This window comes from Denticeps clupeoides, chromosome 12 (genome assembly GCF_900700375.1).
Source record: "Denticeps clupeoides chromosome 12, fDenClu1.1, whole genome shotgun sequence".
In the NCBI taxonomy this organism is placed as follows: Eukaryota; Metazoa; Chordata; class Actinopteri; order Clupeiformes; family Denticipitidae; genus Denticeps; species Denticeps clupeoides.
Window position 1 is genome coordinate 5,654,175 of NC_041718.1, and position 144,179 is coordinate 5,798,353.

The 144,179-nt window shown below is 42.5% G+C and overlaps 7 protein-coding genes across 19 annotated transcripts; 4 read left to right on the forward strand and 3 right to left on the reverse strand.

Annotated features, from left to right (window-relative positions):
- Positions 1-15,364: 15,364 nt before the first annotated feature.
- On the reverse strand, positions 15,365-27,566 carry LOC114800268 (uncharacterized). Its single transcript, XM_028997420.1, has 11 exons — positions 27,413-27,566; positions 25,644-25,833; positions 25,461-25,552; positions 24,500-24,732; positions 24,168-24,404; positions 23,764-23,835; positions 23,422-23,638; positions 22,799-23,007; positions 22,534-22,606; positions 18,041-18,158; positions 15,365-15,884 (listed from the first exon to the last, which is right to left on the reverse strand). The coding sequence occupies exons 1-11, from the start codon at positions 27,426-27,428 to the stop codon at positions 15,689-15,691; spliced, it is 1,653 nt and encodes a 550-aa protein (XP_028853253.1). The 5' UTR covers positions 27,429-27,566; the 3' UTR covers positions 15,365-15,688.
- A 569-nt stretch (positions 27,567-28,135) lies between these two features.
- On the forward strand, positions 28,136-36,276 carry eevs (2-epi-5-epi-valiolone synthase). Its single transcript, XM_028997426.1, has 5 exons — positions 28,136-28,359; positions 33,194-33,827; positions 33,941-34,180; positions 34,783-35,035; positions 35,338-36,276. Exons 1-5 carry the CDS (start codon positions 28,199-28,201, stop codon positions 35,421-35,423), a joined length of 1,374 nt encoding a protein of 457 aa, XP_028853259.1. The 5' UTR covers positions 28,136-28,198; the 3' UTR covers positions 35,424-36,276.
- On the reverse strand, positions 35,875-58,769 carry mitfa (melanocyte inducing transcription factor a). 4 transcript variants are annotated; one of them, XM_028997422.1, is made up of 10 exons: positions 58,605-58,769; positions 53,246-53,459; positions 39,989-40,219; positions 39,666-39,761; positions 39,377-39,482; positions 38,976-39,068; positions 38,649-38,705; positions 38,490-38,565; positions 38,002-38,149; positions 35,875-37,676 (listed from the first exon to the last, which is right to left on the reverse strand). In XM_028997422.1, exons 1-10 carry the CDS (start codon positions 58,706-58,708, stop codon positions 37,263-37,265), a joined length of 1,539 nt encoding a protein of 512 aa, XP_028853255.1. In that variant the 5' UTR covers positions 58,709-58,769; the 3' UTR covers positions 35,875-37,262. The 4 variants fall into 4 exon arrangements, with proteins under 4 accessions (XP_028853255.1, XP_028853254.1, XP_028853256.1 ...); XM_028997421.1 differs by having other exon boundaries at positions 39,971-40,219; XM_028997423.1 differs by lacking the exons at positions 53,246-53,459; positions 58,605-58,769 and adding an exon at positions 40,452-41,181 and having other exon boundaries at positions 39,971-40,219.
- A 5,033-nt stretch (positions 58,770-63,802) lies between these two features.
- frmd4ba (FERM domain containing 4Ba) lies at positions 63,803-99,540 on the forward strand. Of its 7 annotated transcripts, none has more exons than XM_028998181.1 (24): positions 73,558-73,784; positions 76,943-77,008; positions 77,749-77,843; positions 78,728-78,820; positions 79,184-79,268; positions 80,879-80,935; positions 81,375-81,397; positions 84,280-84,363; positions 85,680-85,745; positions 86,205-86,262; positions 86,599-86,685; positions 91,393-91,469; positions 91,629-91,767; positions 92,133-92,274; positions 92,370-92,503; positions 92,591-92,707; positions 92,806-93,031; positions 93,711-93,767; positions 93,853-93,985; positions 94,501-94,644; positions 95,059-95,816; positions 96,140-96,278; positions 97,388-97,599; positions 98,451-99,540. In XM_028998181.1, the coding sequence occupies exons 1-23, from the start codon at positions 73,596-73,598 to the stop codon at positions 97,584-97,586; spliced, it is 3,168 nt and encodes a 1,055-aa protein (XP_028854014.1). In that variant the 5' UTR covers positions 73,558-73,595; the 3' UTR covers positions 97,587-97,599; positions 98,451-99,540. The 7 variants fall into 7 exon arrangements, with proteins under 7 accessions (XP_028854018.1, XP_028854014.1, XP_028854016.1 ...); XM_028998183.1 differs by lacking the exon at positions 97,388-97,599 and adding an exon at positions 97,876-97,991 and having other exon boundaries at positions 73,559-73,784; XM_028998185.1 differs by lacking the exons at positions 73,558-73,784; positions 98,451-99,540 and adding an exon at positions 63,803-63,912 and having other exon boundaries at positions 97,388-97,866.
- A 3,635-nt stretch (positions 99,541-103,175) lies between these two features.
- On the reverse strand, positions 103,176-105,631 carry arl6ip5a (ADP-ribosylation factor-like 6 interacting protein 5a). Its single transcript, XM_028998896.1, has 3 exons — positions 105,399-105,631; positions 103,950-104,167; positions 103,176-103,840 (listed from the first exon to the last, which is right to left on the reverse strand). Exons 1-3 carry the CDS (start codon positions 105,575-105,577, stop codon positions 103,665-103,667), a joined length of 573 nt encoding a protein of 190 aa, XP_028854729.1. The 5' UTR covers positions 105,578-105,631; the 3' UTR covers positions 103,176-103,664.
- On the forward strand, positions 104,936-109,921 carry trnt1 (tRNA nucleotidyl transferase, CCA-adding, 1). Of its 4 annotated transcripts, XM_028998894.1 has the most exons (8): positions 104,941-106,586; positions 106,783-106,894; positions 106,958-107,151; positions 107,240-107,378; positions 107,447-107,573; positions 107,870-108,063; positions 108,310-108,560; positions 108,973-109,921. In XM_028998894.1, exons 2-8 carry the CDS (start codon positions 106,792-106,794, stop codon positions 109,219-109,221), a joined length of 1,257 nt encoding a protein of 418 aa, XP_028854727.1. In that variant the 5' UTR covers positions 104,941-106,586; positions 106,783-106,791; the 3' UTR covers positions 109,222-109,921. The 4 variants fall into 4 exon arrangements, with proteins under 4 accessions (XP_028854726.1, XP_028854725.1, XP_028854724.1 ...); XM_028998893.1 differs by having other exon boundaries at positions 104,936-106,586; positions 106,730-107,151; XM_028998892.1 differs by having other exon boundaries at positions 104,936-106,586; positions 106,783-107,151.
- Positions 109,922-110,288: 367 nt separating this feature from the next.
- Positions 110,289-114,268, forward strand: avpr2b.1 (arginine vasopressin receptor 2b, tandem duplicate, 1). The gene is made up of 2 exons (XM_028998013.1): positions 110,289-111,140; positions 113,987-114,268. Exons 1-2 carry the CDS (start codon positions 110,324-110,326, stop codon positions 114,175-114,177), a joined length of 1,008 nt encoding a protein of 335 aa, XP_028853846.1. The 5' UTR covers positions 110,289-110,323; the 3' UTR covers positions 114,178-114,268.
- The last annotated feature ends 29,911 nt before the right edge of the window (positions 114,269-144,179 follow it).

The following is a 144,179-nucleotide window of genomic DNA, read 5'->3' on the forward strand; positions in this document are numbered from 1 at the left end:
AATAAAAGCAAGGGAACAGACTTGCTTAATTATTCATTTTAGATAGGTGGTGGAAAAATAAACAGGGTAGTGCTGCCCAGGCGATAATTCATTAATAGTTAGCATTCAAATCTGTCCACAGAAAGCAGATTCATTACTGGGTTATTTCTCCACTCGCCAGGATGGCACCGACTAAACTATCCAAACACAGCAGGTTGAGGCATTGTTGTCATATTGAGCGGGTGGACACAGTTGGGAAAGGGACGGGAAGATTAAACGAGAAGGATGCAGCTCAGAATGCATGACCAGGGAGCTGAGATGTGCTGCCTCAGTTTAAAAGACACTCTGCTGTAATGGAAAATAGCTTCCATTAAGGAAATCATGTCTTTTGAAGTTAGCATCATTAATATAAAGCTTCCCCTTACATTTACAACATTTATCAGAGCTACTTACAATCAGTAGTTACAGGGACTGTCCCCCTGGAGACACTCAGGGTTCCTCAGGGACACGGTGGGAGTAAGTGGGGTTTGAACCTGAGACGTTGTGGTCATCTGGTTGATAGCTGTGTGTGTTACCCGCTAGGCAACTACCACCCTTAAAATGATTATTTATATGTTCTGGGTGGTAAATTACTACACCCTGAACAGAGCCAGTGACCAGTGAAGCTCCGTGCCGGAGGGAGCAACACTTCAGCACCGTCCCCGAGGGTGAGCCGGGCCCGAGTCAAGCCCACACCGAACCCCGCATCTCCGCCTGCTCCGTCTATGCCCCCCGTGGTGGTAGCAGCCTGGCGTCCTCGTCCGACTCGCTCTCCCTCACCGGCTCTTCTGATAGCGGAGGTTGGTTGGCATGAGTTCTTCGCCTTTTTGTCTCTCTCTGATTGTCTTACAGTGGAGCCGGAGGGAAAAAAGTGAACGGTGAATCTGTCAGGCCCACCTGCGATGTGATGCACTAATGCAGCACGCATGGTAATTTTGCAATGATAGCAGTGTGTGTGCTCTCATATTAGCAGTTTAATGAAGACAATAGATGTTTTAATGTCATTAATATTAGAACCGATCTAGTGACCATATGATTATAAGGAATTTTCAGTGGGACATGATAGGCTTAATGTCGGTCCATGAGAATGCATTTATGCAGTTTTATAGGATTAATTATTAAATACTTGTACATTATTTAGAGTCAGACACCCGGAAAAAAAATCATATTTAAAAGCCGGACATCACAGTGGAAATACTTTTAAGTACTGAATGAATGAAGCAGCCCATTTGGTTAAAGTCAAACACTGGCATTCATGAATGATTAAGAACCCGTAGCAGTGAGTGTTTTGTTGCTTTGATGAATGAGCAGAAGAGTTTTTGGTGTGGGTATGTTGGAATATGACAACTTAATTTCTACATTGAATGTGATGATTATTTACATCACACACTTTTATTCAAATCGGTTGTAAGCTCCCAAGCCTTGCTTAAGAACTTCCAGAGGCCCTGTGTGATCATCGCTTCAGCTGCATTGCACCCCAGAGTGCTGGGGAATGGGAGGTCCGGAGCCCCCTCACGTTGTTACGGACCAAGCACACAGGGCATATGAAGAAGCTCCTGTTGAGAAAAACTCTTAAGGCTGATGGTAATTGATTATGTCTTCTGAACAGCTTCCTCGGTTGTCTTTCAGCGAAAGAGCGAAAGGTGATTCCCTAAATTATGCATGTGTAAAGAAACGCCAGGGGAGAGTGGGGGAGGCTTTTAAAATGTTATAAACAATAAGCAGCGAGGGGAAGGGGGGTCTTAAAGGGCTTTGAGTATCTGTCTGTTGAAGGGCCAAATCCCAGAGCACGTGTTGGTTTACATGTGCATTTCACACATGCTACTCTGCCATATATGGAGAAAATAGACTCAGCCCATGTCCTCAGAGGAATTAAAATGAATTATGAATTATGATATTACAACTTACATTAAGATATGATATTTGTTATTTTAAAGGTGTATGTGTGAAGCACGGAGATACCTGAAATGACATTGTAATTGTGTTGCAGAGATATTTACTGAATAATGTTAAATGAACCCAAGCCTTGTTTTATAGTTGGATTTGTGCATAGTAAAGGCTGCCAGATTAAATTATATGTTATGCAAATGTGATGGATCAAGCAGCCAGCACAGATAAGGTACTGACAGATTCTAAATACTGTGAGAAGTCTGTGTGGAAGTGGAGATAAGCACAAGTGGAGTTAAAATAGTACCAGTTTCATTGTTGACTCAGTATTGCAATGATGCCAGTTTGGATGTTTGTGCACTTGAGACAGTGGCACTATGTTTCTTCAGAAGGGCTTCTAATGAAAAGTACATTTTGTGAATGCTTTGGTAACAGAACCAGTGTAAATAGTACCTTTTGTAAGAAAACCACACTTATCTTCAGAAATCTGAACAGCTTATTGGCTGATCACCTTCCATTGCTCTGAGTAGCTGCAGTGGCTGCAGGGAACAAACCCATGAAAAGCTATTTTGGCAGTAAATCCCCCTTTTTATTGGACCATTAATGGCATTTAAATGGGCCGGTAAAAGATAGCAGATACCACACAGCACAGTAGCGTCTCATTTTCTGCAAGCACCCATCCCCAACCTCCTGTTCCATGGGAACATATGGGACTTTTTTTAACTGTACTGTGAGAAATTCACATCACACACAAGTTTTGCAATTAGTTTCAATATGACGCTTGAATTGAGGGGAGGAATTTCAGGCAACTCTGTTTAGGCAAACCAGAAAGTACCAGTACAAATTTCATAGGCCATGGTGATGCATTGATGTAATGAGGACCAAACTAAGGTTTAAAGTGAAGTGATTGTCACATGTGATACACAGTAGCACAGCACATGGTGCACACAGTGAAATTTCTCCTCTGCATTTAACCCATCACCCTGAGTGAACAGTGGGCAGCCATGACAGGCACCCGAGGCCACAGACTGCAATATCCTAAACAGTGATAATATTACAGAAAAGCTGCTTTACCACAACATGGTGCACAAGTGGAGGCAGAGAGGAGGACTGAATTTGTCTCAGTCAAAGATGTAAAAAAGAACATTGTTGTTCTTGCTGGCAGTAAAATGGTTTCATCCGTGAAAAAATATGGTAGAAACTATTACAGCAAATTACTTCAGCAATCTAAAACACTCTATATATATATACACACACACACACACACACACACACACACACACACACACCTATTTTATATTTACAAACACAAGGTGCCTAGAAACCTCACATGGAGAAAAAATTAGTTCATTTTGAGTCCGTGCGACCCATGTCCACATCTGGACCTCTCTGGAGGTCTCATCATTGGACATCTTTGGAGGTGGTCTGGAGAGCAGACGGTGCCATTGTAAAATTGGTACAGAAATACATGGATCTGGTGGTACACTACCATGGGGCAGTAATCAGAAGGTTGCCGGTTCAAATCCTGATCCGCCAAGGTGCCACTGAGCAAAGCACCGTCCCCAGGCACCTTCCACCTGCCATGAAAGGCACCTGGGGAGCAGTGAGTGAGGACGGTGCTTTGCTCAGCACAGGCCTCACCATGCCTAGTGAAAGTGAAATGATTGTCATTGTGATACACAGTGAAAATGAAATTAAATGTGCCCTTGTTAACCATTACCCTTAGTGAGCACTGAGCAGCCATGGAAGGCACCCAGTGAGCCAAGTGTGGGGACGGTACATTGCTCAGTGGCACCTTGGCGGTTCGGGATTCGAACCACAAACCTTCCAATCCACTCCGCTTGAAAAAAAAAAAAAAAAAAAAAAAAGGCCCACGCCACTGCAATAGTGTCCCGGAACCCTAACTAGGACAGCCTTACTAAGGCGAACTGAACACTGTCCATGCTGGACTAGGTGACTGTGTATTAAAATGAGTTAATAATTGACACTGTGTTTGAGATTTTAAAAGAAGAGTGAACAGGTGTGTTTTCAGTTTAGATTTCAACACTGAGACTGAGTCTGAGCCCCGAACACTGACCGGCTAGCTGTTCCATAACTGCGGAGCTCTATAAGAGAAAGATTTGCTCTCGGCTGTGAACGTCTGTACTTTGGGTACCAGCAGGTACTTAAAACTTACTTAAGTTTTTCACTTGCTATGGTCCCAGTAGGCAAGGTCAGCAGGAAATGTCCCCATGCTCCTGATGGCCAGTCTGCCACCGCTTCTGTATGTATACGCTGTGACGGGAAGGCGCTGGTCACTGCAGGAGCTCATTCTCCACAAGGAGAATCAACGTGAAATTCTTGTTCTCGTCAGTCGCACTGCTTCCTGCACACTTTAGTTCCAGTCCTAATCAAACATGGCTGATTGGGCTAATGAAGTTTTTCAGAGACATTGATTAAATGTCTTTAAGTATTAAATTGGTTTCGGAAGTGAAATCTTATCTACGGTATCACAGTGGATGTTCTGTGACTATAATAGTTTATAGTAATACTTAATTATTCATTATTCTGCCTATAAAATATAGATGCAATTATATTTTGTTGACTCTCTCTCCATTTTTAATGATTATTTTGTGTTTTGTATGTGTATAAAGCAGAAGGAGAAGACTGTGCTGGCATCGTCCTGGCCTGTCTCTTCTGCAGGTTCTATGACCTCTGCCTCATGCTGCCAAACTCGTGCGACAGGGCAGCCAAGAGCCTCTGCCCCTCCTACAAGCTCTATCTCTCCGCCCCCGAACCCATGCACAGCAACAGCAACGGCGACAGCAGCTGCAACTGTGACTTCGACTGCGGCCTGTTAGATGCCTGCCAGGACAGCAGCGAGTGTCTGGAGCTGGCCATGGAGATCTCTGAGATCTGCTTCTGAAGGTGTTTGGTGGGCAGGGGTAAATGTTTTCTACAGGCTAGAGTGCCTGTTGAGCTCTATACAATGATGTCCATGTATTTCAATTCAGGTAAAGGACACAGACATGCTTTGAAGAGCGAGCATCCCAAAGCTTCAAGGGAAGTGCACAAGAATGGCCTCTTCAGCCAACCTGAATGTGTTCAAGGAAAGACAGAGGGGGGGGGGATAAAAACATGCCCAGCTTTCCTTGTGCAGCTTGTCTGTTTCGGTTCAAGTGTGGTTGTTAACAAAGGAACATTCTGAAATGGCGTTTGTAGGACTCTTGTCCTTGTACAACCATTCAACCTTTGCTCTCCACTCACAAAAGACATTCTCTGGAGTCTTGCCTGGTGGAGGGATCACATTTCCAGTCTGAGGTGGGGCACTGTCACATAATGGTAAAAGCGACTGCCGCGTGTAGTATGCGTGTCACTGAGAGCAGGGGAGCTGCACTTTGTCATGTCAGCATCTGTATCACATGGTGCTCCTGCACTGGTTTAGCTTGGGTAGGATCAATGAAGGTAAATTATGTGATGTAAATGATGTAAAATATTCTCTATCCATGTATTCGCCATGGAATCCTCCCATTCTTGTCCCTCCATCGTCCCTCCAACGGCATAGTCCATAAAAACAAACATCTGCTAAAGCGGACCTGCTTCATCTCCAACGAAGAGTCTGGAAATGGCGAGCGTCATATATACGAGGCAGCCCTTACTTTTTATTGTTTCCTCAGTAGGTCAGTGTTTGTAAAGGGCCTCAGTGACTGAGCATGTGGATGCATGAGCCGAATTACAGTCTTTGGCCATATTGATGGGGAGGGGAGTGGGAGTGGGAGTGGGAGCGGGGGGGGGACTCAGTTTGTGACCAATTTGCTTATTACTTGCAGGGGTGCAATTACAAAGCTGAGCTAATACGGCACCATAAAAGCAATTTGAAGCCCTTTGTGGTTTTTTAACGTGAATTGTGCCTGCATAAACAGATGCCCGCTCAAACCGAAAACATCTGCACATCTTAAAACTTTTTGGACCTCTGTCAAATTACCTGCCAGCTATGGGAGCAGTGTGGGCTGTTGGGTTTGTAATTGTTCAGATGCCCCTTCTGTCAGACCATGGTTCGAAAAGACTAATAATAATAATAATTTTGTTAAATTCATGTTCAGTAGTCAACAGCAGGGGGGAAAAAAAAAACATAAAGCGTATGGCTAAACTCTAATTATGCATTTACAGAATAGTATGCAGGGCAGGATTTTTTAAAGCTGCCACTAAGCACAGTGCTACATGCTAAGTGTGCTTGTTTGCCGCTAGTTTAAGGCATCCTCGGGATTTACAGAAATAAATGAAGTTTAGTAATTATCTGTATCTTGAAGCAGAGAAACTAACCGTCCTTTTTGTTTTTGTGTGTAATTATTTCCCATTTTCTTCCCACAGCACAGTCTGGAATGGTTCTGGGTTTCATTCAGTCAAAACTGTGTTCTGGGTAACAGAAAAATATTATGGACAAAACCAAAAAGAGTTTCTCTGCTTCAAGATACAGTAGTTCTTTCTCGTCTAGTCATGTAAATCCGGAGGACGATTTTAATCTTACACTAGCAAACGTAGCGCCGCACTTAGCGCCCACAGTTCATTATGACAGCATCTCAATGGCCATCGCAAACATCTTCCCACGAGGGCGGAAAAAAAAAACCACGTTAATAGTTCAATCAGGCTGCCTGGCGCCAAGGAATTGATCAAGTAATCTTTGATTACTGCTCAGCGATATGAGCTTCGCGTTAACAAAGGGCCCATTTTGCGCCGCGTTGTCACGTTTACACGGTTTTTGGTGCTCTCTAATGGTACGCGGGCTTCTCTTTGTTGTTCGCCGCTCAATCACGTCGCTAACGAGAGACGAGCCGCTTCTCCTCAGCACACAGCACTAATACGGCCTCTCATCGGAGTTTTTCCTTCATCCAGCTAGCGGCTGCCTCCCTGGGGGTGTCGCGCCATGAAATATTAATGCCATGTGTTTAGAGGTCCCCCCCCCCTTCCTTTTTTTTTTTTTTTTTTAACCAGCGGTTTTTGTCAGCATTTTACGTACCGCTCCTCAAGACTGTGGCCCAAGAGGAGACGGGGCTCCCAGTGCTCGGTGTTGTTCCGCGTTGTCGGAATAATCGAGCAGCGTTTTCCTAATGGCCTTTCTGTGTTATTATCGGTTACATTTTCACAGTGATTTTTTTTTTTTTTTTTTTAAGTAAATGGAGCATTTGCCACATTGTCAGAATCGGGGAGCTTAAGTTGCTGTACCCTGAAGTGCAGCATCTAGCACATCAAAGGGGAAGGTTGTTTTCTGCTTGCGTGAGGTGGAGTTTGTGTAATGGCTCTCGTGCTATTGCCAATGGTTTATTAATTTAATATGTTTCATTGTGCCTTTGGTTTCTTCCATTATTAAAAGCCTGCTGTCATATTTAAGAATTTACAGACCTTATTTTTCTCATTTTCCTCCCCACTGCTGTTCTTTTCTGTCCGGGAAGAAAACTGTTCCCAGTTTCCAGTATATGTGTAACCCTGCTTGTGCAATGTACTTTTATAAATCACATTCAAATGATTTCATTAAGAGGGGCAATGGTTAGACAGGCAAATTTCATTTCACTGAGATTCTTCAAGTATTAGCATTTCATTAAAATGACATTAAGGACGTCCTTACTTTGGCATGTATGTTTCATTTCATTAAAACATAATTAAATCCATGACGCTGTGAGTAAAGCTCATTAGACGCCGTGCAGTTTTATGTTCTTTTGTGCTTTTATGTTTTGCTGAGCGAATGTCACGATGGAAAAAAAATGACCAAATAGCCGGGAGGCTTCATCAGGAGACACTGTTCCCCAGATATAGATCTTAAATCTGGGACATCTGTGGATGTGTGTCAGGAGTGAAGCCCCCCTCCCTCCATGCGTTAAGTAGGGTATGGGCGCGAAGCCCCCAGGCAACGTCCCAGTAGATGGTTTTCACCCCACCTGAGGGCCAACGGAGGAGACACCTTTCACTCACTGTCTGCTTCTTGTCTGCAATGACAGGTGTTCTTTTTTTTTTTATTAAACCACTCTCACCCCCCCATGTCCAATTAATAACCTCATTTTAACAATTAAGAGAGAAGGAGGAAAGCGAAGCCCCAGCAGACGGATGGGCCCCAGAGGGATAGGTGTCTCTGCTGCTGCCTGCCAGCACCAATCGGAAGGCTCAGGTCGCTGTTTGTTTCTGTAACCGGTGCCCGATGACCTAAACCAAGCCGCATGACCGCTTTTCAGACTCCCAAACCCCTCCCCTTCCCCAGGTGCCCACTAGTATGGTCAAGATGACCCTCACGCTCACTCCCTTCCCAATTAGGGTGGGGCAGGAGAGAGGGCGGGGCAAATCATGGTGTTGCTAGACAGGGGGAAGCACATATGGTAGCGGCATGATGGACTACATCAACCTAACTGGACCCCCGCCCCCCCCCAACTTCTTTCCCTTCACCCCTGCCCTCCCACCGCGCAGAGGAAATTAAAGAGCCGTGTCGTGGGGAGGAGGTGATTTAAAAAGAAGTGATGGGGAGGTGGGGTGCGTTTTTTGGGGGGGGGGGGGTTGTGATGGAGTTAATTACTGAATAATGAGGAACAGCGAATTGTTAAAGACATTTTAAAACATGCCCGGATGAAGATTCTCTCTCATGCTCACTCTTTCAAATTCCTTGTCCGCGGATCTTTGACTTACATCGCGGCTCCTCCTCGGCCTTCTGTGAAAGACGGCCCAGAGACACCTGGTGCTTTTAGTGTCTCTCCCCCCCCCACTTTTTTTCAGAATTTATTCAGGCAACAGATGAGAGCTGCATTAGCTGCACATCGATTTGTGTCCTCCCGGCCCATAACTTTTCATCTGCATTTTCACAGCTGTAAATCTCTCTTTTTTTCACACATTACACCCCCCTTCTTCCCATGTCTGAGACTCCACGCTCTCCACGCCTTGTGTCACATTCAAGTCAAAGTTGACCACTCTATCATTAACACTGTCCCATCTGCATAGACAGTATATCATTAATATCTATGAGTGTTCTTTTTTTATCAGGCTTTCTTTATTTTTGTGTCAAGTAGATTGTAGGAGAAGAATAAAAAGATTACAAATTTGTATTTGTATTAGTAATGGCATGTTAAAGAGTGATCTTTATGCAACAACAGACACTAATGTGTAAAAAACATAAACTTTAACAATACAAGAAAAAAAGAAAAAAATCTGACCGTTCATCTTATTTTCACTAGCACAATATCAGATGTCGGATGAATTTTCAGATTGTTACAGAAGAATACAATTTTGATTACTTTGATATTTGGGTTTCAGAGAAAGCATTTGTGGTCTTTGTAAAAGAAGCATAATGAAAGTGCATATAAATGCACTATAAATGTATTATAAAATGCATGTAGACCAAATAGAATTATGTTGCTTGTAATGCTTTGTCTGCCTTTGAAATGATCCTGTGTGGTGGGTGTGAGTGACACTCTCTGGAATCTTAATGAGGTCTTTAGACGCGCATAAATTAAATGGTTAGATGTCAGCAATCACGCAGCGCCCAGAGGTGCTACTTATTTATAGAAATTCAAATGTAGCTTTATTTATGACATATCTCTGCTCACAGGACTGACCACCTGAGCAGGTCGGCATATTGGTCCTGGACTGGTTTTAATTACTGGACCAGTGAATTGTCATGAGCATACATATATAATTGTTAAAGTCCTGACAGTTGTTTAGGTGGGGATCCTGTAACGATGACCTACGACCATTTGAGGACCAGAATGTTTGAAGTGTAATATTCATAGATAATGATTTATCAGCATTTCTCTTGTACCATCGGTTCCATAAAAATCCTGTAATAGATAATTTTATGCTTTAACTGTATTGATGTTGTGAGCCACAACAGCAGTGTGACATACAGAAAGTTTTCTCATCTGAGTATATCTATTACAATAAAGACTTTAAAACTTTTCATTCATTAATTATAATGAGGTCCCTGTGACAGAACTGTCCCATGAGGAAAGTGGCAAAGTCGTTACCAGTGACAAGTACACAGTATCTTGGATGCCAGGCCTCTCTTAATCATCATAAGCATCTGTAATTTCAGGTTAAACTGTAGTTTCGTACAATTTAATTTAGGATTGGGTAAAATTTTAAAATGTTGTTCAAGGCTGTACTCAGAAGACATGTCATGTCAGATATTTTCCGCACTTCTTTATTCATGTTTTTATCACCACTTAAAATACCAATCAATATCAATATCATTTGGTACGTGCATTTTATTAATGGAGGAACTACACAGAATGGGTCTCCTGGTGTGAAGGGGTTATTATGAAACTGAAACCATGATCATCGGCCAGCCATTTTTGGGCACGAGAGAGAAATCCCTGGAGAAATCCCATAGCAGTGGAATGAAAAGCCTTGTAAATGGATTTAAAATTAATAAGCAGACCCAGTGAAGACAGTTTTTTGGTTCCAAAACTTTTTACTACACTGTAAAGCTTGATTTCTTGTACGCAACCCACTGTGTAGATCTGAGGATGAGAGGATGGTCCATTCCAGATCATTGACCTTCCTACATTCTTGCTATTCTTAGCTGTTCCTTGTGTATTAAATCATTGTGTTGAAAGGTGAAATTCTTCTTTAACTTCAGTTGTCTAGATGAGAAACAGTTGTCAGTGGCTCATTGGTAGTTTTCTTCTTGCCCGACCACCAACTTTGGATGGATGAACTGGTCCAGGGAGGACGACTGCTCCTCGGATGAAATGATGGTCTTCACTGTGTTGGTCGGCCTGTGAAAATCTTAATTCTTAACCTTTAATCTTAATTAATGTTTTGATTTGAATGGATTACAATCACTCATAAAAGAAAATAGTTACATCTTTAAACACACACACACACACACACACACACACACACACACACACACACACACACACACACACACACACACATATATATATATATATATATATATATATATATATATATATATACACACTATATAAAAAACTACACAACATATTTTATATTATAATAAACATTGTATATATTATCCATAGTTTTCTGTTGCTGTTGTAGATTAGAAATGTGTTCTCAAATCAGCTGATTTTTGAATGCATGTATTTATTTCATTGTTCATTCAAAGACATGCATATGAAAATCAAATCAAAGGAGCATGTCATTGGAGTGTAATTACATCTAACGCTAATGCAATATGGATGAATAGCTCAGTGATGGATGATGACTTATTATGTATATTTTTTATTGAACCATTAGATATAGGAAGAATTAAGGAGTGGGAGCTGAGAGGAGCACCCTTGGGTGGATGAACTACGGTAATGAGCAGCACAGACCGTACTTCAGAGCCAGAGCAACAGCCAAGCTCAAATGGATATTTCTCTTAGATCTTTGGTTATTTCCATCTATTTATTACGTTTAAAAAATGGTGAGCCCATTCCACTGTGCCTGTTCCCTGGCCTAATTCTCTGTAACGTCTGCCCGATTGCCACCGGGGAATTTTATATGAAGGCAGAACTTACAATACCATCAATATGCCCAGGATGACAATCAGACATTTCATAGATATTAATGGAAGTACAAATTGAATCAAAGTTTCAACGGTTGCTGTCAGGGTTATGATCCATGCCTTTGGCTGAGTCCGATTTAATCCGGCCCTTATGGTTTGAACAGAGCCAAACAACATGTGCATCTTGATAGAAGGGAGCAGGTAATCCTGAAAGGGGGTGAGATAAAACTGCCCGGCAATTAGAGAATGAAATCAGAGACAACAGTCGTCCACCTTGAAGTGCGCCTCAATAACACGATTCAACGTGATTCATCTGAACCAGCCTGCAGAATTATCACTATTAAGGTGTGTATAAACAGCAAATTTGATTTTCCACTTTTGCCATGACATCACGGTTCAGATGTGGACCCCATAAAACCCCCAGAATAATGCTGGTTCAAGAACGTAAAAATGAATAATGACAAAAAACAATAGAGGGAGAAATGTTGAGATCCGTTTAAAAAGGTGAATTATTTAAAGTTTTCCGTCATCAAATAAAAGTGCGTTTGGTCACGATGCGATGAGGGGGGCTGCTGGGTCAGCAGAAAGTGGCACGAGCTCTGGTGTCTTCCCAACGTTTTTTTTTTATTAAAAATAATAATAATACAAATCAGAAATTCATGAGGTTTACCGCTAAGGCACATCATACTAGAGGATGAAGGTAATTGAAAGGCGAAGAGGGGGGAAAACACCAAAAGAAAAGCCTCTCCACTGGAATTTACATCAATAATGCACAGCTATGTGTCCGACTGCTGCATTTATTTACATATAATAACGCAAAGCAATACAGGTGGACGAACAAAAGGAAACCTCTTTATTATTTATTGCAGGCGTGTTCATTTTCCGTGCGTTACACGCGGCGCGGCGTTGTATGTTGTGTAAGTCAGCAGGTGAGCACGATAACACCGCAACCTGCGGCCCATCAATAAGACATGAGAATACAAACAGACCATAAACAAGGGCCTCGTCCGCTAGCATCCATCTCCCCGACTACCTGAGCCTTGTCCACCGGAGCAAAATAAATTCCACCGCGGTATTTTTTTCCCCTACTGGAAATTAAATTAAATGTACTTGAAGTAGGGCTTTAAGAAATAAATTAAACAGCCGCGGTGGCCATTTTCATCCCCCTGGGCCTGAGCGGCTAGGGTTTATCAATAATTGCTCATTTAAACATGCATATAATTAAAACCGCTATTATTCCCAAGTTTGAATCAAGGTCCCCGTAAATGTCAACAACTTGGCAGTTTGGGGGTGTTGCGCGGCGTCTGTCTGCGTCCCCTGTTTTCCCAATTTGCTCCAATTACGGCGGACTTGTTTAACTTTGAAGGACAAGCGGTGAAATGTTAACTACCTCTGTGTGTTTCAGATTCAGATCAGCCCTCTGTTCTCCTTGTGCTACCTGCTGGTGCATGCCTTTGAAAAGCGTCTCCTAAAAAAAATCTTTACAGCTACACACATACCAAGTTGCTTTAATCGCCGTTGCAGTCCATTCAAACCAATTGTGCTCATAATTGTTAACTGTTCAGTCACATTTTGAATATTGTAAACATTGTGGATTAAATAAAATTGGCCCCCAAACGCTGGAGGCGTGTCCACTGAAGAAGCTGAAACCACGCCCATTTCAGTTGAAAAATTGATGCTCTTTTATTGGATTGGTACGGCCATGTTTGAACTTGTTTCGGGCCTCGTCGAGTCCAACTTGTTCGCCTGGAACAGAATGTCCCTTATTTTTGCAAGTTAGCAAGATGCATTTCTGACTAGCACAACCAAGCAGAAAGCAGTCAATGATAGGTAATTGATTGCTGAAGAAGCTGGAGTTGCCCCGCCCAATATTAACAATATTAAATCTGGGAATCTGATCTGTCTCCCATGAACACAGAGGACGAAGGCATAGCTAGCTGAATGTAACAGCAGGTGTAGTAACTTGCGGTGGAACCACCATGTGATCTAGCTTATCTATTGATATAGTATTGGGGGCGGAGTCATGCCAAGAGGTGACTAAGGCAGCATAGAGTCATGAGTTCGTGCCCAAGCCCAAAAACAAAAACCTGGGCAGTGGTGGCCTAGCGGTTAAGGAAGCAGGGCCTTTATCAGAACGTTGCGGGTTCGAATCCCGATCTGCCAAGGTGCCACTGAGGCGCCACTAAGCAAATCACCCGGGCGCCCACTGTTCACAAATGGTGATGGTTAAACGCTCAGGACACATTTACAGTCTCTTCACACATTTTCAACAATAATTTTATAATATGCGCAAGGTGTTCAGAAACAAATCTTTGCATTTCCTTTAGACGGAATGAAATGTCACTGTTCTCCATGTGAGCGTGAGCTGAAAGTGACTGTAACATGTTATTTAAGTGCTGCAGTCTTTTCCATTGGCTTGGCTTCATGTCCAGAGTGCCTCTGCTGCAGAACGTTGTCTGTGTGGAGAGGAGTGGTCCACATTTTAATCAAAGTTGATCTGAAGTGTGCGGGCATAAGAGCCTTTTTTCCCCCCTGAAGAACTGTTTAGCACAACATCACTGCCCACGTTCTGGGCGGTAATTGCTGCACGAGGAGGTCGTAAATAATGTATTCAAGATCACTTACACCTCGTGGAACGAGCCATAGGTTTGGAGAGGGAGATCACATTTGCTGCTCAAAATACTGATTTTCCTCTTCTACCCACACTTTTGAGGGAAAACAAGACCTTCAAAGAGAGCTCACAAATTGTTTTAGAGCAATACAAACACATCAGAACACCAAAATGGAGATCACTCAATTTGAATGGAATTGAACTGTTGCAGAAATGCACTTCTGGGTTTAGACAGTAACCTCAATACTCATTAATTCACGAGTTAAATCATGAACAATCTCAAATTTGCAATAAGATAAATATATAATACACATGAATAACATGTATGCATATATTTTAGATGGATATTTTTTGCCTCTGGACTCATATTAAATTAGTGGGTCACTAATCGCTTATCCCGGAGAGATGGAAATAGTACAACTTGGGCCGAACTGTGTAATGTGCCAAATGGAGTGGATATCTCCTTCAACGCAGCCTGGACTCATACATGCCATCAGCAGCGACTGTAAATACATGCTTGAAGACTGCCCCTCTGTGGCCATATGGCGCAAACACATAAACAATATATATTGGAGTTTTCTGCTCCCCTCTGGTCCACCACACCTCGATATTTTGTGAGGATATGTCGATTTTAATTGATTAGTTTATTTGTTCATTGCCACTTTGTTTATCTGTGCGTGCTGAAAATACAAAGGAGAGAAGATTCGCAGGACCCCTTCACCCCGAGTTTAAATTGTCGTGATGGAGTTTCGAATGCATCATACTTGATTAAGCAGTGGATATTTTCTGATTGGTCTTGGCTGTAAATGGAATCCTCTTATTCGGTTTCATTATTGGCCTATCCTAATTATGTAAATATCCCTTCTAAGTGTCTGCTGCGGAGAGTGAGATGTGTGCCTGCAAATGAATTGTGGACGCTCACGTGGACAGCCACCGTCCCATTGCATTACTAATGGGTCTAATTGGCCACTCCTTGGGAATAATTGCAGTGACCAAGGTCAAGCTCTTAGCCGGGCTTTCTCTCAAGTATTGTTTTCCCCACATATAAACACAGGGGCCAAAGGAATTAAGACCCAGGAGCAGTGTAATGGAGCTGCTCGGGGGGAGGAAGTGTAATGAGAAGTGGGGAGGAGAGGGGTGGCGTCTTAGAGATGCTGGGGGGTGGGTTCCATCAAATGAATACTTTCGTCAATTGCTTCCATTTGGTCAACAGAGGAAATTTTCACACTTAAAAAGATCCTTCATAGAACCTTACAAGACGTCTAAAAGGCTCCATAAGGCAACAGCACAAGTTCCTGTGAATGGAACAGAACCAAAGCCAAATTTGCTAAACATGTGGAAGATGTGGTGAACAATGAACAATATGCACATATCAATGATTCATTTCATACATTTTCTGTTTATTTGGACAATATTTGTCAAATTGTACTGCTTGATTTTCAAACAGCAATACAGCTTTACTATTTGTTTATGTGTTATTGCTGCATAAAACTTTTAATATGCATAGTTTAATGTAGTGTGGCCCTTTAAAATGTATATTAGCACCTTAAATGTACATTATGTCATGTGATCGATTATACAAAAAATTATCTCTCAAAAAATAAATGCCAATGTTTCCCAGATCCAGGTTCTCCAGCATAGGTGCATTTGATTCTCCTTTCTTGATCCCGGAGCAAAAAAAAAAAAAATGCAGAAGTTTCCCTTTACCACAGACTTTGCCCACCCTCTATGACTAAGTTATGCCCTGTCATGTAGTCAGAGGCATCAGATGCCAAGTAGACCACTGCAGCTTGCAAGTCTGTCACATGAGCCAGTCGCCCAGCCGGGATATCTGACAGCCAGCGCTGCACCAAGGGCTGCAGACTCTCTGAGTGGATGAGAGGGGTGTCAACAATCCCCCTGAAAAGAGAGAGGGAGAGGAGTGAAGGGTGCTGGGACGGCACCAAAACAGAGAGAGAGAGAGAGAGAGAACTGTACGCATCAGACATCACAGGCAGGAGCAACAGCGGCGTCTCAGAGCCACCAACAGGGTGACAAAAAAATACACCCAGTCGGGGCCTATAGGTGCACAAGATCCTACATGGCTTCCCTTTCTGCAGCCAGGGACCGTGTACAAGACCCTTCCAATCCTTTCCGAGTAATCAGAACCAATCACTCCAGCAAAACCGTGCCTGCGCTCGCCCACTCGCAATTCGCTCCCGATTTGGTCTTAAGTGTATTTACATGAGGACGTCTAATGAGCAATTCCTTCAGACGTCTCCACACAATCAGCATGACAGCAACTAAAAGCCGAACATCCATCTCTCCTATTTAGCCGGGGCTAAATGTATTCCCGCCAGCTCGATACAAATTCCTACATTCTGATAAATTAGCGCTTCCGAGGGGCATGTGACACCTTGGTTAACATATTCCACCTCAATTATATTTCTCTTCAGCACCCTGTTATCTGGAACCTTTCCTGGCAATCAGAGGTGCTGTTTTTCCCCCTCAGCCAATTTTCTAGATAATGCAGCTTATCACCACAGCGGCTAAAAGTTGCCAGCGAGATCGGGCTGCAGTCAACCTCGCACTCGCTAATTGCCCCCCCCCCCGTTTTTATGCATATTTACCCGCGGTCACTTCAAAGAAATCAGTGGCCCATTGAGACGGCCGGTTTAGCGGGTGGGAGGAATTGCTTCTTTTACAAATTAAAATTTGCAAACAAGCTGGTGATAAATAAGAGTGGAGGGGGGGGGGGGGGTCCCGGACGTGCGTCTTTGTTCCGGAGGCCTCGGCCGCGCCGGCGGATTGGATTTGCTCCGGGGTGGCGGGGGGGGCTCAGCGATGCTCCACTTCACACGCGTCGCCTTTTCACAGAGGGGCTTTAGCGCACAAATGGATACAAACACGACGCGGCGCCATTGTTTTCCCCAACACCTCCGGTGAAGAGGCTAATTCCGTTCCCTAATTGAATATAACAATTAAAGAAAGTGGTTGGTTGATTTGTCCCAAAAGGCGCCATCTAATTAAGCTGAAAAGCATTGTTTTGGGCCCTTAAATTAGTGCTTCAATCTCCTCTGCGTGAACGGCCGACAATGCTCTTATTTCAGTAATTCATTCATCACTGCCGCTGTACTCCAACAAATAATAATAAAAAGAGGATTAAAATAAATTGCTTGTTTGCTGTGAAAAATAAATGAAAAGCCTGCACCGCCTGGAGGAATTACAGGCCCTGTCGTATTATTGTCTGTTCCAGGATGATGCTGCGCTCCAGAAGCACAGCAGATGTGTTAACGTGCCCAAATATTTAGCCAAATAAGACGCGTTTTCCCAAAAATCCCTTGGAAAAAAAGGGCTGTTATCTTACATTTGTGGCCTAGACAAGAGGTTCTTAACATTTTCACAATGCATTAAACAATTCAAAAAGCATTAAAATCTGCAGGGTATATCAATTCTGTTGATGTCTAATTACTTCTGTCACCCAGAGCCCAGTCTTTATTTAAAATGGGTGGAGCCAGATGACCTACCGTTCCCATGCACGCTGATATAAACATGCGCCCATCAATACGTCACATGTGCAAACATCATGAATTTCTGACTTTCTTTTAGGCTTTAATTGTGTAAATCCTGAGAACTCCTTTATGAAAGATAATTAGAGCTCATGAGTTGTTTTTCTTCTATACACTTTAGTCCAGAAACTGTGGTATTGTGGCTTCGGGAGTTTCTGGTCACTTTTTTTGAACTGCCACTAATTGACCAAAATCTACATCATAGCATCAGAGGAAGCCATAATACCACAGTTTAAGAACTAATACAAGTTCTAATACAAGTAAGAACTAAGGGTCCAGAAAACACACTATATGGTGCGACAATACTTTGTAATGATTATTTGCCTTTTAATAAAACAATTAAAAGAGAATAAAACAATAAAAAGATTTAACATTTAACTAAGGAGTGCTTTAACATTTACTTTACATTTTTTTATACGTTTACACAACATATACTTTACACAGTTTTAGCAAAAACTGTATAAAGACGTGAGGACATTGGTAATGATCTCTTTGAACACAACTTACGGGGATATGCAGTTGACTCTGACGCCTCGGTCGATCCACTCGGTGCCCAGGGTCTGGGTTAACTTCACGACCCCGGCCTTGGACGTGTTATAGGCCAGCTGCTTCTGTGGGTGTGGAACTGTAGGAAGGGGAAATTAAACTCAAAGCAAACGGTGTTTTGTCTATGAATGTGATTCATTCTGTGCTGCGAGTTATCTCTCCAGAAATCCTTCACCACCTTCGTCTCCAAACCGCATTAAGCTATGATGACGGACGTATGCTTCCCTTCAAAACAATTCCCTGCCCTCGTTAGGGCCTTGTGTTATTAATCCTGAAAAATGCACATTAAAATGGATCCGCTCTTTTGCGCATGAGGACTTTTCGAAGTGTAATTCGCCCAGCCCATTACTTCATTTCCATCATAACTCAAGTTTCTCGGGCCTGAACCGTGCACAACAAGAGAAGCGCTCTCATTAGCTTCCGGGACCCCGTAGATGAGGCGCGGTAAAATTAATTACTCTGGATGACGGCCTGTGCGCCGCGCTCGCTAACAAAGGCAACACACCATTTGTTTGCCTTGACCATCACAGATGCTGTGCGCTGCATGCGATGCAAGGCAGAGGGGTCTCATTTTCGGCCGGCTGATTAATCATCACAAGCGAGGCTCCAAGTTACATACAACTTTAGTAGTTAACCTCGTCACCCGGTGATCTCACTGCCAAATCGCCTGGGCCGCGGGCGGGATGATAAATATGACACAGCTGCGCGCGGACGCAGCGGCTGGTCCTGTGGCGAGAGGGAGAGGCTTTTTAAAGGGGAAGCACCGGGCTTTCTGAGGAGAGGAAAATTGCGTGACCCCGGGAGCGCGACCCCGCATTGTTGAGGAGGGGTCAGATCTCATCCAGAACCGGTTTAATATAAATACAGAAAGAAAGAAATCCTCCTTATGGCCCGAGACGGGAAAGGGGGCTAAGAAATCCTAACCAAGCTAATCCGACTGAAGACCTGATGATACAGGCCACGCCGCACAGTTCAAAACGGCCTTTATCCTTCAAATAAACCACCATTGATGTTCTCCTCTTAAAGGACTGTGAAATCCTGAGAGAGGCAGTGAAAAAATTGAGCCGGAGAGCCTCCTAAAGCCTCTTTAACATCCACATGGCTATTTATTCCTCGTTTTAAGTGCGGGAAAACAAGCTCTCGAGAGAACAAGGCTGCGGCTTGTAATGTCAGTAGATATGAAGTTTCAACGAATTTCATCAAGTCTCTGGATATGAGTGCTGTGGTTTAGTGGCGTTAAGAAATTAAGAAGTATAGAACAATGGAATTCATGGAGGATATCAGGGATTAAAAATCGTGCAGGGAATGATATTACACATCAGTGCATATTGTATTCAAAGTTAACTACATATTGTAATACAGAAAATATCCTGAAATCAAATGGTCTTCTCAGTAAACAGTGCACCATTTTGTTGAAGTTCAGTTTTGGGTGTCATATCATACTATGAACTATAGAGAATAAAACACAATATATTACAATGTATCCCACTATGACAATATATCATATGGATATATAAATATTTTTAAAGGCTGTATAAGTGGTTTAACATCACTGCTGTCTGGTGAATAGATAATGGATTACCAGCACAAGGATAAATATATAGATTTTTGTCCCACCTCTTCGAGTACAATAGATCTGAAAAACACCAGACCAGAAGCTGGTACAATATACAATATTTTGTAACAAGTGTTAAAAAGGGCGCACATCTTATATTCAGGCCAGTATGTTTTTCAGAATATTAAGTATGAAATAATATAACAGTTTTGGTACAGAATCAACAAAACCTGTTTTAATTTACATAAACCCCTCTGCTGCAGCATTTCTAACCATTGTTCTACTCCAGTGTGTATCCAGGTTGCACACCTTCACTCTCACGAGAAGTGTGGGGTGGTGGCAGCGGGGAGGCGGGCCTACTGTGGTACCCAGCAGATGGACAGAACACTGTCATTGTGCATTTTAATGGGTCTTTCATGGCTGAATTTTCTTACCCAACCTGGCCAGAACAAGCCCCATCTGATTATACATTATGACAATATAATAACAGATGTCCGGACCAATAAAGCATATTCCTCCAGGACTCTGCGTAATGTGAGTAATTGATCACTTCTCCCGCGCTCACGCTCTCCTCTCCTCTCTCTCTCTCTCGCTATTTACCAGCATGGCCCTGTTTTACAGATTACCCCTGCAGTCCGGGCTGCTGCCCATATGGTACATGAGTTTATTGGCTATTTGACTGTATGCCTGATGAAGTGCCACGGCTCTCCTGGAGGAACCTGTTGGAGGAATTACGCAGCAGCTATGAATAACTCTGGGTTTTTACAGTGTGGCGCAGAAGCACTAGGAAAAAAAGAAAGAGTGGAGCGGCGGGTTCCTCTGCTTAAAGCCCCAGCCGCCGGCGATACATCATCAGTGTCAAAGCACGGGGTCCCTTCATACACCCAGCTAGCGACTGCCACTTAAAAAACCTTTTGAAGGCGTGACAGTGTTTTCTGTGATTTATAATGTTTTATTATGATGCAGTAAAGTCTCCAGGGAGAGGTAAAAGCTGTGAAGAAGATAATGGGTGAAAAAAATTAATGAAGAAATGGGTCAATGCATTTCTGTAGCCTGTGTGTAGCAGAATGGAACGGGAAAAACACGTTAAAATGGATAATCGGATACCTGCACTGTGCTCTCACCAAAATGGTGCAATAAGGTAGCATCTGAGTTTGTTCACAGGTTCAGAGTTCGTACGTTGCGAGAGGAACAGGAGGGAATTTCTTCCACAAGGGTCATAACTCATACATCGAGAGTATAATAGAGCCAATATTAGTGCTAACTGGAGATATTTGTCCATGTTTATCTTTTAGATAAAAAGATTGAACAACCTGATATTATATGATATATGGAGTTTGTCAGTTTTTGGAATGCTGACTCTCTATTCAGAGATTGATAGACAAATACTTCATCTTTCCAATTGGATATTTAGGTATATCTGTGGTTTATAAGAATAAGAATGTGGTCATATAAGAATGAGGTAGGACCAAATCTTGGGCATTTGGGATGAAATTTGGGATTTAATGAATGCATTGTCTTCAATTCTTTTAAACAATGTACACTTTTTTTAACAATGTACACTGCTCAAAAAAATACAGGGAACACTTAAACAACACAACGCAACTCCAAGTCACTCACACTTCTGTGAACTCAAACTGTCCACTTAGGAAGCAACACTGACTGATAATCAATTTCACAGTCAAATGGAATAGATAACAGGTGGAATTATAGACTATTAGCAAATAAAGGTGTGGTTCTTCAGGTGGTGACTACAGACCACTTCTCGGTTCCTATGCTTTCTGGCTGATGTTTACAACCCACACAAGTGGCTCCATGAGGGTGGTATGAGGGCCCGACGTCCACAGGTGGGGGTTGTGCTTACAGCCCAACATCGTGCAGCACGTTTGGCATTTGCCAGAGAACTCCAAGTTTGGACAATTTGCCACTGGTGCCCTGTTCTGTTCACAGATAAAAGCAGGTTCACACATGTGACAGATGTAACAGAGTCTGGAGATGCCGTGGAGAACGTTGCTGCTGCCTGCAACATCCTCCAGCATGACCGGTTTGGCAGTGGGTCAGTAATGGTGTGGGGTGCTATTCTTTGGGGAGCTGCACAGCCCTCCGTGTGCTCGCCAGAGGTAGCCGGACTGCCACTAGGTACCGGGATGAGATCCTCAGACCCCTTGTGAGACCATATGCTGGTGCAATTGGCCCTGGGTTCCTCCTAATGCAAGACAATGCTAGACCTCATGTGGCTAGAGTGTCAGCAGTTCATGCAAGACGAAGGCATTGATGCTATGGACTGGCCCGGCCGTTCCCCAGACCTGAATTGAGCACATCTGGGACATCATGTCTCGCTCCATTCACCAACGTTGCACCTCAGACTGTCCAGGAGTTGCAGATGCTTTAGTCCCGGTCTGGGAGGAGATCCCTCAGGAGACCATCAGCCACCTCATCAGGACCATGCCCAGGCGTTGTAGGGAGGTCACACACGACTGAGCCTCATTTTGACTTGTTTTAAAGGACATTACATCAAAGTTGGATCAGCCTGCAGTGTGTTTTTCCACTTTCATTTTGAGTGTGACTCCAAATCCAGACCTCCATGGGTTGATACAACTGATTTCCATCAATAATTTTTGTGTGATTTTGTTGTCAGCACATTCAACTATGTAAAGAACAAAGTATTTAATAAGAATATTTCATTCAGATCTAGGATGTTTTATTTTTGTGTTTTCTTATTTTTTTAGCAGTGTATTTGAATAGGTTTCCTCTTGCTTGTAATAATATGGGGCTATGTTCCTCTTTATATATTTTACATGTGCCCTTTATTGTAGGTTGTACAATCAATGGAAAATGATACAAACATAACTTTTGTGTATCATTTGGCCACTGTTCAATGTGAAATCTTCTCACGTACCTATGAGGCTGGCCATGGAGGCTGTGTTTATGATTTTCCCATATCCCTGCTTCAGCATGATCCTCCCAGCAGCCTGAGGCGGTGACCAAAGGGGGGGAAAACAGACGCACTTCAGACACATCGCAACAATAACACAAACCCACTCGCACGTCTCTGCACAACGGACCTCACATCGAAAAAGACGTGGTCAGACAGAGTTACACCTCACACAAATATACTCCAAGATGAAAGGAATCCTAATTTGAAGTGGCTCACGCACACAAACCTGACAGCAAAGAAAAGTTCCTCTAAGGTTCACGTTGAAGGTCTGGTCCCACTCGTGCAAGCTGGTCTCCTCGCTGGCTGAGTTCATGTTGATGCCTGCGTTGTTGCAGGCTATGTGAACTGCACCCCATTTGGCCACAATGCTGTCCACCATCCTCTGGACCTGGTCTGGCTCGCTGACGTCTGCAGTCAGGGCCATGCTCTGGATCCCTGCGTCAGGGAGAGAAAAGGATGTTTAAAGCATAGCTACGAATACGACTGATTTCCGCAATAAACTGAAAAGGATTGAACTCTGTGGCGTGAAATGAGAAAAAAAAAATAAACAGCCTCGTAATAGCTGAATTAGATCATAAGATAGGGAATTTGTGTCTGGATCTGAGTTCACATATATAAAGGAACCCAAACGACCAGGCATGAAATGAAAGGCTTCCTGTAGGCAGCTGCTGTCTCCCAGGCACACAAACTGTTCTCTATTTCCTTGTGCTAGAACTCCCTCTAGTGGCAATTATCCTATCATTACAATTCAACTGGCACAGCGTGGATTTAATGTTCTAGGTGAGTTCAGTCAAAACGTTAAGGAATTTTACATTCCAATTAAACCTTGAGGTTCCCTTCAATCCTGACCTTTAAGCCTCAGCTCCACAGTCACGGCCTCAGCTTTCCCTGGATCCATATCAACGATGGCCACCTTGGCACCAGCCTCACCGAGGGCATGGGCGAAGGCCCTGCCGATGCCTTGGCCTCCACCTGTCACGTAAGCAACCTTCCCATCCAGGCGCAGTCGGTCCAGAATCAACTTCCCCTTCACACCCCGGAAAACTTCATCACAGGCAACCTTGGTCTATCACATATGGTGTTTGTATCAGCAAAATAAATGTCAAAAATCACAAAAATTGTCAATTGTGAACAAATGTAAACTAAATCTGCAATGCTGGATCCTTATGCGCAGAGCACATAATTTATTACCTGATTCAGCGTCATGGAGGAGGGGGGGAGTCTGCGTATAACAGTGAGACCATCTCTCAGTGGAATAAGAACCTGGTTAACCACAAATCAACAAGCACACACAGAAAAAAGTGGCAATGTTGGCCAAGCGGGTAAGGAAGAAGGCTCGTAAGTGAAGGGTTGTGGGTTCGAATCCCAAACCACCAAGGTACCCTCCCAAGGTACCCACTGCTCACTAGGTTTAATGCAGAGGATACGTTTTGTTGTGTGCACCGTGTTCTGTGCTTGCTGTGCATCATAATGACAAACGCAAAACCACTTTCAATACACATTTCAGCTATTTACTGATTCCCCTTGTATGGTTAATATGTGCACAACATACAACAAGGTACAAAATCTCTTCTATGGCATGTGTCTCAACATACCTGCTCAACTCTGGGATCACTGGAAACGATCCCATTAAACTCTCGCAGTGCAAGAGCGTTTTGGTCTGTCACATCCTGAAGGAAAACTCTTCCTTTGAAAAGCGTGTTGTCTACACATATAATGCCATCTAAGCGCAGCAGGTTGTTGTCAAGGATGAACTTGTAGTAGTTGACATAGTTGCATTTGTCAGCATCTATGAACACCATGTCAAACTGTTCCCCGGCCTCCGCCAGTTCCTGTAAAACAAGAACAAATGTTTGGGAAACAAATGTTGACAAAAACATGTTAGTTTCCCCGATTTTACGAAGAACACGCTGGGAATAGGAGTCACCTTGATGGAATCCATGGCAGAACCAGTTTTCACTATTATCTTCTTGCCGTGCGGGGACTTGTCAAATATGGGCTGGGCGAATTCCTTCAAGTATGGTTCGACCTCACAAGCAATCAGCCTGCCGTCCTCAGGCAAAGCTTCTGCCATTGATAAGGCTCCGTAGCCTGTGAACATGCCGATCTCCAGAATCCTCCTCGCTTTGCTGAGGTGCGCCAGCATTTTCAGCACCTGGCCTGATTGAGACAAAATTCCATCCACAGCCAATGGGAACACGATGATCATGTGGTTACCACTGCACGATTATGCTGATTTGATGACATTTGATAAGAGGACTTTGAATCACATGGACTTCGAATCACAAACTGCCAAGGTGCCTCTGAGGTCCCCTTGAGCAAGATACCGTCCCCACATGCTGCTGCCCACTGCTCGTCAAATGGTGATGGGTTAAAAGCAGAGGACACATTTCGTTGTGTCACCATGTGCTGTGCTGCAGTGTTTCACAATGACAATGACAATCATTCACACTTCACTACAAAATGTGACTCTATGGAGTACAATGGAGTTTCAGTCCTCAGTTAATAACTTTCCATTACTTTCACTATTCACAAAGGTCGAATGAGATCATTAGATCTAGAAAGTAAACCTGCAGCCATCCTCTTTTGACAGCACATTATTTGTTGTGGCGTAATAAGCAACAGTAATATGTAAATGTGATGATTTGAACATTTCCCTGGTGTTCCGAGCCTTTGGTGTGCCTAATCATCTTGTTTGTTATCACCTGTATTGTGTTATAAATGTTCCTGCATGTTTCTAGTCCGTGTGTGCACATTATTTCCGTCACCCGGTCCATGTGTAATGTGTATTTCCGTCACCATGTGTAATGTGTTGCTATTAAATCCCTTAAATCCCAGCAAATGAAACAAAGCAAGCAGATCAGACAGATTTAAATCCACTTACACACCTTCTACGTGTCCTGTGATGCACTCCTTTGGGAGATGAAAGATGGTTTTACCCTCTCTGTGCGCCTTCTCCCAGTCATGGCTCACTGTTTTACTTTCATACAAATAAAGTAATTAGCAAAATTAAAAAAGACATGAACAGTTCCTCGAGCACTAAACTGTGAATTGGAGGTGGGAAAAGTCACCTGTAGAGCTCGCTGAGGGGCTCACTCTCGCGATTGGTCATCTGCTCCAGGTAGTCATCTAAGCCAGCAGAGATTTCCAGGGCCTTCTGCAGGTAGCTGCGCAGCTCCTCGGGAACACTTGCATTGCCATCAGCAATCTTCTTGGCTTTGGAAAGGTATTCCACAATGAATTCAAGTGGCGTGTCGGAAACTAAAGAATATGAATAAAACAGAGCAAGAGACAGAGTAAACATGATTTATATATACACACACACACACACATGGATGAGGTACGACTCTTCATCAAACATAAAAATAAAAGCTTGTCTCGCCCAAATGTTCACCGTACTTGAACATTCACGGCAGCCCCTTGTAGAGGCGACCCACAACAAACTTTTTTTAGCGTTCAGCTGGGCGTGGGGGGGTTTTTAGTTCTAAATTTGAACTTCCATATCTTGAGTGTGCGCAGTTGGTGGGTTGCGGGTTCTCGGGTTTCCTCCAGAAGGTGTGTACACTAGATGAATTGATGACTCTAAATTGTCCACAGGTGTGTGTGTGTGTGTGTGTGTGTGTGTGTGTGGTGGGCTGGCACGCCGTCCTGGGTGAGTCCTCGCCCTTCACCCAGTGTCCTGGGATAGTTATGGAGGAGAGTGGGTGAGTGGGTGAATTCCTGGAATTGTTAACTGGATGATAACCATTCTATTATAATGGTTATTATATTAAATGGATATTATATTTACAAATAGGGCTGTGAATTGGCAAGGATCTTACAATATGATACGTATCACACAAGTCACGATACGATTATATCAGGATTTATTGTGATACTGTATATATTGAGATTTTCTACAGTTCAAAGAAAATGTAAAAAAACAAGATTCTGTGACTGGTCTGTCGTATTTTTTGGTAGAAACGCTCGACAGCACCACTACATTTGTATACAAAAATATCGATAGTTAATGTCCCTGTGTCCCTGATTCAATATCACCACGTAAAATATCGCAATATATTGCTGTATTTTCTAACACCCCTATTTACAAAACTCCAATCTTTTTTATCCTTTATTTTTATTTCCGAGAAACAAAACCACCACTCCTCTGTGGCTCAGTGTAAAACCACCTGCTGCTTCTGCATGCACTGCACTGCACGCAGTCGAGATACTCAAATGCAAGTATGCTACCAGGACCGTTATAAAGTCCCCCCCCCCCCTACACATGAGATGGATCACATCACAATTTCATTCCAGCCCATGTGTCAAGCGACCGGAGGAATATTTTATGAACTGGTGATGTCACTGGCCCGGCAGCAAAGTGGCTTTCAGCAGGGAGAAAACGCCACTCACAACATTTACATGAAAGAACCGGCAGAGCTTTGGTAGGGCCAAAAAAAAAAAAACAATTTTTGAGTATGCCCATTTGAGTATGAATATTCAGAGAGTAAAGTCAAATTCCTGAATTATGAATAAGGAAAAGTTCAAATTGTTGCAATTATGTTTGTATAATTGCTACGTTTGGAAAAAAATATATTTGGTGTATAAATATATTTGGTAACTTCGTACGTGCAACAGGGAAAAGGAAAGAAAAAAGTTCCTGAAATGTTCTAGTTTTGTGTGATTAGTAAAGAAAGACTACTTCCGATACATTATTTACTTATTATTTACGATATTAATGACTCGCTCTGGCGCCGAGCGGCCGTCCTGCGAGCCCGGTTATAGCCGCTGTTTTATCGGCTCGGCTTTTCTCCCGGTTCCCGGCGTGAATCTCGCCTGGCGGACCGGGCCGCGCACGTACCTTTACCGGCCTGCATTGCGCGCTCCGTCCGGCCGCCCGTCCGTCCCTGCGCTCGGTCTACAAGTCGGATCCGCGTCGCGTCGCGTCGCGTCGCGTCGCGTCGCGTCGGTACGCGCGTCACCAGCGGTTACACAAGACCCCGTCCAGACTGCTGCTCTTTTAAAACCCCGAAACGACGCCCAGACCACAATTCCTGCGTGTGCAATTCCTTTACACGCGATTTTCTGTTTTTTTTTTTTTTTTTTTTTTTTTTTTTTTTTATTATAGTATTCATGTAACAGCATAAAACCCCCTGTCTGCTTTACCAGGTTCACGTAGGGACGGTGCCTGTTCTTCATGCTGTTCTTCTTTGAAGTCTTTCTGTAATGTGGACACTCACTGCTTAAAAATATGACTTAGTTGTGCATTTCAGACTTGTGTGGCGCAGTGTTAGATAATGTACATAAATGCATACTTTTGGAGTGCGTATTTTCTGCGCCCTTGCAAAAGAGCAGATTGTGTAAGTGATTTCGTAATCTCCGAAGATGCACCAGTGTTCCTTTCCCAAACCTAGAAAACCGGGTTCGAGTAAGGAGGTTGCTTTACATAATGTACATTATATAGCTGTACAGTAGACTGTACACTGAGCAACTTGTGTAAGATCACCAGCTCGCTCTCTTTCATAAGCGGACAGGGGATGCTCCACCCTCCCCGGTCTCAGCGACACCCTTTCATAAACTCTCAGAGTATATACGTGTCTGAAGAAGTGTTGCATATCACTCCATTACTCTCTCGTAAGAACTGACTATGTCGCTTGACGCGGCTGCTGATGTTCAGGAGGACCAACCGATACACCGCAAGTCAAGGAAAACCGAGTATAACCTGGTCCAGGTAAAAGGAACGTGGACGAGAAAGCCAAAAAACACTCCAGGCGAGAACAAAAAGGGTCGGGTTTCAGCTGCCAAAATGTAAGTTGATGCAGAACTGAGTACACACTTAGGTATTAAGCGCCAGTAATTGGGCCTAGATATTCCACTTAAGGGGGCGAAATTGGGCCACGTGATTCATAAAGAGTCGTAACAATTCTGTAAAACGGATTTTAAAAATGGAGAACATAACCCTGGAGGAGTGCACTCTTCTTCTAAAACCAAGCATCCCAGGCGGCACCAGTGAAGTTTTTGGTAATTACTGCATTTTTTTACAGGCCATTTCAGATCGGTAGTCAGATGTGGTTTAACACATGTAGTGGTTTTACACTCTGAGATGACACACTGATTATACGCTGTATTACAAAGGTGTGACCAATAATGTTTTAACTGCTGCAGGTTTGAGAGCATTAGATGTCAATTTACCATTCGTGGATAAACTGATCAGCCACAACATTAACACCAACAGCCTCGTTTTGAGCATGTTCCAAAACAGCTCCGAGCCACCCAGGCATGGACTCCACAAGAAGATGCCCTGTGGTTGCAGCTGACCAGCACATTCCACAGATGCTCGATTGAACTGAGAAGTCGGCAATTCAGAGGCCAAGTCAACACCTTAAACCCTTTGTCAGGTTTCTTAAACGTTTTCTGAACATTTATTGCATTGCCTCTGGAGAAAAACGCCAATAGAGGTAGGTGCTTCATGCCAAACATTGTCCAGAGCATCCCACTGTCAACTCTTCTCCAGGTAAATTACAAACCCGGCCATCCGCAGGATGTCCAGGGCACCTTCATCCACTGCTCCATCGATCAGTTCTGAGGCTCACGTTCACACTCTGGGCACTTCTACCATCGTAGAGATGCTCTGAAAGCGGATAATCATGGTTTACACTCAATCTGTTCATCTGGTTTTAATATGGAGATTGATCGGTGTATTTCCACAGAACAACAGAACAACAAGCTCGGTGATGATTCTAGTTCTTTGGGTCTCTAGGCAAACGACGCCTCCAGGGTTTGTCATCAACACTTTCAAGCATGTGTGGGGCTGGTCTGGGGCTTGCATGTTAGTTTACCTTGAGGAAGCATTTCTACTGAATAATCATCAGATCATTCTGCCAAACGAATGGGTAGCACTGACCTTAACTTGCATGCTAAAGCATTTAATAATGAACTATTAAATCATTTTGTGACATGGTATTGCAATTAATTAATTATTTTAAAAGTAATTACTATATAATTTCTCTTTTACCCAACTTCTTCTGGATGATTTGAACCCACTCCCATCAATATGCTTGTTATGCCACTTCTTCATGGCAAATTCGATCTTTGCTGTAGAAATCGTGTCAATAATATTATTCAAGCATTCTGATTGGTGTACTATGTAAATATGGTTCTTATATGCCAAAATTAACACACAGTTTGCAACTCCTGCTATATGTGTTGGAATTCAGACTGTATGCAAATTAGACATTATGGTTGGATTAGCTACTTCCATTGGATGGAAAATTACTGCACTGTTTAATTGTTCTGTCAATCAGTGCATCCACTGCTAGATTGCGAATGGTTTAAGATCATGCTTTATTATGTTTAGCAGCAAGTAATGGATTATCTAAGGAGGACAATAATCTATGCTTGATGGTGTAGCAAATGAATTTACTATCAGAAAAAATAGCTGGCAGTCAGAGGCCTTGAAAGGCACAAAACATTTAATGTCATGTACAGATAGGCAACATTATCAACTGAATTTCACAATGCAAAATGAGAATGGTGCTTTTTGTTTGAAGTATATTTGCCCAGAAGCAGTCAGCCTTATATTCTCATCTGTAATTAAGATCTATCGCTCTATCCTTTGGTTTGAAAGTGTTCTGAGCTACTAGCCTGACTGGTTTACTTCCCCAGTGCTGACATACACCAGCACGTTTTGGATCATAAATCTCATTAAAGGACCTTTGGGACTTTAATAATAAATATAACAGTAATAATAACAAATACAACTAGAAACCAAGATTCCAGAAGAAATTGTGATGGGCCTGTCCGGGCGTTGGTCGCAGGAGTGGAAATGGCCTCCTTAGATAATGTCAGCTGTAAAAGCAGGTGGTATTACCCTTGTAGGGTCTCCCATGACAAATTAGGTAAAGGGTGAGACAAAAAATGGTTTGTGGGTCTCCAGAAGCAGCAGACAGGTACCGGATGGCCAAGTGGCAGTCGTCAAGGCAAAATCTTGGGCGTGGGAGGAGTTCGGTGAGGCCATGGAGAAAGACTACCAATTGGCTCCAAATAGGTTATATTCGGGCGGTGGAAGGAATACTTTGAGGAGTCCAATCTCAGGGGCAGAAGTTGCTGAGGTAGTCAAACAGCTACACAGCGGAGGAGCCCCGGGGGTGGATGAGATCGGTCCTGGGTATCTCATGGCTATGGATATGTCGTGCTCAACATGTCTCTGCAACATTGCGTGGACATCGCGCACAGACTGGGGTGGTGGTCCCCGTTTTTAAGAAGGAGGACCAGAGGGTGTGTTCCAACTAGTTTGCCCAACCAATCTAGATGTGTTTTTTGGATTTGGAGAAAGCTTATGACCATGTCCCCAGGGCACCCTATGGGGGGGGGGGCGCTCCGGGAGTATGGGGTTGATGACCTTTTATTAAGGGCCATTCAGTCCCTGTACCAGAGGAGCGTGAGCTTGGTCCACATAACCTGTTCCTGGTGAGGGTTGGACTTCGCCAGGGCTGACCTTTGTCACCGGTTATATTCATAACCGATATGGACAGAATTTCTAGGTGCAGCCGTGGTGTGGAGGGTGTTGAGTTTGGTGGCAGGTGAATCTCATCTCTGCTTTTGCGGATGATGTGGTCCTCCTAGCTTCATCAGGCTCTGACCTTCAGCTCTTGCTGGGTAGGTTCGCAGCCGAGTGTGAAGCAGGATGAGGATCAGCACCTCCAAACCATGGTTCTAGAACGGAAAAGGGTGGCTTGCCAACTCCGGGTTGGGAGAGAGGTCCTGCCTCAAGTGGAAGAGTTTAAGAATCTTGGAGTCTTGTTCACTGAGGAAAGAAGGGAGCAGGAGATCGACAGGCGGATTGGGGCCGATCTGTCATGATGAAGAGTGAGCTGATCCAGAAAGGAAGGCTCTCAATTTACCGGTCTATCTACGTCCCAATCCTCACCTATGGTCATGAGCTTTGGGTAATGACCTAAAGAACATGATCGCGGATACAAGTGGCCGAAGCACAGGAAACGCAGGATACAAGCACAGCCTTAGCGATATGGTGAGGAGCTCAGAGTAGAATTGCTGTTCCTCGACATTGAGCCAGTTGAGGTGGTTCGGGCATCTAGTCAGGATGCCTCCTGGGAATAGGAATAGAAGTTTCCCTTTTTTAAGTGGTCATTCTTAATAATGTGGTTGATTGGCACCCTAATTAACTGGCTGATTTCAGTGCTGGTGATGCTGCTGTATCAGTACCCCATTTAGGACCCCCTTTGTTGGCAATGACACTGTAGCAGTACCACTTAAAAGGGGCCTTATTTAAAAAATGCTACCAATGCTAAAATTAGCATTCAATGCATTCCAATGGAAAATTACCCTGTTTGAGCATTAATAGCTCGGCCGCGCCCACTCCGAAAGCTTATAAAAGTAATAGCACTCCTCACACATAACACTCCTGATACATAACTTTCTGATGTGCATGCTGAAAAAGTGAAATAAATAAATAAAACAAACTTTTTTTCACCCATTGACACACAAAAGTGTAAGTGATCCGTAAGTTGGACAGAGGCAAGACTTATGTCAAAATCTTCAAAATCAACATCAAAAACTTCTATATCTAACCAAATTTTGGGCTAGAATATCTAAGTCAAATTTTGGGCTAGAATAATAAACACGTTTCAAAAACAATTTTAGGGGATTGAGCACGAACCGTATATCCCACTGAGCCAAGCCATACGTCAAATTGTGTGAAACCAAAAGCCGCACCACCTGACAAGAAAGTTGGGTGTGTGCACTCAACCATGTCAGCACAAATTCCAAAAAACCTGTTTTTTCACAGTTTTCCAAATTTGGTCCAAGATTGTGGGTGACTCATAGGCCCTACTGAAGCAAGCAATATGTCATATTGTGCGGAGAGGTCAGGCAGAAGGCCGTTGTTTCAGTGCATTTCACAGCCTTACAGTGGCAGCCTTGAATGTAACACATGTTCTTTTTGCCTTTATCCCAATTTTCCGAGTTTTTCCGGGTTTTACTGACCCCCGTTGGCAGCGCCAACACGTCCCATATTTCAGATCATAGGGCTCTGCCTCGCCTTGACTCCTAGATTGCTACCTTCAATGGCTACCCACAGGGACTTAACTATTAACTTTTCATCTTTATTACCGTTCTCAAACTGTAAGTTACTCTCAAAAGAAATTTAATTGTCTATAATGTTTTTGGTAGCATTATCCAACTTTGTTAAGTTCTTTGCGTGTAAAGACACGAAAACTAGTTTGAAAGGCTGGTTATTATACCTGATGTCAATCATGTGTCTGTCCAGTAATGAGTTTTTTAATTTATGTTTTGCCCAGGGCAATACAAAACTTCAGAAACAAGTGGAACTGTGGGGGAGAAAATGATGTATGGTGTATACTGTGCCTGTGGTTTAGTTTACTTAGCCCTTAAAAATGTTAATTATATCATCATTAACAATGTAAAGGTCTCAGTACATTTAGACCCTAACTCATGCTTGAAAACAAATTTGTTACTCTTCTTACTCTTCACTGCCCTGCTGGTAGACATGAATTTCATGATCCCGGAACCATCTGCTTAATATCCAGTTTGGTGTCTACCTCATTTGTCATATTTATCACTTTGTACTCTTTCTTACAGATGCAAACTGTGTGTGTTTCAGTTATGAATGCAGTAGAGACAATGGCATCGTCTGGACTGTGGTCAGTCCAATTGTGTTCACCTATCAAGTGATCCAAACAAAGAAGCTTCTGGACCCCAGTAATGACACCCTGCTTCTCGGCCATATCAGAGACCATCATCAGATTCAAGTTCTCCACAGCAACTCCAAGCCTCTTAAGCGATTTGTGGTCATGGATGAGACTGTGTTTAACCTCTATGGAGGTCAGGTCACCAATTACTTTGAGGCACGAAATGTCCTGTACCGGATCCTTCCCTTGGCAACCACAGAGGAGAACAAATCTATGGATATGGTGATAAAAATTCTGGATGAAGTCCACAAGTTTGGCATTGACAGGCGCACAGAGCCAATTATCGCCATTGGGGGAGGGGTGTGTCTTGATATTGTTGGTCTGGCTGCTTCGCTGTACCGGAGACGCACCCCCTATATACGGGTGCCAACCACCCTGCTGTCATATGTTGATGCCAGTGTTGGGGCTAAAACAGGAGTCAACTTTGCCAACTGTAAAAACAAGCTGGGTGGTTACATCCCTCCTGTGGCTGCGTTTTTAGACAGGTCTTTCATTCAGACGGTCCCAAGAAGACAGATCTCAAACGGACTAGCTGAAATGCTAAAGGTACAACATGCCACAGTTTTACACATTAATCCAAATTTTTGACACAAAATTATACAGTAGAGACTTATTAAAAAAGTAAAAAATCTTTAATTACGGTGTGATTTGGCCTGCAGATGGCGCTGATGAAGCACCGAGAGCTGTTTGAAATCCTGGAGACTCAAGGCAGTTTCTTGCTGGACTCCAAGTTCCAGTCCTGCATCGGCGCTGCATCATTGGACCAGACACACGCAGCCGCGGTCTCCACCCGGATCGCCATAGAAACGATGCTTGAGGAACTGGCCCCTAACCTGTGGGAGGATGACTTGGACAGACTGGTGGATTTTGGCCACCTCATAAGTCCAGAGCTCGAGATGGTGAGGCTTTTCTCCTAGGCCTCTTTCAACCACTTCCAAAAAGAAAAAGTCCAGGATAAATGTCAAATAATCTTGTGAGATAATGCAAAGGTGTAAAGGAGTAAATGAAGATGGCACACAGCCGAATATTTAAGATTTTAACTGTGTTTAACTGGAACTGTACAACGTAAAACCTTGACTGAACCACAATACAAGTTTTTAGCATGTATATGATCCTATATCTATTGTCTATTATCTATTATCTATCTAGATGTATTTAGACTAGGTTTGAGATTTCCTGATGTTAGTTGTTGTGTTGTGTCAAGCGTAGTATCTAAAAAATCTGCAAGCCCAAACTAAATGTTATTTTGCCTCTGCTTTTTTTGGCCTGGAATCCAAAGTCTAATGAACGGGGTATTTTTTTTATTCAATCCCTCAGAGCGATGCCTTAGGTGCCTTTGCACATTTTTAACCTGCTTCAGAAGCTTATTTCATAAGCTTTCATAAGTGGTTTTCGAGTAAAGCGGGTTACTCCTCCCACCCCGCAGGGCTTTTCCTTCATCAAGCCTGTCATTCACGCTCATTCATGTATTTTTTTTTTTTTGCTTTGATTTCCATGATAGGTTGTGTTGCCTGCACTGCTGCATGGAGAGGCAGTGAACATTGACATGTCCCTCATGGTCTATGTGGCCCTTGAGAAGGGCCTGCTAATCGAAGAAGAGAAGTGCCGCATCATCCGCTGCATGTTGGCCCTGGAGCTGCCAGTCTGGCATCAGGACTGCACCCTGGCCCTGGTGCAGAAGTCCCTTTGTGAACGTCTCAAGCACTGTGGTGGCTTGGTGAGGATGCCTCTGCCTGTTGGGATTGGCCATGCAGGTAACCATCTACTCTCAGTAAAGCATTGCTTTATAGAATAATATTTTTTTTTTTTTATCTGTCTGTGTAAATGGGATTTTGTAATGGCAATGAAACAAATAATTAAAAATAAAAGAGCAAATACAATTATTAATGAAGGAATATTTTACATATTAGTGCATATATCAGATTAATTAAATCATAAATTAAGTGGAATAATTAATAGGTTAGAACCTTGTACAATGCTTAATTTCTTGTATGATGATGGTAACATGCGCGGGTTGTTTAAAGTTCTGTTCTGACTTTGCTCTATTTCACAACAGAAATCTTTAATGACTTGGATGACAAAACCCTTTTTCATGCCTTTGAGAGATGGTGTGATGAGCTGAATTCAGGACTTCCTCTGTGAAAATGCAGCAGTTCGAAGGTGTTGACTCTGCTTATGTTAAAAATCTTGCAATATTGCATTTTTCAACCCATGACTATATTCTCAAATATTTAATCCTGCTGTGTTGTATGAATGCAGATGGAATATTTGACGTGTACTGTGCATAAACGCAACAGGGATAATTCAGCGCCCTCTGTGCTGGGATTATTAATCTGTGTTTATATATATTTCTTTCTGTTAGACTATTGGTATCTGGGTAATAAAACTCTTCATCTAACACATCACTTTGCTACAGTGACACACTGTAATGCAATGTGTATGTAAATATCTGCATTTATGTGCAGCATCAGTATTTTTGGACTGATGGCATTATAAATTAGTTGTTTAATAAAAAAAATACATGTCATAAACTGTTGCCTGCTGTTGTGTGCAAGGTCCTATCTGGATCTTTAACAGGAAGCTACTATCAATCCATTATTAACTAATTTATTATCTAGATGAAAAATATGAAATAAGAGCATCTTTGACCTTATTCAAACATTTGACACAATTGATTAAAACATCATAAATATTTCATCATTCCATATACATCTGACATATTTGAGCAAAGTAAATAAAACACTCTGTGCCGCATTAAGTGCCCTGACAGATGATTGCCTGTAGAGGCAACTGTGCACCAGTGCAGTATACAGGAAAGAGCCATGTTGTCCGTGGAGTTTGTTACCAGTGCATTTTAAAATCTGCATCCATTAGTCATATTTCCTCTAAACTAAGACATTCATCTAAATCGCACCATAATATAAAAATGTTTTAAAGGCACTTTCTATAAAAGCAATTTTTGTCATGTTATTCACATGATAAAATTAGTCTTACAGTACTAGATATAACGTTTAATTAAAGGCATGTTAAACTTCTCAATTGTTGAAGAGTATATCCAATATTTCTGAAAAAAAAATATATATATAGAAAGAGAATGGTATTGTACACAAAGCTTATGTCAGATTATAATAGTTGTGCTATATAATAAAAATGTCACATTTATGTGCTGAGAATAATTTTTGATGTCCTTAGACCATTGGGAAATGTTTTCAAGTCTTTTCTACCACATGCACTCACAAAGGCTTATTAAAGATTCATATTAATTCTTCTGGGATGATGAATGGTTTGATATGTCTGTGCTAAAGAATGCCTTTGACAGAAATGAAAAGAAAAAGAAAACATTTATAGTTCCTTCAAGCATAAAGGTACATAAGAGATCTGATTTACAAACTGCTGTGAAACAAAAGTGACAAAAAATAAAAAAGACAATAAACACCGTGAAATGTATTTTGGTCAAGATTCAGCATGAGTTTCATTCCAAAAGGCAGATCAATGATTCAGTATGGTGAACTTTGTATGATCTCACGGTTATCAGAGCTACTAAAGCTGATCATGTATATCCATTTTCTCAGAAGGACATATACTTATTCCAAATTTTTCAACTTCGGTCATTATGATTTTAACATACATTGTTAAATCATAAAATGAATAGGTGGACATTTGATATTTAATTTACACTTTCAATCAATTCTGCTGCCTTATCAGTGCTAAACATTTCAATATACCTGCTTTTATCATCTTACTTCAGGGGATCTCAAAAGACTGCACACCCATTGTTCAAAGTCCAAATATTAAGCCAAGTAATATATTTCAAAAATAGCTAAAAAATGTTAAATAAAAAAATCTCTTGGGCTTCCAGTGCATGTTTGTTCTCGGGAGATTTGGTCTGACCCAGTCTCAGGCAGTGGGTGCCCACTAGAGGAATGGTGCTTATAGTGTTCAGTTTTGCTTTGGTTTGAGCCTGTGTGGCAGTGGGGGGCGCTAACAGTCGTTCTCATGCTCCTCCATGCTAGAACTGCTGCTGCGGCGGCTGCTGTTATTGGAAGCATCAGGTGACACAGAGGAAAGCAATGGGTCGCAGCTTGTCACCGGAGACAGGGTGCTGTCCATGAGAATCTCCCCCAGTTTGTTGGTGGACCTGGAGGGGCTGCCATATGCCCCAGGGATGTCACCTAGGTCTGAGGGGCTGTCGCTGTAACTGATGGTGCCATCGTTCAGGTCCAGGGTGGTGGGCCGGGACAGATCTGGGGAGGAGTGGTGCTGGTGGGGGTAGAGCTCCGCTGTGCATTCCCCGATGCCAGGCTCCTGCTTGATGGCTCTTGCTACCAGCTCTGAAGAGCACAATGCAGAAGAACCCAGAGCCAGACCATGGGCCCGAGCCTGAATCTCCAGCTCCTTAAAAGACCCACATAATCAACCTCGACAACATATCAGAGCTGGATTACATATTTAATGTATAATATCATCATCATCATGATATTAATGTGGGGTTCAAGAAAAGGGAGTTTTCAAAACTTTCTAATATATAAAGTTTCTGTAGTACAGCTAGGCATGGATTTCATCAGAAATGAAAAACAATGCCATGCAAACTAATGACATAGGCCACATTTGAGTAGAATTTGATAATTCAGCAAATACATTTTACAGAGAAAAAATGAATAAGCTAAACTGAACATAAGTAGGCGTGGTTTCGTAGCCTGGTGAACCTGCGACGCCGTACCTGTATGCGCAGCATGAGATGTCGGTTAGCGTGCTCCAGTCTCTTCTGCCGAGTCTCCAGCTCCTTCGCCTTCTGCTGCTCCCGCTGCAGCTTCCGAATGTAGTCTACAGAGGCTTTCAGAATGGTGCCCTTATTCCACCTCATGTCCCTGTGCACCAGAGGCGACAGTCAGAACCTGACTTATAACCTTGTCTCCGACCACTGCGCAACGGAGCAGCCCTACTAGCTGTAATTGTGGGGCAAATTTCGTGGCGATTTTAAACAGCAAGACAGTGGGATTCAGGATTGAGGTTGAGACCCTCATGCTGTGTAATGGCTATTTTTGCTGTGATAAAAAAAAAAACACGTTGTCTGTCTCAGGAGTGGCAGAGTGAGTCAGAGTGGCATCATGGTGACACATCGCGAAACATCTGGCCACCCTATTTCCACATAAGCCACTAAACCAGAACCACCGACTTCTTTTATTAGCGCTCCCTGCTGTGACTTACGGATCATTTGACTTGGGAATTAAGGTCCCCAACTCTTTGATGCGATCATTGATGTTGAACCTCCGCCTTCTTTCGACTACAAGTAAAAAAAAAAAAGAGCTGAATTGTAGCAACCATGACTGTGATAACTGATGACAGTTAAAGCTTCTGTTCGCTCACTTAAGTTGTGATTGTCCTTCTTTTGTCTCTCCTTGGCAAGAGCTCGGACTTCAGCTTCTGAAATAAGCGAAGACAACTGTTCAGCCATGCACGTTGTGACAGTCACCTGCAGTCACGCTAATTCTGCTGCTTACCAATTAAATATGGATAATGATATTTTTCATTGAACATTATAATAGTACACAATTCCTTATCTGTCAAAAATAAATGGGTTCATATTGTGTGCAATTTTGCAATGAACAGTAGTGAAATGCACTATATGTGTGTTTTCCAATTTTATTCATTCAAACACAGTTAAAGATGTAGTGTACGTAAATGATAACCTACCTACAGGAAAGCCTTCCTGCCTTTGATAGTTTTCAAACTTGCCACATGATCCAGGCTTGTCCACAACGTGCATCATGGTTGGAGTCGGTGTAACTATTCGGTACAATAAAGTTTAATCATTGAAAATCTTATTTGTGCATTGCTAATTGCACACAGTAGGCTCTGAGGGAGCATTCTAGAGCTTTGTGGTAATGAGCCGTCACTCCATATGCCTGAATTAGCTGTCTGTAACACGTCATAATGGTTGAAATGAATCAGTTTAGAGATGCTGTTCTGTTTAACTGCATGGAGTACTGTATTCTGATTCTATAGGGACGTCCTGGCTGCAATACATGAAATACATACAAATACATCAGGGTGAGCTGAAATAAATCTGAAAAAAGCTGGGCGGTCAGTTGTACCTGAGAATTCCCTTTTAACGCTTGTACAGGAGTTGTTCATGGGAACTCCTGGCGGAGGAAGTGCATGGCTGTTGTACATATCTAGAAGACCAGCAGAAACAGGGATCTACAGAGAAAAAAAAGGCCAGCAGAGGCAAATAAGTTTCAGTAGACTCAGACAAAGAGAAACCTTTCAAACAAACGAATCAGTAAACTTTGTTGAACATTGAACAACTCAGTGAACATTGAAGTGAGTCGCTGCATGAGGTGGTTCACAAAGTATTTGCATAAAATACAGAGGTCAGTTTACCGTGTTGGCCATTTGCAGTCCAGCATCCATCAGTCCGAGAATATCATCATTATAACTTGATTCCAAGCTAATAATGTCTTCAATTACATCATCCATCTGATCACAGAATTCAGTTGTGACATGAAAAGAGCAAAGCCACAAAAATACAAATGAAAATCTGCAATTATCTAATCAAATGGAACAATTATAGGATGACAGTTGTTGTTCAGTTTTTAATTCAATACAAAAAAGCTACTAAGTTTACTTATTTCTCATTTTTATAGTTAATTTACTCAAATTTTTACTAGACAATTTATTTAGAATACCTGGATGTGCGTTCGTACCTCCTTCTCGCAGTTGGAGTTAAGGGTCAGGAGTGCCATAGGGCTGTTGGGGGCACTGGTGGCCGGGCCAGGGGGCATCCCGTGCTCCGAGGGCTGGTTGGCACACGTTGGCACACTGCTGTTCTGACCTCCAAGCTTGGCACCCAGGGTAGAGGAAAGGTACTGCTTCACCTGCTGCCGCTGAGACTGCTGGATGTGGTATTTGGTGGGGTTCTCAAGGTGGGTCTGCACCTGGATAGGATGCAGATGTCCATTAGGCAAACACCAGGTTTGCCATAAAAACACTTCTGCAAATAATTTCTCCGGTGTGATATGGTAGCAAATGGGACTCGAATCTATGACTTTTCTTTTTACAATAACTCAATAAATAACTACACAATTCAACAAATAAATACACATGAATGAATACAAACCCATAATTCATAGATTAACAAAAAAAAAACAATATTAAAAAAAAGCTCACCTGATAATGACTGTATTCTAACATTTCCAGCATTTTGTCCTGAAAACTGCGACCTTTTTAGAAGTTAACTGATAAATTTTCAGACCATTAAGCAGATATTCCCTTTGTGAGGTCTGTCGGCTGGAAGGCTCTCAGAGTCTAGAACTTACATATGAAACTAAAAGTGAAGTCTTGGTCAGCGGAACTTATAAGAGGTTTGTCGGGGGGGCGAGGAAAAAAGACCTAATTAGTTATGCATATTAAGAAACAGGAGGGGAAATAATTTTGCTCATGTTGTGTTGTTCTACCCAAACGCCATTATAGCTCATTTGACGTCAGCTCCTCCGTCTCACAAAAGAGTCCTTCACAAACTAGCTACTCGTCCTCATGCAGAAACTGGCTCACGGCTACCCAACGTTTCATCATTAGTTACGCTCATACAGCATAAAACATTATTTGTTCTGAGTGTCCATAATACAATCGCAGCCACTGTTGTCCTACGGTACGAAAGAGTAAACTAAGAAATGCGAAATGTTTCGCCAAGGAGACATTTGGTGGTTCAACATTGATTTTTCAATTACTCTACGCAATGGTTTTATGAAAAAGCATGGGATGTGTATGATGTTAAACATGTAATAAAAAAATACTTTTCAAACTAATTTTGGTTAGTATGTTAATATACACTTGTCTGAAACATCATGTGCATACAGTCATTCACAGTCAAAGACTTTTCAATCTTTCACTTCTTCAGGATTGAAAAGTCTTGCTGTATATGCTCACACATTTATCAGATAATTGCCCAATCCGATAAGCTCCTCTTATACATGTATGTGTGGGAGCATAGACTCCATGTTAGTTCTGCATGCATGACATGTATGTATTTGTTGGTACTGACCTATAAACACACTGCTGAAAGCCTCAGATGGAACCGATTGCACACACACAATATCAAGCTATGGAATGGAGTATGTGAAAATGTGTGCTATATATGTATCACTGTTACTACTGGTCCCATAATCTTTCCATTCATAGAGAAACATTTAATAGCCACCAAAGAGTCATTGATGGAGACTTAACTGGACCTAACATTGTAGTGGTTTGGCGCCAACATGAGTGACCTTTTGATCCTCGCAGCCAGTGGAGAAGTATTTTAGGTGAGATGTTAAGCCCTCAGGCTTCAGGGCTCTTTCTGAACCTACCCGTGCTGGACGATGGGCAGAGATACCCCTGAGACAAACTGGTCAGCTCTGATAGAGACATCCTTTTCCAACGTGTTTAGCTACTGCAAGTCAATCAACTAACAACTGGCTTCTAAATGGTACCAATTGGCTTTCATAAAATGGTGCCTGATTTAAACAACATGAACCAGTCATCCACAGTGAGAATAATGCCTGCTTTGAAGCGGTTAACGATGAGCAGAAATAAATGCAATTAAAAGATAATTGGTCCTTTTTTTTCTCAAGCAGATACAGAGCAGGCAGACAAGACAAGGCATGTTCTCAGACAGTGTATAAGTCAACTGTCAACAGGGTGCCTCCTAGTAACCCTTGGCTAGGCTTCATCTCAATCGGCCATTTGTTTGAACGGAGCTCGAATCCCCCACTCCTCCACTCCACTGCTCTTGGAAAACATGTATGACCTGTGGATGTTAAGATACTGAGCAAAGACCCACAAACAACAATAGGGGGGTTCATATCCGAGAATGTTAACGAAGTCTGTCCTATTGAGATTGGTTACGTGAAAGTGTCTCAGCACAATTAGAATAAATTACAGTATTACACTTGTGCTGAAATCCCTTTCAGTCTTAATCATATTTACAGATGAGACTCTGAAATGACAAACTTTGACAAACTAATGAGAGTTGACAAAATCAAATTAATTGTCACTAAAATTTATATCCATTTTATTTATTGTCAAATATAACAACATGACCAGATCATATCTTTGCTATCCCCATACTGAGCCTACTCAAAGTTTTAAATATGTTGTCATAAACTGACTTTGTGGGGTGTTTCGAATCATTACATTTTTTTTTAATGGAGATTACATTACATTTATGGCATTTATCAGACACCCTTATCCAGAATCAGTATTTACAGGGACAGTCCCCCTGGAGCAACTTAAGTGTCTTGCTCAGGAATACAATGGTATTAAGTGGGAGTTAAAACTGGGTCTTCTGGTGTGTTAATCACTAGGCCACTACCACCCTTATCAGTGTCCGGAACGAAGATTACTGTGAATAGTCTTCTCCTGATTCACGATTGTGTGCACCTGCTGTTACTTGTATAAAGCCGCCCTGTTTGTGTCATGTCTCCTTCACATCAGGACATTGTTCTGTATGTGTTCTGTATGCATGTGCTGTTTCCTGTTATAAATAAATCATCATTTTAAGTAAGTCGTGTGAAGGCATCCTCCATGTTCTTGAACCATAACATCTGCATTACACCAAGCTTTAAAAAAAATTTCACATCAAAATGTTTAATTAATTTATTATTTATTTTTCCTTATTCTACCTTACATCATTTATTAGTCTACCTCATGATTCTTTTATCATATTCTATGGTGGATGTGTCACACGGTGCGGTGATGGTAAGTGATGGTCAAAGCCTCACATCTTGGACTCGACTCAAATCTTGTGCTTGTGTAATTTGCACAAATTCCATATGTTGCCGGTTTCCTCCTTCCATCCTAAGGCACATGCACTAGGTGGATTAAGGACTCCAAATAGGTGTGACAATAGGTGTGAGTGTATGAATGAAAGGTGTGTGTGTGTGTGTGTGTGTGTGTGTGTGTGTGCACTGTGGTGGGCTGGCGCCCCACCCTGGGTGAGTCCCCGCCCTGCACCCAGAGTTCTGGGATGGGCTCTGGCGGCCCTGAGTAAGGAGACTTAGTTGTTAAGGATAGTGAGTGTGAGTGAGTATATGTAAAATTTCCCTCAGGCCTCCTCCTCCCTATCTACCATAACTTTGAATTCACACAAGAATGATTCCTAATCAGACTCTGTTGAGTATCAACACTTTTGAATTGCATTGGAAATGGTGTGGACTCTGATACCTATTAGAGAACATGGATAATTTTTTTCTGTCATATTCAGTCAAACGCCAGGCTCAGGACAAAGCAACACAAGAGTGGACACTGTATATAGATGTCAACATGTAAATCATAAGAGCCTAGGCATCTTAAGAACAGAGCAGCAACCTTTTGCACCATGGACCAGATTCACGTAATACAATTTTCCACAAGTTGGCCATTGAGAGCAAGGATAATAAAGCATAATAAAGTGCATAATAAATAAAACCATAACGGAGAACCAGAGCAAGAACCCAGCTCTGGAAGCTCTCCACGGTTGTTCACTTTAGCTAGCTCATGGGATTCATTTTTCGGCCATCAAAACTATGACAGAGACAAGTGTGGGAAAGAGGTTCAGGCCAGGGGAACTCCAATAGTCAATAAAATGCAAATAAAGTGAAAACTAAAAATTATTTTTGTGTGCCCACTGACCCACAGCCTAGTAGTGAAGAAGTGAAGTGATTGTCACATGTGATACACAGCAGCACAGCACACAGTACACACAGTAAAATTTGTCCTCTGCATTTAACCCATCACCCTGAGTGAAGGAAGGAAGGAAGAAAAACACAAAAATGCAGGCAGAAAAAGTCAGGAGGAGTTGTCTTGAAAAAATTACAAAAGGGTCAATAACTAATCAATACAGCAGAGATATATAACCTGTACTTTCTTCCTAAGCAAATTTCAACCCACCCCCATATATAGCCTACACATATCAACTACTGCATATGTCTTGTTCTGTCAGTATCTTCAAGTTTTTTCTGTCAATAACTATACAAATGGATCTTGTCAATCCCATGACCTGAATCTAAAACATCCACCCTGAATACCTTTCCAGGACCACTGAAACATCATGTTCCATGACCTCTTCAAAATCTTCAGCTTTATTTTTTTTCTCTCACACAAGGCTGCAATAAAACAGGTTTCCTGGGTGCCAGAGCAGTGACAGCCTTGACCAATTTGGTGTCCCTTACATTTCATGCACAGATACAACACAGGATAATAATTTAGGCAAACATAAGTACAATATTAAGGAAGAGGTTACGTACAATAGTATCTATATCTATAAGTACAAAATAAATAACATATTTTACAAAATGCAGCAATAAAGAAACCAACAAATATCAGGTGTAATCAGGAGGATAGCTTTTCCTGAAGGCTTTAAATATTGGTGAATCTAAAGTGATTGTCAATGTACACTGCAGCACACGGTACACACAATGAAATGTGTCCTCTGCATCACCTTAGTGAGCAGTGGGCAGCCATGAAAGGTACCCGGGGAGCAGTGTGTAGGGACAGTAATTTGATTAAATGGACCTTAATAGCACCGTGAAATCAGGATTCGGTTCGGGATTTGATCCCACAACCTTCTGATTACATCCAAATCCTTAGCTGCTAGGCCACCACTTCTCTCTGATGTTAAAGCTTTATGCATTAGTGACAATATTAATATTCCCAAACACCTTTTTATGTTTTTCCTTATGAAAGTACCTGACATTACCTAGTCATGAATTAAAATAAGTTTAAGTGAAGTGATACACAGCACAGCACACAGTGCACACAGTGAAATGTGTCCTCAGCTTTTAACTATCACTCTTGGTGAGCAGTGGGCAGCCATGACAGGTGACTGGGGAGCAGTGTGTGGGGACGGTGCTTTGCTACGTGGCACCTCAGTGAATCAGGATTCGAACCGGCAACCTTCGGATTACCGCTAGACCACCACTACCCCTATATAGCTAACAAGATCCAAAATAAGCTAGTAACACTTTGCTCTAGTACTGTTACGCAAAAACGTATTTGGCAGCCACTGATTCTGCAGCCACTTAAAAAGACAAGAGTGGTCTGTAATTTTCATCATAGGTACGATTCAACCATAAAAACAGGAAAACACATGTTTTTTTGTATTTGGTTCTGAATATTACTATTTAACACCAAAAAAACAAAAGCAAGAATTCTGTAATGCCACAAGGCCCGTCTAAAGTTTGTCAGGATTGGGAGAGTGTCATGTAGTTAGATGAGACCAAACTACAAATTGGAGGGGGAAGAATGTTATGTTGCATCCAAAGAACACCATGCCCACTGTGAAGCATGCGGGTAGAAATGCTTTGGGGCTGTTTTTCTGCAATGGGGACAGGACGACTGATCCGTATTAAGGATAGGATGAATGGGGGCATGTAATGTGAGATTTTGGGTAAAAAACTCCTTCCATCAGTTAGAGGACTGAAGATGAAAAAGGGCTGGATATTCCAGCATGACAAAGATCCCAAACACGCTGCCTGGGCAACGAAGTAGTGGCTACAAGGTTCTGGAGTGGCCTAGCCAGTCTCCAGACGTCAATCCAATAGAGAATCTGTACCCAGCGACAACCCCAAAACATCACAGCTCTTGAGAAGATCTGCATGGAATAATGGGCCAAAATACTAGCTGCAGTAAACCTGGTGAAGACCTACAGGAAACGTTTGATCTCATATTTTCCGCCTAACCATACAATGTGATTTCCTGGATCTTTTTACATTCAGACTCACACAGTTGACATGTATCTGTTACGAAAATTACAGACCTCTCTCATCTTTTGGGACAACCTGCACAACCAGTGGCTGCCAAATACTTTTTTGCTGTACTGTAGAGCTCTACTGGCACAAATATAAATTTTTCACAGGGTCTAGAAAAAAAATAATAATTATACTGATAAGTGGCACCAAAAATTTACTATACCACCTCTATGGGCTGGCTCAAACAGTGGTGTGAGTTGGTGGGTTTGAATCTCGAACCACCAAGGCCTCCTTTAGCAAAGTACTGTCCAAAAACGCTGCTCCCCTTTCATAGCTGCCCACTGCTCACTAAGGGTGATGGGTTAAATTGTTGTGCACCGTGTGCTGTGCTTACTGTGTATCACAATGACAAAAACAATCGGGCGAAAGGTGGGGACTCCCAGTTAGCAGTTCACATACATCTCATTCACTCACACAAATATACCTATGGCCAGTTCACCTAGTGTGCGTGCCTGGAAACCAAAGAACCCCGAGAAAACATGCATACAAATGACCCACATACAAGGTCCAAACTGGTATTCAAACTCACAACAATGGAGGTATGAGGCCATATTGCTAACTGCTGTGCCACCACACTGACACCGACTTTGCAGCTAATCTGTTCCAGTCCAAAAACACTGCACCAGACCTTACTTCACAGACTGCAGAAAGTAACCATGTGTAGCCACCAAACTGTGTGTTTTATGGGATTAGCATTTTTCATGCATTAATAATCTGAAACATTTCCACATGAAGTGCAGTGTATGCAGTGTCATATTAGGAAGCTCTACTAGATGATTTTGCACTTGCAACCAAGTTGTTAGGTTAGCATTTAAAAACATCATGCCCTTGTGATTTTACAAAAGCTGTTTTCTTCAGTTTACATTCACAAAGGAACTGAATGATGCACCTACAGCCCTGTAGTCTGCATTGTCCTGTAATGGTAAATCCATTAACCATAATCTTACCAACAGAATTTGTCCGTCTGCATTGTGACCTCTGACCTGGTAAAGTGAGTAAAAATTAAACAAAAGTGTCTTTTCATACAAAACAAATACCACAGTTGTATAACCTGGGAATACAGTAACTTTTACCAAGAAAAGCGTGCATTTAATATTAAAATAGCCATTGATATGAACAGAGATTAAGACACTGACAAGGAAATGCAACCCTCCAGCCTGTAAGAACCTTATCCGAAAAAATATATATATATTTAAATATATGATATAGAACAATAGTCTTGTTCTTCCCTTTCAATAGTAAGTCTTTGTTTTCCTTGCGTTTGGGCATATTGCCTTAGACAGCCCCACAGGGCCGAACCAACTTAACGAACAAGCCTTCTCTCCAAAGGTTTTTATAATATCAGCAATTAATTTCTCTGTACAGAGTGAATCACCTGCTTCAAGTGGAAGGGGCATGTGGGCCACTGGAATCTCCTAAATTATATCCTTGAGCTGATTTGAACAATTTAGACTTTGTTATATATATTGTTTATGTTTATATACATTGTTATGTATGTGTGTGTGTGTATCTATATATATATATATATATATATATATGTGTGTGTGTGTGTGTGTGTGTGTGTGTGTGTGTGTGTGTGTGTGTGTGTGTGTATGGATATATAATATTCTCATATATATATATATATATATATATACACACACACACACACACACACACACACACACACACACACACACACACACACACACGCACGCACACAGATAGATAGATTGAGCTAAGAAAAAAAGGGCTCACAAAATACAAAATACAGCTCACTGCTGCCAAATTGGGCGGTTCTAAATTTTGAGTTAAAGTGGTCACAGCAGTTAAATATTTATCAAACCGTTTTGACAGATTTGTGTGGTTGTGTGGGCATTTTTGGACGATTGTGGGCTAAAGCATATATCTGGCAACACTGCCTGTGCTGCATTTTGACTTAATGAGAGAATGTCAATCGGTGTGTCAGATCTGTCAATCCAATGGGCTCCTCCGATTTCAAACATAAAGCTTGTTTTCTAGGTGATAGAAATAACCAACAAAAAGGGCTGCAAGGCAGAAATAACCAGAAAAGCAGTTCTTTCTTGAAAATCCGGAATTGATGTGACGTCGGTGAACATGCCCCAAGTTCTATGTCTATTATAGGGCTTTGAAAATAGGGCTCTCTGAGTGTGATGGTTTTGTGAGATATTAAATAAATGCAGTCTGTGTGCATCTGCGTTGCTGTGTATGAGTGTACTGACTGCTGGCTGCAGTGGGCCTGGATACAGGCCTCGGGCTGAGAAACCTCTCTACCCTTTGCACCCCTGGCTATGAGACAGTGACATCCAAGAGAGGACAGAAGCACACACTGATGACATAGGCTGCTCAGAGCAGACGCAGAGACAGCACACAAAGAGACCTCTTCTTCATATGCACTGCATTCGTGCAATGTGCTTTTAGGCCTCCGGCTTCATAAAGAATGTGCCATCCTTCTTTTCCAGAAAGGGAAACATTGTCTGGCCTATGGGGGTTTAACAAAATACACTTGCCTAAATGATTAACAATTGTGTTCATATTAGCAGCTGTACAAACTGAAGGAGCGGGGTTAGGATGTTCAATCCGGCCCCTCAGAAGATCTAAAGCCGACCCTGGATTTCACAACAAAGGCCGGGCTATATGTAGTTCTCTTACAGGACTGAAAATGGCTCGCTTTCTGGGGATTGACATTTGAGCACTGAAATATGAATGACCAGACAGTAACCTACAGACATGCCCATGTCAACAGTATAAATTCATCCTGCTAGTTTAACCAATGTCATTGTCACCGTTACTTCCCAATCTGGACGTATAGGTAGGAAACTGAATTAGTACCAGAAGAGACATCTTATGCACAACTTCATGCAAAAGGGGGAGGAAATGACAATATAAGCATCCTCTACACATTTTATGCTTGTTTAGAAATGTCCTTGTTTTTGATAGAAAACAACTCTTTTGCAGTTAATGCATGTTAATGCATAACATGAAAATGACTGAAAATCCAGTCCACACTAGATTGTAAATTACTAAAATGAAATGGCTGGAAGTGGAATATTAATTTAAAATGGAGATATTTTGGACAATTAGTCATGCTGTGCTCACTTATGGCAGTCTGTCACTTTAAAGAAAATTTGATTAGTTTTGTGTTGAAAATTGATTATTTACAATGATCTAGTATAGTTGAAAAGCAGCTATAAAACACATGCTCACACTAGTTGAGCATCTGGTCCTTGGACTATATCATTATTTCTAACTTTCTGTTTAAACTCATTTCATACATCTTAACTCATGGAAAATAATGACATTTCTAAAAAAAAAAAAAAAACTGAACATTTGAATAGTAGTGTACCCCTTAAAATGCAAAACTCTACTATATATTTGAAATACATGCAGAAAAAAAGAGAGGAATCTCAAGGTTAAACTAATGATGCAATGATGATGATGATGCACCGATCCAAAACATCCTCTGCTTTTATGGCAGCTGTATCTCTTCATATTTCTCTTAAACTGATGTTAAATTGTTTGGAGATGACTTAGGAAAATCCCTGTGCGAGAATAGATAACCAAAAACCAAACATATGAAAGGACACCTTCATGGTAATGCGCTAAACTTTTTTTTAAAAAATAGTTTGGGGAAGCTAGCGATCTGCCATGAAACCAGAGAATGAAGGAGCTCTCAGAAGGCCGAGGCAGTGCGGTCTTGTTAGTGAACTGCAGAAACAAAGAGCTTTTTCTCATGGCCGCCTTTCCGCAAAGTACGAAAACTCTGAACTCCCATCTCCCAAAGGAAGAGCACAATGATAAAGCTTTATGCAGTGTGACAGAGATGCCCGGAGCTCAGCGATCTGAAAGGTCACCCCAACCACCAGCTCTTTGCGAGCACGGAGCGGCAGGCCTGGCCGCATGTGGAGCAGAAATCTGATGGTATTTAAAAGTCATCTGTTTGCAAACTGTCTGGGTGGATACTGTTCAGATCGTTGCTCTTTACAGTTACTGCCAGCTATCTATTTCTTTATTAACTCGTGAGTGTACCGCCACGGGTGAATAGAGAAATCAGAAATTTGGAAGGCACATTTAAGTAGAAGACTATGGGAAATTGTCATTTGCCTTGCATATTTCCATCTGTGCAAAAAAAAAGAAAACTAACCACTTTGGCCAATAGCAATACTCTAGAACAAGAGGGAGCTTGATATTTACCAGATTGGGTGGTTTTGAATTGGAAAAATAGGTACTGATGAAACCAGTTATAATTTAAGCATGTTAAGTAGTCATAGCCGTTACATACTTATCATTTAATTTGCCGTTTTTTTTTTTTTGCTTGCACTAAAGTGGCATATGTGACATATTGATGGCACTGGGCTTAAACTGCGCTGGATGAAGAAGTAGGGTGTGTGTGAGGTGTATTTTATAACATATTTAACGTTATTCCGAGGTACTTTCTTCCTGCTCTCCCAAGATAGAGATAAGTAGCAAATACACTGTAAAACCTGGAAGTTGGCTTCTAAAAATATGTTTTTAAATCTTAAATAAGTACTATTATTTTTTAAAAATATATTGTTTGCTTCACTCAACTTTAACTCAATAAATAAGTAAGCTGTAACTACATGATGCAGTTAAAAGAACTTAGTCCAATATAAGTATCATCATTCATGTTCTGTTGTAAGTCTGCCATATCATCTCCGCTGCTGCATCATTTGTAATAACAGTAATAACATCAGTAATAACAGTAATAACATCAGCAAATAATCACACCGGTAAGAAAAACTCATGTCTCTTTTAATGACTTACATACTTTTACAGTCGAATGTCTTCTGCTAAATGGTAACAGACCTAAAACGCCAACAAATAACAGTTTTATAACAGATAAAAATAAAGTGTCCCCTTGTCTTCCAGTACTGAGTACACGGGAACTCCTGTTTTCCCTCGTTTTAAACCGTCTTCTATCGCTCCAGAGCATTCTGGGAAGCTTCGTCCCCCCCCCCCCCCCCCCCCACACACACACACACAGCCACAGTTGTCACATCCATAAAAATGATTTAAACGAACGTTTATACCGTTAGGTACACGACGTACTTAAAATAAAAAAAGATTTGTGTCTACTTCGTAAATGGAATTCCTTGGTCTTTTCTTGGTTTTATTTCTTATTTATTTCGGAAGACATACTTGATGTTACATCTATTAATGTGCTTGGGGAAAAAAAACTGGGTTAAACTACACACAATGAGCCATGATTGACTTTAAACAGTTCATGTATAACATAAAAGCTTTTTATGGTTTTAAGTGAGAATAATTACAGGCATTCTTCAGTGAATTAGTGCTCTCTTTGTGGTGAATTCTGCGGGCCTTATTTCACTTGATCTCCAAACATGGTTCTCCCCAGGTCAGAGGTATGTTAATTAAAGGTTCACCTATCGTCTTTAGACCGACTCATCTCAGCTTAAGGTTTCCCTGTACTGCTCTTGAATCTCTGCTGCCTGGTACCGCTTGGCTAATTCCACCGGCCTGTGTGGCTTTGAGGTGGCCTGGTTCTTGTATATGTTCCCAACATGAAACTGCCAGAGCATGTAATGATGAAAGGCTCCCTAAACTCCAAAATCCTAGTCCTGCTTTGCGTCCAGATAAAGTCATGCAAGTCCGGGAAGAAATGTGAAAAAATACCAATAAATGAAACAGGCGAATTGGAGGACACTACACACATGGAGCAAGGATTTACATAAATAGACAAACCAAGGAAGATCCACTAGGGTATCAGTGTTTTGCAGAAGAGAAACTAAAGTAACTGTCACCAAGAACATGAGTTTTAATGGAGTTTTTATCCTGACTCTAGGATCAAGTCATCTGCGATTATGAAGAGTGCAAAATGCTCTGCACTGTGTCCTGATGGCCTCTTTCAGCAGAATTATATTCAGGAAAAGTTTGAACAACATGATCAAGAGATGAAGGTGTTGATTTGTCCTCCGCATTCCCCGGGTACAGGACACCTCACAACTTACAGGTCTTACCGCAGGAGGCCTTGTGGGGCTGAAGATGCAAAGAGGGTTCAAATGAATGCAACAGGACTTCTTTATTTCCTTCTTAAACTTCTTTCTGGAGTTAGTCTAGTTGCATTCATTTGGACCCTTTTTTGGATTACCATGACCTGGATGACCAGCTTTGTGACTGAAGATATTCAAAGAAGATATCTAGACAATTTAAATAAATGATAATAAAATGGCTAAACAGTAGCAAATTTCATGTGTTCAATCCTGTTCATTCTATTGTTCAGTTCTAAAATAGATATACTTATAAATATATATATTTATATATGTAAAATATATATACTAGATGTAAAAAGGTACGCAGCAATAAACACAATGAGGTTATGCAAACTGTCCTCTACTGATCCAGCATTCTCAGATAACTTCCTTCGGTCCCTGTACAACAGCCTTGCTCACGTGTCATTTCACACCCGCTGAAAACCCAGTCCTGCAGTCAGCTCTGCATTCATGTTATAGCAACTCGTTTCTCCCAAAGACGCCTCTTACCGTCTGCTGTGGAGCTGAATACGTCTTGGGAGCAGGTTAACCTTCTCTGTCTCTCTGCAGCAAATATTTAAACATCCATCCAACCAGCCCAACAAAATTAAAGCAATGAAAACACGTCAGTGTAGTGGAGCAAATAGGATTATATGAGCAGAATGCCAACAGTCTGGAAACGCGCTACGCATTAGAGAGGAATTCTCTAAAAAGACGTAATCCCTCCTATGGATTTAATAGAGTTTGCGCTCAAACATCAGTATTCTTCCAGGCCACAGTGACTCCAACAGGGGAATTAATGACAACAGCGGCGTCTCTTAGTGCAAGTTTTACACGGTAACTAAACCAGATAAAGGCAGTAACTTTGGGACATGGTGTCACAGGTCTTATTTCTCAGGCTTGTGGGTTCAGAACAGGCCAACAACATCTGCAGTAGTTAAAATGCACAGAAAACACTAGCAAATGAAAACATCAATACAGTTTATGTTCTGGGTAATTAATTACACACCGACAAACAGCGTAGTTAGTTTCATGTTGTTAATGTATCATATATGTCATATATGTATCATATACACTATTTAAAATAGGATTCCAAGCATTGGAAAATCAAGACTACATAAACCATTCAAGACTGGTGACTTGCGCCAGGGGCCACACAGTCTTTAGTAGCAAGCAATGCCCTTACCTTTAACACCTCGAGAGGCACGTGTGTATCAGGGGGCGGCCCAGGAGCTGGCCTGATGTTGACAGCTGCCGTGTGCTGCAGGTGGGGTGAGACCCGCTGGGCGTGGCGCTCCCGCTGTTCCTGGTTATGGAGCTGCTCCCGCATCAGCTGCTGGCGCAGCAGGACACGGGACGATGCAGAGGACGAGCTGCCATGCCGGCCTGGAGGAGGGTCACTGCATGTACAGCCCAGACCATCAACACATAAAATATGTTAACATTTAATGTTGGGTTGGATATTTTCAATAAGAGGCCACCCAAGTCTACCTGAGCTAATAAATACAATAAAGACCCTGATCAGCAAAATAATGGCTGCCTCAGTTATGCGACACACAAAGCTGCCTTTTTATTTCATAAGCCTCTTCCAAAAGCCTCACATTTCCAAAGTGAGTTGTTTTCCGATACCTCCACCTCCTATACGTATTGTTCAAAGTCTGCCAATGGCCTGCCTTCGTAAACTCAGATTATGAATTCATGGAGTGTAAATGTGTTCATATTCAGTAGCTGCATCTGTGTATGAGAGCTGGGCGGTCCTGATCTCCATTTCTGGCACCGGGAGCACGGAAGGTGGCCAAGACAAGTGATTAAATCCCCTACAATGCATGTATTGCAGATTTAAAGGCTTACAACATGCTTACTGACTTCTTAAAAATTCCTTGTGAGACACTGTTTTTGTTAATATTTAATGGAATGGACTACACAACTGTAGTGTGTTATATGTCAATTGGAGAGACTGTGTATTAGAACCTACATGTGCTGCATGATGCAAGTGTTCAGTATGACTCCCACTTTGTTGCACACACTCCTGTGATTGTACCCTACTCTACAACACAATAGCCAGACTGACCGTATGGATTAAAAGGTTGCCTCATTTGCATTTCAACCCCAAGTGACCCGCCTTGGACTAACATCGTTAACAATTAACACATATTTCTGCCTATGGAACATAATAATAGGATATTTCAAGCCAAACCTGCAGTGACGCATATTGCACACTCATTCTACCCTGGTGGGGGTCTGTTAAATCCTACTGAATTACTTAATCCCGGTGTATTTTAACAACCACATTACAATCATATTTCCTATCTTACAGATTTAAAATTGGGGTCTTTATAATAAACATTTACCTACAAGAGTGTCAAATGCTGAGACAAAAACTGCAGCACTTAATATCCAAACCAGCAAAATGTGGAAGATGGGTCCCTCCCCAAATCTTCAAGTGCACTTTAAACGTGGATATTAAAGGGAAGCTGGCTGCTAAAAGGATTTTTCCAGACAGCGCAGCTGCACAATAATCGTACTAATAAGGCCAGCCACCACGTCAAATTCAATCGCAGGCAAGAGCAATCACACAAGGAGAGAAAATTCATTTAACGTTTGGCCTTCAAGGTGCATTCCTTCAGACAGTGTTCCTAAAAAATTGGTCCAAAATGTAAGCAATTATTTTTCAATTATCTTAGTCATTCCATCTTCACATAAACTATAGTTTTCCTTCAAATCATTATAAATCCTAAACTAAATCTAAACACTAATTATGAATGCAAAGCATGATTTTATGAATCTTGCTTTAACATGTACCATCATATTAATCTTTTATAAGCCATTATAAGCACTTATATAAGTCATACACGTTGCATAGCTCAAATTTTTAAGATTCGTATCATTCTTCTTTGTACAATTTCCGGTAATTAATATGTCATAACAGTAATTTCTCTTTCATTCAAGACCTTTTCATTTGGTATTTGCTAGAAGACTGCAGTTCCCAATTTCCTATTTGATTAATTAAGGCAAATCATGCAAATAAACAAGTTTAAAATGAAGGCATTTAATATCAAACCTAACCCAACATTCATATTTGGAATTGTTAATATGCTCTGCAATAAATGAGGTATGGGTACAAATTTTGAATAACAGACAGAAAACATCATGCTTGATAAATGTGTGAAAGAAAGGCTTTAGGCAACTGACTAATGTAATCATTCTGACTATTAACTCCACAAAACAACAATTAAATATCATTTAGCATTTCATTCTCGCAATCTTCCCTCCTGTTTAACAGCCACATGTGCACACACATGCACACACACATAAATTATCTTGCCGGTTCGTGTGTTTAGGACACCAGGATCCAAGTTGTGTAAGAATAGACATACATTCCAGGAAAAACGTGATCTTTCTGTCTTTATGCTCCCTTCTTTAGTGGCAAATCAGTTTGAATAAGAAAGCATTGTTTTCCAGCACGGCCTTTAACCAAGAAATTTCAATTCATGCTCACTCACATGCTCTGTGTTGTTAGGTCTGGCTGGAACTTGGATAAAAATAACAGAACAACAGAAAGTTACAAAAGCACAGTTCAGCCTACCTTTCTTTCCACTTGTGATCACGTGCAGTTAAACCGTAATAATAAAAAAAATATAAAAATTGTCTATCTGTATGGTAAAGCCCTTAACGGCTCAAGATCCGATCATTTCACTCTGGTCTCATCCACCTTTTCAGGCAGATCTTGGCAAATGGTTTAAATGACCTGAAAAACACTCTGGCTAATCCTGCCGTGTTAATCTAAGAAATCCGAATTCAGTTCACTGCAGTACCTATCATGGCACTCTGTCACATTCTACAACGAATTGGGAAACGTGTGGGGGTGTTACCTTCAGACTACACTCTTTGACTAATTTTGCTCTTTTTAGCATGACAGTTAAAATATTTTTAGAGATCCTTATGACTTTTGACTCAGTAGCACCAGTTCCCAACCCTGTGTAAAGTTTTTCCTTATGTCACACACCGAGTTCAGCGTCAGCTCTGAAACAGGAAGCAGTCTACGAGATGCCTTGCTAAGTTTCCGTGCCGAGGGGTCCAAAAATACTGTGACTTTTGGTGTTTGTGAGGGGCGGGCATCGTTTCCAGGCTTCGATCGGCGCAGCCTAAGCGCGTGTCGCCGCGCCTGCATCTCCACAGGCTTTTCCTCTGCACCCTCATTTCCGGAGCGCTCCGGCGTTGGAGATCCTGCCGGTGAATTTGCTGTCATTGCGCTGTTCCAGGCTGTACTATTGCCACACAGCATGTCCTGAGCCCTTGCTAAGGCTTATGAAGTGTGAAAACAGGGCTCTCTTTGTTTTCGAGGCAATGCACAAGCCTGTAATGCAGACTCTTGCAAAAATGGAACTAATGGAGCAAATAAGAAGCTCTGGCAAAATTTGAGCATATTCAAGGATCCCTTCTGTTGAAAACTACAAGCAAAATTATATAAACAAGTACAAAGATATTTCATTTTTCTCAAATAGAATATACAACCCATTTGTAAATGGTCATTTGTGGACGTGCAGTCCTACATCGAGTTGACGCTAAAGTAAATCTGGCCTAAGTTCTCAAAATAAAAAAAATGCAATTTTGTGTGCAAAGAACGTGAACAAGCAGTAAACGAAAGGCCTGGTGTAAAAAGGTGCCGAATAAATCTTTAGCTCTTATGCAACTAATTCTGTTCCTGTACAACTTCCCATTTTAGAAGGAGCTGCAAAAGCTCCACCTTGTGGCATGCAGTCCATTTTCATACAACACAGCTTTTTTATATAGGTATTTAAGTTTAGGATCATTTCAGGGGAATATTTCTAAAATTCATATTTATGTGTAATCTTTTATATTTTTATTAAAAGTGTGAAACAGCATTTCAACTGTATGCTGTGTGTGCTGCTGTATTGACAACAACCCCCTTGAATCCTGATTCAATAAATAATTCCCGGAATGTGTTTGGCTCATCAGACGTCCTTGTTCCAGTCTTAACACGCAGTCAAGACGCAATCTAAAATCTCCACTGACTAAAATGAACAACGAAGATGACTTCGACAGCGACTTGTCCCCTCGTTTGACTGTTTGACTAAGCGCATACAAATAACGCGCCTCAGTCGAATTCCCAGAGCCTTTTATATCTCTGGAAGCTGGTCTGGAACAAAAATGTATGTAAATGTTTTGCCGTTTATGAAAGGCGATGCTTCGTCCGCCCAGGCTTGCCATGAATTCTATAGTTTGCCCCGGTGAACACCGGTGAACACCTGCACCTGCAGTGACATGAAGAGGTCTTTGGGTTCACGGCGGCCCCTGGAAATAGCAGCGGAATGGCAAATATTCTCTCGCGCCGCATTCCCTGCCACGCATACACCGTAGGCCATTACAAAGCCAGACGTTTAAGAAAATGCCTTGACCTCTGGCCAACATATGACCTCTTGACACCGCCACTGGACAGGCTTGATAATGCGGGACGCTGTTGTAGGTTTATGTTTTGCTGTACGTGTGACTCCTTCTTGCGGATGCCCGGAAGACCTTTTTGGGCTGAGACGTGGACTGAGGTCGCACTTTACTATCAAGAACAACACTAGCTCCTCTGTTCCACAGAACATGTTGTACCTCAGCAAGTCATCGTGTTAATGAGTTTTTAAGACTGTCATCGACTCCAGACTATCTAGTATCACAAATAAACCAAAAAAAAATGTGTCTTATATAATGAAATGTTTTTTTTCTCTGAGTAGATAACACACTAACGTCACAATTCCATTTCGATTGTACTTCTGATTCAGATTAATGGTATCGGTAATGACAGTGATGTTTGTAACCTTGATAACCTTACGTTATTTTTGAGGGGGGTGTACGTGCAATAGCTTTAGGCGACATTGGGGACCATTTCGGCTAAACAGATAGGAGCCTGGTGCCCATTCACTATAGTGTCCTCTGCCATTTATTACTAAAGCAGCATTCTTGGGAATCCGGGAACAACGACGTCAGTGATTCAGACCTGCTGAGGAAATACAAACGCATCTCAGTTACAAGGCAAGTAACCAGAATCAGCTTTAAGGCCCTGGATGCCCGACTGTACTGTGCTGCGCTCCTTCAGTTTATTTTTTCTGCCATTTAACACTCATGTTGTGAAGATGAAGTAATAAGAGGAAGATGGAGAAGTGGGAGACAGAAGTGGGGGGCAGCGATGGATCACATGCCTCTTACGCAGAGAAGAAAAGTGTGTTCTAAGGTCAGCACTTTGTCACAATTACGTTGAAGGAATATAGATTTACAGATTCACATAAAAATCCAACTTGTGAAATATTGGCGTAAACTTAATCTCCTCAGCGCCACCTAGCGACACAGACAGGATAGAGCAATATGCACGTAGAGCATAATTTAATACGCAGAAATACGAAAACAGATAAGAAAAACTTTTAATCTAAAAAAGAAAAACAATAATAATTAAATACTAAATATGCTAAAAGCATGACTCTGACATGACCAGAATTGTGATGAAATTGAATGCAAGCTCAGTCGTGGCTGGAACAAACCTGTTCTGCAATGGCTGACTTTTAAGCTCGTAATATGTTTTGGGCTCCCCCTGGAACTCGTCGTCCACGTCGATGTCCGGAACGATCCCGGACTCAGCCTGCATTCTGCCAGCAGAAGTACGCGGCGAGACGCGGCGGCTGGATGGAGTTTACTGCGTTTGACGGGCAGCGGTCCCTCGGTCAGGTGACGGCGTCTCTCTGCCAGTGGGGGGCGCCAAAACGAAAGCGATGCGGCGCTCACATGGTTTATTATTACTATTATTATTATTACGATCGTGTTAATGAATTTACCCACGTTGGGGCAAAGTTTTAAAAAAACAGAAGAGTCAACATGAAGGTAAAACGTTCTACTTTTGGTGCGTTGGTAATTTTAAATATTACATTTTCTGCGATGTTTCAACATTTTTTTGACCATTCAACACGTATTTACAACATATTATTGTTTTCACAGCAGACCACGCCCACTCGGTCATGTTAGACCAATCAGAACAGTTGTTACGCGTCGGGAAAGGCGCAACAAACCACTATCAACGCCTCTAATAGGTTGACATTCGCTATGCTGTCTGGTCATAGTTCTCTACCTCAATTATTTCTAGTCTTTGTTTTTCCTCGTTCTTTATGTCACAGTAACAAAAGTTTCAAGTCATATAGTTTCGCACGTTAGGCTTACTTATGGCGACCTTACTTATTTCTTGTCTTTGTTTATCTTCGTTTGCAGTGTCCGCTTATGTACTCGTTCAGTACATAAGGAACTCGTTCACTACGTGGTGAACGAGTGGATTATTGTTGAATCTCTCCGTTCATTAGCGCTTCAGTTCACCTGACGTTTCGTTTCTTTCCATGTTGTGGCCTATTGTTTCGTTTTGAGTGCGACTTCACGTTTATTCCACGGGATGTCAGTGTGAGCTCAGTGCAGTCGTCGTGCTCCCTCTGTCTGACTCGGGGAGTGAGCCTTTTATTTCTGTATTTCTGGTTTAATAAGTGTAAAATGTTGTATGCATCTGAATTTCTAATTTGAAGCTGGTTTGCACCTGCACGAGAAAATGTGTGGACTGTGCATGACTTGCCTCCTTTTCTAGGTTTTACTTTTGCTGGTTTCATCGCTGTGCTTTTACCAACTAAGCAAAAAAATACCCACCAATGCTTTTCTTTTTTAGAGAAATACATTTCAGTACCGTTCCAAACAACATAGGAATCCTGCCAGAAACGCTTAGAATCAGACACGAAATGCATCATGTCCTAGTAATGGATTCTGTAAGACAGGGGACATAAGACAGTTTCCTCCGGGCGGTCTTGGATGGTCATGGTAATCAGAAATAGGAATCAAGGATGTAGTTTTCTCACGAACCTGAAAATGCAGACACACTTTATTTGCAGACACAAAAAAGGCCTGTCCTAGAAAATGCGCTCTCAGCATTAGATCCACAAGGCCACAATAACATCAAAATAATGTGCCAGTAATTATTATTCTTGTTCACAGGATCTACAAATTAATAGATGCATAATTAATACGTGTTTTACGCACAACATGCATCACAAAGAATTTAGGAGTGCGGTTTAATTTATACTGTGGTAAAGCCAGACAATGACTTTGGGCCACTGAGATGTCAAAATGTGATGGACTCCAGAAGGCAGAGCACAGGCTGACAGTAGGCCAGAGTGCATCCTTGTCATGAGGTCATCCTCCTTGCTAAACATCTGCTCCATGACGAGGGTTGCGGATTAGGCATAATCCCATCTATTTAAGAGATTTTGTCCAGTAACTGTCCCACTTGTGTCATATTGGGTTCAGATTAGGGGTGCCCTGAGAAGGGGGGAGTCAAAACAAGCAGGTGTTGTGCTGGGTTGTAATGTTTTTTTTTTCTGGTTGCAGTAGTTTAAATAGTTTGCTCTTTTAAACTAAGATGTGTAATTTATGGTTATGGGTAGATGACAGCAGGTTTATATGGTTTATTCACATCATGCCAATGGACATTTCTCTATGTGATTTATGGGACATTTTGATAACACAAGTTACTTTATTTTCATAAGTAGTGGTCAGAACTATGAACAAGTGTGACGTGTATGTAGTACTTGTCCTGCTTTACTACTGGGTCCTTCAATTAAAATTTATGACAAAAGCCATACAAGCAGTTTGAAAACTTGCCATGTGATGCAAAGGACACAGAAAACTAGTCTCACTTGTTAAAACCAACTTCCACAATACAATTCTGTGAACTCTATAAGCATTCAGACAAAACAATTGCATCAAATATTTAAATTCATAATGGGTGTCAAAATGGGTGCAGTACTTCAATAAATCAATGTTTATGCAAAACCAATGTATGCAACTAACATGACCAAGATGGTGTGATGCATGAGACATGATACACAAGACAAAAATGTCACTGGTCTAAAAGCTACACGACTGCTGTAAATTTTAACATATGAGATAACATACTGAATAACATATATTGAATATAACATATATTTACATCATGAGAGGTAACCATGTTTCATGTGTCTGCAAAACCTTCATTTTTATATACATTGAAATACATTTGAGTACCAATCTTAAATACTAGAAAAAGTAAAAGTGCAAATATTATAGAAATTCTTTTAGAATTTTGGTTTCATTTTCCAAAGAATCCAGTCTTTATCCAGTGTTCAGTTTTTTTCAGTGCAGCTATAGATCCAGGTAGATATAGATCCATATCATCTTAAATCATAAAAAAATAAGCGCATCTGTCAGGGAGAAACATGCTCTTTTCATGCACAAGATAAAAAGCACAATAAATATATGTACAAGATGGCTTATACGATTTAAGAAACATTAAAATAATAAGATCTGGGATTTAATCTCTCTAGGACCTGAGGCCAAAAAGAGAATCTGGTGACAAAAATGCTTAATGGGCACACGGCTCAGGAGGGAGGAGGGCTAATGAGATGGGGAGCAGAAATGTCCAAAAATGGGGGATGGGGGAAGGATTTCCTTTCTGGATGAGCCATTTTAGGCATCTGCATGGGAAACAGTGACAACTGGCCAATGACTGATTCTGGGCATCAGTAATTATGCAGCATTTTTTTCAGCTATGCAGGTTTTCCCCTTTAAAACGTGCCACATTTGAGCCAGTGAACTCTGGGAAAAGCCGTTTTCCTGTTTCCTGGTTGTGCATCTGAGCGCTTTTCTATTGTTCAGGGCTACCGTGTCAGCCCATGGCTCAGACCCTCCCTTCCTTCTGTGGAGTACATGTCAGACGGTTCAGTCTTTCCTCTTTTTAGCGTTCTGTCTCCTCAGGACAAGTCATTTCTCTGTCAATTTAGAAATGGAAGCTGAGAGGACGTATGTGTGCTATATGCAACGTCATGTATGCTATGATTCTGCACTGGTTGAATAAATGCCAGGTACGGTGTTGCAGGCGGGCCTGCTCTCAGAACTGCTACTAAAACGGAGAGATTTATGCGGCGGCCTCCGAAATGGCCTCCCTTCCCTGGCCGGCGTGCGCAGTCATGTGAAGCGCTGAACTTTCTGCCGAGGCGAGGCCCGAAAACTCATTAGATTAGCGCTTCGCTCCGAGATAATCACCCAGATCAAGATGAATGTGGAGCAGAGGCTCGCCCGCATCCTTTCACGCAGTCGGCCATGTGTGAAATAAAAAAGCGCTGGATACGGGCGGCGCAGGCCCGTACCGTATTTCATGTCCAGACGGGGATCATTTACACTGCATTACCTGCGTAAGTCTGACAGACACCCAACGTAGTGTTCGCTTATTGCTCATCTCCAGACCCTTTCCCCTCGTGCCTCGAGTGCGAAAAGAAATAATTCCGTACCGCTTGGTTTTCATAACGTAATCACTTTTTATCCAAAATGGTCTCCAGCTGACTCAGCTCGACCCGTCGATGTACAGTAAATAGTAACGGTGTGAGGGATGAGCTTTTGTCCCATTGCCGTGGTAATAACCTGTCCATCAGGCAGGGTAGCCTGTTCGTCTCCAGCTCGCTGGTGCGGCTGTGTTCTGCTGAGCACGTGAAAGGCGGCATTGCAAAAACAAAAATGCAATCATGGAACCAGAACCAGGAAACTATACTTCTGCATTCGCATTCAGGAATGGTTCAGCAGTGGTCAGTGCCATGCTGCTCAAAGCTTATATTTCTAGCACTGAGACTGTCGATAATGCTGATGGCTGCAAATATCCTTTCATGGTGAACTGTGACACAGCATCACCAGTTTAGCGTCATCATGATCACAGTAAAATGAGTGTGTTGGAAGTTTGCATGTGTGGAGAATTGTAATAGCGGTATTGTATACATATAATACTTATTAATGTAAAATCTTATGATACACATTGTTAAGTGTTTATTGATTAAATACTGCATGTTACTGCTCAGTCACAAGTTACGGAACCATCTGCTCTCCCCCCCTATGGACTTAGAGGCCACTTTTAATTGTCATAATGTGTTAGTTAGAAACCTCTCAATACTCAGAAACCTCTGTAATCAGAAGGTTGCCGGTTCGACTCCCAACCCGTCAAGGTGCCACTGAGCAAAGCACCGTCCCCACACACTGCTCCCCGGGCACCTGTCATCGCTGCCTCACCAAGGGTGATGGGTTAAGAGAACACATTTCATTGTGTCACCATGTGCTGTGCTTGCAGTGCGTGTGTGTGTGTGTGTATATGTGTATACATATACACACACACACACACAAAGTACAGGCCAAATGTTTGGACACACTTTCTCATTCAATGTGTTTTCTTTATTTTCATGACCATTTACGTTGGTAGATTCTCACTGAAGGCATCAAAACTATGAATGAACACATGTGGAGTTGTGTACTTAACAAAAAGTGGAGACCTGGTCTCCACAGTCACCGGACCTGAACACATTATATACACACATTTACAGCATTTATCATATACACACACACACACACACACACACACACACACACACACACACACACACACACACACACACACACACACACTATATATATATATAGTACATTACACATGAAATTACATTTAATCTGAAACTAAAATACCTATACAGACTATAAAAAATACTCTACAACTTTCTGTACATTATGATTAGGTTTTAGTGTTTGGCGTTATTTGACTGCATGCTTGCTTGAAGGATGCCTGTGTCTGCTGTGCATGGTGTGTTAGACGCGGCGGTCACGTGGTCCGCGTCGGTGGGAAATTCGTCTGCGCCGCGCAGGCGCGGACCTGGCGAGATAAGGAGACGCGCGGCGGGCACCGGGACGCGCTCAACTTCTCCCTCTCGCCCCAGATGAGTTTCTTCCGAGGGGGGACCCCCGGTTTACGAGGTAAGAGCGTTTATCGCGTCACCACCCCCGAAACGCACTTTCACTCCGGAGCCCGAGCCGGCAGTCGCGACGCAGGGGACGCGACCGCCGTCACAACGCCGCGTCCGTCTGCGGCTTTATACCTGTAATTATCCGGCAACCTCATTAATTGTTGAGCAGAAAAGTTCACCTTATATATATTTAAATAAAGTATATTTAAATATCTGAGACATACCTGATTGACTATTGTTTAGCGCGCGCGCACACACACACACACACACACACAATGTGACAGTGTGTCTGCTGATTATCCTTCTGTTTGGTTCTGGTGGCAGAATGAATAAATGGAGAAATGGGCGCCTGTCCGCTTCCGAGCAGAAAGTTTGCCGAGAAATGAGACCTTATCGCTCACTTCCATCAGACCAGGGTGTGAGAGCAGTAAGTGGCTCCCTGGGGATGAGTGTGGTGGTGTAGAACAAAAAAGACAAGAGCTTGAGTGTGTGTGTGTGTGTGTGTGTGTGTGTGTGTACTTTCCTGCCTAAACATGTGGCGGCTGATGATTATTAGACCAGCGCTTGTAAGAAGTTGGGGAGACGAGAAGAATAGAAGAACACTCTGCCGCTTAGCTTCCTGCTTCCTAGGAAAAGCCAACATTGGTAGAAACAGACGTGTGACATCCTGCTCGGACCTGGGGAACTGCTGTGGTTTTTTTTTTTTTTTTTTTTAGCGGATCCGAGGACAAAAACAAAAAAAAATGTCTCTGTGCTGACCTCCCTTTGAAAAAAACGTGTGTGTGTGTGTGTGTGTGTGTGTGTCAAGGCAGCACTACTGCACGGTGGCCAGTCAGCAGGTCTGTAAAGGGGCCAACGTTGAATTTAGAGAAAAGGCGGAATTTAGGAAAACAGTGGTTAGGCACACACACACACACACACACTCGCAGACGTGCGAGTGTGAACGCACAAACTCGGTTTGGGAAAGGGGAGGAGAAAAAACAGGGCGGCGTTGTGTGCGGCTTCCGTCCAGGCCATTCGGTCGCTTTAATGGGGTCAACGATTCCAGTTCAGCGAAGCCGGGATACCGCCAGAGTCACCTAACTTCGTTCACGCAATATCAATTCATTTAAGCACGAACACGTGTGACCAAGGCCCCATCGTCCCCGTCCGGTCAGCGCTTTCTCACAGGTAGCGCCGTGCACGTCCCATTCAAGTAAAGCGCCGCCAGTCTCGCCATTTGATATTGTTGCAATTCCTGTTTTCGAACGTAACAGCTTCCCCCGTGCGCTTCCTGTTGTACGAGCTTTTTTTTTAGTTTTTTTATCACAAGACGTGAACAGGACAACATGCAGCGTGGAAGTCTTTTTTTTAAAAGGTACAAAACAGTGGTTTGTTTAAATTAAAGAGTCCTCGAAATGTAAAAAGTTCCTTTTTGAAAATGAATAGATTTGTTAGAATGTTTTTGGGCATTTCTTTGCGGTGAAGTTGTGGCTGAATATGACAGCAGTATTTTTTTGAAGTCATTGTGGTATTTTAACAAATAGACCCGTTTTCTTTGAAGTTTTACTAGCAGGAGGGAAAACTGGCATCTCCATTTTGCGTTGATGCATTCGTTTGCATCAATCCTATTCCAAAGAAGAGATTTTATCCCCATGAATGCATGCAGGACATGTAATCCATGGCCCACCCTGTTCCATAGAAAGATGTAAGATGTCTTGTGGACAGTTCATGAGCAGAAGAAGTGTTCACGTTATTGGTGTTCACGCATTGGTGTAACATATGGTAATTGTGTGAAAACAACGTGACTTTCCGGTGGCCAGTGGAACAAAATAGGTGTTTAGTTTTTTTTTGGTGACATCCCTGCTGCTTCCCTTGAAGGCCCGAGCGGAAGCTGTCCATGTTGTTTCCTGTAATTACCCTGTCTGTGTTCCTCACGTTTATGCTCAAAGACACACACAAAAAAAAAGACCACAGGCACGATGCATTCATTAGGAAGCTGGTATAAGGGCGGAGCGATGGTAACCGCTCACGGGATACCATGCCGGGGAGAAGTGGAATCGGAGCAGATAAAGAACTGTTGTCGTCCTGAGAAATATTAGTGAGGTGTGTGTGTGTGTGTGCCTACATGCCCCACAGGCTGGAAACCACCAAGATCTATACTGCTTGGCGGTGTTAAGCCCCATGTGGCTGTTTCACTCTGACGTTCCTGGAGGGCTCGCCGCTGCCAGGAGCGCGTTTGTCCGCTGAAGCAAATCCAGTGGCCGCGAGGTTTTTTTTTTTTTTTTTTTTTTTATTGATCCAGGAGTCCGATGGTGTCCTCTGCCTTTTTCTCCCGAGTTTCTTATGTCCGCCCTGAGTCAGTTTAATGGTAGTCCAGTAATAATGGGGCTCAAAACAGCCCCACTCAAGTCATGAACATACATTTCAGTCAACGCTCCAGCAATTTGAGATATTGGTTTTCTGAACTTTTATGAGCTTCCAGTCATAATACATTTGCAATCTGTGAAGATGTTCTTTTTTTAATAAAATGTCTTTCTTGACAATATTCTAATTGTCTGAGATTCACAAGCTTTTTTTCTCGTTCATGAAATGCCCCCACATCCAAATAACATTATTTCTTAACCAGCACCCTGTTCCTGTACCCCAGACCTATGCCTCCCCACAGAGACCCACCTGTCACTAGAGACGATTACATGGCTTTAGGCCTTTTTTAGCACAGCAGGGACTCTGGGAATAACTTGGGAGGTAACCCCAAGTCATCATCCAAAACCTACACCCACTCTAACCATATTTCACCTTTACAAACAGCCCTTATCTTTCTAATGCTCACAAGGGACATACCTTACAATAAATATCATTATAATTATACAATTGTATAATAATTGTAAAAATAACTGTAATCTATCAATATCAGCCAGAATAGCTTTCATCCTGGTGTATTTTATATTGTGAGAAGAAGTAAAATGTCAGAGTTCAGTGGTATTGCAGAAGCTTTAATATTCGGGTGGTAAAAGGGAGATTTTAGAGTTCGATAACGGAACAACGTGACAGCGGCCATTCAGATATACGACAGAACTCTGGACTTCTGTACGTGCCACATCCTCCCCTTATTGTTCTGCTTTTCCCACCAACCTCTCATTCATCTAGAAGTATCCTTGGAGCACAAATATTGATTCTTAATACCTGGAACACTGTTGGTGTGGGTTAAGAACCTCTTGACCATTCAGAAGGTATTATTATTTATGCTCATAAATGATAATAATTGCAACTATACTACATGCTAACTGAACAATATAGTGAATTCAAAACACGACACTGACCTTTTCAGCACAACTATGTGTGCTCTATGTGACTGTGTCTTGGTCAGATACCTGCCAGATAATCAATCATTGCACTTCGGCCTACAGTGGGGGAGAGAAGCGTTGAACGCGTTTGGCGTTGGTGAGAAATCTGACACTCACAGCGCCTCACCACCTGACTTGGGTTAGAAATACTAGTCCTCTAGGAGGCGACCACAGGTGTCATCTAAACCGGGCAGGTACAGTACTGCTGGTGGCCCGGGGTGCCTGTGAAATACAACGGGAACGCTTTTGTTAAGGGTCGTGTGACGCACGAAACCGCCTTAACAAATGCAGTCTGGAAGGAGACCTTTGAGGGCTGATACTGTAGCCTGAAGCAAGCAGGGTATCATGCAAGGTGTTTGAAAGAGGACGAAAGGAGATCCATAGGTGGACCTGTTGTTTCCCATTTGGCCGGCTAATCTTCATGTTTTTCGATTCATGATTTAGGGCCCATGTTTCAGTGAGCATTTCATTCCATTTACATTACTAACTTTATCAGACACCCATATTCATAGTGCCTTTTAATCAGTAGTAATGTATTTAATGAGGAGGTTGGACAATTATGAACATCCACTATTGAAAATTTCCAAATTCCCATGAATTTTTATAAAAGAATAGAAGCGTTATGGAAATAAGTGTTGGTGAGAAAGCTGAGCCTTGGATATCTAATTATCTAAGAAATTGTATGTTAGATGGTACTTACTGCACTTGCAATTCCCTCTTTGGCATTGTGAATGTATGTAAATAAGGTCTCCGGTGACATCCTTATTGGGTCACTCTTTTGTTCAAAGGAAAAGTAGAAATGGAAAGCATTTCTCCAACTCAATGGGATGACAGTAAAGAGAGCTGGAGCAGGGTAAAATAAAAAAAAAAAAAGCGAGAGGGGTAAATTACAGGAGCAGCGAGAACCACGTTGGATCAAAAGCACTCTAACTGCCACTGGGTGAATGACCGTTGAGGTTCAGCAACAGGGAACGCATCAGAGCCAGACAGATGTTGCAAGGTCATAGGTCATAGTTGACAAAGAGATGGACACCACAGAACATATTAGGTTCTGTTAATGTTTTTTCTTTTTTCATAATTTTGCATTGTGCTTGTGGAATATGGGGTTCCACCAGACCTTCCTTGTTTCTTCTGATTCTCACAGCTCCTTACCATTTTATGAAGTTGTTGGTTGAAATCTGAAAATGAATATGGAAGAGTTCTTTTCAGTCTGTATTTTCAAATAATAATAATAATTCTAAGATATAAATCATGGTGCGCCTTTCAAATTCACTTTTACACCGCCTCACCCTCCGTCTCTCACCGTCTCACAAGTTCTTTGTCCATCCCTGTGGACCCCTGTGGTGATACTAAAGGAAAGCTATTCATGCAATTCATGTCATGCATATAATATTCAGTTTCAAGCTTTTTTTTTTTTTTCCTGGGGCCCTTTAAATCGCACCACCCACAACCCCCGTGGGAGCTTATTAGAAGGAGGCAAAGTGAGAGACGTTCACTGACCACCCGGTCCTTCTGTTCTTTGGCATCTATTTCCGCTCACAGTCTACTGTATGTGACACAGAGCTGGATGCCAAATCCCAGCCATGCCAGACAATCTGATAGCATGGTGGTGTCACCCTGGGTCCCCCAGGCGCTTTCCTGTGTCCCCGCCCCCGCCATGCAACACAACAGCAGGATGTGACAGGGCGCTAAATGCTCCCATGTTCCCTCCCTGGTGGTTGTAGCTCATGCTTAATGGATGACATTGAGATTTTGAGATGAATAATGACAATTTCTGAGGGACAAATGGATTTGGTGACTGTGTGATACCACCTTGGTAGAGTGACCTCCTTATTAAGAAATGTAAAGTATGTACAAAGGGATTTGCTGCATAAAAAGACCATTTGCATGCACAGCACTGGCTCAGCATTTTCCGGACCAGACATTCTGCTTATTTGGGAAAGTGTGTCATGAACTGTTTCTCTAACAAAGCATTGGCAAAAACTCCTCTGGCTAAATGTTCTGAACATATCTCAATAGCTATTAAGCATTTTGTTCCTTATTGATCTTGTCACTAACCCACTTTTTTTTATGTTAACCAAGGAAAAGGAACCAAGAACGAAAAGAAATTCACCAAAAAAAGTAAAGACTTTGAATGTAAAGTCTTTGAAGACCTGACTATGCTGCTAAACTTGTTCCCATGAACAGGTTTCAAAACGAAGAAATGTCCCTGTTCATATCACAAAAGCCCCTTTATATAACATTTCCCCTTTAAAATGACTAATGTTTCTGAAAGTCTACCAACCATTCTAGTGTTGTCAACACAGGAGACAGTCGGCCAGGTCACCTGACAGACCAGCGTCACCCTGAATGGGGTGCGTGCTAGAATCCATGAAAAGAAAGGGAATGCTAACACTCCACATTCCTCGGCCGGCAGTCATACGGGGGTCCGGACGTTTTCCGTTGGTGGCACCGACTGCCTGTGTCCTTGGCATCAAATTTTTCATGCTACTGTTACGCCGGTTTTTGTAGCGATAATTGCCCCCGTATTACCAGCTCACCCTGGGAGAGAGATGCATGATGGTTTTGGCAGCTGGGGTGTGTCAACATGCCCTACATGGTATTCTCAGTGGACCCGAAGCCACGTGAATGTAGATCAGCTTCTGAATTTAGCCGGGGCGCTCCCTAATCGAGACACGCCATTGTCGGGAGTCTTACAGCGGTGTTTCCTGAGGATACTGCGTTTCTTTCATCTGAGCGATATGGTTTATATGTATACCACATGGTTTTTTTTTTGCATACCCTGTGCACCAGTAATGCTGCACCATCTACTGGCATAATGTGAAGCTGCTGTTGGAAGCGGCGTCCTTTCACCGCCAGAAAAACAACATACAATTGTGCTTGCCACATGGTGCATGGAACAAAAGCAAAAGGGGCCCAGGCTAAAACAATAGGCACTTGATAGCTGATGGTGCAAGGTCAAGAGAAACAGCGGCCTCAGTAAAGGGTTGTGGGGGCATGGCGGTGAGGTCATGGTGCTCATGGCTACTGTTTTTAAAGATAGAGGTGTGTCACAATCAACTTGCATGATGTGGTAAAGTTGCCTTGCTAGCCTTGTTCCTGCTGCACTCATTGAGCTACAGCATTTGTTCTTATGCTGGTAAACCCATGTACATTTACATTCAGATCATCAGTGAGACTATGTATGTATGGAATTCAAATCTCCTCAACTCATTATTGTTTTAAAAAAAAGCACACATTTTGAATGGTAAACTGTAGTATAATTAACTCTGTTAACTCTGGTGCACTAATGGTGCACACTATATATATAGCAGGTCCAAATTCAATACCATTCATTCGCTGCACTGTGGTTGCAGGCATGACAATGAAGGCCAACAGTTAATATTGATGAATTTTTGCAGTAACAATAAAGATGCTGTATAGTGCTAAGCACGTCATTCTGCCTGCAGCAAGGTAGCAAACTAATTTTTTTAGTTTGTTTTTGTTTCAGTTGGGATTGGTAGAACAAGTTAGAGAAGGAGCAATGGGTTTTAAATGCATTCTTTTATGTGGTGGCATATCAGAAATAGTAACAAATCTCTAGTGTAGACCTAATTTCTCGAATATGACCACTAATATTACTTTCAAAATGAACCTGCAACAGATGAAAGCTATAACAACATCACCAATGTGTGTTCATGGAATTTCATTAAAAAAGATCATATTAATTGCAAATATTTTGGGAAATATTTCTTACCGGCCTGCACTGTTTCACAAGAGACATATTTTTCATTTTGTATGATCTATAGGTGATATATCTGGTTCAAATGTAGTCACATATATATATATATATCCAGGTACCCAAGTCACTCAGTTATACAGTGTGTTAGTATGTTAGTATGATTTTATCTCTGTCATTCATTTGTGGTTTATTATCTTTTTAAAAGGACTGACTATTTCTCTATAAATACAGTGCAGCTCAGGTGAGAGGCGAGGCATATCAGTGTGAAGCTGAATGTGAAATTATTCTACTTCAAAGGAAAACGCATGATATGAAACAAAAATTCTGAAGAAAACAGTCATGTGTTTAAACAGCCGATGTCTGTCATAATACGTCTTCCATGGAAACGTCTCATTGTCAATTTAACTTTTTTTTTATACATGCAAATCACTCAGACGGAACTATTTAACATGGACATCAGGATGTATACACTGAATATTCAGAGAATTAAAACCCTTACATCTCATCAAAGGTACCTTTTAACTGCAGTACGGTGTGAACAGATGGAATTTCTACATGCACAGTGTTAATATTTAACATTTTTGGTGTAATAATTTGGTATATCAATATATGTATGCATGTTTGCTGTGTGCTGTACACTCTCATATAGCTCACAGGCACAAATGCCCTTGAAATAGATCCCCTGTCAGTGTGGTTGATGCACTTTTTTGTATAATTACTGTTTATTTCTGTAATGAAGTTAAGTGACTATAATTGTAGTTTTACAAAAGCATAATGCCTTAGAATGTTATTCTTTACCAATACGGTTGAGGGTGGGGTCGAGTTTAAGTTTTGAATAGCCATATTACATAAATGTAGCTGCACACGATACATAGTTATTACTCTAGTTCTTTACAAAGAGATTGAACCTAATGTGTGTGTGTGTGTGTGTGTGTGTGTGTGTATGTTGTTGCGTAGCCTCATTTCTGCTCCAGAATCAGGCTAATGTGGTTAGCAGCTCTCAGAATTCCCCCAGCGCATTTCGGCCTTTGACCCCATCATCAACAAATCGGTGTGTGTGAGTCTGGCCTCTTTACTCAGTGGACAGTTATTCTAACCAGAGGTCAAACTTTTTGTCATGCACAGTTACAGGCACTCACAACAAGAGCTTGTTTCAGAACTTGTTTTTTCTTCTGTAAATATAGCCATGGTGGCATCTCTGGACAGTACTGTCCTTGTTTTAATGTCTGAAGAACTGAGAACAGTGCACATCAGAGGGTTTGTGTGTGTGTGCATGTGTGTGTGTGTGTGTGTGTCCTTCACAATGTTCTGTCCCCTGGCAGTTTGCTGCTGTAAATACTGTACTTTTACATTGATTTCCCAGTCTGCAGTGGTTCATTGATTTAAAACGTTCCAGTTTCACAGAAGATCATCTCCCGCGTCCTCTTGCCTCCTTTCAAAGGGAATCAGTGTTGATCAAATTTTCCGATGTTTATATAGGTTTGTGTCATTGGTACTTTCAGTCGGGGACTGTCAGTCGGGGACTGTCAGATCCACTCATCCTGTCCTTCTGAATGACCCCAACATGTGTACAGTGGCACAGCGGCTGTTTAAGAGACTGTACATCTGTGTGTTTGTTCAGGTTGGGTGTGATCAGTAACCCAGATGTTTCCAGATGTGATTTATTTATTTATTTCATTATCAATTTTCCTTCCAACAACGTGGTCTTGGACCGCCACTGAATCCAATTTTGAGGAGGGATGAGCTTTTGAAATAATTCTATGATTCAAAATGGCAACATGCATCTTTTATAAAAGTGGCTTTATTGAAGGAAAAGATGAAAAAACATACATTTAGGGGTAAAATACTACAGTAGGTATTTTGGCCTTTCCCACGTTATTTGAATATATAAATGACCACACCTTCCCATAATAGCAGGACACGTTCTCAGTGTAATAGTACCCACTTGAAATTTTGCATTTTTTACTAAAAGTCCACAGCAGAGTGGAGGTGAAGTGGACTATCATGGGCGGTGATGTCTGCTGTCCTCAGGAAGCTACGCCCCTCTCCCACACAGAAAATGAGTGACCTTCAGTGCGGAGTCTCTGATTTTGGAAAACTATAATATCCAGTGTTCCATTGCGTGTGTAGCAGAGCAGACGGAGCGTGCTTTGGTATAAAACTGGTCATTAAACGACTTGAATAAATTGGCGTATGATTCTTAGCACTGTTACTTATTTTTAGGGCCTAGAGAGAGAGAGGTGGACGTTCTTCTGTAAAACTTTTATGAGAATGGAAGCTGTTGTGGAGAAACAAAACAGAAACACGACAAAGCCACTGCTGTGGTAGACCGAGTGAAACCACAAGGTTTGTTTTGTGGGGAAGACAGCGAAAGGCTGTCGTCATTGTGCGTGTGTGTCTGAAGGCTTTGTGTGTGTGAGATGTTTGTGTCTTGGGCTGAGCGGGTTTTGTCTGGGCCCAGCCCTCCTCTGTTCTCCCACACACTCTCTCTCTGAGGGGACATGTTGGACGGCGGCCCGGCCAGGAAAAAGCGTTGAGCACGGCCCCCGGCGCGGCGTCTGACCCGGGCTTCTCTCGGCTCGCACCAGCCTCTCTCTCTCTCTCTCTCTCTCTCTATCCCGCTTGCCGAGCGCCGGAGGGAAAGCCATGGCTCTGGGGATGATGGTGTGCGGAGTGGAGGACCTGCTGGCCAGCAGCAGCCAGTTTGTGTGGAGCCTGGCCGAGCGGTTGGTCAGGAAGTGCTACACCCGAGGCCTGGAGCCCTGCAGGAGGCTCCTCCAGACCTGGTTTCGGCTTGGTACACTCTACCAGGTACACCAATATCGTCCAGAGAGGGTAAATCACACGGCATCTACATCCCACCTTTCATCCAATCGTCAGCGAGTGTACGGGTGTGTGGACGGCACCGTCTGCCGATGTGGCTGCTGAAGCCATTAAGCTTCCCTGTGGTGACTTGTAAAGGTCTGCAGGTATCAGTGATGTCAGCCACATGGGTTTTGCTGTAAGGTCTGCTAATGTGATAAGTATGTGTGTTTATTGCCCTCCGGTCGCTCTTGGCGACCCGAGCTGGGAAAGGTCGCACGAGGACAGCGGTGTTGTGGGTGAAGAGCGCCCGCTGAGTGAGATCTCTCAGGCCATCTCAGGTCGGGGCATGGTGGACCGTGTCTGTTCCCCATCACTCAATTCCGACGCTTGGAGCCGGGCTGGGAGCGGCCCATATGGAAGCCATTGTCAGGAAGCACGGACCGTCCTTTGATCTGTGTGTTGGCGTGTCAGTACAGCCGTACCCGTGAGGCAACGAGCCTGCTTTTGGCTGTTGTTGATCGAGTTGACACATTGACACATTGCGTTATAAATTTGTCCTATAAATGCTCCCTTTGTTCTTGTAATAAAAGTTTTACCAGCTGCACATATTTCATGGCAGTTTGCTCACTGCGGTATGATTGATATTTTTTTATTATTATTACTACTTTGTATAAGAGTGAACGGGGTCGGCCTGCTTTGTGATATTGGGCCCAGTTCACTTTCTGTTCAGCGCTGGCTGGTCAATAAAACTGTAGAGCCCCGGGCATCAGGGTGCAACCAGACAGGTCACTGCGAAGGCTGCTTTTGTTTTACATTTGTCGCCCCAAGGCAGAGCTTTGTAGGGGGTGACCTCTCGGTCATGCCTGTTACACGTCATATGACCCCCTTTTGAACATGGGTATAACCATAACGAAGCACTGGTGCACACATTATCCTCAATCATTTTTATTATTCTTTTTGAAAATTAGGTTAGACTTTACAGCAGCAAAGACTTTGATTTTTATTAACTGTGTAGGTTAAATTGATTGTGGACATTGTGACGCAGACGTTGCGGTAAAACTTTAAAAGTTTAAAGTGTATGTGAATGTGAATGGGTTTGGGTGTATGTATGGGTATTGTAGGAATTATGCCAAGTGAGTCCACTTGCAGGTTTGGACATCAGACAACAAGACTAATTAAAACACTTGCAATTGACATTTACTGCTATTGTATTTTCTGTTTAGACACTTTAAAGTTGAATGCATATATTTAGGATGATGAAAAATACAGTATGTGACAAATACAGTAAATTTAGCAATATTTCCTACCAAATCTGACCAAAATCTGCTGGGTTTAGTCTGAGTGCATGTCTGCAGAAGCCGTTAGGAATAAATCTGAGTTTATGGGGGCTCCTGTGGCTCAGACAGGGTCAGCAGAGATGGAATAACAGGCTTAGCCCAAACATAATTCCCAAATGTGCTTGTACGGTAACAGTTTGGCCATTTTGAGTGTTACTGTAGTAAACGAGTGACTGAACTTGAGTGCCGCTGGCATCGTGTGTGCCATCCCTGTGCGCTCAGAACAACTGTGTTTGTCATCAGAAAGCCACAATGCCACATTGATAACTGTCCCCTGCTCTGGATTGTACAATCCCTTGAAGGGTTACTATAGTGACTAATCCTCTTGTAGACAATGGATCTCTGTAATTAACAGCTACAATAATTCCCCGAATGAAGTCGGATTACGCACAATCTTGGGTTGTTTGGTTAGGAGGACTGGGGGATGATCACACAGTGTTTCTATGGTCAACAACTACTTGCTTTGTATTATTAATACATTTTCTTTTATAGCTTTTGTTGTACGCTTTTCCCCTTATATTTTAATACATAAAATATGCTTTGTATTAATAATGCAGCAACAGATGCCGTTTAAAAGCTTTGAGTTTATCGCATGTTGGTGGTTTGCTGTTGTAGGCTGCCAGAATAAAGCATGGCTGCCAACTTTCAGCTATTTGACCGTTATCGTTGAAAGGTGAACTGATGGCTGAGGTAAAGCTACAGCTACATCACCGTAATCAACATAAAACAGTACCTATAAAGGCTACTTACAAACACTTGGTCCGAGTCAGAGCTATTTGCTACAGATTCTCTGCGATTCCGAAGCGGTTAATATGAAGCTCATACTCTTGCCATCGATCCAGTGTATGGTGAGTGTCTTCCCCCCCACTCATCTAGGAAATGAGGTCGACTATTGATCACTTGGACAACACTTACCATAATGAGCTTAATGAATAAAATTAAAATAAAAAAACTTGATAAATTGCCAACTGTATTAGTGGGTCGACCATAAATAGGCCAACTCGGTTTAGAATTGCAGGTGGTCCACGTCTGTGGGAATATTTTTAGGTCTAACTGCATGACACTGATTATCTCATCCGTCATTCTTTTTCCACCAATGTATTGAGCTGAAATATTTGTACTGAAATTTTTGAAATGCTTTGTCATACATGCAGGCTGAACACAGAGATCAGCGACATACACTGTGGCTGCAGAGCTCTTAATACAAGTCTCACTTTCCATCAATTAGACCGGGAGAGGCTGGTTGGGGGCAGATGGATTGTTGTTCTAGTATTGCAGAGGGAAATATCATGTTTATCACTATCTGAGTCTACAGCATTGAAGTCCACATTCGAAAACAATGATGAACCCGAAATGGTCCTGAAATGGAGAACATTGTTTTTTTTCTCGAGCTTAGACGTTCTGTACGTTTTTTGAAATTTCCTAACTCTCAGGAGAACCAGGAAAATGAACAGGACAATGAGCTTAGGTGTCTTAAAATAACGCTTTTGTGCGTTTTTTTTTTTTTTTTTTTTTTTATCTCATAGAGCTTTGTTTTATTTGAATGAAAGACAAGAAGGAGCCCACTCCAACCAACACACTTGTTAAAAGTGCTGACCCCTTTCAATTCGACACCAGCATCCATTTTCTCTGTAAAGAAGCGATCCAATTGTTTTTAATACTGGGGATTTAGCTGAGCGGTGCCGAGTGGCAGATTATCACGTCAATTTGATTTACTCCTCTTTCCTTAAGAGTAATATTGTGATAAACGAGAGTCTGAAGGGAAGTGGCTTGATGGCGAGGAGGGATGTGTCTGCAGCGTGGGCACCGCAGTGCCGTAACGATGACCGATCTTGGCTCTGTCCTTTGTAGATGACGGAAGGGAGACTTTGCCAAGTGCTGCTTTTGGATGACAGGAGGCTGGAGCTGCTGGTCCAGGTAGGGATTGTTTTTATCTTTACATTTACAGGTACAGCATTTATCAATAGCGACTTACAATCAGTAGTTACAGGGACAGTCCCCCAGGAGACACTCAGGGTTTAGTGTCTTGCTCAGAGACACAATGGTAGTAAGTGGGATTTGAACCTGGGACTTAATGCTCTTCTGGTTCATAGGTGAGTATGTTACTCACCACTACCATCCTGCTGTTATCTCTCCATAAACAAGTGTTGAGATATAATACTCCTCCAGGAATGGATGCGTTTGGACTATAAACACGGCTGCATAATTATTAAAAGGAAAAGTCATTTTACGTATGCAGTGTGAGTCCATCTAAAATAGCAGACAGACAGTTTGAAGCTAACTCATGTTAGATTTTTGCATATTTTTCTGTCAGTATGTATAGTCAGTATGCCTTGTTTGGATCAGATTGTATTTAACAGATTATCTATAGTGATGAATGTGGCAGGTTACAATGAAAAATGCAGGGCAGGTTTCTGCAGGACACTGAGAAGTATGGAAAAGTACAATATATTTTATATAAGACCAGTACAAATGAGACACGTTCATTAATACAGTATCATATTTCAACATATAAGGGTTGGCTTGCTAGATCATGGTACCTGTTACTTACCTTTATGTACAATAATAGTATATACTGTGAAAAACTGTTTATGCTGCACATTTATTATATGAGACATGTCAATGCGGTCACTATTTCTTTTTTACTTCTTTCATAGCCGAAGCTGTTGGCACGAGATCTCTTGGACTTAGTGTCCTCACACTTTAACCTCAAAGAGAAAGAATATTTTGGAATATGTTTCATTGATGAGAGGCAAGTATCATGACTATGAATATTTTGTGATTAGTATTCAATTTAAACTATCATCTGTATGTACTGTTATTTATGTACCATGTAGGGTGACCATAAAATTAATTTTTACTTGTAGAAAGTGAATGTGAAGTCATTGTCACACAGCAGCACACGGTGGCACAACGAAATGTGTCCTCTGCAGTTAACCCATCACCCTTAGTGAGCATGACAGGTGCCTGGGGAGCAGTGTGTGGGACCGATGGTTTAAATCAGGCTTATTGGCACCTTGGCGGCTGGGGATTCAAACTGGCAACCTTCCGATTACGGGTCCGCTTCCTTAGCAGCTAGGCCACCACTGCAAGTTGCTTAAAGGAAACTGACCAATCAGCACAAAGCTTGTTGAGATCTTTCTGGTGCGTCAGCACAAAGTAAGATTACTTAATTGAAACACCATCATTTTTAAATGGGTATGTGACCCAGTGTCCCCAAAATGTCACCCATAATTTTTATTTACTGCCTTTTCCTCTTCCCAACATGAAAAGATAAAATAATTTCAGCTTTTTTTTTTTCCCAACATGTACTGATTTTATAAGAAATGACAATATTATTAGCTTTATCATCCAAACAAGTAAATTAATTTACATTAATTTACTGAAGCCCTCTGAAGTGCATGTTCTGATCATTTTTGATACTGAGTATAATAATAGATGATATAGTACAGGACATGCTTTTCATACACAGATGCAGTATTTTCTGCAGAACATTCATTTCAGTCATTTGACACTTGAGACTTTACTTGGACTTGATCATACAGATCATTGTACACCAAAAAGTTAGCAAATAAGAACTGACTAGTGGCCATTTGAGTTGGTTTTCATTTTGGATTCTTTACTTTCATTTACTAGTGGTCAGTGCAACTGGCTTCATTTGGAGCGCAGGGTTCTGGATCATGACTTCCCTAAAAAGACGGGCCCTCTGGAGTTGATGTTTCTCGTCCGGTGAGTCTCGAAGATGCAAACTCAGTCGCTGCGTGGCAGGGATCTGGTCGTTTAGTCTACCCATGATCCTTTAGAGGGCACCAGTGAGCCAGCGTTTAACATTTGAGGTGCAAGGCATGGGCTCACAACACAGAACTGGAAAAGCGACACTACAGACCAGAAACGTGAGCCAACCCTCAGATGAAAAAAAATAAAACACACAATATGCTGCAGTTTAAAAAATAAAAAAGAGAGCATTAGAAGCACTTAAAACAAATGAATGGAACTGGTTGTTGAACTGTAAGTAACTGAAAGGATGTTGCCTTTACCACCACTTGCCTTTATTACAGCATATTTACAGAAACCTGTTCCATATTTTTACAGATTTTATATCGAAAGTGTAACATTTCTGAAGGAGACAAGAACCGTGGAACTCTTTTACCTGAATGCAAAATCATCTGTATTTAATGTAAGTGGACCAAATCAGTCTTATTGTTATATACTGTACTTGTTCTGTTACAGTACGCTGAGGATATTAAGGATATTAATATGCTTTAATGTTGCTTTTACATTGGAGAAATATTACTAAGGAGGAAAATTCTAAGCCGGCCCCCTGTCTGAGTTCAAGCGGACCTTTTAGCGAGTTAAAAGGCAGGGAAATGTGCCTCCAGATGTCAGCGTCTTAAAGAAGCACTGGGCCAAAGACACAGTTGGCGGCCATGGAGTTCTTTTGTGTACGAGGCATTTGCAGAGCTCAGCTACGCAAGAGCTCTCGAGTCTGCCGGGCAAGTCTCCAAAACGTTTTTTTTTTTTTTTAATCAAAAGTCCGTTACGTTTCTTGAGATACAGCAGTTTCAGCACAGAGGCCGTTTTTGTCTGCGGTGCAAAGCAAACACATTTTGTGGCATTAACTAACTCTGCAGTAGCTAGTGCTGCTTTTCCACTGGCCGCCAAGAACACACGGCTCCTCTCTGTTGATATGAGGAAGAGCAATGTGCTAACCCACCGCCACTCAGAATCACAATATCTTTATTGTCATCGTAACAAGTACAATGAAATCGGGTGCCGTCCCTGAGCCGGAGAGGTATCTTAAATACTGCATATTGATGCTGACCACTCCCCGGTCAGAGATCGGTAGAGACGAGGTTTTGGTGTACCTCATAGAAGTGTGAATAAAGAAGACGAGAGGAAAGGGAGACACACGTACGTACACACCCACTCCCAGCGAAGGCCTGCTGCGTCCAGCCTGCGCTCTCTGCCGCGATAACGCGAGCTGTTATTTATACCAGACATGGCCCAGCCCTTTTACTAGAGTTATTTTTGTTTGAACAGTTTCCAATCGGTGCACGATCTACCACGCACGGTCCTACTAGGCACTGTAGTTATTTAACAATGCTCTGTACTCTGTTGGTTTAAACCATGGGTGGAGAAAGCTGACATTTTATTAGGCCATCTGTGATCAGCCTGCAAAGGTTTGATCTTTATTTGGGTCAGATGACAGACTGCAGTTTGTATTAAGAGTAACGCGGAGCCCCTTCCAACGCCATGCTGGTGGCGAGTTCCTATGGGTGACCTACAAAATGCACATTGAAACTGAACAAAAGTAAAGATGTGCCCTCTTTTGCAGAAATCCAAGTACTATCACTTGACAGAGTATTGTTTTTTTCACCGAGAGGAGGAAGATCTGTGAGCAGACAGCGAACTGTACAAGAGTTCTCCTCCTGTGTGTTTTTTGGAATAACAAGCCTGATTCAACCTGCTCGTGGACTGCACCAAGTCCGCAGCGGGTGGGGGGGTTCAACGTCTCCCGGCTTAAAATATATTGCTGAATAAAACGTAACGTCTTCTGTTTACCTACCACTCGTGTCGCCATCAGTCCTATGCCTACAGTGGAGACGGTAAAAATGTCAACAGTACTAAAATCTAAGTCGCCTGGTAATCGTGACCCCCTGTGAAAGTGGGATCTCCCGCAGTAGTGGGACCTGAAGGGACCGGGGAGAGGTGCAGGTTTTCCCAGCGCGAATTAACTTTACTTTAGCGCCGGTTTTTGTTCCCCTTTTCCCCTCCTGTTTGTTCCAGGGGCTCGTTGAGGTGGAGAGTGAAGCCGCGTTCAAGTTAGCGGCGTTAGCTTTGCAGGTAAGCGGCTGTGTGTGTTGTTTTGCCGGGCCGGGGTGTAGTTTTTGACAGAGCACGTTGACCTGCGTGAACGTTTGAGTCTTCTTTTCATTCAGAAAACAAAGGCTGAATATACTCTTACCCACAAGCGAAGAGAGCTGGATAAAACTGCACCTGACTTCTAATCGCGCTACAATATGAATCTTTGTGGTGTTTTTTTTTTTTTTACCGAGTCCATCAGCAGCAACAGGTTCGCGAGTCCGTATTTTAACCCTTTAAAGGCCGCCGCGCAGCGTTAAGCGCATTACGTCTAGTCGGTCCAGCCAACGCGCGCCAGCTTTATAGCCAATTGTTTCAAATAAAGTACAACGTGAGCATTGCAATCCGCATTCGGTGCCGTAAAGTAAACCGCGTGTCGCACGCATCGACTGTGCAGTAACTCTCTAAACTCTCATTTCAGGAGGCCAAGGGGGAATACACCAGGTAAGATTGTTCTTACTGCTACACTTCATATTTCCTGTGGTTATTAAAGATGAACTTTACACCGGAGTATCGGTCTAATACGTGTGCATGGTCGGTTCCCCTGTAGAGCAGGTGAAGGAGATGTTTTAACCCTCGAGCTTGGTCCGATGCACTTTCTGCGTTGAGCATTAGAGTTGTACCGTATTTAAAGGTCGTATTCCAGGATTGGGTTAATGAGTTGATTATTTACCCGGGGTTAACTTCCCGTGCAGGCCTGTCCCTGACTGCTGTTTGCACTGTCGAGCTCGCCGCTTGTTTTACAGTCGTGAGAAATCCCCCGGACTGAGTGATCCTCGGACGCCCCGGGATGTCACCTTGATTTCAGTAGCTGTCGATCCTAACTTTTTTAAAATAAGCCTTCCCTGTAGAGTGAGCTGTGATGCCAGAAATGCCTTTCGAGAGTTGTCCTCCTCCTCCTCCGGTGTGACTACAATGAGGCAAGTGTGAGAAGGCTCATTGTTCGTATATTGTTCTCCCCATCAAAGTAAACGTAGGCAGTAAAACCTGCCTGGCGCTGCCACGCACCCCTGAGAGCTCCCAGGCTGGAGCACCACATGGAATTGCTCAGACTAAACGTGTAGGTGAAATAAGGAGAGGAATTGCAGAACCCCTTTTCATCCGTGTGTACAGTAAGCAATAAGGGTTTCAATAAATAAGTCCTGTGTGCAGATGGGCAGAAAACGGCGGTGATGATGCATGATGGGATAGGTGTGCGGCTGGTGTTGTAGTGTTTGTTGGGGCAACAGCTCCAGGAAAGAGGCTTCTGTTTCTTGTGTTTTGTAACACTGAAAATCGTGTCGATTTGACGCACATAGGGCCGTCTGGTCCCAGTACTCCATTAGATGTGGGTCGTCATAACACGTATGCCTTTAGGATTTACGTAAACGGAGGGACCAAAACGACGAAGGGGGGCTTGTTCGTTACTTGTAGGTTGCGGAGGAAGAACCAGCTACCCCCCTTTCTCAAACCTTTTTGTTGGTGTGTAACAAAGCTTAGCACAATGTCTTCTTCCCCTCCCTTCCTCTTAGGTTTCTGTCCATAATACACCTTGTGCTTGAGCCTTCAATGGACGCCGCATACGTGATCTCTGTTGTAGGCCACACCCGCTTGCAGATAGGTTGTGAATGGTTTAATCCAAGCACTCCTCATCACACACACATCATAAATGGCACTTGAGGTGCTTTCAACAAGTGCTGTTTTTTCCTCAAATACGATAAGTCAGATGTGCACGTTATCGTGTTTTAATAGATGCAGGATGTGCTTTATATTTTTCTTCTTGAACAGCCCCCATAAACTGCTCTACTAGACGTGTGGCTCCGGGCCAGAGGCTGAGATTAGGAGTGTAGTAGTCGCATGAAATCCCCCATCCAAAAACCCCACAGAGACGTCTCCCCACGCCAGACTGAAGGGCGTCAGAGAAGTTGGTACGAGATGCCGTCTTTACCCTGATCCTACCCTGCTTTCTTACTTGGAGGTGGGGGGTTGATGCTCTTAGATTGCGGCGGGAGCCAAGGGGAGCTGAAGCTAGAAAGTTTCCTTGCGGGAGCGCAACGGTTTGTTCTCTTGTGAGCGAGTGGGGAAAGGCATTATGAGAGAAGCTGCGTTCTTAATTCAGCGTACGTTCCAGCTTTTCCAACCTTCAAACTCCTCCAAAGTAGAAGCAACCTGACTGCAAAGGCATTTTAGGCAACCAATGATTTGATTGGGGGCTTCGTTAATAGCTGATCCGAGACTGTTTCTCCTGTCGTGGAGGCAGGAGCTGCCCTCTGTCTGCGTTAAGACAACACAGACGCGGTAATGACTTCCAGACTGCTGACACGCCGCGGTCGCAGAGCTCTCGCGGCGATCCCTTCCCTGCTGGTAATTAGCGGGGTTTGCAGCGGGCCACGTGTGTAGGACGCGCTGCTGTTCGCTGTACGAGTAACACCTCTCGGCCTCACGCTGGGGAGGCGCTTTCCTCCATCACAGGCCTGCCTGGCCACGTTAATCATCTGACGAGGACGCATGTCCTATATGAGCGTATGCACATGCATAAAACAGATCATATTACATGTTCTTTCCGTGCTAGGAGTTTAATTTGATGGGAAGAACGCAGAAAGATAATCATCGAAGCGTATTTCATATTTTCATATATCGTTTTAATTTCCACACAATCGTACTACAGGGTGCAATAAATATTATTTGGACTGTATTTCTCAGTATAGCCCCGCCCCTCCCCTGCAGAGCTCCGCCTCGCCGTGTGGTCACAGTCTTTGTTGACCTGCCATTGAAAGGCACTTTGCTCTCCCGTATCTGTGTGTTGAGTGACTCATGGTCGATATTCTCACAGCAGACCTTGACGGTGGAACACAACACGTTTTGTCCAAACCGATGTGAACTGGAACCTGGACACACTGGCCGTGGGTTCATGGTTTAGGGTGAACTCACACTTATTGTTATTAGAAAAACAAGGAAGTCTTTTGGATATTCGTACTAGCAGTGAACGTTTGGTGGTGTAAAACGATGTTGAATCTGGTTTGTCTTTCTGGAGCGAACTTACTATGATATGGTGTTCTCCATGACCACATCAACCGCAAAATAAGCAAAGCAAAGTTCGAAATTCTCCACTTGGAATATTGCCACCTATCCTTACTGATTGTAAGTCGCTCTGGATAAGGACAGCATGCTGCAAATGTAAATCGGTCACTGAAATTCTTGTATAAAAGATTAAATGGCCTAGCTGAGCTGTAACCACAGTTCATAGCAAACGTACAGAGTGTAAGTAGCTGCTGTTGCCATTTAAAACAAAACGTGATGGCTGTTCTTATTGTGGCGTGTTCTGACGTTCTGAATTTGAATTTCAGTGATGAATGCACAAGATCTGACCTCAAAAAGCTTCAGACACTGCCTACTAAAGTCCTTCAGGAGCACCCTTCCCTGGCCTACTGGTAAGCTACCAGCTAATGAGTTTTGATGAACAGATGTTGGAATTTTGTGAAACCACCTGGATTCCCACAGCAACCCCAGAGTGCTCCACCAGGAAGAGAGAGCGAGAACTTTTCCCAGATAAGGAGTTCACGTGGCCCAGCTCAGTCTGAAACGGGGGGCTTGTTTGCCTGCAGTGGGTCCTAATTAATTAGAGCGTTACTGCTGCGTTAATGATGTCTGCTCTGAGCTGCTGTGTATGCGGGGAGGTGCTGACCTCACCAGCACCACATGGCAGCTTAGAGGTGCAGCCTTTGATGAAAGGGGGTGAGTGTCAGCCGGGTTTAGGGCATTGGGCAGACTGGAATTTCAGCTGTGTGTGGGCATGTGGGACTGCTCTGGGACTGAAGAGATGGTTGATATTAATAAAAAAAAAAAAAAAAAGTGAAACTTTTTTTTTTATGTTCCTCTCAAGACTAAGGTGGCTCAGAGGCATGATGGTAGTAACAGGATTTATAAACCACAAGTCACTCTGTGGTGGTTATGCAGACAGATATTTGAAGACTGCATCAAATATGTTTTTTTTTTTTTTTTTTTATCAGGAGAAAGTGAGGTATTTCTGAATGGTGTCGCCTCTTTTTACCTTCACAGCTACTTTGTTCACTGTTGTCATCATGAGACGCTCATTAACATGAGTGAATGATAAGAAAGTGCTCAGCATAATAAACCTTCTGGACTGTTGGAAACAGTCCTCGTTTTCTAACTTAAGGTGGTGGAGAGAAGCTGAGTGTGAGAAATGCTGCCATCACAGCAAAAGATCCCTGATATGGAGAGATGCTAATCTTCAACTTTTTTTGCCTTGTTTGCTTGTTTAAATTTATTACATAACCGCACATGTCATTTAATTTTCCTGTGTCTTCTGTTTTTTTTTTTTTTTTTGTTTGGTTGGGTTTTTTTTGTTCTATGAGGTCAAAAATGCTAGACCAATAATTGAGTAGGGGCATCCAGACATTTCACTGGTAGTGTTACTGCCATTAGAATGTGGAATTCTAGACTAATGTACAGTAATGGCTGTTTTAAGTACTCATCTGCCTCAAATTGTATGGGAGCATTTGAAATATAGGAAAGAGCAGCATTGACCTGTCCACTTCACTCTACAGATGAGTGCAACAGCCCACCCCACGTCCACTGTTTTCCTAAGCACACACGTCAGAACTTAGTGGTTTTAAAACTTGTAATAATAATTTAATAAACTTGTAAAAAGCAGAGAATATGCTTGCTAATTCTCGTTTATCACCATATCATTGTCTTTTCTTTTTTTTTTTTTTTTTTTATACAGTGAGGAGCAAATAATTGAGCACTACAAGAAACTGAAGGGGCTCACCAGAGGGCAAGCCATCGTCCAGTAAGTGACTTGATTAATTCATTTTATTTTATTCCTTCTAGACCTCCTCTTGTCATGGCTGCTATGAGGGCAGCAGGCTGCTTGAGCTCATATCTCCCACTCTGCCCCGCTTCAGCTGTTTGCAAAGGCAGAGTCATCACCCTGGCTGCCAAACTGTATAATTAATTAGAGGGTCTGGCGGGCCGGAGACGGCTGCAGCTCCACGGATAAGTGGAGGGTAACAGTGGCCCACTTTGTTTTCTTTAGCAGTGGCCTCAGACAGGGTTGCGTATGGCAGCCTGGTTTCAGCGGCCTGATCAATGGTGTCTTTACCCCGTCAAGGCACTGTAGGCATCAATAGGATTGCTGGTCTTCACTGACACTGGGCCAGTGGAGGACTACTTTTACAGCTCTTTCCAGGATTAAATCTTTATATTTTTAAAAATGTATTTGTCTTCAATTTCTTTTTTTTTATTAAAGGTATTTGGCCTTAGTGGAGTCGTTGCCTACATATGGAGTCCATTATTTTGAAGTGAAGGTAAGGACGTGATCCACTGTAATTTTTGTCCAACAGTAGACATTCAAAATTTGTCCTAGAAAGCCTGATTATTTGTCTGCCAAAACCAGACCTGCCACCTCCGGGTCTTTCCCACCCAGGATCAGTCGGCGGGGGGCTTTATTTTATTAAGGTCTCTGAGGAGATCAAACAGCAGATTTCTAAAAAAAAAAAAAAAGACTTTGTGTGTTCCTGTGGAGGGTTTTTTATTTATGTTCCCCGCCTAATTTAATTGGATAATTGCCCCAGTTATGGTGGCTTTTCACTTCAGATGCCAGAATTAATGCTCCTGTAATAAACATCCCACTTCTCCTACAGGATAAGCAGGGCATCCCCTGGTGGCTGGGGGTAAGCTACAAAGGCATCGGCCAGTGTGACCTGCAGGACAAGCTGAAACCGCGAAAGGTGGGTTGGTGTGTTTATGACATGGCTTACTGACTCCTCCACCCGCTCACCCCCACCTCATTCTCATTCAAAGTACCCTGTTGTCAACCTTCTCGTCCTCGTCCCCCCTCTGCTGAGTTAATTTTTGACTAAACTGTACATACTGTTCTCAGAGCCCCATGTGTGGGGGGCAATGTCAGGAGACAAAGTGTTATGATGTTTTTTCTATTAGATTTTTGTCAAACATGGGTGATACAATGGACTTTAATAGTAGGACTTTTTTTTTTTTTTTTTTTTTTTTTTCTAGTGGCACTTTGTGGATCTAATATTGATTCTCTTCTTGATTATTTTAACCTTTAATGAAGGCTTGGTTATTAATAGTTTTATTTGAAATTGAACGTTCTATCACAACATTAGAAGCATAAGAGATAAGATATGATCCTTTATTAGTCCAACTAGTGGGATATTTACATCTTGTTTGATATTGTTTGTCTGAATTTGAAAGTGTGACTGGTCAGGCCAGTTAGCAGGCAATATTTTGCGTCTCCTCTTTCCTCGTTCGGTCGCACCCGATACTGGCCACTGTCCTGTGAAATGCCGCAGCTCTCACCTGACATTCATTCCTTGCTTTTTGACACAGTTCTCTGGCACCAAATCCCAGCTCATGCAATGCGTTGTTGCGCTTCAACAGTGGATGATTTTATTTTTTATTTTTTAATCCCTTCTATCGGTCCACCCAGTCGCCTTTACCCAGCACTGGAGGGGACTCCTCTCCTGACTCAGGTCCTCGCTTCACTCTCATTCATTGTTATTATCATATTTGGATGGAACACCACTCCTGTCATCAGCTGTGCGTACGTGATTTGGGTTTCCTGTCAAGTCTAGGGCAGACCTTTTGTATTCACTCGGCCCGCCCTCCCATCTCATCTCCCAGCATGCATTGCTCATTATGCAAAGCTGGCTGTCATTGTGTGAACCCCCCCTCTCAGACTAAACAATTGATGAAGCAGTAAAACACAATTATCTTAGCAGGAGGGGTAGAGGGGAGCTTGGCGGGAATCTCACGGATGGACTCTTCCCTTTAGGGGCCGCGGCACCTTTTAAACAGAGCTTTTCCCAAGATTCCTGGGAGGTGCAGTGAAAGGAGGCAATGTAGGGCAGCCTTGCATTGTCTTTCATTTCATTACAGGGGAGTTTGTGGTCCTGTATGTTTGAACACAATAACAGATGTATTAAATATATCTATGTATTTGTCATATTATTGTTTGATTCGACCAGTACAGAAGCAAAAGTAAGTCTAGCAAAAACGTCTCGTTGTTGTAACACGTGCTTGAAGGGACGTGAGTTATCTCACTGAATGTTTGCAATTTAAAGACATGAAAAAAGGGGTGGGACCTTGTGGGGTGGGTGTTCGGAACATGATTCACCCTGCTGTTAGTGAACAGTCAAGTAAAATGTGTATTGCGATAAGACGTCTTTCAGTTTATTTTTGGGGATTTTAGTGCTGTGTGGGTTTTTTTTTGTTTTTTTTTCCTTTCTCAGTAGCTGACATGTAGCAAACTGGCAGAACAATATTTTTTTGCTGTAGCCATTTCAGCTAACAGTAACAATAGTCACCATTACACATTTTGATTCTTTTAAAGCCAGCTCTAAACAACATAACAAAAAAAGTTCTCATTATAAAAATAAATAAACAACTTTACATTTGTGGAATTGAGTATTGCATCTGCATGACCAAGGAAACTGCCAGACTCTCCATCCCAACCATCATCTCCAATTGGTGCAATGGTACAGCTAGGTCAAGGAGGAGGTCCATAGAATCGATCAAGAGAAAATATCATCCCGCATTGGCCTTTTGCCTCTACTCAGCACTTCATGCTCATTTCAGTCAAGCTAGTGCTTTTATTTTCTTGAATGGTTTGTCCATATAGAATACCTGACCGGGAGGACAGCCTCTTGTTAGAAGACTGGCATGATTGACAGGAGTTGACAAATCTTTTGATTTTGCATATTGAATATGTCTTAGAACAAATAATATTTTATTTTAAAAAGTGAAAGTCACAGGCCCCCGGGGAGCAATGATGTGTGGGGACGGTGCTTTGCTCAGTGGCACCTTGGTGATTCCTTATGGGCAAGTCCACCACTGCCCCATATATTTTGTATTAGGGTGGGAATCGCAGAGAATAAAATGATTTTATATTGCCTGTGATAACCGTATCATCCAGACAGTTCTAACTAGATAATTACTGTGGTCGGTCTGTACCTTGGTTTTTGGGCTATGGTTTCGGTTTGTTTTTGGTTCATGTTTAGTATTAAAGTGAACAATATGTGGATTTTCTTGTTTACAAGACACACAAGTTAATGTCTAATCACTGGATATTTCTAGGCCAATTTTATAAAGAAATTGTAAAACCTGAGGTCCATAGGGGCTTATTTGACTGTATTCTGCTCCGTTTATTCAGCCTGTTGTATATAAAGGAGTCCTGGTGCCAATTTGGTCATGGTAGTTCTGTACCAGCCACAACACCCAGTCTACACCGAAGATAATTCAGCACTTTAAAGATGTTCTGAGAGCTCTCAGATTACAGATAGGCATGTCAGAGCAGATCTGGAGACCGGCTGAATGTCTGCACACAGTGATTGATTCAAGTATAGAAGTTCAAATGACAATCCCACAGAAGACTGTCAGTTCTATCTGTATTGGGAACACGCATGCGGCAGGAAGTGAGGTTTACAGCAACAGGCTCAAGGCGTGCCTGCCTCCGCCACACCTTGGTCAGGTGTGCGTTGGATGACACAACCAGCAGCGTCACTGTGTTGGATGACACAGCCAGCAACCTGTTGTCTAGGACATACCCGCTTTCAGCAAACCGTGAACATCAAACTCTTGCCGTTGCTCATCAGACGTGGGAGAGATGTCTGGTTCTAAATAAATGAGCACTGTTTGTGACATGAAATCTAACTTCATTTCATGATGTCATGTCTCAATATTTGCCCATCGCTTAGCTCTGAATGTGTACTGTAGATAATAGGTAGAATACAGTTATACTGAGCATGGGAGCCCACTCAAAATCTAGTCTGGTGTTGGTGTTGACTTTCAGAGTGGGACAGGCTGTTTTTCATGCCGTGTTTCTGTTGAGGGGATTGAATGTGTGAGACTTGATATATATATATATATATTTTTTGCAGCACAACTGGGGTTGTTTTTCTCCTGCTTAGAAAATGTTTTGCATTTATTTTATTTTAGGCAGCAAACCTTTTTTTGTAATGACAGAATTTTACATCTTGGCTTGTCTCAAGCACCTTAAGTTTTTTTTATGTCTTGAACATTTGCTGTCTGCTTTTTTTTTTTTTTTTTTAATTTTCCATTATTTTTTGCAGTGGGTTATGATAATGCTTTGTCTTGAAATCTCTGTCATAATCTCCACAACCTCCATGGAGTATTTGTGTCCAGACTTCATAGTGGTAAATCCAGGTCATCTCAGCAAAAAAGCCCAGATGAGATTGCTGCTTCCTGGCTGTCCAGTACGGTAGAGGCTCTGGGGAGGAGGTGCCGAACTACAGAACTCTCTGCTATTAATGATTAGGCGGAAGTAGTAGATTCCTTGCATATTTGCTGTGGGAGGTGGTGGGAGTGGAGCAAAAGTTTGACTTCACCCGGCCTGGTACGGGCCGAGAAGCTATAAATACACAGCTTTGCCAGCAAGAAAAGCACAAAAACCAAGTGAATAGCCTTTTAGTCTTAATCTAAAAATCTGACTGTGAGCAGGGCGGAAAAGGGAGAGAGGCAGAATGGCTTGTTCCCTGGAGACGGCAGTGGAGGTAGAATTCCTTTTGTGTGAATGTAACCTGTTAGTCGGGTTTGGGACGCGGACATTAAATAGGTATGTCTCAGCGGGTGCGTGCGCTCAGCCTCCCGGAAGGTAGGTGACTGGGACGTGTGGTGCCGTGACATCACGCGGAGGAGGTGGGGAAGGAGGCAGGGCCATCTGCACTGAAACTCTTGCAACACCTTTCGGGCTGCCGGGGCGAGCGGACAAGAGCGTATTGTTCTGGAGAGCAGGAACGCTGTGGGAACAGTTCAGGACGACCCTGAGCACTTGTAGGAGATTTTAACAGGCAAACAAGAACTTACAAATGGAACCGTTTCACTGATACGAACCGGGTAAGTTACCAGACGCTTCATTGTTGTAAACTCTACTCGTGAGGTGAAGCTTCAGAGCTGTTGGTTAATGACATTTATTGTTAATGTGAGGTTGAAGAACCCCAGTGGGTTAGTTTCAGTGGGTCTCATTCACTCCAGTCCAGTCCTCACTTGTCTTTACTTCGGCCTCTCTCTCAGTGAAATGGCACCAGTGTCGTGTAAAGGAGAGAAGTTTTGCAGATGTGTTGCTGTGGGTTTTGCTCTGTGTGGCATAATCTGTTCTTACCTGGAGGGAATAGAAATGGGGGGAAAGTGGATCTCATACCTGCAGCTTTCAGTCTTCGTACCTTCAACTGCTACTTTTGCTTATAAGATAAAAGCAAAATAAATATCACAAATATGTATTTTAGCAGAAAATCACAAGTGAGACACTAGAGTTTATTTAATGTTTGTTCAGCATCAGACAATATGACACATGACACAAACATCTTATGACGTCATGGAGTCAACCTCACATCCAATATTTGTTTTCTCTTGTCATGGTAGCGTTTATCCTGAGAAGATTCTTTTTTTTTTTTGTGCAGTTGTTTCAGTGGAAGCAGCTGGAGAACCTGTATTTCCGAGAGAAAAAATTTGCAGTGGAGGTCATCGACCCTCACAGGTGAGACGGATTCTTCGGCCGCAGTTCATTTTGCAGATGCTGCACAGCCACGCGAGCTTTTAGTAATTCACCTTAATGACTGGAATCGGCCGTTGCTGTTATTTCAGTCCATTCCTGCATGCTTGTGTTATCCGTCTGACGCCGAGTATGTTTCCACAGGAGGGTAGTGACCAAGCGCACGTTTGGGCAAGCTGGACTGGTCATCCACACTTGGTATGCCAGCCATACTCTGATCAAAGCCATCTGGGTGATGGCAATCAGTCAACACCAGTTCTATCTGGACAGGAAGCAGAGTAAAGTGAGCGTTTACCCTTGTCATTGTCATTTAGTTTATTATTATTATTATTATTATTATTATTATTGTTGTTGTAGTAACAACATCATTTTAAACAGCTATTTAAATTGCGGCAATTTAGGTAAAACCTTCTTTTCAAAGATGGTTCTTGACGTATATGTGTTTTCCTGGCCTGTAGCTGGGCAAGCAGTGAGGCTTTCTCTGTATTACTCTGGCTGCAGATCATCATGAGTTTCTCAGTTCATCCACGAATAGCCTCATGGTTCATTGATGAGACCCCAGATCTGAAGTGTACAGATTACAGTTTCACTGCAGGGCAGGATCATTAAAATGGTCATCATTTTCCATCAATCTCTTTTCTCACAAAGGCCAAATTAACCACAGCAAGAAGTCTGAGTGATATCGCCATGGACCTTACAGACATTGGTGCACCCAGAATCAGTAAACCAGCAAGCATGGTGGTCAAAGACGATTTCATCATGGCCAGCAATGGAAGCCTGGTGTCGACAGGTAAAGTCCACTGACTGTCCTTGGTTGTGCTGCTATTATTATTTTTTTTTGTTTTATCTTGACAATTCAGACTTGGTTTTGTAAATTCTTTTCAGGTTCTGCAGACTGTGAAATGATTGAAGAGCAGAAGAAGGAGAAGATTGCTGATCTGAGAAAGAAGGAGAAAGACCTGAATGACAGTTTAGCCCAGAGACTGGAGGAGCTCAAGAAGATCTGCCTCAGAGAAGCTGTAAGCATTTTTAGTCTGCATGCCGCATCACTATTCTGTGTAGAATTGGAGAATTGTTCAAGATGAGAATCTGAATTTGGTCGTTAGGAGCTGACAGGAATGCTGCCGAAAGAATACCCCATATTACCGGGAGAGAAGCCCCCTACTATCCGGAAAAGAGTGTTCACTTCTTTCAAGCTGGATGACATGTTTCCATATGACAAGGTATGCTAATGTACTTGGAAATAATAAGAAAAGCTTAATAATTAAGGTGATGGAGTTTTTTTTCCTCCTCGTGTTAATTTTTTATTTATTCTTTAAAGGATCCTCAACTGAGGAACTTGGAGAGCATGTTCGCCCTACAGAAAAAGATTGTGGAGGCTGCCAAGAAGCTGGCAAATGAACCCGATCTTTCCAAGATAGTGAAGAAGAAGAGGAGGAAGAACTGTGATGATGCCATGAGGAAGCTGCAAGAGATCGAAAATGACATAAACGAATACAGAATACGGACCGGCAAGGCACCCACTAACAGAGCCTCTGTCATCATAGGTGCATGAATGCTTCTGATACCTTTTTCAAACTATGCCATTATCCTGCCATGTCTAACATTTTTCCGGTGCTGCTTTTAAAAAAAAAAAAAGTTAAGGTCCCATGATATGCTGATTTTGTAAGCTTTTATATCGGTCTTGTTGGTCCCCTAATACTGTATCCGAAGTCTCTTTCCGAAATTCAGCCTTGGTGCAGAATTACAGCCACTTTGAGCCAGTCACACAATGAGATTTCCCAGGACGCGTCGTTTCTGTGTCTGTAGCTTTAAATTCTAATGTGGAGGAGAGAGGCTGGGGAAGGCGGAGGGTGTGGCACCATGTGCTAATAAAGCTAATTGGTGTTATCTGTCGGTGGAGCTCAAGTTTTAGGGGAGGGGTGGGAAAATCTCTGGGCATGAGAGACTCAAGGTAACTTTCCCCATGTGACATCATAAGGGGACAAATTTCAGATCCCGCCGTCTGAGCTGCCACTCTCTGAATGGCGAGGCAGACTGACCAAAGCGCACTTTACACCTATCACCATTTCTAGCCACTGCAGGACCTTAGACAGGCAAGGGGAAAATCTCACAAAGTGAAATGTTCATGTCATGGGATCTTTTCAAAGTTAACAACTTGTCTGTTCTACGCCTATGTAGAATAATGTCAATTTTACTCAACTCCATTCTGTCATTCTCCTACAGATGAGGCCAACTCCTCTGATCTGAGTTCCTTCTCAGACAGCCTAACACTAGACGGCGGTAAGTTTAAACGCGTTTTCTGTATCCGCTAACCTCCATGTGAAGTGGCCACAGGTTGATAACCTTCCGAACTCGCGGGTTTCAGATTCACTGGCCTCACAGAGGCAGCGCTCCCGCTCTGTGCAGTACTCCCCCCGGCCCAGCGCATTCGAGAGCCAGGGTGCCCCGTACAACGACAGACGGGGCTCTGCCAACACCCAGCTGCCAGACTCCAACCGGTAAGGCCGCTTTCGGAGAAGTAAATACTGCCTGAGTTTTTAAGCACCAGCAGCTAGTTCGGACCTGTAGAGTCTGCATTCTTGGCTGCCTGCTTATCAGCGCTAACGTGCTCGGGGGGTTAAAAATAGAGAGAAGTAAACCTGCCGCTGCCTGACTGCAAAGGCGCTCAAGAGACAATCGTGTGAAAAGGAGCTCTGAGTGGGGAAGGCAGTACAGTAAATCTGGTCCAAAATGTTACATCCACTTGCCCTTTTACTTTTAAAGTTGGGGTTTTCCCAGAGAAAGTAAGTTATTTAACAGTGCTGGGTGAGAAGATTAAGCTGTGCTGCTGGCTTTGGTTGAGTCATGGCAGGGCACCCGTCCAGGTGTATGGACGAAGTTGAAGGTGTGGCGTGCCGGCTCAGCATGTCTGCATCTTATTTTTTATTTAATTTTTTTTTTAGTTTCCTGTCACGATAAGAGCTCTGCTTGCAGGAAGTTGACATTGTTGCCATTGTGCTTATCTACTTTTCAGATTAAATTATGGTGAAGTCCACTACGATCAACTGGATGGCTTATCAGTGCTGAGCAGCCCGTCCAGGCCTCCGACCCGAGACTCAAGGAGCATGCCTCCCACCCCTCTGCTCACTCGCAATGCCCACAGCAGCACCCACCTCAGGTTGGTTTATACAGCACCACCCAAATCCACCAGTTTAGGGAATGACATAAAAGTAGAAATGTATAAAAATGTAAATGTAGTCAATGTTGATGCTTCATTGGTCATATGGTTTAAGAACATGTTAAAGAATGGCGTAACAGCCTATCACAAAAATGAAGCTGAAAAGCTCAATCAAATCAAGCTGAATTATCTACTGCTGCACACAGAATTTAATTTCTTCTGATAATACAACTTTAAAAACCTGCTCCATTTATCTTACACACAGAAATCTGGTCAAACCATAAAATAAATAATACTTTTAGGAACCATTTTAGATTTTAATTTCTGTGATATATATATATATATATATATTTTAATTAAATTTCATAGTTTTGATATAAGCTTACATCTTTCATCATGGTTTTGGTTTCTCAGGTACGAAGATTCTCCTCAGCACTTCCGTCAGCGGAGTGGCAGCCTGGAGTCTCAGTCTGGAGTCTTCATAGCCGCCACCGACGCGTCCAAGCCTGTCTTTAGCATCCCCGCCCCTCGCCGGAGCACCAGCACAGAGATACTCGACGACGTCTCGTCCTACACCAGCCAGTCCAGTGTGGAGTGCCCGGTTCCAGGACAGCACTGCAACCCCGTCTCCCGTGTCCGTCGGAAGCAGGTCCGGAAGTGCAGCGTATACGCCAACACGGGCAGCATGCCCAACTTGGCGCAGCACGATGAATGCTACTCTCAAGCCTACCTAAACCAAGCCAGGCCCAGCACCACCGCGTACTATGTGACCGGCTACCCCCACTATCCAGAGCCTGAGCCCTACTCAAATGGTGCCTACGTGTATGAAAATGACATGGAGGGCCATTACAATGTCAACCCCACAGCGTACCACCAAACAAGCCACACCCACAGCCCCAGCGAAGCGTATCAAGATACCTACTCGGACGAAGTAGACAGCGTTTCTCAGTACAGCCATTACGCCACCTTCAGGCCCTCCCGAAACCGGCAGCCCTCTCACCAAGAGAGCATGACCAAGAACTTCCACAAGGCCATGGTGGCTGAGCACCTGCGGGGCTGGTACAACCGGAACACGATGCATAAGCAGGCCAGCTATGACTACCACAGCATGGCCTACCAGACCATGGGAGCTCCCTATGGTAGCAGCCAGAGACTCGCATCCTACTCCTCAGGTACGAATCCCTGCCAGTCCCAAAATAACAAAACATGAGGAAGAAGCGTCCCTGTCTTAAAACAAGGATTTAGTTTGGGGGGGGGGGGAGAAGAGGTCAGTTGATACGATTTGTGGGTGAAGAATTTGATTGGCACACACTAGCAGTGGGGTTTCTCATCTTCAGAGAGAGTTGAAGGTCCTGTCCCTGTCCATCATCACATGTCCTAGCTTCTCTGGAACTCCGCTTGATATACAGTGTGCATTTTTATTTATTTTTTTCCTCTGTGTGAGGTTGCACGTTTCATTCTGACCTTTTTTTTTTTTTTTTTACTTTACTCACAGTTCCCTCAGCAACCAACTCTGGGAACTGGCATGGCCACATGGCGCCAGGTTACGGGCAGTACGACAAGCCAATGGCCCTGTCATCGCAGCACGCTTACTCCTACAGCACTTCCCACCTGAGCCAGCCGGCGTACAGCAGGTGAGCGGCAGCGTGGTTCGGCTCAGCTCCCCATCCACTTAGACTGATCCCCGATGCTACTTAACCAGTCCATGTTACTGAGAGCGACCTCGCCTTCTCTGGATCTTCACAGGCTTGCTACTTTCTCCTCATTTAGAATCCCCTTGTGAAGTGGAGTCATTGTGTATGTTGTGGTTATGCGATGGTTACGCTAAAGCTCCTTTTAATTGCTCTCCTTTGCTGTAAAGTCAGTGGCTAAGACCTGGTTTCTGGTCAGATTTAGGGCTCTAGCCTTTCACTTTACTGTATAACCTAGGGCTGTGCGGTATAAACGGTATGCGATATAAAGTTGGCCAACGGGAGAGATTTTGATTAGGCCGACCTACCACAGAAAATGACTGGCACAAAACCACACCTACTTGCAGCATGAAGCATTCGTTTTGGGCAGAGAGCGCACTGCAGGGTTTCCGCAGATCTTTAAAAAGCCCTCATTTTTTGTTTCCAAAAAAACAAGGCCTTAAATATAATTAAAAATGGCTGTAATGCTTAAATTTAGAGTTTAAAAGTTATAAAAATACTGCAGACCCAATAAATAAAACAAACCTTCAATCTGTTAGTAATCCGCCGGTCACCAGTCCATGGGTGCGCTGCACTTCGTAAACGCGGAAGTGCGCATGCGTGCACAGACCTGACCAGGGGTGGTCCTAGCCTGTTAGGTGCCCTGTGCAAAAAAAGTCATTATGGTGTAAAAATCATAAAATAAAGTCCTGGAAGCCTGGAGGGACTGCATGATTAAAATATGAGCATAGTGTTATTTAAATGTTTTCTGACTATATTAAAGTGTGTGTGTGTGTGTGTGTGTGTGTGTGTGTGTGTGTGTGTGTGTGTGTGTGTGTGTGTGTGTGTGTGTGTGTGTGTGAGAGACAGTACGCTTTTAGTAGAATTGCCCAGATATTGTTTTACATGGTTATGATATGTTGATGTATCTGTAAAAAGTTTATTCTACAACTATGGTCAAAATCCAGTTAAATTTAAAATGTTTATACCGTCTACCATCTATGGTTACATTAGTTTTGTGCCGTATCGTTCAGGCCTAGTATAACCTCCCCATTGGTCGATGTCTCTTGTAGATGCGCCTCCTCTCCACACGTGCAGCATCCCCAACCTGAGCGTGAACCCCAGCCTCTCCCTGCCTCCTTCCCTGCTTGCCCTTCCTCCTCCTCCTCTTCTTTCCTGTGCCCGTCCTCTCGCTGCCGGGCGGAGCAGGCCTTCTCTTTTCCCCGGCAGCCCCCCAGCTCCAGGCATGAGCGATATAATAATAAAATGTAAAATGCCCACGATAGTAAGTACAGCAGGAGTGTCGATGCCCACTGTGCGTGATGAGTGGCCCGCTTGCGTGTGGAGAGTGGAGTGGCGCTGCTGTGAATGTGTCGTTTTTACGCTCACCGGCCGGTGAATGCGGCAAGTGCATGGCTTCTGTGTGTAGATTCTTAATAGTTTTTCTCTCATTTTTGAGACGTGGTTAACCAATTCTCATCTGCATATGCACACGCATATGCAACCTTCAGACACCGCACTGACCTTTACCCCCCCTCCCTCCTCTCTCTCCTATGTGCAGATACCCCCCCGAGTATCTGTGTCCGAGCTATAGTAGACAGTGGCGATTTCCGGGGGCTTTAGATGGTACTGAGCAGGAAACGTACAGTGCTAGTGCAAGGCACGGTGCTAAAATGGGTGAGATACTGCTAACGCCCTCCAACCCTGTTCCTTCCACGTGGGTGATCAATTATTCACCTTTTTTCTTTTTTTCTTTTTTTTATGTTTTTCTTTTCAAATTTAATTTCCCTCTCTCCTGTCTCGCTCGGGGTGGTGGGATGGCCCTTTATGTTGGTGTTGGGTGCTGGTTTCTCTGGGGGCGTTGTGTGGCTTGCCTTTTTCCGTCTGTGTGTTATGGCTGTGCTGTTTTTTTGTGTGTTACAGCTGTGTGAAATACTTTTAAACCTGTGTTGCATGACTTAACACCTCAATCTCACTCAAGTTAAAAGCAGATTTTAGGTTAGTCGAGGCAAAGTTTGTGAACCTTGTTTGTGTCACTGACAACCCAGGTTTAAATGATTCTATTCAAGCTATTTGTTCTGTATGTGTGTGTTCCGCCCCAGCGTGTAACTAATGGAATGTGGTTCTCTGTTGTAGATCGTACGTTGATGTGAACCAAATGGATGCGCATGTGAGTGGTCCACTGGACGGCAGCTTTGATTCCGAGGACCAGTTGCTTCTCTGGCACGAGGATTCCAAACCTGGAACAATAGTATAAAGTGACCCGTCAGCTGTGGCTGTCCACATTTTCTCAGCTCTTATGTGCCTTTGGACTGAACCACGTGACTCCAGGACAGGGCCCCAAAGATACAAGAAAAAAAAAAAAAGGACCGGCTTTGGAGGAATGTAACCAGACGAGAAAGTCACAACTATGTACGATGGCACCTGCAAATGGGGAAACAAGAACTTGGTGTTTGGAAACTGCAGTGCCGTGATTCATCTGAAGGTTCCAGGTTGAATTCTCAGGGGTGTAGTCGTGGCACTCGAGTTTTTTCGTGAGCTGACTGCACTTGTGAAAGGCTGCTCTGGCGTTTCTGGGACAACTTTTGCTTGTTTGCCTGGTCTGAGACAACACCCGAGACCAAGCAGTATGTGGAAGTATACCCTAAAGCGTCATTTTGAAATGAAGGATGTAACCCAACTTAAGGACGTGCCATGGAAACGTCTTCCTGTCACTTTTGCCTAATGTCACTATTTCTTCTTCTGTGGTAATTTTTTTTTTTTTTAAAGCAGTATTTATGTAGACACATGACCCAGCCTCTGGGGAATGAGACTCCTTGTGGTCCAATCAGGTGGAGTCTCGGTTACTTGTGGACACACGTTTGCCATAACCAAGTATTGGAAAGTCAACTTGCCAAATTAGGTCCACGCAACACCTTAAAACCAAGTATAAACCATTTCTCTGCCATTTCCTTCAGCCATTAATGAGTGAGACTTAGACCGGGCACAGTTTGATATATTTGGGTGTGATGCCTGCTGCGTCCCATGCTGGAATCCATGGTGTGGCTTTCTTCCTTTAAAATGGTAGAAGTGTACATTTTATGTGGATACTGTACATACCCTTTACTACTTTTGTCCATTTTTCAGTCTTTTTTTATGTGCTTTTAAGACACATGTAATATATAGTAATCAAATTTAAGCTGGTTCTTAGTCATTTGTATGCCTTTGAATTAAAACTTTCACAGAATCGTGGTGCTTTTGTGGGTTACTGTTCAAAAAAGAAATCATAGTTTAAACGGAGAGCTTTTTTGCCAAACCATTAAGGAGGACACCGCTGCAATGTTCCAACATTTTGAGCCAAGTCCATTTGAATTAGCTGAACTCATGTTTACTAGGCCATTTCGATAATTAGGCTAATTTTCTTTATTTGCAGAGAAAGTATAATGCATTTGAGCTTCTTTGTTTTGCACATCTTTCTTTCCCTCTGAGGACCATGACCTAAAGAGACCTTGACTACAAAGTCCAGCATACTGCTAATTTCTGACCTTCCTTGGCCTGTGAGTCCGGTGTGAAGCTTCAGTTGGTCTCAATCGGTCACTTTTACACTATTTACCCAGGAGAACCCTGTTGTAGTCAGAAGACCATGTCATCATAGTATCTAAAGACACTTTCTGGAGTTCTTGTGTAGCAACCTGAATTTCCCATCAGCCCCAAAACATTTACAGCATTTATCAGACGCCCTTATCCAGAACGACTTACAATCAGTAGTTACTGGGACAGTCCGATCAAGTTCTAGAACCTGGTTTACAGTTCCGTTTATTCAAACTTCTTGTTAGTTCCTGTTCTTGGCTTCATGTCCCTCTGTGTTTACCTGACTCTTCCGGGAACAGAAGACCGAGGGAAACCTGAAGAACCAGACAGCGGCTTGTCGGACACACCCCATAAAGCCCATGAGCGTCTCTCCTGGGCTTCTTAAAATAAACAGAACCTTATCAGTGGATTAAGTCTCAGCCGTTCCCAGCGTATCTGAAGAGGCAGGAGGAGTGGGACAATTCCTGTCCCACCGCGCTGGATCCAAGTGTCCATTGTGGCCCTGAGGCGGACCCTCCTGTTAACCAAACACCGGGCCGCCTCTCGCTCACCAAACCCCCTCTTCCATGTTAAAAGGGCTGGTTTGGCTCCTCTGGGATCCTCCTGCCGTTTTTATTCCAGAGGTGCTCCAGCCCTCCGAGATTCCCTCTACGGTGGTGGGGAGAGACGAATTTGGCAGCAGCTGTCCCCTCCCGTCACAAACACACACACACACACACCAGCTGCACATAGCTACCAGGCGGCCACACGCCTACAACACGACGGACATTTTAACCCCCCGGCGTAGCCGTTTCACGTTAACCGGCGTGACCAGCACTCTCCGGACAACTGAGGTTAAAGGTTAAAATAGCCAGGAATTAAAAACTCACTCCCCTGCACTGTTAAAAGTGCACGCGCACACACACACACACACACACACACACACACACACGAAGCTCATGTTTAACCTTTATGGGCAGAGAAAGGGGCTCAACCGCACAATCACCGCACAGATGCGAGAGCCGCGGCTCGGCACATAAAGGCCGCCTGTTGCCCTTTCAGCACTGTTACCAATCTCACACCGTACAGTACGGTAATAGCGCCGACTGAACTGGACAGAAACACAGATGTGCGGCCTTCTGGCTAAATATACGAACTGACCAAAAGAACCGCACACTCGCCTCGCACCTGGCTGCAATGGCGCTGCTGAATGGGAGTCTGTCGGAAACGATGTTGGGCCACAAGACTGTGACTACGGGCCGCAGTCCCCCAGTTTTCTTCTTTTTTTATGTCAGGGACGACCCAAAACCAACGTATACCAGGCAGAAGAGGAAGATCTTGACGTCTTTGAGAGGAACATGGAGGTGAAGACGGATACCCCTGTGCAAGCTCAAACTAGTAGCTTCTGGCCGTCAGAACGTTGGTATCCATGTTTTTTTTTTAAACTGATGAAGCAGCCTGTTGGAGCCTGTTGCCAAATGTTTTATAATTATTATTATGCCCTGCAGCGACCGCTTTCATAAATCCCCTGCTGATCCACACTCATATTCAGGTCTTCAACAGACTTCTTTTAAAGGAAGTCCACGTGACCCAGAACGCGCTCTGCCACCATCAAACGTGCAGCACTGAGTCCCGCCCGACAGACCCCAGCAACAGCTGCGAGGCGCGGGACGCGAGGACAGGCCCCCACTGTCCGCCCGGAGACTCGAGCTGCCCCTGAGGAGAGGAGAGGCACGCTCATCACGCTCCTTCTCCAGGCCCCAACAACCCCAAACCAAAAAAAAAAGACCGTAGCTCTCGTGCAAATATCGAACCATGTTCCGGGTGGTAGGAGATCTTCCAGCACCTAATGGGAGGACGCCGTCCCACTTCAAGACTCAATTATGATGGAATTATGTAAAGCAAGAACGCACAAGCCTGATCAAAACCCCAAAGTGCTTGGGTGTCCTTGTAACTAGTGAGTTCGTGCCTCGCGGGCGTGAACGTACCCAGGATAGGTTGTTAATGGCACATACAGTACCAGCCAAAAGCCTGGACTCACCGAATCATTTATGGGTCTTGAGTTTTTCACCTTATATAACGAAACTGAACACACGAGGTTACGCAATAAGCAAAAACAAAGCATCAGGAAACGGGGACGGTTTCCAACAGTCCTGAAGGATTATTATGCTGAACACTTTCTTCTCGTTCACTCATGTTAATAAGCGTCTCATGCAGCGACTTCTGATGAGGACAATAGTGAACAAAGCAGCCATGAAGGTAAGAAGAGACGACTCTGAAAAAACAGATCAAACATACTTTACTTTATCCTGATGTGAAGAGTAATAAATTATTTCATTGGATTCTTCAAAATGGCTCCAAGTTAGTCCCCATAAGCGCCAGACTTTTGATTTGTAGGGTATTTGAAGGGTAATACCACGCCATCAAATCCCACCAACTGGACTTGCAGCGCCTGGGATCCTTCTAATCCCATCAGGGCCCATATCCGGTGTTCGTAAAAATGTACGCACGTGAAAGGGGGGATTTTTCACACTTTCCCAGATCTCCTTAATAATAGTAATTATTAATATTAACTTTACCTGCCAGCTGACGAGTTAACCTCTAATGAGCTAATGAAACCCTGCGTATAGAAGGGGAGTGGCTGGAGGTGAGCTCATCCTTCTTTGTTGTTCTCTAACTTTATCTTCAGCCCCGTCCGATCCCGTAACAGTTTATAAATCAAGTTAACCTCATTTCATGTCCAGATACACGTAAGACAACTTGTATTGCGATGCAAACCGTCTTGTTTTTTTCGTGACATGCACTGACAACTGTTCATACAGATGAGACTGGCCCAGATGGTTCCACGACTGGTTCTGTGATCCACCAGGAGAGCCAGTTTAAGGCCAGTCAACATTTATAATGAACGCGTAGACGTGCCGAATTGCTGACTCTGGAGATCTGCGAATAAATCTGTCCAGCACCGTCACACCACTCAACTCTGCCGCGCAATCTACTGCAGCCTATTGATTAGGTGTGGGCGGGGCGGGGCGGGCGGGGATGCCGAGACCCCATCCATCACCCTGCAGCCGCTGTCAAGATAAAACCTGACAGAGTCTACTGACGTCGTGGGCTCCGGTGCTAACGCAGGGCCCGGTGACGTTACGTTACAGAAATTTACCCCAGTGACCTTCTGAACGTCGGCGCTAAATGCCACAGCAGCTCATCTCGTTTATGAACTGAGACATTTGCTACGATGTTGAGGGTAACGATTTGCCGATTTAATGCCAACAATGCCAAAAAAATTTACAAATGTAATTAAAACCACACTGGTGTGAGACTTTGGTTTAATCCTGGACTCAACACAATCCATTTCTTATACATTTAATTAAAATATAACACCGTTTATCATGTAACAGTTGCACTCTTACCACAGATGAATGAACCGTTTCACACTGACCAACCACTGGAAATAAAGTGAACAAAACCGAAATAAATACCTTCCGCTTTTTCATACATCAGTTTTAAATGAAAACTTCCTTCATGCTACAGTTCATCTGTTGTAGCGTACAGTGGCCTGTCAAGTGACTACAGCCAAGTGACCTGAATATGACATTTTTTTGGTTATTTTATTTAAAAGGTGCTCTGGGTTCAGTTCACAGTACATTTAGGTCAACAAAATGTGATCTTGTCCCTGAGGTAGAGCTACAGCTCCAACATGTAAACTTAACCCAAATCAAACTGGTTGGGTCAAATTCTTCCAAATCGTTGGCAAGTGCAGCAACGTAACATGTAAGGAGTTCCGGAACGTTCACGGCCATCTCAGGACTTTATTTTGCTCTCCAGGAAGTCCTGGATTTTGGTTAAATTCTCTTCCGGTTGGCCAAGAGCCTCCAGTATGAGTCCCATTGGTGTTTTCTTCAGTCCTACTCCTTCCATCTTATTCTCCAGTTTGTTCTTCATGCCGCGCAGGCGGAGGGATGCATGTGCAAAGATCACTGCAATAAGGGGGGGGGGGGGGGGGGGGGGGGGGTAAAGATTGTGAGAAACCATAGAAAACAACTATTAAGTAAATACATCCCAGAGTCTTCGTTATGGAATACTTACAGAAAATGGGCAAAGAAATGCCAAAAAAGAGGGTCAACACTCCTCCAAAGACGGACATGGCCACGTAACTCGCCAACATCACCGCAAGCACGAACACGGATGGGTTCTCCTTCCTCAACCTCCTGATGGTGGCCTCATTCTCCGCAGCCCAGACAAACCCCACAAACGTGAGGGTGACCACCACTAATCCCAGCAGCATCCCGGTCGGGTTCAGCAGCCTGCACAGGCCACACCGCCACAAGAAAGTGGGCGTCATTGGGAACAGCACTGGCGCCTCCCGGTGGCCGCATCGTGCAAGCACGACAACAAACTGCTCGTGTTGAGCTACAGGTCACGATATTCCGAGCTTGTTCTGAACCTTCCGTATTCAATTAAAAAAAACTGCGGTGAGCGTTCACAAGGTGACAATCAACTCTCCTCTTTCACAAAGTCATGCACGTCTGTGAACGTTTACACAATTGGTGCAGCCGATAAATTGGATGTTCCAAAAATAAAAGTTCCAAATTGAAAGACAGATTATATACATTAATATAGTGCCTTTCAGCTCGGGTCAAAGTGCATGTCTAAATCCATGTACGTCGATACGATCCATGTACGAATGGCGTAGATAACAGGGTTAGGGTTGGGGGTTTATTTTAGTGGAAGAGCGGTAGGTGTGCAAACTTCTCTCATGGCCAAGCGGGAGAGGCAAGCACAATTATAACTAATGATGACGGACCAGAAGTCTCTGGAGCTCCTCAGTCTTCACACAGAGGAGCCTTAAGTCGCCATTATCACATGGAATGGCTGCTCTTTCATCGCATTCGCAGGGGCGTTGGGAAATCTCGATACAGCAGTACATCGCCATATTTTATGTGGTGGTGATGTACCGATACAGGGACATCAGATATCGATATTTTATATTATATCGATGTGCTCAGTCCTCTACAAGCACCACACCAGCCTTAGACAACTGACTCAGATTTGAATATCTTCTGTATTTTATCTACACGCTTTTGGTGTCTACTTGTTCTGTGAGTTAAAATTCGGTTCTGAGTTATATATTTCAGACGATCCACCCAGATCGTACACCGCATCTTGTTTTTACACGTTCGGCAAACAACACGTACAGTATCACAATACATCGTGACCCGTGTATCGTGATACGTATCGTATTGTGAGATACACACAACTGCATGACAGCCAATTTAGATGATCGCCACTCTGAATTTGCTGTGGTGTACAGTATTTTACATTTACTGTTAATGAACGATGCGGACAGTAATCAGGTGGTCAGGGCACGGAAATTTGAGGCTTAATTCAATGTTATAAAACCCTGGACCCCACGGGACACGTGACTCGTGATATATATTTAGACACTCGACAGATTCATTTACATAATGATGTATTTTGCCACCATTAAACTTACTCCCTCGTCTCGTTCCGATGATTTTTCTGACCCGGACTCACCCAACCCCGAAGAAAGTCAGCAGCGCCAGCGCCAGGTAGTTGGTCTGGAAGTACAGCAGATTGCTGCCTACTCTGTTGTTCCACTTCGCCAGATCACGAGCATCGGGCCGAGCAAAGCGCTCGGAGCCGGGGAAGAAGTCGTTTAAGGTCCGCATCGGAGCCATCGCTACTTTCGACATTTCTGCGTGTTGAGCGATCGGCTTCTGAGCAGCTGCGGACGCGCGCCGTTCCGCCAGCACCGTGTTGCCAGATCGACGACAGTCATTGGCCAAAAAAACAAACGACAAACTCCACCGAGATGATGGCAAACAAGCCAGAGCCCACAGACACGCGTTTACATGTTTGTGAGAACTTTCTCTGAGAACTGGGTTCTACAAAACATGTTCTCGACAAGCAATATATGACGATTTCTACAACTTTGCAACCTGGCAACATTATCAGACACCGTCTTCTCGCGAGAATTCCAAACATTAAAAAAGATGGTTAACTAGACGGCTGTTGTAGCGTATTTGGTATTTCAAGACTCAAGCTTTATATTTTTACATGCATAGTTATAGCAGTACAACACGAAGTGAAATGCATCCTGGACCAGTATGACATCTGTCAACTGCACTGTGTTGTCCTGTCCTGCACTACTCCTCTTATGAATGGATACATCGTCATGCATTGCACTGTGTTCTTGTTACTCCGTATTATGTCCGGTAAGCACCTGTCGTCGTGTTATAATGTTGGGCTTGTGCTTGTGCTATTGCACTCATGACCTGGAGGAATGTTGTCTCCGTGTACTCTGTATGTGATTGAAATTCTTTGAAGATAGCATTTGTGTATCAAATTACATTATTTACTGCAAACACACACGCAAAGATTTTAACTATTAAAATAGAATGATATACATTGTTTATAAAGTTATTATAGTTATTATTTTTTATCATTATTAATCTTATATTTATAGGAAATTCTTATCAATGTAACTTTTGGACAACTCTGTGATTACATCATATCCTTTGGTTTAAAGACCCGCCTCTTTTTAGACACGCTAAAATTCTATTGGTCATCAGTCGTCGTGCTTTCTGATGACGTCATCACCCGTCGCGCTTTGCCGTGGTCGGCATCATGGCTGATTCCGGAGCGGCCCGGCGTGACTGCTGCAATGCTCAGAATTATAAGTGACGGAAGTCAAATTAGCAGGTTAGTCGTGCTCGTCATCGGTTGCACACGGATTGTTAAAGACAGTCTTTACCTCAGAAAGGGCCAGTCTAAGCTTTTGAATCGATCGAAATGAGCGCTAGCAATGATGCGCATGTGACTTAGCATTTGTAGTTTTTATTCAGCTGAAGGTGCCGTTTCCAGCATTTGTATTTATTGCCTCGGTGCTTATGAGTAGCCGAGCCATATGTGGGGACGAGTGTTGTGGAGTCGCAGGCATTTCCTGACCATGCAGCTGAAATCGGAGGCGTTCCAGTCCCTATTCACCGACGGCCTGAACAGCGTCGCAGGTGAGTTGTGTTCACGCTGGGCCTGTGCAGGCCACCGGAGGGTGACTCTTCATCTCCTGCCAGATCTGTTCGGGAAGCATCAGTTTGAGTTGAGGATCGCGGGAGGAGCCGTGAGGGACCTGTTGTCCGGGAAACGGCCTGAAGATGTGGATTTCGCCACCACGGCCACACCCGAGCAGATGAAAAGCATGTTCCAGGCAGCAGGCGTCCGGATGATCAATAACAAAGGAGAAAAGCACGGGACCATCACTGCCAGGGTTCTCCACTCTCGCCACTTCTTGGTTGTTCAGTTTTGGTGTAAAAAGTGGCCACGTTTTAATGTTGCAGGACGCTGCTTTTGTTCAGGTCCACAATGAGAACTTTGAGGTGACGACTCTTCGGGTGGACGTCCAGACGGATGGGCGGCACGCTGAGGTGGAGTTCACCACCGACTGGGAGAAAGATGCTGAACGCAGGGACCTCACCATCAACTCCATGTTTCTGGGTAATCTGCTGGCTTCCTGTGAGCATGACGAGTCAGGCCAGCAGTTGGTTAACATTCTATTTCGTCAGGATTGGATGGTACCCTGTATGATTACTTCAACGGATACGAAGACCTCCAGAAGAAAAAGGTCCGCTTTGTTGGCAGTGCCTCATCGAGGATTCAGGAGGACTACTTGCGAATCTTGAGATATTTCAGGTACAGCGTACTGGTCCTTTGCTGAGTTAATTTCAGTACCAGGTGTGGGGGTTTGAATCCACTCATGAGCCACTAAGCAAAGCACCGTTCCCAACACACTGCTCCTCGGGCGCCTGTCATGGCTGCCCACTGCTCATCAAGGGTGATGGTTAAAAACAGAGGACACTTTTTTTTTTTTACGTTCCTATTGCATAGACCAAACACAGCGGTTTTTAATCTGGCATAAAGTTGAACATTTAGCAAAATTCTGCCACACTTAATCGGAAAATCACTGAGTAGTTCTGTCTGCTGCTCAGGTTCTATGGTCGGGTGGCCGCCCAACCTGGGGAGCACGATCCGGAGACCCTGGAGGCCATCAGAGCGAGCGCTCATGGCCTGGCTGCCATCTCCGGAGAGAGGATCTGGGTGGAGCTGAAGAAGATGCTGGTCGGAAATCATGCAGCACATCTCCTGGAGCTGGTCTATCAGCTGGAGTTGGCACAGTTCATGGGTAAGGGGGAGGCTTGTTCATTCTTTTAGGCCACTTGAGGTTGGAACTTTATTAGTGCCGATTTTATCTGTATTTCTCACAAAGTTGTACAGTAGTAAACCCACAGATTATTTTAACATGTAATAATGCAATATGAGGGTACGTGTTTGTTGCATTGCATTTACATCTCCAGTGGTTTATATTTCCCATTGAGTTCTATAATCTGTTGTTGTTGCCAAATGTAAATTTTTTGCCTGCAATTTTTAGGGCTGCCAGCAGATGGCAATATGGGTGAGCTGAAGTTGGTCTGGGACAATGCTCAGGGTCTGTCACCCAAGCCCATGACTGTCCTCGCAGCGCTCTTCCGCAGCTCTGACGACGTGGAGAGACTCGACCTGCGCCTTAAAATTTCCAAAGAAGAAAAGACTCTGGCCATATTCTTAATCAAATACAGGCGCGACCTTGTGAAAGGTCAGAATGGCGACAGCTTACGGCCCTACACGGACTTCATCATTGACGTAAGCATGCATATTGTTTGTCTTCCCGCCGTGGAGTCTGAAGTTAGTGGAGGATAAAGCTGTTGACATCCTGAGATCCGCCGGGAATGGGAAACATTTTAAACATCCTGCTCAGCACATGCGTTTTCATCCAAAAAAAAGTGTTAATGTAACCAAAATGTTATTCCGTTTGGAAACACGGTTTCCAGACACTTGTTACTGGAAGAATATTAATAGTAATCAAAAAAGAAGGCCACTTTATTTGGATTTTACACTTGTTAAGCATACAGTCACAAATTGGATTAGTTTAGGTGTGTGTGCAAGGTTTGTCACACCCTCTTCTGACCACAAAAACTTATTAGGCACAAAATGTAACGGGCGGTGGGTGAATAAGAAAGCCTTGTAAAACGATAATGTAACTTGCCGTTTGCAGAGCCGGGAGCTGGACGCTCAGAGTAAAGTCTGTGAGCTCCTGAAGTACCAGGGTGAGAAGAAGCTGTTGGCGGAGATGAAGCACTGGTGCGTCCCACGCTTTCCTGTCAGCGGGCATGACCTGAGGAAGATGGGCATCACGTCAGGCAAAGAGATCGGCACCATCCTGCAGAGCTTGAGGGAAGTGTGGAAAAAGAGCCGTTACCAAATGGACAAAGAGGAGCTCCTCAGCACGGTTCGCCGGTCCTGATCGCTGGCCTCATGGAACCTGTCTGGGTTTCTTCTCTTCTGCTTCACTCGTCACTGGGGATTCCTTCGTATAATTCTTTTCCATCAGGATGCAGTTCGGCTCAGCCCGGCGTGATACAGAAGTGCCTTTTCCTGGCAAGTGTGTGTCGGTATTTATGAGTTGCAGGGCTTCGTTTTTCCGGCAGGCCTGAAGCTCGCGGCAGAGTGTCACTGTCAGCCGGCCTGCCAAGCCTACAATGGGCGCATCATTTCATATGCCTTGTGTTCGGTGGCGATAAGTTCCTGGCGATACGTTGACGTGTTTATGGCAGATTTGAAGTTGCATTTCGTCATTGTGCGCCCGTTTAGACGACCCAATAAACGAGAGACTGGAGCCTTTTGTTCCGATTGCTGTTTTTGTTTGATGGCCCTTAAATAAGACTGATGAAACATTGTAGATATTTTGAATGACTTTATGATTACATTTTATCATTTTGCAGTTATTTAGCTAGGATGTGGATTTTTTTTCATTTTGGAAAATATTAAGAAACTAAATGCCAAAAGAATTCACCATCAACTGTTCATTTTGAGAGCTGAGCAAAATGTAAAAGCTGTTTATTTAATTTGTCTAATCTGAATAGCTATTTATCACCATGATCCACTGTAATCATTTATGTGGCTTATTTTTCATGGTAATTAAAAACGGAAATGTGGTAAATGATCATGTCTGTTTAACCTTCCGTGTATGACTGAGACGAGATCACGGGTCATCAGAAGAAACCTCAAATCAGAAAAAAAAAGATAATTTCAAGCCACGAGCTCTCGTTTGATCGCCATATCCCCCCTGACGTCATGCTATTATTGTTCCGTAACATCCCACTTATGTCTGGCCGAGTTATCGCGTCCATTAAAATATGGCGTGAAAAGCGCCGACCTGGCAACCGTGGAGTTGGAATTCCGAATGAATGGTGCCTGTGATGCCCACGCCTTTTAAAGTACGGAGAGCTCCTCCTCCTCCTCTTCCTCCTCCTGGGGGCTTGGGATAAAACTTGCCCACCATCCCGAACTCGAGGCACATCCACGCAGCCGAGCACTGAAGAAAATGGATTAGGTGAGTTGCGAAGATGCGTTATTTCCATTCCAACACGAGCAACGCGACCTCTGAAGAGCAGCCGCGGGACGAAGGTCTGGCTCGGGTCGAGATCGCTCTCCTCAGCATGATCTTCCTCAGCGCCTCGGTCCTGAACGCCGGGCTGCTGCTCTTCCTCTGGAGGAGGAGGAAGCACATGTCCCGCATGCGCGTCTTCGTCTTCCACCTGTGCCTGGCGGACCTGGTGGTGGCCTTCTTCCAGGTGTGCCCTCAGCTCATCTGGGACATCACGGACCGCTTCCTGGGTCCGGACCTGCTCTGCCGCCTGGTCAAGTACCTGCAGGTGGTGGGCATGTTCGCGTCCACCTACATGATCGTCGCGATGACCGTGGACCGCTACCAGGCCGTCTGCAAGCCCATGGTGACCTTCCAAAGGCGCCGGGCGCGCTGGAACGTCCCCGTGTGCGTGGCGTGGGGGGTCTCCCTCGTGGGCGGCCTGCCCCAGATCTTCATCTTCTCCCAGGTCCAGGTCGCTCCCGGCGTCTTCGACTGCTGGGCCGACTTCGTCCAGCCCTGGGGCCTGAAGACCTACGTGACCTGGACCACGCTGGTGATCTTCCTGCTCCCCGTCCTGACCGTGGTGGCGTGCCAGGCGCGCATCTGCCGGGCCGTGCAGGCCAACCTGAGCATGAAGACGCAGACCCGGGCCAGCGGCGTGGCGGGGCTCTCCAAGGCCCGCGTGAAGACGGTGAAGATGACGGTGGCCATCGTCCTGGTCTACATCGCCTGCTGGGCGCCGTTCTTCACCGCGCAGCTGTGGTCCGTCTGGGACGAGCAGGCGCCCACGGAGAGTAAGGACTTCATTATCATCATCCATATCACTTAATTACAACAATCATCACCGTACTGTTATTTATACTTTATTACAGCAATAGAACTGCGTTTATTGTCATATGTATAAAGTACAGCGTACAGAGCACAATGAAATTCTTACTTGAAAACCCCTCCATCGGAGACAGAACATAAGACATAGAAGACAATATATCATAGAACATAAGACATAGAAGACAATATATCATTTCTGTCTATTCAAGTTACAGTGTATGGTCAGGCTCCAGAACTATTTTGTAAAATTTCATATGAACTTTTGGTGTGAATCGAAGGAAACAGTTATTCATAAAAGGAACCTACTGTTTCACCTTTCCATTTTACATCACAGAACCATATTTTAACATATAAAAAGTCTAATAAATGAAATTTGAAAAAAAAAAAAGCACAATATGAACCAAGACAGTTGTATTTAAGTCCCTGGACCCCAGATAGTCTTTCCTGAGCAGGACAACAAAAGGTAACAGTTTCAGAAAAAAACAGCAGAAAAATAGAGGCAAAGCTGATCACAAATGTTATTAATTCCTTACTTCTAACCAGAAATCCTATTACACGATTCTACTGTTTTTCCAGTCATCCTTGATGAAGTCCCTGATAAGGACTCATCATGGACTCATTCTTTTATTGGACCACCCTGTGTATTAAATTAACACTCACCATTAAAGAGATCCTAAAAAATATCCTAAAAATGCTACATTATATTTTATATGTTTGCTGTTTAAAATGTAGCCAGCAGGCAATAAATCGTCACTGCTATGCCATTATATTGCATCCCAGCAACAAGTAGAAGTCATTCTGAGTAGTCTTTAACAAGTAAAAAATGTGTTTAATGAGCACTCCGAGTGAACCTCAGAATGAACTCAGACGTTGTTGCTGCCTCCTCTCCATTTGATTCGAGATGTGACCTCCCTTGAAAAATGTTCATTTTCAAATATTACTTTTCGTACAAGATTTAATTAGTATCACTTGATATCACAGTGAGACTAATGTCACCCATATAACAATGTCTTAAATCAAGGCAACACAGTGAGATCTTGATGGATGAGATGAATTAACATTCAAGTCAGCATGTGTTGTGTATTGTCTAGTGCTGGAGTCTGACCAAGCATGATGAACCTAATGCAGCTCAAAAATAACAGACACAATTAACAGCACCACATCCATTGTGGAAAAAAAATCTAGAGAAAAGCGCCAGGCTCAGGCAACTCTACCATCTCTGCCATGTCATCATTTTCGATATATATTTCCATTATCCATGCCTCTACAAGTCCACACACGCGCTGTATGTATGTTTTCTACTAATTTGTGAGGTGATGCAAGCCTTGACCCTGAAAGTGCAATCACCAGCCTGACAATTCAAATCCACACCCCCATGAGATCTAGCTGGGTTTGGCTTTGGACGACTTTGTGGACAAAAATGTCTTAAAATTACAAGGCAATGAAAATTAAATTACAGTTGGAAATGAAAACTGAAACTTTACTTTACTTTATTTTGCAGACGCTTTTATCCAAAGCGACTTACATGAGGAAGACACCAGCAATTCTCGTTTGATTTCTATAGATTTTGAGTTTAACACGCAAGGAAACAACACTTTTTGCACATGAAATTATTATGTTTAAATATACAGTACAGGCCAAAATTTTGGACACAGCTTCTGATTCAATGTGTTTTCTTTATTTTCATGACCATTTACGTTGGTAGATTCTCACAGAAGGCCTCAAAACTATGAATGAACACATGTGGTGTTATGTACTTAACAAAAAGTGGAGACCTGGCCTCCACAGTCACCGGACCTGAACCCAGTCCAGATGGTTTGGCGTGAGCTGGACCGCAGAGTGAAGGCAAAGGGGCCAACAAGTGCTAACCTTCTGTTACCCCCTATACCAAATGACGCCAGAAAATAAAAATGATATGCTAATAGTTAACTTAAGAATTAATATGCTAGCAAGCTCTGAACTTTTAAAGTAACACACAAACTGCACGGAACTAATGTATAGCTCCCCCTACCAAAGGCAAAGGCTCATCCAGCAAAATTGCTTTATGAGAAGCAGGTGACTTTCAGCGTAACACTACTCTCAGTGACATCGTGGAAGATAGAAAGACATTCGTTCTTACAGACAACAAAACACAAAGAAACCTCACTCAAAACGACTCTATGATGATTCAGAGGAAAAGAAGGTTTTACCCTCCAATAAATATAGACCGGAGTGCATCATGCAGTAAACAGGCCCTACATCAGGAATCCTACAGTAATAATGCTGCGGAAACTACAGAAATTTGTTAGTGTTCCCCTGTACAACTGACACGCCCATCCGTCTGCTAACTAAAATATGACAATGTTAGTTTTTGCATTCATTTATTTGATAAAAGCACGGAAACCACGGAACGGAAGCACGGGCTGATGCCAAAACCAATCCCATTCAACCTGATGGAGCTTGAGAGGTGTTGCAAATTGGCCAAGGATAGGTGTACCAAGCTTGTGGCATTATATTCAAAAAGACTTGAGGCTCTAATTGCTGCCAAAGGTGCATCGACAAAGTACTGAGCAAAGCATAGCATTCTGAGGACAGAAATGCAAAAAGTGATGCGCTGTGAATACTTTCCGGATGCACTGAAACTAAAATATTATTCATAACCTCTAATTGAAGTTGAAGGGAATGTGTTATATATGTTGACATTTCCAACCTGAAATCGGCTTATGGTTTAGTTTTATTAAGACTTTAAGGACTGATTAGAGATAATGGAGATAACCACTGACCAAGTCTAATCTGTTATTGCTCTGAGTGAAATACCCCTCTATGATTTCAGCTGCAGTCTTCACCATCTTGATGCTCCTGGCAAGTCTGAATAGCTGTGCGAACCCCTGCATCTACCTGCTCTTTAGCGGCAACGTCCCCAAGAGCCTCTTCTCCCTCATGTGCAGAGGCCAGATGGGGAAGAAGGAGCCCATGCCAGAAGAGCCAACAATGGTCAGTTCTCTGTACGTCAACTCCAAGTGAAGAGGTGGAGCCCGGCTTTGAGTGTGGGAGATGTGTCCAATGTGGATCTGATATCCTGCAAAAACACTAACCCTGCACGACCCCCAACCCCCACCAGTACCGCTGTTATTACAGGACGAACATCAGAACTGGGCTATCAGATTGTCCATGGAGCTCTGCATGGCTTTGTTTAGCCTTTGTTGTCTTGTGGTCTTCACCTTGTTGTTTGAGTTAAACTGTGAAAAGATTCCCAGTACAGACTGGACTGGGATTTTGGATTAATGTGTTTTTTTTTACTGAAAGCATGCAGTCCAATCCTGTTATTTCCAAATGCATTATTAATGCAAGCGGTCATTATTCAAGATTCATCATCGTGTAGTTATTTGGTTACAGCGATAATGTAATGTGATGTAGACCCTTTGTAAATATTTTTGTGGTATTCATCTTTTCACCAGTTTAAATGAATATTTCTAGATGTAATACATGGATGTAATACATCGTTTCTGTGTAATTTCTATTTATTAAGACAATCTTACATTATAGTGATTAAAAATGCCTTTCTTTAGAACATTTGTATTTGACGATCCTAAAACAACTTCTTAATTCTCAAATGTATTAGTTATCTTATTTTTTCTTTTCTTCTTTATACATGTTTATATACATAGTGACTATACTGTTTTCAATCCCTTTGTACCATACATGCAAATGACAAATAAAATCTTGAAAATTGTACAGGTAAAACATATGGCATTTAAGGAGTCTATGTAAAAGTCCAATCCCAGTGTTCTGGTTATGATAGTATTCGTAATATCATACACTGATCAACCATAAAGTTATTGCCACCTGCCTAATATTGAGTAGTTCCCACTTTTACTGTTAAAACAGCCCATACCCAGCAAGACGCTACTAGAACTCTGAAGGTACCTGGTACAAAGCAGTCAGTAGCAGATCCTGTACGTTGTCCATTGCACAGACTCACAGTGTGTTTCAAACCTTTTTTTTATACAGTAGATGCAGGGCATGTTATCTGTCTAGCCATCACAATTTGGTCCTTATTTTTTTCTGATGAAATTAGATTTTTTTTTTCTGTATTGCCTCAGATTGCACAGTAGAACAAATCTGCCTTAGTCTTTCTATTCTTGTTAACTATCTTGTTCCTTTCTGTTCTTGTTAACTCTCCTTTCTTAATAACAGAACAATCTGAGGACGCAGCTTTCTGAAAACAGTAAAAACCTGTAGTGTTTCTTTTCTGTGGATCCTCTTCCATTTTCCTGACCCAGAAAACATCTGATGTAAGCTTGACCCAATTTTCTGAGTGCCGTATGGAAAGTGGCTAGAAAGGTGGATAAGAGATGGCTATATGGTACACACAGAGAAATGAGCCCTGTAAATGTACATTATGCTTGTAATCATCCAGAGAGTGTGGGGAACATCTAAGGCTTTGGATATGACCATATACCTTCTGAAGGCGCTTTCATTTGCACAGACTCTTGACAACCTTAAGTTTTTAACAGCCTCTTCATACCCAAAACCCTCTTCATTCGGCAATAAAAAAAATGTGTCCACCACAACAACATAATATATGCAAATTTGTCCAGACATAAATAAATCCTTCTTGATTTGGCCCAAATAATTTTTTCTTTTTTTAGAATACAAAATATTTGGCATCCATATTAAGCATTTTTGAAAGTCTTTCACAACATCTCTGACTGCCTCACAGATTCCCCAACTCCAGAATCTAAATGAACTTTGTCGACAACAGAGGTGTTGGAAGTGAGAACATCATCCATCACATCCACGCCGTGCTGGTGCACCTGGTGAGTCTGTTTATCTACGGAAACACCAGGTCGGCAGAGATGAAAGTGCTCCAGAGCAGTCAGGCACAGTTAAAAAACGATGGATCAATGCCATCACCGTGAGGCAGCCGCACAGTACATCTGCTTCTGCTCAGACCCAGACTGTGTTCCACGCCATGTAATAAGACTTATTGACTGCATCATTTGCGTTGTCATTAGTGGTGGCAGAATTAGCTGAGCCCCCACGAATTAGACTCCTCCTTCCTACGGCTGCTTTGTTAGGGAGTGCCACAGCGGATCAGCCAGTCTGGTTGTCAATACAGGACGCAACCCTCCCAATTTATCCAGGCTTTATCCATTCATCCCTAATGGTTCCCTTTAACTAAACTGTTTCGTTCAAATGGCAAGTATGCAGAAGGAAGAGTGATGCATTATGTGCGCTCAAGACATTTTACCACGTGACTTAAGAGAAGTCACTGTTACAGCATCATAAAGATAAAATTATTTCAAAACCGACAAACGAATATTTTCTTTCCAAAGCATATTTGGGGCAGTGGTGGCCTAGTGGTTAAGGAAGCGGCCCCGTAATCAGAAGGTTGCTGGTTCGAATCCCGATCTGCCAAGGTGCCACTGAGCAAAGCACCGTCCCCACACACTGCTCCCCGGGCGCCTGTCATGGCTGCCCACTGCACACTCAGGGTGATGGGTTAAATGCAGAGGACAAATTTCACTGTGTGCACTGTGTGCTGTGCTGCTGTGTATCACGTGTGACAATCACTTCACTTTCACTTTATTTGTAGATTTTTATTGTTATTAAAAGAATCTACAAAATCACAATAATTTGTACTTAGCAACACCAGGGTCAATATACCATGTTACAGCACACAAAAAATGTACAATTGTTGCATTTATATATATATGTACAGTCGTGGCCAAAAGGTTTGAGAATGACTGGTTTTCACAAAGTTTTGCTTCTTCAGTGTCTTTGCTTCTTCCTGACTAATGGCAACCAATTATTTTATAATCAGTACTTGGAGTTTGTTAGAATTTTTTTTTTGTTTGTTTGGCTCTTGAGGATTTACCACAAGTGGAGCAGTGCCTTAGAATAGTTGCTGTCGGAGGATGTTTTGGTACCGTTTTTTATTCATGGGTGTGTTCTAGGGCAAAATTGTGAGTGGACCACTTCCTTGTATGAGAAGCAGCCCCACACATGAATGGTCTCAGGATGCTACTGTTGGCACCAGACAGGACTGATGGTAGCGCCACCTTTTCTTCTCTGGACAATAATTTTTCCAGATGCCCCAAACAATCGGAAAGGAGCCTTGTTACAGAAATATGCATGGAAGAACAATAAATTCAAGCATCACCCTCCTTTTAAAGCATCCAGTCTGCTATTCTAACTCAATCAGCATGACAGAATGATCGCCATCCTGGTGCTCTTCAAAATTCTCACTTGTGTTAACAAGAGGATCAGCAGGTCCTTTTGTGGCAGGGGTTAAGGTTTTTTTTCAGGGTTAAGTTCGACTGTGCAATTCATAACTCTTCATAACATTCTGGAGTATATGCAAATTGCCATAATAAAAACAGAAGCAGCAAACTTTGTGAAAACCAGTATTTGTGTCATTCATTTAATGTTTCTTAAAATTCAGGTAACAATTTGTAGCATTGCATATGTATGATATGGAATATGAAATTTCCATGTCAATACTGGGAGTTTCCAAAAGTAGTATCATGTAGTATCATGTCCTCCAAGTTGGACATTCCTCCCAGTTGGACATTCGTCACTTTCACAGGAAAATGATTTTGAACCACACTTAATTACAAATCGGGTTCTATTGTTGTTTTGGAAACAATAGCATTGAATTTCAGAATAAAACTGACACCATTACATGCCATTCACGTCATACCGTGTATGACTGTGTACGTGACAAATATAAAATTCTTGTAAACCTTCATTGTTTGCTTCTTGCTGTGTGACAAGTACATATTATGTTAACCACTCATTTATTTCAACTCTTAACTACTAGCTACTTCTCTGTGACATCCAGAAAGTAGTCACAGCGCATCACTTTTTCAACATTTTGTTATGTTACAGCCTGATTCCAAAATGGATTAAATGCCTTTCATCCCCTCAGCATTCTACACACAATCATGACAAACAACACACAAACAACCAATCATGACAAGGTTAAAAAAGTTTACGTGAGGTAAACTGAGAAATCACATTCACATTAGAATTCACAGCCTTTCCTCAATACTTTGTTGATGCACCTTTGGCAGAAATTACAGCCTCAAGTCTTTTTGAATATGATGCCACATGCTTGGCACACCAATCCCTTGCCCATTCCTTTTTACAGCACCTCTCAAGCTCCATCAGGTCGGATGGGTGATAGGTCCACAGCCATTTTAAGATCTCTCCAGAGACGTACAATCGGATCAAGTCTGCAATCAAGTCTGGCATTCATAGAGTTGTCTCCAGCGCTCTGGAGAAGGTTTTCATCCAGGAGGTCTCTGATCATTGCTGCAGTCATCTTTCCCTCAATCGTGACTAGTCTCCCAGTTCCTGTAGCTTCAGGTGGATTTTAGAAAACTACAGGCAGACTGACATGTGCCTTTTACTAAGGAGTGGTTTTAACTCTATGCAGGCCTGATTGGCAGATTGCTGCAGAGATGATTGTCCTTCTAGAAGGACATGCAGCCAAAGTACATGTGATTTCTCCGTTTTTTTAATAAATTTGCCAAAAGTAAACTTTTTTCATGCTGTCATTTTGGGGTGTTGTGTGTGGAATTCTGAGGGAAACTGATTTAATCACTTTTATAAAATAGCTGTAACATAACAAAAAGTGATGCACTGTGAATACTTTCAGGATGAACTTTGCTGTTTGTCTATTGAGTCTTCCTGCTGGGATCCCAGCTGCTCTTTACAGAGACAAACACTATTTTATTTTATTTATCAGCTCTTGAACGTGTCAGTTTTGTAGTAACACCAGCTGGCATGTAGAAACTTCTGCAGGTTTATAAGTCAACATTTACTCAACAATTTGTGTAATGAAGCAGGCATGCTTCATAAAGCACTACTGCAAAAAGCATCTTTCTGCAAGCAGTTTTATGTTGCTGTTCGTGAACATCATGTAGTTTGCATCTTTTAACACACCCCCTTTTCTCTTCTTTCAATTAAATGTATCTCATAGTGTCTGGAATTCTCAAAGCAAGGTTATACAAACAAAAATCTTCCAAGGAATTCTGAAAGTCATTTGTTCTGGTTTTCTGGCAGCTCTAATAGGAGTCGCAGAGTTCCTGCCCAGGGGCTCAGGCATTAAGGACAAAAGAGGGAAATGTTGGAAACTAAATAGCTAAACATCTATGATGGAAGCATAGCTGAATATCCCCCAGAAAACAAAGCCCAGTATGACTGCACTGTATAATCATTCTGTGAATATAATAATCGTATTGCGAGTGAAGAGTGCGGCTCCAGCTTTGTGTGCCACCTGTGGCAGAGCCTACTGAGACGCCGTGGCCCTGTCGGGGCAGAGCAAATCAGATGGAGCAGATAACAGTGGACAGCAGAGGCTGTGGTAATCCAGATGCCAGTTGGTAATATGAATGTTCCTCCATTACAAATGGCTACAAGGCACGTCTGGAGTCGTCTGTTATTTCCTGTTTTAATATGGCTGTGTTTGAGCGGCCATACGTAGTGACATCAACTATGTAGAATATTATATTGTTTTCTATATGACTGTGTAGTGTTATTAGAGCCTTTAGAGTTACATTAACCTATGGGCTACGGTTGCGCTGTGTGTATATAGCTGTAAATGTTTGTTCCTTGTTCTAACCACCCCCAGCAATACAGTGCTTGAGTGCTTCGGCTCATTATTACGAATGTATTCTGTGTCAGCGTTGCAGCACACCTCTTGCTCCATTATGTTGCTTTGTCCGTTGAGCTCCACTTTTCTCACTCAGAGGGAGGCTTTGTAAAAGGACATCCAGTGTCAGCGGTGCAAGTATATCTCCAGATGAGTCAATATCAAAGGAGCAGACAGCCTAGTAGGCTGACAACTTATTTAAAAAGGTTTATGTTTCAAGGTTTCTTGCAGACTGGGGATAAGAACCACATTAATCTCCAGGCTCCAGCAGCAACTTTGTAATGATCATTTAGGAGACGCAGCATGTCTCTTCATAACGAAAAAGAACAGTATGAACTGAAGATAATTGAGGGATGAGTTTGGCACTGGTTAATATATTCAAATATGAACATATTAAAAATGAATGTATACTGTACACTGAACAAAATGTAAACCCAACACTTTTGTTCTTGCTCCCAATTTTCATGAGCTGAAATCAAATATCTGAAACATTTTGTACATTCTCTAACTTGCCGAGATTGACAACAAGGCAGGAGCCAGAGCAGGATATGGCAGAGTTGAAGATGCTGAGATTTGCATTGGGGGTTACAAGGACGGACAGGAATTGGAATGAGTGCATTTTAGGAATAGTTAGGGTTGGATGTTTTGGGGACCAAGTCAGAGAGGCTACATTGCATTGGTTTGGACATGGAACAAGAAGAAGATGGAACAAGAAGAAAAGAGGAAGGCCCTGTTTATGGATGTTGTGAGGGAGGACATGCAGGTGGCTGGTGTGAAAGAAGAAGATTCTGAGGATACAGGGAAATATAGATGATTGCTCTGCGGAGGTGTGTATTTGTGGCCTCAACGTGCAATAAACCAATCAGAATAGCTGGTGGGTGGTGTGCTCGTACCTCAGAGTAGCTCATGAGCCATGGTGGATTACTATTATAATTGTATGTTTACCTGGGAAAGCCATGGGAAACAGACTTACTCAAAGTTAAAATGTATGAGTACCACTGTTCAACTGAATTAGAACAGTGCACCATATGTGTAGGAAATTAACACAAATGTAGTTGTCATATGTCTTTTTTTCGTGCTTATGTTAATGTGTCATTAACATGCAGATGTAGATGAGCCCCACCAGAAATTTGCGAAAATCACACAATTTGTCGGTTCAGCTCTAGCAAAGAAGAGTTGATGCATGTTCACAGCTTTGGAGGTATAATTACTTCTTCAATTTTTTCTCGCGTAAAGCTTGCCACTCCTGCACGTGCAGCTTAATTTAAAGCACCTCCTGTCCCCTCGCCTGCATGTTTCTACATTGCTTATCTTGGGCTACTGCGCTTGGCACAGCTGGGTCTATTTACACCCTTAACTGACAAAGTAATCCAATTTGAAATTTTATTGGTTTCTGATTTGCTGTCTTTCCAACTGTGATAAATTTAAAGCCTTCAAGAAATGACAACATAGAAACGACATATATCTCCTAAATCTACTTAATTTATCTTTCTCAGAAAGGTGTTGTTTGATCTGTTTGAAAAGACATACCTATTTGTGAGGGTAAAAAATAATGATGCTGTTTAAAATCTGCAGTCAACATCTTTCACACTTCCCTGAAGGAGACGTCATGTCACATGTCTCTCCTGCTTTTTCATTGTCAGCATCCAGACACGTGACCACAGGATGTGCCTTATTTACTGAGATCATTTGTAATGGAAGTTATCCAGTGATACTAATTACAATTGGACCCAACCGCATACAGTCAACCCTTTTTAAGCTGTCAAGAATCATTGAACCACTAATCAATATTTTTTAGCTCATTAGACATTACATATCAGAAAATAGCAGAGCCAAATAAAAGATAAAAAAAAAACATGTCACGTCATTTTCTGTGAGTAACTTCACCTCAGCACGTTTCTTTTTGTGTGTTTGTGAGCGGCCGCACCACCAGAATGAATTAGTATTATCGCCTTCGACACCATGACAATAAAAGAGAATTAAAGTGCAAAAAAACAACATTGTAAGTGGTGCAAAGTGAGATCCTCTAACAACCAGAATAAGGCCTTGAACCTCCCAAGGGGATGTACATACATGTGCATTGTGTTCGAAGAAAGCAACATGTTGCCGATGCCTAAGAGCCTCTTGACGTGCTCCTGCTAATGGAGAGCAGCAGGGTGGGATGGCTCAGAGCACGTGCAGTCGTGGCCAGTGCATCTCATCTCCTTGTTAGGCTGTGCTGAAATTGTTGAGAGCATGAAAGAAAGCCGCACAGGAGCAGGAACAGCACCACACAAACGTCCGGAAGCCCTGAAGTTAACATGAGAACAAACGTAATGCATCAAGATATAGAGATAGAGAGGTTTATAAACTCTGCTGCATGCATACCGGAGTGGGCATCATTCAGGTTTATGTGAAGCATTGAGTAGGCAAAAGGGCTGTTGTTCTGTGATTGGTGACTGAAAAATTCTACACAGCTTTACCAATAACTGTAGTTCAGCATCTTTCTCATGGAACAAGTTACTCTAAAGTTCTCAATTAACACAAATGGCGAAGGGATTTTGAAAGCAATGGAAAAGGAACGAGAGAGAAATGTAAGTGTTTCTGTTTTAAACCCACAGCTTCAGCAAGTAAGTAATGGAGAGGTTTTCTTTTAAATAATTCCCAAGAATACTGTTAGTGGTTGATGTTGCGCACAAACCATGTACTTGAGTCAATGTTGAGATAAAAGTCCATGACTTTTCCCCTCACAATCCATTAGATGGCAGAGGGCATCAAATGGCCTGAAGTACCAAGACAGGAGAGTCTTGTGAGGGTGGATGATCACGGTATTCCTGTATCAGGGGTTCTGTTTAAACAAAGCAAAAACATCAAAAAACAATCGGATTGGACTGCGGCAAACATTTCGGGATTCAAATGTTCAGTATAAAGAGGTTCCCTTCACAGCTATTCTCCTTCCTGCTTCTCCAGGTCCATAACAGGCACCCGGGGAGCAGTGTGTGGGGACGGTGCTTTGCTCAGTGGCACCTTGGTGGATCAAGATTTGAACCTTATGATTACAGGGCCGCTTCCTTAACCGCTAGGCCACCACTGCCCACAAGCTTTGCTGGGTGAACACAAGAGGGGAGTTACAAAATGCTTTGCTAGTTTTTTTGTAGGAATGCACCTACATTTTTTAATAAACCCATTTAACAATCTTCTTTATAAATCGTATAACTGCATAACAATCAATGCCATTACTACAAACAATGAGCTTACTAATTATGAACATATGATATGGGATTGGAACCTGGGGGGTACGAGACCATGTCTCTAACTGTCATACCACCATGTAGCCAAATGTGTACACACCCGTTAAAATTTTGTGACCACAATAAATCACCAAAGATCCCTATACCCTTTGTGAAGCATGATGGTGGCAGCATCATGTTCTGGGGTTGCTTTCCTTCAGCTGGAACTGGGGGTTTAGTCAAGGTGGAGGGAATTATCAGCACTTTGGACCCAAAACCTTCAGGCAGCTGCTTGAAATCTGGAAAAGAAGGGGAATTTCACCATTCCACATGATGTTGACCCCAAGCATACATCCAAAACGGCAACTGACTCAACCAGAAGAAAAATCTGCTTTTGTAAGAAAATGTCATGACATACCATACTTTTTAATAGAATTGATTACATTAAAGTTATGAAATGATGTAATGTAATCAGTTTTTTTAATATCACAAGTGTTTTAAAGATATGTAAATATGAATTAAGTTTTGAATAAGTTTTATTGGAGCTTCTTAAAATAACAGATAAAGTAGTGAAGCATGCAAATGTCTATGAAATAAAGGTTTAATACAGAAAAAGTAATGCAGACTACAAAAATGAAAGGGAACATCTTGAGGGCTGATATTAAATGTACAGTGATTCAGAACTTCAGGAGGCATGGTGAGCTTTGATGTTTTTTCTTCACTGTTCTCATTATGCAACACTCCTGTCAGTAGTGCTAGTAATGTAGTGCTTCTAATGTTTGATGATAATGAATAGGCTTTGGGGGTCTTCTTTGACTGATGGTAGACTTGGCCTAACATTGCTTTGAATTTAAGGTTTGATAAGGAGGTTTGATCTTCAACCTGGTATTCACTGAGCGATAAGCCTAAGCCTTGGGCTTTATACTGCATTTAAGTGCATTGGGTTAGTGACCCCTACTGGTCAAATTGTATTAAAATTGTACTGGTCAAATTGTATTGTCTGTTACACCAAATGTAAGACTTTTGTTCTTTGTAGCTTCTTTATACAGTACAGGCCAAAAGTTTGGACACACCTTCTCATTCAATGTGTTTTCTTTATTTTCAGGAACATTTACGTTGGTAGATTCTCACTGAAGGCATCAAAACTATGAATGAACACATGTGGAGTTATGTACTTAACAAAAAAAGGTGAAATAACTGAAAACATGTTTTATATTCTAGTTACTTCAAAATAGCCGCCCTTTGCTCTGATTACTGCTTTGCACACTCTTGGCATTCTCTCGAAGAGCTTCAAGAGGTCGTCACCTGAAATGGTTTTCCAACAGTCTTGAAGGAGTTCCCAGAGGTGTTTAGCACTTGTTGGCCCCTTTGCCTTCACTCTGCGGTCCAGCTCACCCCAAACCATCTTGATTGGGTTCAGGTCCGGTGACTTTTTGTTAAGTACATAACTCCACATGTGTTCATTCATGGTTTTAATGCCTTCAGTGAGATTCTATCAATGTAAATGGTCATGAAAATAAAGAAAACACACTGAATGAGAAGGTGTGTTCAAACTTATGACCTGTATTGTATATCTCTGTTCTTAAGCATTTGAACATCAAGCATAAGCTCCCTTTTTTAAGGGTGGCAATTATAAGCAAGGAGTTGGTCACCTGGCAACTGTAAAACTGTAGATTGTTCATTATCTGATTAACATTACATTTGAAATAACCTACCCTATTGCTTTTATATTATATACACGCATTCTTTACAGATGAAGCAGCAGGCTCTGTGATGGGGAGTGAAGAGACGTTTGACACAGCAGAGTAGCTCAAAGTTTTTTATTAGTCAACTCCTTCAGAATCAGGTACCAGCACAACAGGTGCTCTGCAGGACAACAGGAGAAGCATTCATCCAAGATTATTATATGCCCTCTGCCTGCTCCAGCTACTCTCCAATACCATGCAACAGCCCACTAAATCCCCCAACACTCACCCTAACGGTGGGTACAACCTTGCCTCACTAACCCCAGAGGCGGCCCTTATGTAAGTTAGGCCAGCCCTATTGGCTGCCAACGCTACACAGGCATGCATACTCTGCCTGATATAAAAAAGAAACGTAATAATTTAATGCTGTTCTACATTATTCAACAACAACAGCAACAATTATAACAACAACACTAACAAATATGTTTCTTTTATTACACCATTCTCAAAGCCAAGTCTTCTATACATTGCAAAATCCCTTTTTAAGCACTATGTATAAATTTGAATGCATGCATAATATTGTGCATTTTTGACCTTTCACACAGTTATTCATGAACTCCTTGTGAACTTGGAGCGCATTTAGCACTATGAGCTCAGCCAACACACATGCAGGAGTCCAATGAACTCAAAAGTAGATGCAAACTTGCTGCAGGCTGACCAGGGCCCAGAGCAGCCTAATTATTGAGGAGGAACCTAAGATAAGATAATAGGTAAGGCCTAGCACAGCCTTGGCAGTTCTAGACCTTTCAGGGTCTTGCCAGAAAAAGTACGCCCGAAAGACAGAGGTTTGGCAACTCGATACAAGTTATGGGCATTTGTAACCAGAAAACAATTTATGATGACAACCTGGTGATTAGACACACATTTAGATTAACTAAAGAACACACATTTTTCATATTTGTGCACATGATCAATGATTTTTGATCATTGGTCACAACTTGAAAATATTGGTGGCCAACTCATTGAGGACAACTCACAAATCAACTCTTTGTAAATATTGGGGGAATGTCCATTGTAGGATGTACCTATGCTAATTAAAATTGTACTTACAGTCCATGCTGGGTCGAGCAGTGTGCACTGCCCCCATGGGACCATAACTGCTGAAGCACAGACATTTTTACACTTACAGTAAAAATATGCAGCAGCAAGGGTTTCTGTATGAATGTGTTTAGGAAATTGGGACTTTTTTAAAGTTCCATGCTGACCTAATGGCTGCAGACGCATGGGCTTATTTAAATGGGAGTCAGTGTGACTGATGCAACTGCCTTTGTGTACAACCACAGGAAGAAGATTAGAAACTCTTGCAGTGAGTGAAATCAATGGACAGGTCATCATCTGAACTGTGCATTGCATTCAAGCCCATAAAATCAGGCTAGAGAAATTTTGATGTCATTTTCGTGGCAGTTCTTCCGATAGCTGGAAAGCTATTTTCCTTCTTTTATGTTCTTTGAACACAAGGAAAATGTAGGATGTGGAAAGATGGGCCCTGAGTTATGGGTTTCACCTCTCTGAAAACAGCACCAAAGGAAGGTCAACAATGAAAATTAGCCGAGAGGCTGTTAAATACATTAATGGTCACTCTCAATGGTCACACCTATAGCCTATTTTGTCAAATCAGAAAAGTATACGGCCGCGCCTGTGAATTACTATCTGGCGAGGGGAAAAGCATTTATCTTTGTTTTGTGTTGAGAATATAAAGGCAGACATCATCCCCCTGTTAGCTCTTAATGGTCGGGACTATCATTGTCACAGTTCATTTCTAACATAATTTCATCAGGATAAGTCATCAGTTAAAGGCTGTCTCCTGCTGATGAGAACATTGCATGGAAAGCCGATGGCTCTTTTTACGCCCACCCTTATCCCGTTATTTACTCTCATCATCTTGACTTACGCAAGAGTGTCTGTCTGGTTTTTACATAACAGGGTCCATAAAATTCTGCATATCTTTTGGTAGAAGGCTAAAAACAACATAGCTAGTCATATGAATGTAACATACTCATACTCTCTAATGCGTTAATTACCCATTATGTGTAGGTAATTATATGAGGTGCCCCCTAGGCCATATATCAAGAAAAGCTCACACATAAACTACCTTTCATCATGCATCTAAACACAAACCTCACACATACACCATATATTCCTCACACATCTACACACAAACCTCACACATACACCATATGTTCCTCACACATCTACATACAAATCTCACGCATACACCATATATTCCTCACACATCTACACACAAACCTCACACATACACCATATGTTCCTCACACATCTACATACAAATCTCACGCATACACCATGTATTCCTCACACATCTACATACAAACCTCACCATACACCATATATTCCTCACACATCTACATACAAACCTAGCACGTACACCGTATATTCCTCACGCATCTATATACAAACCTCACACATGCACCATATATTCCTCACACATCTACATACAAACCTCACACATACACCATATATTCCTCACACATCTACATACAAACCTCACCATACACCATATATTCCTCACGCATCTACATACAAACCTCACGCATACACCATATATTCCTCACACATCTACATACAAACCTCACCATACACCATATATTCCTCACACATCTACATACAAACCTCACACATACACCATATATTCCTCACACATCTACATACAAACCTCACACATACACCATATATTCATCACACAGCTACATACAAACCTCACACATACACCATATATTCCTCACACATCTACATACAAACCTCACACATACACCATATATTCATCACACAGCTACATACAAACCTCACCATACACCATATATTCCTCACACATCTACATACAAACCTCACACATACACCATATATTCATCACACATCTACATACAAACCTCACCATACACCATATATTCCTCACACATCTACATACAAACCTCACCATACACCATATATTCATCACACATCAACATACAAACCTCACCATACACCATATATTCCTCTCACATCTACATACAAACCTTGCGCATACAACATATATTCCTCACACATCTACATACAAACCTCACCATACACCATATATTCCTCACACATCTACATACAAACCTCACACATACACCATAGATTCCTCACACATCTACATACAAACCTCACACATACACCATATATTCATCACACAGCTACATACAAACCTCACACATACACCATATATTCCTCACACATCTACATACAAACCTCACCATACACCATATATTCCTCACACATCTACATACAAACCTCACCATACACCATATATTCCTCACACATCTACATACAAACCTCACACATACACCATATATTCATCACACATCTACATACAAACCTCACCATACACCATATATTCCTCACACATCTACATACAAACCTCACCATACACCATATATTCATCACACATCTACATACAAACCTCACCATACACCATATATTCCTCTCACATCTACATACAAACCTTGCGCATACAACATATATTCCTCAAACATCTACAGACAAACCTCCCACATACACCATATATTCCTCACACATTTACATACGAACACACACAACATCGCACATACAACATACATTGACACACCGGACCAGTGCAGATTTACAACATGAATAACCAGACACAGACATGGCACAGCAGGATACATTTATACACAAATGTAGATAATCAGGTTATCAAGGCTACGTTGGACAGAAACAAAACTCTGAATTACAGACCTGGAGCACCCCATAAAATCAGGTTTGTGACAAATGTTATCACATCAGTTATCCAACACAGACAAGCATCAAGGACTAGAGACAACAGGAAGGTTCTTACATACACATGCAAATAATAACTACGATTCTGACAGGGACACAGATGTTGCGCCATCTGGTTGAGCTCACTTCTAAAAGAAGAAAGAATAGGTATCTCTGTATATATAGCCGGACATTTACAGGAACCTTTCGATTTCTTGTTACTGATCAACAGAAAATGTCATGAAGAGCACAGAAGTAAAATTAGCAATCAAATAATTATCCAGTACAGGATTCGAACCGGCTAGGCCACCACTGCCCCCCACTGACATTCAGGTAAATAAATGATTTACTGTTTACTAAATGATACTATTTTGTTTCTGTATTAACCCATAATGATAATGAGTAAATCTATTTTTTTTATTATGCATTGCAGAGAATATGGCAGCAGGACAGGCCGGGAATTGAGAGAAGAGAAAATTGAAAAAAATACGCAAATGAAGAAAGATGTCAGTACAAGCATTGGAAAAAGGACAGAATGAGCAGTGCAATTCATGAGTACCGGGAGACTGTTGGCTTTTTAGTCGGGTTTGGAATATTTCAAAGAGCACTTTGCAAAGATGCCTCCATTTCTCTCTGGTTTTTTTTTAATTTAATGTACAGGGTGGGCCATTTATATGGATACACCTTAATAAAATGGGAATGGTTGGTGATATTAACGTCCTGTTTGTGGCATATTAGTATATGTGAGGGGGCAAAATTTTCAAGATGGGTGGTGACCATAGTGGCCATTTTGAAGTCGGCCATTGGATCCAACTTTTGTTTTTTCAGTAGGAAGAGGGTCGTGTGACACATCATTTTTATTGGTAATTTCACAAGAAAAACAATGGTTTTAACATAACTTTATTCTTTCACTTATTTACAAGTTTCTGACCACTTATAAAATGTGTTCAATGTCACCAACCATTCCCATTTTATTAAGGTGTATCCATATAAATGGCTGTATAAGACAATAGTTCAAGTTGATCTTTAATGTAATTTCAGCTACATACATGTTAGACAGTACATAGTACTTCTTTCTAAAATCCTTGAGCACTGTGTTTATAATCAGCTATCACTTCATCTGTCACAGAACAACCTCCTGGATCCTGTCTGGCTTCAGAACAGCTTATTCAACTGAGACGGCCCTTCTGGCTGTTACCGAGCAGCCACATGCAGCCAGATTGTCTAAACTGTCATCGGTCCTTATTTTCCTTGACCTCTCTGCAGCATTCGACACCATCAACCACAAGACTCTCTTGTCAATCCTGAAGAGGCTTGGAATTCAGGGCTCAGCATGGCTGTGGTTTGCTTCCTACCTTGATGAGCGATCTTACCAAGTGACTTGGAAAGGATCCACCTCTGGCTCATGTAGACTCTCCACTGGTGTCCCTCAAGGCTCAGTGCTGGTCCTCTCCTTTTCTCCCTTTACACGAGATCACCTGGTGAGGTCATTTCCTCACATGGATTATCCTACCACTGCTATGGTAGGATAATCCAACGACACACAACTCTTCTTCTCTTTTCTTCCCTCAGATCTACATGCTGCTCCCAAAATCTTGGATGGCAGCCCATTGTCTCAAACTCAATCCCACCAAAACTGAACTAATATTCATTCCAGTAGATTCTTCACCACATCAGGATCTTGCTATTTACCTGGACAACTCATAGCTCTCACCTTCTACAACCTTGGAGTAACAATAGACAACCAACTCTCCTTCTCGACTCACATCAGCAGTCTTTCCTGCTCATGTAGATTCCTTCTCTGATCAGACGAATCCGCCCTTATCTGTCAACCCAGGCCACCCAACTACTGGTTCAGTCCTTAGTAATCTCACGACTGTAACTCCCTTCTAGCTGGTCTACGACTATGTACCATCCGACCTCTACAACTAATACAAAATGCAGCAGCACGACTGATCTTCAACCTTCCCAAATTCTCCCACACCACCCCTCTGCTACGTTCCCTCCACTGGCTCCCAGTAGATGCACGCATCAGGTTCAAAATACTGATGCTGGCCTACAAAGCCAAACATGGAGTAGCACCATCCTACCTCACAGCACTTATTACACCCTGCACTGCACCTCGTATACTCCGAGCCTCCAGTACTGCTTGCCTGATCCCTCCATCTCTGAAGGTAAAAGGAAGTCGATCGTCTAGACTCTTCTCCGTCCTTGCCGCTCGGTGGTGGAATGAACTTCCCCTTGTGGTCAGAACAGCTCAGTCACTGAGTACTTTCAAACGGCAGCTCAAGACCTTCCTCTATAGAGAATATTTAGATTAACTTATAACCTTCTTATTGACTTACTTATGGATAGAAACTACAACAGAGTGAATAAAAAGATTATATTCATAGCTGGGAGTCCTAGCCATCACTTTGTTGATGGTAACTTGAAAGCACATTGTAAGTCGCTCTGGATCAGGGCGTCTGCCAAATGCCTTAAATGTAAATGTAAATGTAAATGTAAATGTAAATGTAAATGTAAATGTAAATGTAAAAACGACATAATGTTAAAACATAAGCTAAAAAAGACAGATAGCACTAAACTAATGTGTTTCTATTGTCTCTCTTTAATGCTAAACACATTGTAAGAATTTAGTCAAGTACACACAAGCAGACTGGGTATCTGTAATTACCCTGACACAGTTATGGGGATTGTTGTACAGAGATGTTACTGAACTTCACTACTTATTGTACAAGGCATGGTACTTGTTCTGCTCAGATCCATCCATCAGATCCATTAAATTATTTAAGTTAAAAAGAAAATCAGCCACATGTTGGCAGTCAAGGAGATTTCTGGTAATTGCTAAGTGTGATCAACAAACTCAGACCCCTCCCAGCAAAGCTCAAAGCCGGAACTGCACTCCTAAAAACTCCCGCTACTGCAATTAGTCACGAGTTGCTTCAGGGAGATGGGAGGGGGTTGCTTTGTGTAATCATTGATGTCACATTTTCCCCTAGATGAGACTAGTCAGATAAAGTATTTGCTCGCACCTACAAATACGTAATCATTATTTGACTTGTACATTGACAAGTCACAAAATCACAAGTAAATGTCCACATTGCATGGTTGATGGTTCTGTGTTCTCTGCTTCTCTCACACCAAGTCTACCACTAAAACTGCAGCTAGAGGGCACCCATATTCCATCACAAAGGATTTGCAATGCCTTCTTGCGCTGAAAATGAACGTATTACTTAGTTAGCAATGGCCCAGATAGCCTGTGATTAATGCTAGAGGTCCAGGGATCATTTAAACAGCTCAGTGATTCATTTGCTCTCTCTGTAGATTTCAGACATACCCTGCAGACCCCTAATACATTACTTTCTCAAGTAAACATTTCTTCTGCTCTACAGCAAACCTACAGCAATAAAAAGACTATCACTGTAAGGATTTTTGGTGGAATTAATGCTACAATATAGTCACATATATGCAGAGCTTTCCACTATTATAGGCACCCCTATGTGAAACTGAAGGGTCAGTTTCTGTGTTTTATACATATATAGATCTGTTTTCTTTTTAATACATTTATTTCAAACTAAAAGTCAGATTTTTAAATTTCTTTCTCAGTATATTTAGCTTGCATGCTCTCCCTTTGTTGGTGCAGGTTTTTCCCCCAGTTCCCCAGTTTCCTCTCACCAAAGGCATGCATGCTAGATGAACTGGTGGCTCTAAAATGTGAAAAGTATGGGAGTGTGATGGAATTCTGTTTAGTCACCTGTCCTGACAACAGACTTGCCTGTTTGGATGTTGGAGCTGGACTATCCACGTGCTGTATCCTGCCACCAAAATCCAGACTCAAATTCACATCTTTTGTCACATACGGCATCATATATTGTACAACATACAGTAAAATGCTCTTTGCCAAAAAAAAAAAAAACAGTACAAGAAAAGAAAAAGAAAATAGTATATACAAAGAAAGTAGCGGCAGTATGTCTGTAAGGATAAAGTGCACGTGAATTATCAACACAACATATCTGAATGTATGGTAAACATGTAAACATATAAGAACTATATGGGAAGAGTATTATGTGGATATGGATATGGATAGAGTCACAGTTGTGGGTATTATGGTACAGAGTACAGATCAGCAAAAGAGAAGAAACAGTATGACAGTAAGGATAAATTGCAGAGTGTAGTTACATGGACAGAGCCCGGATCTGCAGCTGATTCAGGGCCCAAATAGCCTGATGGAAGAAGCTCTTCCTCATTCTCTCTGTTTTGGCTTTAAGCTTCCCTAACATCCGAAGAGAGAAGAGTCCGTTGTTCGAACGACATTGATCTTTCAGGCTCTTCCTGGCTTTAGTTTGGTGTAGATGGACTGAAGAGTTATCCCGTTATAAAGTAGTGTTGTCAGAAAAAGAAAGAAACACTCTACAATAAAAACTAATTTTGATTGACCACAGCCAAAGGTACGTTTTGTAGAACTTTGCGTGCTGTGATATATTGCCGCGCAGCCACTACAGGGCTCTGAAACCAGTATGGAAGACCGGGTGATTTATAGCAGTGATTATAAGTTGATTATAGTGATTAAGTTAAAGTGTATCACCGTACCGCATGAGGAAGGCCTACCGGGTGTGTTTTGACAATAAACGTGTGCTGGTTTGCCGGCACGGAGGGGAGAGGGGTGGAGGAACCCCGTCTATCCATAAAGTTCATCACAATATTCAGTTTTTCAGTTAAATATTTGATTTAGCAGTGGTGTATAACTGTATGAACTATATGAGGCTTATGCTTATATCTTTATTAAAATTCATGAAAAGAATTACTATTACTTTCATATAGTAGTTGAAACACTACCATTACATTTTAAATAGGGTAGAAGATAAATGTAACTAATAATATTTCCAAAATAATCTTCCCAACATATTGAGGGAGTGGATATGTGGCAATAATATGTAGCTGCAGCTTTATTGAAGCATGTATTTTTTGATTGCACATCGCAGAAATGTAGAGCCATGACAACCCTAATTTTAGGATAAAGTGTTGTCTGGTTTGCATAAATAATTAAATTCTTCACCTTCTTGCTAGTTTTAATCACAAATTCACCACATTCCAGCTGAACAAGTACTATTTTACTCCACCTGGGGTCAGTAGCGGTCTTTGCTTCATTCAGGAGGGGTGGATCTAAATAGGCGACCTCAGCATAGTTTGGCATGTGTGTTTTGCTGATCCAAGGATTCAGAGAGCACATGGCCGTAAGTAGGTGACAGAAACAAAGGGCAAAAGGCACGGTTTGCACATTGACCACCCTGTTCCACTCGAGGACATTTGTTCTTGTTTTTCGCCCTGTGTGAGTTCACTGAGCACATCTGTCCCTGGACTGAGGTCAGGCAGGTTCTAGCGAGGCACTTAGGTATTCATTGCCACAACAATGTTGTACTTGGCATGCTTGTTCAAGTCATCAGCGTATGGCTGACACCTTCAAGGTCACTGACGCTGTACAGCAGTACAGTGAACATGAGTAGGCACTTTCAGTATCAGTTTAGAAGCTTTTTTCTGTACCATGCAGTAGCAGAAACATGCATAGCTTTATTATTACAGACAGCAAATAACTGCAGCCAATGTTTCTTTTATTATTTTAATCCATTAGTTTTAATAACCTGAGTATCGTGGGGCATGATGTTGGCAATGAAGGCTTTTTAATTTGTCACTCATTCCACCAGTATGTTCTGGCCGTCTTGATGCTGCTCTGCACTGTTTAGTGTTTATTTCATGAGCAGATGATGTCTCTGACACATTATGTTGTGCTTGAGGTCATGCTGCTTCTATGTTTATAAAAAAAAAAATCCCTGGAGCCATTTCTATTTTGGACATATGGTGGTACTGTAGAGCAGTTGAACTCTAAAGTACAAAGGAGGTGCTTGGCTGGTGTCTGATTAAAAAACATCTGTTAGCGTCTGACATCCTTCTGGCTCCGATGCTACAGTTTAGTAGTTCATTCTTATTTACTTGGGGACTTGTACATGATTGAGTGAGGCTGTTTGTATTGCTTTTTTGCTATCAGCATTACATCTAATGATTTATGATTAACGTATTTCATCCAGTCCACAGAAAAGGCATCATTCTGAAAATCTCAGATGCCTTTTGCCTTATCGTCCTGTGATTCATTTAAAATGTGCTAAATGTGTACATGCATCATAAGAATAAACATGCATTTTTCAACCGACCAATTACTGCCGACATAAATAATTTTAGCCTATAGCGAGCAAACAGTCCCTCAGAGACAAAGGAAAGCAAGTAGTCAAAGTCGCCAGGTGCACTCAGCACCTGCACTATAAAAAGATGTTACTCAGCAACAGTGAAAACCCGCCCCTGTGATAACAGCAGTGCTGCCATGTCTGTTTCCAAAAATTATGAGGTAAATGCATTTTGAGCTGCACAGTTCATCTTACATTTTGTCAATTTTTTCTAGGAATTATAAAAGTTATGTGACTCTAGATATGTCAGTAACACCCGCCTCTTATGATTGGTTGCTTATTAGTTGATTAGTTCTCCTGCAAGGTCTGGCAACATTGTAAAAGCGTGAACGCCACTATATCATTAGTGCCAACAGTGACGGCCAGGAGCTGCCAATGCCGAGTCATGTGATTAGGAAGCCCTGGTCAATCATAGCTGAGCTCAGTCCGGCCTGACTGACCAGGGCTCCATAACAGAGGGTAGCAGCCGCATAACATGGCGTCTGTATTAATGTGGACCTGTGACGCTTACCGTGTGTATGTTATGTTTCAGCTCCTGGCCTTATTGCCACACGCCTTCTAGTAGTTTTCTGTTCCATTGTGTCTCCTTTTCGGCCCTCGTGCCATCTTTGATGTCCCTGGCAGAGGATTAAATAACGTGTTCACCTTCAGTGGTGCGTATACTATTCTTGTATACTATACGTGTACTATAACATACTGGAAAACATTTTGGTTTGTTTGGTAGCTTGTAGCTACTGTAGCAGTTCACTGTTCAAAAGATTATACTGCTTCTCCATGCCACAGAGGTCAACCACTCTGACACACAAGCTGCCATGACATTATTGATGGGACTTGCAAATGGGCAAGAAACAGTTTCTCGAATGTAACAAAATACACCAGCCACACCTCAATCCTAATAAAGCCACTGAATTAAGACTATTTTTGGCTCGGCCGTTTCTTTAAGATCTGGCACCACTTTATACCTGCAATACACCCCCTCATCCCCTCAACACACAGTGCTCCTGTGAAGCGGCTGCACAGGAACAAAAACCTGAACCCAAGCGGTTCTAAATCTCTTGCCCGAACACGCTAATACAGCCGTCAGACATGTCAGGCGTTAGCATTTGCCTCTAATCCAGTGCTAATAACTCCTGACTGAAGTGATGCTTGTGGAGGTAGCTAATGCTCCTCACAGAAAAAAAAAACAGAGAGGAGTTCTCATTAAAATCCACGAACCCGCTCCCTTCAACACAAGCACAGAAACCTTTGATGTCTTTGGCTGCCACTTGACAACGGCTTTGAGTATCCAGATATTTTTAGCTGCCGAATTCAAACAGATTCCTACTTTTAGACCATGAACTGTGGTTTTGAAGGTGTTGGCCTTCGGTAGCTTAACTGTACATGGCAGGAGGCAAAACGGGTTCTAATCACAGGCCTACATGGTTAGCATGGGGCTAGTCCTCTTGCGTAAGGTCATAGGTGAATTAACATGAACAGGAATAAAACAACAGAGAACTACTTGGTGGTTATCTGTATTTCGAATCTTTTTTCATTGGTGTACAGTACTTTCTGTCAACCTGAGCACAGTCTTTAATGAACAGATTTATGCATCACATGAATAAACATTGACGATCGTGATTCTTTCATGTTTTATCGATTTAAAACGCAAACACAGAGGATGCCTTAACCTAGCACTGGTTTTACAGAAGTGCCCTCAATCGCAACGTTTAATAACAGGGATCTTTTTCTCTTGAAGATTCTCTACAAAGATGGTTTGCCTTCTGGATGTGGATACTAACCCTGCGAGGAGATCAGATTAGCGAGATAACAAAGGGGATGCTCTACACCTCGCTCCATGGCAGAAAAATGGAGGGGAGAGGCCGAAGGAGCAGGTAAAAAGGCTTCGATGAGGTGGTTTGTCATAGATAAGCATGCGGCTCGCTGCAGACTCCACACAGCAGGGACCTAGAAAGGGCCCTGATAAAACTGCACTGGGTCACAACAGAACGCAAAGGGCCAGGAATACTGATGAGGTCCCAGTGCGGTGCGGAGCGAAAAAAGAGTGATCAAAATGCAGGGTGAGCTTTGTGTGCGAGAGAGATAGAGAGCTACAGAGAAAAGAGAGAGAAGAAAGAGTGAGTGTGCAAACACAGGCAGGAATCAGAGATCTTATTTGATTTTTTTTTTTTTAACCGCTAACTGTGATAAGCAGGGAAAAAACAGTTTGGCGCACTGCATTTTAAATAGGGTAACGCGTAACTCATTCAGTATGTCTGTCAACACATTTCCACCCACGCATCCACTCAACATTATACTGCTGATGCCTCTATTGCATTTGGCCTCAAAGAATGATGGAGCTGTTGTTATTTTCCACATGTATTGTGGCTGTCACAAGTAATGTATATTCACAACAGTGCATTTGTACAATGCTAGTTAATACATCGTGCAAACAACTGAACATCTGTGCTGCAGGCCCAAGACAGAAGCATTGCTGCAGCTCTGAAACGTTTTTTTTTTTTTTTTTTACATTTTGTCTCCTTATTCCAAATGCCTGTGAAAACGGGTTGAAGGCGGCAGCAGATTCCAACCTTTTTTGTGCCTGTGATGCATCATTTGATTGTGTACTTGTTCTCATTCCCAAGGATGTTTTCTCCGCATGGCAGAGTGTGGGGTTGCAGCTTGCCTCGCATTCTCCACAGCATCAGCTGTCACTCATTGTCAGGCACTCGGGTCTCAGAAGGCCATGGGCCTGGTAATAGAGCCCGTTTCAGTGAATTCCAGTACTTACCAAGCATACTGAAATGAAGGAAACCGTGGACACGCATGTACATTCATGCTGTAATTGACATTTAATTTCTGATGCCCTCTCCATTTCTTGACAAGTCTCCATTCAATGGCTGAAGGTCAATAAGACCTGATGAAGTCTAATCAAAGTTAACAAATTAGGGTTTCATTATTCATGTGTTGGCAAAGGATTATTGAGTAGTGGAGACTTGGCATCTTAGATGCAATAAGGGTGGAATATGGAAAAAATGTAAATATGTTAATTAAAACAAAGCAAAGAATAGAAAAAATAAAGAATAGAAAATACACATAGAATAACTCATCTATTCCTCTGCCTGTCTGTCTGTAAATCTGTCTTTCTGTATGTCTATCTATACACAGTAAACCATGAATAGAAGAGAAGAGTAAGTCCAACCCAAGAAGGTTGATGGAAATGACGCTTGTGAGTGCTGATATCAAAAAGACAGATGGGACACACATTCTCTGTACTTTCAATCTATCAGTCTGGCGGAGAGAACAAGTGACCATTTTCATAACCATGACAAAGCAAAATGTCGCTTGAGCTCTTCTGAACCTCACAAAGCATCTATCATCATGTGATTAATGTCCTCAGATAATCCCATGCAAGAAAATGAAACCGTAATGCTCGCAAATTCCAGCCGCGTTTCCATTCCTCACATTTACTGTAACATATCAGCATTAATATTCATGCAACTATTTCCTTTCTCCTTGCTCTAAATGTTTGTCCCATGTAAGTTTTAATTATTGATGGGGAGTAATACAGCTATCTAATGCTCCAGTCGTCATCGAAGCAGAGGTGATGACTCTACTGAAAGATTTAATTAAATACTAATTTCATCACTTTTTCCTTTGGCACAGAAACTGTAATTGCATGAGAAGGATTAAATCAATTTTGAAAAATCCCAGATATACTGGATAACACAATTAATTGTGTCAAAATTCATGTCAGATTTTATTTGGAAATGGGAAGAGTTCAGTTCAGATTTCACATGAGGTAAGCCAGTGAGTTCATATGGGAAAAAGTTTTCTAATGTTTGGTTTGTGAATCTAAAAAAAAAACCCATCAATGCCAGAGTATTTGCCAGAGCCTCTTTTGGCAGCTTGAAGCTTTTAAATAAGCTTTTGAATAAATTCCTGTGTGATAAGGGTGCGACAGGCAGCCTGAAATAGCTGCACCATGCGTCTGACAAACACAATGAATTTTACAAAACTGACGCCAACAGACCAACTTAGCATACTTTAGATATGATACAGCACGGATGAGGCATATAGTTGAAAGAGAAGAGGCCCAGAGGGCATTACCCAAAACGACTTCCTATAATTGCTGAAGTATTTTGGGGAACTCGTGGTTTAACCGTTTTCTGCAGCGTGTACATATGTTACAACAATAATTGTTATAGGTCATGTCAGCAGATATGTAAAGGCTGATGATTCTCTTAATATTTAGAGAAAAACAGCTCTGGTGGGGCTGTAACTGCTTACAAGAGTAAATCCACTCCCTAGAATAAACCCCCTCCCTTTGCATTTTGCATTCATTTTTGTTTCGTTTTTGTCATTATATGACATTGTCAAGTCATGAAGGAAAAGAAAGAAGTGATTTTTGTTTGTAATAACAAGTGACAACAGAGTCGTTGAATGAACAGAACATCTCAGACTAGGAACACCACTATATTTTATATTTTATACCACTGGATGCAAGGGCTACAAAAATAATACTAGGTCAGTGCCCTTGCATTATATTCCTCCCACAATTCAGAATAGAATGAAAACATATTCAGAATCGTGAAATCTTTTTTCTTTTCTCTGGTGGATTTCATAATGAAGTTACTGCTCATATGTGAGCCAAGATCAACATTGTATTTCCTCTGTTCTGACATAAACCCAGAAGCATTGTATCAATGATCCAATTTATAGGCTAGTATAAATGGCTCTGGCTTTCCTTGAACAGAGCTTGTGGCTGAACCCGAGGTGCAAGGTGGCCAGCTGGATGACTGATGCAGCATCACAAAGGTAACATCAGGAAGAAGGGAACACCTTTGGGGATAATTCATCAAACATTACATTTGTCTCCACAAATCAATTGCTAAGCTGATTACAGATCTTAAATAAGCAGAAAGTGAAGTAGGTACAATCACACAGTAGTGATACCACACCAGACAAAATAGTCCCATCTCATCTGGAGACACCCCTCTTGCCCTGTATGGGTGGGTTAGTCCTGGGCTGAACATGGAAATGATTAACAATCTCAAGGAATAGCAAACATAACAACACATAAAGTTCTACATTTATGACATTTGTATTTGAATCACTCACTCCAAAATGTGTAGACTACTCTTTTTTCTGTATCTGACAGCCATGAAATTTGAAATATCACCACATTATTGAAGTCATACATCACTCATGGGACAAAGCATGAAGCATAAATACAGGGATATATTTTCAAGGCTTTATATTTGACACTGAGCATTGGATCGGTTCAGGAATGTCTGATTCACTAGTTCATCAATCAGAATTCTTCAATAAAAGTGCTGGGAGCGGACATGGTTGCCAGACTTCACATTTGTGAAGTCTTCTGACAGTGCTGTAAAAAAATGTTATAATGAAGACAGATAAACAGAGTAGGGAGGAGATGACTGTTGCACTCAGTGTTGCCAGATTGAATAATTTTGTATGAAAATGCTTGCTAAGAATAGTAACTGAGGAACCCAAACTCATTTAAGTATGTTAAGTTGTCATCACAGTAAAAACATGTATCAAAAATACTTTTTGGTCATTTGGCCGTTTTTGGTCATGTTTTGGCGCATTTTTAGATAGTTACTGGCTATGAAATTTCCTATTTCTGGCAACATTGCTAGCACTTTGAACATGTGACATACTGACGGACAGGGATTTTAAAAGTTCAGAATGAAGAAGTGGCTTGCGTGAGTGCTGTTTGTCATCACCATGGGCTCCTCCCAGAGGAGATGTCGATAACTTCTTGTTTTATCAATTTATTTTCATGAATCCTGAGTATACCTTTTATGCACAATTTCTATTATAACACTTGCAAAATAGAGCTCTTAGTCAGAAAGCTCTTACAACTTTTTTTTTACTGCACCTCCTTTTCATCTCTGCAACAATGGTGATGTGGTGTTTCTCTTTAGGACAAAGGACAGATGGTCATTTTGAGTCTTTGAGAGCTGGACAGTAAGAAATCCACTGACCCAAAAGGCTGTGTTGCTTTATGTGCCTTCGCTGCATACAACAAGTGTTTGTCTGACAACAGCAGCAGAAACATTAAAGAAAGAATGGGAGGAGATGAAAGCTTGCGAGGAATAAAAGAAGGATCACACACAAGTGGTTCCTTAAGTGCCCTGTTTTCCCTTTGAACCTCATGAGTTGTTTCAAAATGACTTTTTGGCTTTGTGCAAGGCTTTTTTTTTTTATAAGCTGTGCCATGAATCTCTCTGAGCTATTAACTAGCAAAACCACCTAGAGAATCTAATTAGCATTAACAAGTCTATTAGCACAGACTTCTCAAATAGACCACTTAAGGAGTCTTGATCATAATAATGGCCTTTCACAGTCTGTGATCACATGTTTTTAAAATAAGTTCTGTTTTGTCTCCATTCATTCATCTAGAGCATATATGGCTGGTCAACAATATAGTTTCACTGTTTTTTTTTTTCTGATTTAAGTCAATAATTTTTTTTTTCTTTTACATATTGTCTTGTATCGATATGGTTACTATTTAGATCCCCCAATCAATACAGTACATTTTCCTGCCATTCATCACATAATGCACAGAGATGTATAAGAATCACACAATCAGAGGTTAAAGTTATTTTATGTTTCTAAGAAAAATTCCTGCCACTAATGCAGGTGCTCTGTTATATTGGGTTTAGATTCTGAGAACAGATCGCCCTGATGCTCTAAAAAGGTAAAAACCTTCCTGGGATCTTGCCCCTTGAGAAAAGATCCGGTACTATTCCTATACTTTTAATTTGTAACTGCCTTTACCTGATAGTGGTGAAAGAAAATAAATCATCTCCAGGTTTCTACTTTCCTCAGATCCCTTAATATGCCTACAGTGCAGTGACTCCCACACCGTGGCATGTGACTGCATGCCAGATCACAGAAATAACACGTCGTTACCCGTGTTTTGTACCCACTTAGGAGAACAGTCACACAGTGTGAGCAGAAACAGATGGAGACGTGACACAAATTTCTGGACAGATTGAAAGTGGGTGTTTGGTCTCTGCGTGAGACTCTAAAATCGCAGAAAAACACATTAGTGGGACTGTAAAGTGCTACTGCAGTATTCATGTCTTCATTTAACTTCTTCCAATCTCACGTGCCAATTTACTATATCTGAAATTAACATAACTGCTGATCCAGGACCACGATTGACTACCATTTTCAATACAGCAGTGAACTTTGGATGTGTGTGTGCATTTCCTGTGTTCAAAAAAACGACTGGACTGGGTTGAAAACCATTAGCCGTCAAGGTGCGAATGAGTAGAGGCAGCAGAGGTACAGCACATCCTGTAAACCTGTGAAGGACAAAACATACGGTTAAAACTGACTAGACTTCAGGTCAGATTAATTTTCCATTAGCTCCAGCGTCTGTCCCTTCCACAGTTCTCCTGGTCTCCTAAACTTACCTGCCACCTTGAAATTTCTACTAAAATGTCATCAGTTCTCGTTGACTAAAACTTGACTAAAATAATCATGGATAATTTTGACTCAGACTTAAACAAGTCTGAAAATTGACTAGACTTAAACAAGTCTGGACCTGACTAAGACTAATAAAGACTAAAATGACAGCTGGACACAAAGACTAAAATTAAGACAAGCTGGTGTCTTATTTTAAGTTAAATTATGTCAGCACGATCTGGAACTTAGCATCCATTCACCATTTGTGTACAGACAGGTTGAACAGAGAGGAATTGCAATGGCTGGGGGTCTCGTGTAATAACAATATTTTGTCTCTTAATGTTAATTAACGGTTAAGAAGGCAATGAGTGCTGTGTATCACAGCGGTTAAGGAAGCGGCCCCGTAATCAGAAGGTTGCCGGTTCGAATCCCGATCCGCCAAGGTGCCACTGAGGTGCCACTGAGCAAAGCACCGTCCCCACACACTGCTCCCCAGGCACCTGTCATGGCTGCCCACTGCTCACTCAAGGTGATGGAATAAATGCAGAGGACAAATTTCACTGTGTGCACCGTGTGCTGTGCTGCTGTGTATCACATGTGACAATCACTTCACTTTCACGTAATATACACAGCGGATGGTCTCTTCCTGCCGTCCAAAGTAGAATATTCACAGTAGGTGGTCTGGTGTGTGAATGAATGACCCACCCTGGGGGACTCCACGCCTGTGCCCAGTGTCCTGGCATGGGCTCCACCTGCCAACGCGGCCTTTAGTTAAAACAGGAGCGCATGAGTGCCCCCATGCTCCCCACGTCCTCATTCTGCATGATTTAAGGAGGGTTGCCAGTCTGAATTCCGAACCGCCAAGGTGCCAATGAGGTACCACTGAGAAAAGTTCCGCTGCCGGGTGCCTTTCATGGCTGACCACTTCTCGCCAAGGGTCAAGGGTTAAGAGGACACATTTCGTTGTTTGCACCGTGTGCTGTGCTGTGTATCAGAATGACAGTCACTTTCACTGTCACTATGCTGACAGGTACAGGTTTACTGGTTCATGGTGTCTGCTCAGATTTGAGGTGGGTTACTGTTTACAAGCCGTTATCACACACACTTCATGGGCGGATTTGTGATGGAACCTCAGACCAGCTCTGCTGCTATATTGTTTTCTTTTCTAATTTAATGCCAGCAATCCCTCGTGCATTTTGTACTTTAAGCCCCTCTCACTATTGTATCGCTGCTGAGACAACTTGTTTTCTACTGTCAGCGTGATGAATGAGCCCTTTGTAATTGTTCATCTTTTAAACAGCGTATCCCTTCTCTCTCCGCAGCTCGGAGAGCCTGTAAGTCTGCTTTCTCAGTCCAACAAACTGCTGGGACACGGGCGCTGTGTTTTGGAAGTAAGTTAGAAAACAGCAGATAAGATGGATTGTAAATACTTAACATGCATGTGCCGCCTTCGCCTTTGGAGATAGCGCTTTCTGCTCCTCGCTTTAATTTTCCTCTTTATTTTGGAGCGACAGAGAATCGGGCTCTCACACAGAGCCTGTCTGCTTAGCTGTGAAGTCGGCGCGGCATGGCTGCAGCTTACTTGAAAAGGCACATTTTCAGCTTTGTCAGGCGCAAGTTGCCACATGGAATACTCATCAGCACGCCTCCGATCACAGACAGATGCCCCTTTTGATGCTTTCCGAGGCTTAGGCTGATGCACATCGCAAAGACCCTTCTCTCATTAGGAATTCCTGAGACTGCCACATGGGCAAATGTCTCCTTCAAATCGCATTAGCGGGGAGCGGCAGGTTCCCCAGTGATGTCGGCTTCACGCTAGCTGTGCAATGCACTGATGCAGAGCAGCCCAATGGATTCTTAAGTTATTTTTGTCCCCAGTGGCAATGTCATTTTGCTTCTCCCTCTGTTTCTCTTTAAGGTGAAGGGCAGGGGTTGTGTTATACTGAGCAGGATCATATGAACATGCTTGTCGTCACTTCATGTACCAGGTACTTATATA

Excerpts from the sequence above, each read along its gene's own strand:
- eevs (XM_028997426.1), top strand. The coding sequence starts at position 28,199 with ATGTCGCTTGACGCGGCTGCTGATGTTCAGGAGGACCAACCGATACAC. Across the intron at positions 33,828-33,940 it reads GACTAGCTGAAATGCTAAAG|ATGGCGCTGATGAAGCACCG; the intron begins GTACAACATGCC and ends TTTGGCCTGCAG. Across the intron at positions 34,181-34,782 it reads TAAGTCCAGAGCTCGAGATG|GTTGTGTTGCCTGCACTGCT; the intron begins GTGAGGCTTTTC and ends TTTCCATGATAG.
- arl6ip5a (XM_028998896.1), bottom strand. The coding sequence starts at position 105,577 with ATGTCGAAAGTAGCGATGGCTCCGATGCGGACCTTAAACGACTTCTTC. Across the intron at positions 104,168-105,398 it reads CTGACTTTCTTCGGGGTTGG|GCTGCTGAACCCGACCGGGA; the intron begins GTGAGTCCGGGT and ends TGGCCTGTGCAG. Across the intron at positions 103,841-103,949 it reads CATTTCTTTGCCCATTTTCT|TGATCTTTGCACATGCATCC; the intron begins GTAAGTATTCCA and ends CCCTTATTGCAG.
- LOC114800268 (XM_028997420.1), bottom strand. Across the intron at positions 24,733-25,460 it reads CATCACAGGACACGTAGAAG|GCCAGGTGCTGAAAATGCTG; the intron begins GTGTGTAAGTGG and ends TGTCTCAATCAG. Across the intron at positions 23,008-23,421 it reads TGTGGAGCTGAGGCTTAAAG|GGATCCAGAGCATGGCCCTG; the intron begins GTCAGGATTGAA and ends TCCCTGACGCAG.
- frmd4ba (XM_028998181.1), top strand. The coding sequence starts at position 73,596 with ATGGCTCTGGGGATGATGGTGTGCGGAGTGGAGGACCTGCTGGCCAGC. Across the intron at positions 78,821-79,183 it reads GAGTTGATGTTTCTCGTCCG|ATTTTATATCGAAAGTGTAA; the intron begins GTGAGTCTCGAA and ends ATATTTTTACAG. Across the intron at positions 94,645-95,058 it reads CACAGCAGCACCCACCTCAG|GTACGAAGATTCTCCTCAGC; the intron begins GTTGGTTTATAC and ends TTGGTTTCTCAG.
- avpr2b.1 (XM_028998013.1), top strand. The coding sequence starts at position 110,324 with ATGCGTTATTTCCATTCCAACACGAGCAACGCGACCTCTGAAGAGCAG. Across the intron at positions 111,141-113,986 it reads CGAGCAGGCGCCCACGGAGA|CTGCAGTCTTCACCATCTTG; the intron begins GTAAGGACTTCA and ends CTATGATTTCAG.
- trnt1 (XM_028998893.1), top strand. The coding sequence starts at position 106,792 with ATGTGGGGACGAGTGTTGTGGAGTCGCAGGCATTTCCTGACCATGCAG. Across the intron at positions 107,152-107,239 it reads ACGGGACCATCACTGCCAGG|GTCCACAATGAGAACTTTGA; the intron begins GTTCTCCACTCT and ends GCTTTTGTTCAG. Across the intron at positions 107,574-107,869 it reads CGAATCTTGAGATATTTCAG|GTTCTATGGTCGGGTGGCCG; the intron begins GTACAGCGTACT and ends TCTGCTGCTCAG.
- mitfa (XM_028997421.1), bottom strand. The coding sequence starts at position 58,708 with ATGCAGGCTGAGTCCGGGATCGTTCCGGACATCGACGTGGACGACGAG. Across the intron at positions 39,762-39,970 it reads AGGTACGAACGCACATCCAG|ATGGATGATGTAATTGAAGA; the intron begins GTATTCTAAATA and ends TTCTGTGATCAG. Across the intron at positions 39,483-39,665 it reads GACTGCAAATGGCCAACACG|ATCCCTGTTTCTGCTGGTCT; the intron begins GTAAACTGACCT and ends TTTTCTCTGTAG.